Here is a 144,179-nt window from a genome sequence, read left to right on the forward strand (position 1 = left end):
TAGAACCATAGAAAATAGACCATAATTCGAGAAAAACTTAGTAATTATAATTTTTATATATACTTAAACAAAGAAGTATTAGTTGTTATATAATTTTAGTACAAGAGACTATTCTGGTTTAAAGTGGTCAAAGGCATGTTACCTTTGTAGGAAACATATAATATAAAATTTGAAGGAATGGAAAAATAGTCAGTGAAAAAGACAATGAGTGAATGTTTTCCAGAGGAACATGACAATATATATGAGAGTAATATATGAGGGTCCTCAGTGTGCTTTTTGAAAACAATGGCAAAAAAATACCTGGTGTAGGAAGAATAAAGGGAATTAAGGCTGAAATAATAAACCAGAGCTGAATGCTGTAAGACATTATAAATAAAGTGGGGTTTATTTTAAGAATAGTGGGGCAATGGGGAGCCTGGGTGGCTCAGTTGGTTAATGCTCCAACTCAGTTCTAACTTTGGCTCAGGTCATGATCTCACAGTATGTGAGTTTGAGCCCGTTCTGCTCTCAGCACAGAGCCCACTTCAGATTCTCTGTCTTCCATGTCTATCTGCTCCTCCCCCACTCTCACACATGTACTGTCTCTCAAAAATAAATAAACATTAAAAAAAAAAAAGAGCAGTGGAGCTCTGAAAAGGTTTTAGACAGGAAAGTGACATGCTTAGATTTTTCTAGTTACTTAATTTTGTTTTCTTTGAAAACTTTTCATCATACACAATGTCAAAGAACTAACAGCTGTTAGTTGCAACTGTCCATCAGTAGATGAATAGACATGTTGTTCTTCAGAAGAAAAATAATATAGGTCAGAAATTGGGAACGACCTCAAAAGGAAGAGCACAGAATAAGGCATACATTAAAGTAAAATAAAATATTCCATTTTTCTTACTGATTTAAGGGTAAATTTTAAGTAATTAACTTATGGGGCTCCTGGGTGGCTCAGTTGGTTGGGCATCCAAGTTCGGCTCAGGTTATGATCTCATGGTTTGTGGGTTCCAGCCCTGCATCAGGCTCTGTGTTGACAGCTCAGAGCCTGGAGCCTGCTTTGGATTCTGTGTCTCCTTCTCTCTCTGCCCATCCCCCACTTGTGCCCTCTCTCTCTCTCTCTCTCTTTGTCTCTCGAAAATAAACAAATGTAAAAAAAATTAAAGTAATTAACTTATAATGACTAATTAGTAATTAACTTTAAAGTAGAAGGTAATTTTAAAATAATAGTAACAACATATTGGGTGATTAGAGCATAGGGATAAATGAAATGAATGACAGCAATGCCATTAAGGATGGAGGGGAGGAATTGGAAATATATGTTATAATGGATCTGCACTACCCAGGAAGTGGTACAGTATTATTTAGAGGTGGACTTCAATCAGTTGTAAATTAAAATGCAAAACTATAGGGTGACCACTGAAAACAACAAAAACAAGCATACTTCTTATGCTTAATAGGGGAGATAAAATAAACTCATATAAAATGTTTGATCAAAACCAACGAAGGCAAAAATGAGAGAAAGAAAAAAGAAACAATGAGTCCAATTAATTAGAAAGCTATTACAAACACGGTAAATATTAATCTAACAAATCAATAATCACTTTACTTATGAATGATCTAAACACACCAGTTAAGATGGAATTTGTCAAACTGAAGAAGCAAACAAGACACAACTATATTTTACCTACAACAAACCCTCAGATAGGTTAAAAGTAAATGTATGGAGAAAGTTATCCATGCTAACATTAAAGAAGAAAGCTACAGGGGCTCCTGGGTGCCTCTGTCAGTTAAGCATCTGATTTCGGCTCTGGTCACGGTTTGTGCTGACGGCTCAGAGCCTGGAGCCTGCTTCAGATTCTGCGTCTCCCTCTCTCTCTGCCCCTCCCATACTCATGCTTTGTCTCTCTCTGTCTCTCAATAATAAATAAACTTAAAAAAAAAAAGAAAGCTAGAATATCTATACTAATTACACTGAAAGAAGACTACAGAACAAGGAAAGTTACCACGTATAAAGAGGAACGTTACATAATGATAAATGGCAAGTCTCCAAGGATTCCTAACAATTATTAACACAGATGCACCTAATAACTGAGTATCAAAATAGGTAAAAAAAAAAAAAAATGAAAGGCATGCAACTGAATAATAGACAAATCCATTATCATAGATAGAAACTTCCAGACTTGTTCTTCATTAATTTGTAAATGAGGAGGCAAAAATCAGAAAGGATTTGGTTTCCTACATAGTACTATTAACTACATCTGAAAGACTTTTGAATATTTCCTTGAATAACAACATAATACACAGTCTTCTTTACCTCACATGGAACACCTCTAATAACATCTGGGAGATAAAACACACCTTATCAGAGCTTTATGAGGGACACCCAGGTGGCTCAGTCGGTTAAGCATCCAACCCTTGGTTTCGGCTCAGATTATGATCTTGTGGCTTCGTGGGTTCAAGCCCTGCATCGAGCTCTGTGTTGATAGTGTGGAGTCTACGTGGGATTTTCTCTCTCTCCTTCTCTGTCCGCCCCTCGTCCACTCATGCTGTCTCTATTTCTCTCTAAATAAATAAACTTCATCAAATTTAAAATAATAGAAATCTTACAAAGTATGTTCTTAGACAACTATGAAATTAAAATAGAAATCAATTAAACTAGGCTGAAATACCTTCAAATATTTGGAGATTGAACACCACATTTTAAATAATGTATAGACCAAGGAAGTCTCTAGAGAGACTAAACACTTTGGACAAAATTAAGATGAACATATAACATCAAAACTTGTGAAATGCAGAGAAAGTGATGCTTACAGGAAAATTTATACCATTACCTGCCTATTCTAGAAAAAATAAAAGATCTGATTTCAGTAACATAAACTCCCACCATAAGAGAGGAAAGAGAGAACAGAAAGTTAAGTCTCAAACAAATGGAAGCAAAGAAATAATAAAAATTAGAACAGAAATCAACAGAATTGACAACAGGAAAATCATAGTGAATTCATCAAAAGCAAAATTTATTTTCTAAGATAGGTAATGAATTGATAAACCTCTAGTGAGGGTAACCATGAAAATAATAGAGAAAATGCAAAGTAATAATATCAGAAATGAGAGATGCCATCAATATTTATTGCACGGATATCAAAAGTATAGTAAAAGAAAATTATGAACACTTCCTTGAAAGACATGAACAACCTAATACCATGTGAGGTAAAATAAATAATCTGAATAGGCATATATCTGAATAATAAATTGAACCAATAATTAATATCCTTTCACATAATAAAAAAGAAGGGATATTTGAATAGGCATTTATCTTAAAAATGTAAAAAACGGAATATAAGAAGCCAATATTTTTGTACACAAATATTCATTTTATTTTATTTGTAATAGTCAAAAAATGAAATTACCCAAAATGTCTATCAATAGGTGAATAAATTATAATATATAAAACTACCAAGGTACATGTACATTAAAAAGCAGTTATGCTGAATGAAAGATCTCAGACAATAGGAACCCTTATGTTCATTGCTGCATTATTTATAATAGCCAAGATATGGAAACAAACTAAATATCTACCTATGGATAAATGGATTTAAAAAGGTGTGGTGTACACACACACACACACACACACAATGGAATACTTCTCAGCTTTAAAAAAGAATGAAATCTTGCCATTTGTAACAACATGGATGGACCTTGAGAGCATTATGCCAATGAAATAAACCAGACAGAGAAAGACAAATATTACATGATTTCACTTATATCTGGAATCTAAAAAAAAAATTAAAAAAGTAAACAGGCAAAACAAAACAAAACAAAACTCATGGATACAGAGAATAGACTGGTGTTTGCCAGAGGGGAGGGGATAAGGGATGGGCGAATGTGTGAAGGAGATCAAGAGGTACAAACTTCCGTTTATAACATAAGTCATGGGAATGTAATGTGCAGCAAGAGGATTGTAATCAATAATATTGTATTGAGAAGTTGAAAGTTCCAAGAAGGTAAATCTTAAAAGTTCTCATCAAAAGAAAAAAAAAGGTTAACGGTATAGTGACAGAAGGTGAGTAGTTTAGTGTGATCTTTCCACAATGTATTTGATATTTGTATTTAACAATGCATAAAAATGTTGAATCATTATGTTGTACACTTGAAATGAATGTAATGCAGTTTCTCAATTGCACTTCAATAAAAAAGTATTCCAACAAAAGCACATATTTCATTACTCTATGTATATAAAGTTTTAAATAATGCAAACTGATAAATAATTTCAGAAAGATCAGTAATTGCCTTAACATAAGGTGACTGGATCAGATGTGGGGAAAAATTCCAAAGGGTCAAAGGTAACTTTTTGGAGTGATGGATATTATTCATTATTTTGATTGTGGAGATGGTGTTATAAATGCATATTCATGTCAAAATCCATCATAGTATTCACTTGAAATATGTGCGATTTATTATTCAAAGTTATACCTCAGCAAAGATGAAAACTATCAAAATAAAAAGCTAATTCCTTCTAATTTACCCATGAAACAACATTTTTTAAAGGACAGCGTACAAAAAAAATTTTAATGTGTGTGTGTGTGTGTGTGTGTGTGTGTTAAATGAAACCACAGAATAAATCAGTACCAGCAAATATAACTTCTCTCTCAATAAAAATTATGCTTGATTATTTGGGGAGGGAGCATAATAATAGGTAATGTATGAAGATTTTGGTGAAAATTCTCCTTTATGAGTTCCATCTATGTAGTCCAATAAGTCTTTTAGTAAGTCAATGAGGATGACTACAAAAGGCACTGCACCAAGCTAGAGGAAGCGATGTGAATGCGACTAAGGCTTCATCCCTGTTTTCAAGGAGGTCCTTGATCAACAGAGATAAATCGTACTATGGTGCACTAGATGCCATAGCAGAGGTGTGATCAAGTAACAGTCATGATCAAGTACTTTGGAAACACGGAGAGTACCATTAGCCTTTTGATCATGTTTGATGATGCTGGCTGGAAAAGTTGGCACTGATGTTGGAACTTGAAAAATTGGGATTAGAGTTCCCTGTGGGGGGATACAATATGAGAACAAACACGAGAACATGAAATGTGTCGCTAAATGGAAGCTTTGCTTAGATGCTGCCACAATCAATATCTTCTTTGTTAGGGCGAGTATAAGTCCATCTGCAGAATAAGAAGCACACTAGTGACATATGTGATGTTTTCAATTAAATGTAAGGATAACTGTTTTTAAGTAGAATACACATTAAAAACTTTGGATATTACTTGAACTTATAGCGTAAACTATTCAATTTACTAATCCTTGAAGTATGATAAGAATGTAAAGGTGCCTAATTAGTCTAATTAGTTGCAGGAAATGTAGAAAGGGAATATGCTTTCTAATGAACATATTTCTATGTACATAAGATTTTACTATTATAATTTAATTCCCCTTTTTTTACATTTAGCTGCCATTATATTTTACTCTGAACTCCAATGTATAAAATACTGTTTTGTGGTTTACACAATAATGTAGATATTACTAACAAAAAATTTTTGTCAACTAGTGTTGTTAAGTGACTAAAGTTATACGCTGTTCTGATCCCTGCTGTTTTATAAATTTTATAGCTTTACTTGTGCATAAGCTTCCAGGGAATTGTTTAATTGTAGGATAATAAACAATATGAGATTTTTCTTGATTAAACTCCATTTCATTATAGTCAATATTTAATATTATAAAGTATAAACCCAATAACATGGTCAAAAATGTTTTGGTATGTGAAAGCAAAAAGGATATTATTTGACCTTCCATTAAACTGTATTAAAAATTATCTTTTTGGGAGCCTGGGTGCTCAGTCGGTTGAGTGTCTGACTTCAGCTCAGGTCATGATCTTGCTGTCTGTGTGTTCGAGCCCCAGGTTGCGCTCTGTGCTGGTTGAGTGTCTGACTTCAGCTCAGGTCATGATCTTGCTGTCTGTGTGTTCGAGCCCCAGGTTGCGCTCTGTGCTGACAGGTCAGAGCCTGGAGCCTGCTTCAGATTCTGCGTCTCCCTCTATCTCTCTCTGCCCCTCCTCCGCTCGTGTTCTGTCTCTCTCACTCTCTCAAAAATAAATAAACATTAAAAAATGATCTTTTAATATTTGTCTACACAGCACTTATTTTTGTTATTAATCTTTATCCTTATATAATTCTACCAATACTTCTGTGCAATTAAACAGCAGCATCTTCCATTAGATACATCTAATTAGACTTGATTCAAAACATGTGTGAGCTATGTGATGTTGTTTTTGTTATTATTTTCATTATTATTGGCAGTAGGTTTGTAAAAGCAATTACACATTAGGCATATTAAGAATAAGTATATATTTAGACATAGTAAGTATTAAGCAATTCAGTCAGGTTATTTATCCAAGGATGTACAATATACAAAGCTTATTTCAGGTAAGCATGTCTTGAATTAAGAATATCTTTTATTTATTTATTTTTTTACATTATTAATGTTAATCCATTTTTGAGAAAGAGAGAGAGAGAGAGAGAGAGAGGGAGAGATAGAGAGAGAGAATGAGCAGGGGAGGGGCAGAGAGAAAGAGGGAGACACAGAATTCGAAGCAGGCTCCAGGCTCTGAGCTGTCAGTACAGAGCCTGATGCTGGGCTCGAACTCACCAACTTTGAGATCACAACCTGAGCTGAAGTCAGACGCTTAACTGACTGAGCCACCCATGCACTCCTTGAATTAAGAGTTTCTTTGTGGTGATCACAGTTTGATATTTTCTTATGCATGAATATGTGGCATTGTGTCTTCATGAATTGAAATATGAATAGAAAGCCACTATGAACGAATTATAGTATTAAGGTCTAAGTATAACATCTGGCATCAATAGTAAGCTTATGTTACTAAAGAAGTATTGGTATTAAAGACACAATAGTATAATTTCTCTCATAGGAACTTTTAGTCTTATGCTTTCAACATTGCACACAAAATAATTAAGAAAAACATAAATAACCAAGCAGAGAAATAATGAAATGTGAAAAGGAATCAGACTTTATACTGACAAAAAATGTTATTTGTTATTTGTTATTTGTATGTGATGTGTATGTCTAATCTCTTCCTTAATAAAAGGCAGATTGTATGTTTAAGCCACAATATGTGACCAAATTTTGCCTATTAGATTTAAAAATACACTTTGCTAATTACCTAGTTTAGGGAGACTATTTGTAAAGAGTTACCCATTTATATTACTGATAGGAATGAATGTTTAATCAATTAAGAAGATGAATTTTGCATTATCTATTAAAACTTTTTTCTTTTTCAAAAAAATTTTAACGTTTATTTTATTTTTCAGAGACACAGAGTGCAAGCAGGGAAGAGGCAGAGAGAGAGGGAGACACACAGAATCTAAAGCAGGCTCCAGGCTCTGACCTGTCAGCACGGAGCCTGAAGTGGGTCTCGAACTGACAAACTGTGAGATCATGACCTGAGCTGAAGTCAGACACTTAACTGACTGAGCCACCCAGGCATCCCTCTATTAAAACTTTTAATACTTATTTTTATGAGATATGTCATTTCTAAGAATTTATCTCTCAGCTCACTGTATACACAAAGACTCGTTATTAGTGAAATGGCAAAACAGGCCATGTAATTATGTACCAATCTGAGAAACCAGTGTGTAATAATACATTTTTCATGCAGAACAAATAAACATCTAATGTGATTAACACATTATACTAATTTAAGACACTTGCTTAATCTTGAAGATATATACATTTTTTAAATGAGATCACCTTGGTACATAATTATAAACTAATATAGAAGCATATTTTTAAAGTATTGTCATATATAAAAAAGAAGATCTTATACATGATGCAGAGTATGTTTCCTATAAAAAAGAAAGGAGGATATGTATGTATACATAGCTGCACATGTGCAAAATACCTCTGTGTATGTTTGAAATAACTTTCTGTTATTTAAAGATGTTTAAATTGCCTATAACATGTATGCATAATGTTGTACTAAAAACATGAAGAACTCAACACATCGCTGCAAAACGAATACATCTATACTTACTTTCTTACATCACAAAATAGATGTTGTCAAAACCAAGTAACACCGCCCCTTGCCCATCTTCATAACTAACCTCACCTTCTTCTCCAGATAACCATATTGTTAACTTACAAAAAAAAACCCTGTGGAAAATGATGTACTATTTACAGATAAATAATGATAAAACTGATAGATTTTTTGTATAAAGCTTTGCCATCTACAAGGCAATGGAGTGACATCACAGATCCACCTGCTTTAAATATAATGTACTGGAATCAGTGTAGTAGGTGTTCCTATGCATTGGTTATTGTGGGCAAGCACTTTTCATTCTAGGATAGCTATAGTTTATTTTTGTTGCTATATAATGTCCTTTTATATGAATAAACCATATTTGTATAACCTTCTACTGTTGATGGACATTTGGGTTGTTTTTGCTTTGGGTTTACTATTCATACAGCAGATATGAATACTTTCATTCATGCCCCATTAAGTTGTTATACATTCAGGTACATTTTTGTTGAATATCCAGTTAAAAGTGAATTGCTGGGTAGTGTGTGCATTTTCTTGACTTAAATAGAGAATACTATATAGAATGCCTCTTATGTGTTGTCAAGTCCTGAACATAAAAATTATTTGTATTCATTAATAAAATCAAAATGTGTTTATAAGTATGTTAACAGTATATAAATAATATATAATAATGCATATATAAATATACATACATATAATATGCACATAGAATATGATTAGCATACAAGTTATTTGAGGCATGGGTGCATGTACATAGAAATACAATCCTAAAACATAAAAAAATGGTATATGTCCAACAAAATAATTCTTACACTGAATGCCCAGTCAAAACAGGAAAATCAATTGCATTTATAAATCAGAAGAAGATAGAAATTATATTGATTTGGTAGTAGTATCCGAAAAATATAGTCCTTAAGAGTCAACCTAATAAAAGAAGGGCAAGGTTAACATAAAAACATACCAAACATTTCTACAAGAAAACAAATAATGTGGAAAAAATGTTTACCAATTTTATGGATTAGAGGACTCATTATTTTAATGTCAAATCCATCCATATGTTTCTACCCATTTTGATGGAAATCAATTAAACATTTTACAGTTTTTTTAAACATTAAGAGGTTGAAACAAATATATATACATATATACACATATATTTGCATATACGTATACATATTGTGTATGTATATTTGTGTATATATGTATATATTGTATATACATATGTTTGTGTGTATACACATATAAGTATGGCTTGCCAAAGGTCAGTATTATCCAAGATGATCTTTAATAAGAGCCACAGAATTTTAAAAATCATTCTTTCTATTAAAATAGGCATAAAGAGAGCAAATCAGTAATAAAGGAATAATGTTAACAGCAGCCAGAGGCAAATGACTCATTACTTACCGATAAATAAGTGAAAGTGATATATTTCTTGGTAAAAGCTGTGCAAGGCAAAGGTCAATGCAGTGCTATCTTTGAAGTAGTAAGGAATATCTTAGCTGACTAGGATTCAATAAGCTCTCAAATGCCATTCAAAAATGAAGATGAAATAGAGACTTTCTCAGGAAAAAAAAAGCTGAGAGTATTCATTATCAGTAAAACTCATTCCAAAAACATGGTAATGACAGTTCTTTAGGCAGGAATAAAATGATACAGAAGAACATGAGTGCAAGTGGAAAATTTAACCTATACTCATGAGTAAAGATTTCTGGTAATGACAAACATATATGTAAACCTAAAAGACTTTTGATAATTTTGTCAAATTTCCTTAAATTATAATGTTTTACAGCAACATAATTACAATGTGAAGTTTGTAATATACACATAAATAAAATACATAATAAACAAAGCACAAGGGATAGTAGGAGAAAGATACTATGGATTATGCATAATACTAGATAATGTATACGTTGCACATTATTTGAAAGTAGACAGCGAAAAGTTAAAAGTATATATTCAAACCCTGGGTGAAGCAGTAAAAAAACAGAGAGATATAGCCACTAAACCCATAGTGAAGATAAAAAGGGAATTATTAAAAATAATTAATCCAAAAGAAGGCAAGAAAAGGATAAAAAGGAACTGAGATAATGAGACGAATGTAAAACATCATAAAATGGTACCTTATTCACAATGAAGTAGTTCGTAAAAACACTCTAAAGACAGAGTACGTAAAAAAGCAACTTCCAACTATGTAATTCTATAAAAAAATTCATTTTAAACATAAAGATATAAGTTTAACTGGAAAAATAAACCCCACTCTGAAGTGACTACATATTTTCTTTCTTTCTTTTTTTTAATATAACTTATTGTCAAGTTAACTAACATACAGTGTGCTTTGGCTTTGGGAGTAGACTCCTGTGGTTCAACATATAATACCCAGTGCTTCTCCCAACAAGTGCCCTCCTCAGTATCCATCACCCATTTCCCCTCTTCCCTGCCCCCTCATCAACCCTCAGTTTGTTCTCTGTATTTAAGAGTCTCTTATGGTTTGCCTCCCTCTCTGTTCGAAATTATTTTTTTTCTTGCCCCATGGTCTTCTGTTGTTTCTCAAGTTCCACAGATGAGTAAAAACATATGATATCTGTCTTTCTCTGAAGTGACAACATATTTTCAAAGTAGACTGAAAATCAAGGAATATTATGAGGAATAAGATGGGATATTTCTTGAAATCCAGAGTTTATAAAAATATAAATATATATGCACATAAAATTCTTCAAAGAAAATCCATAAGAATTGAAATAATAGACAAATCCACCATTATAGTTGAGAATTTAAACAGTCTGAATAAGTGACAGGACAATTTGACACACATACTCAAAATCAGTGAAAATATAAGAAGACTTGAACTAATTTACATATTTAGAACACTCCACTCAAAATTGCAGCATGCAAATAGGACATTTACCAAATTAGACTACATGGTTTCAATGAAATAAATCTCAATAAATTTGATAGGGTTGATAATTTACAAACTGCTTTCCCTGCCCAATCAGAAATAATTAGAAATTATTTTCAGAATGACATTTGGAAAATCCCCAAGTATGTGGAATTTAAAAAAAACCATATATCTGAGGAATATGCAGGCCAAGAAAGAAATCACTAGAGAAATAACATTATGTTGAATTGAATGAAGATGATAACACAACCTATTATGGATTGTGCATGCAACAAAAATACCACACAAGGAAAAATTTTAACAGTAAGTGCTTATGGTAGAAAATACCATGTTGCAAAGGAAATGTTTAAAATTCTATTTTTTTCCTTTCCAATTTTTATTTAAATTCTAGTTAGGTAACATATAGTGCAATATTGGTTTCAGGAGTAGAATTCAGTGATTCATCACTTACATACAACACCCAGTGCACATCACAAGTGCCCTCCTTAATATCCTTCAGCCATTTAGCCCATCCCTCACCCACCTCCCTCCATCAACCCTCAGTTTGTTCTCTATTGTTGTTCTCTTATGGTTTGTTTCCTTTTCTCTCTGTTTCCCCCCCTCCCATATATTCATCTGTTTTGTTTTTAAGAACCTAGAAAAGGGTATAGATTGAATGTAAACAAGATCATGACAATACTATAGAGTAGTAATCAACCTGTTAGTTTTTTATAAAATGAAAAATCTATTATTTCTCTCCGCAATTCTCCTTTTCCTTTTTTCTCCCCAAAGAAATGAATATATATGTCTTCATAAAGTATTTTATGTAATTATTTTCATTTAAGGAAACTAAAGCATGCAGAAAAAATTGATACAATTGGACTTCATGTATTTTCTGCAGGATCTTGAACTTTATATTTAAAAAAAAACTTTTTAGTTGAAAAATACATGGACAATTAATTCTAAAACTATTCTTTTTTAAGGATAATTCTAGTGTATCTAAATAATTCTCTAGGGGGCACCTGGGTGGCTCAGTTGGCTAAACACCTGACTTCGGCTCAGGTCATGATCTCAGGGCTCATGAGTTTGAGCCCAGCATCGGGCTCTGGGCTGACAGCTCAGAGCCTGGAGCCTGCTTCAGATTCTGTCTCCCTCTCTCTCTGCCCTTCCCCCATCACAGTCTGTCTCTCTCAAAAAGAAACATTAAAAAATTTAAATAATTCTCTAGAAGTCGATGAAACATAGTTTATATTAAACCAAATCATCTTAACATACTTAGGAGAAAGATACCATAAACTTTACATATTTATAGATTATAATATGACTGAAAACCAGATCTTGCCCTTAATTATTGCTATATTTAACTCTAAGAAGTTTTCCTACAGTTCTTACATGGAATAAGATATGGAGGATGAAGTGGGCAATAACCACTAGCCATATTGTATTTTACAAAAATAAAATTGTTTTCACATTGAAATCCATAAAAATTAAACTACAATGTTGATTATTATTATCGCTTGTAGTAGTAATAGTAATACTAGTATTTATCTTGTTCTAAAGAATAATAGTTTCATGTCTCCTGAAACTGTCAGAATATTGCTTCCTATATGTGCTCTCAGGATCATTAACCCCCAAATGCTTCACAGATAAAATTAGATTACATTGTAATGAAAACACATATCATGAATAAATAAACTCAACAATTTATACCTCTTTTTGAATCTGAGTTTACCAAAGTTGTGTATATAAATGGTAAATTCATGCTTGGCAAGACAATTTATGTATTTTTTTTCTTTTACTTTTATTGAAATTGTTTCAGTGAAATAGAAACTGCATCAAATGTTTGCTATAATCAAAGAAGTAATTAACTTCAATTGAAAGTCTGGGTACAAGAAAGTATTTCATGATAGAAAGCCACAAAGTAGACAAAGAAAAATACTGTTTTTATTATTTCATTATAACTTAGATCTAAAATTAAACCAACTGAAAACCTATTCACATTCTCTTTGTTTATTATTTAGAATTGAATTTACTGAGTAGATACAGATAAATTAGGTCATATTATTTTATGTAGGGAAGTATTAAAATGCATACTTCTTTCTGTTTTCATATCTGAAATAATAGATATTCAAAAGGGTTAAATCTCTTTTTTTCTAATTATTTAAGATAATGAATATTTGGCTCAAAATAAGATATTTATAAAGCACTTAAAAGAACATAGTATTTGGGAAAGTAAAAAATAAGTAAGCATCAAAATGAAATTATGCTAACATTAATATTAAAATATCATAAATTTATTAGGGACATGTTAATTTTGTTTTGACTTTGTTTCCTTTTCTCCTAAAGCCCTACTATTTATCATTCCATCCTAGATAATGTGTTCAGCCTTTTGTTATACACCACCTAACAACCCACTTGTCATTCAATAATTGTTGAGCTTCTAACATGTTTGTCACTATACCAGTGACTAAAGGTATACAAAATGAAAAATCCACGTGCATAGGGAGTGAGAGAAACAGACTGCATTATGGTTCTAAAGAGAAATAGACCTAATAGAATATTACTATATATAAAGAGGTTTGTTTTAACTTATCGGCTCATGTGATTATGGAGGCTAAGAAGTTCTATCAACTGCTGTGTGCAACCTGGGGACCCGGGAAAGCCAGTGCTGTCATTTAAAGACCTAAGACTAGAGAGGCATAGGTGCAGATTCTGTTCACACAGTAAAGGCATAAGAACCAGGAGCACTGAGGGCAGGGGAAGGTAGATGTTCCAGTCAAAAGTCAAACGGAACAAATTCAACCTTCCTCTTTCAGGACCTCAGAGGATTGGATCACCCCTACCCACAGCGGAGAGAGCCATCTGCTTTACTCAGTCCACCAATTCAAATGCAAATCTCATTCTCAAACACTCTCAGTACACACCTGGAAATAATGTTTAACCATCAATCAGAATATCCTGTGGCTTAGTCAATTGCCCCATTAAAATTAACCATCCAAAAAAAAAAAAAATCATATAGCCTAACAACTAAAAAAAAAAAAAAATCATATGTTAATTTCAGGGATAGCTATTTACACAAAACATCATCAAAGAACAATCTTGCAGATGCTATGAGGAAAGATTGACTTTTATGAGTAAAAAAAAGTTAATTCTCAAAACATCAGTTCAAGTTTAAAAAGTAAATGGAGAGTAAAGGAAGAAGGGAGGATAGTGCACATAAAATAACCTCCTGAGCAAAGAACCCTTCTTTATAAAGAATAAAAAACTTGTGATAAAAATGCAACGGTTGGCTTGAAAATAAGATTTAAGGCAGGAAAGTCAGGCACATTTATGGTGATGGAGAGTTTAGAGGCCAGATTATGGATGACATCTATTTGACATTAGGTAGTATGAATTTTTATTCTGAAGGCATGGATTATATTAGCATAATATAATAGGTTTTATTAGATTAGATCTGCATATTCGTGTTAGAAAGATCAGTGGTAATTTGGAGAATGTGTTAAATGAAGACAAAATTGGAACATAGATTATCAATCAAGAAAGTTCTAGAATAATGTTGAAAAGAAAAATCCTTGTTTGATGAGGATCTGAACAAAGGCACTGGAAGCAGAGATGTAAAGGAAATGATAGATTTGATATATATTCAGGAAATAAATCTAACAGGAATTGGTGAATGTTTGGATGGAGTGTAAACAATATGTGAAGAGTAAAACTGATTTCCACCGGCTGATTGTTTCCATCCCTAACATATCAAAACTGCTCTGACCTATGTGGGCATTATTTCCATCTTTTTTTTTATGGTTATTTAATTTTGAAAGAAAGAGAGACAAAGTATGAGAGGGGAGGGGCAAAGAGAGAGGGAGACACAAATCTGAAGCAGGCTCCAGGATCTGAGCTGTCAGCTCAGCCCAACATGGCGCTCGAACTCACGAACAAGATCACGACCTGAGCCAAAGTCAGATGCTTACCTGACTGAGCCACCCAGGTGCCCTGCATGATTTCCATCTTACTACATACAGTAAAAACTTCTTTGTCTCTTCCTAAACCTTATCAGCATCAATTGACATAGGTAGCATTTCTTTCCTTTTTAATACAACTCTCTCTTGCCTTCAGAAGTATCACGGGTTTTCTCATTACTCTTTAGGCCCTCTTCTTCCAGTGCAAGCTTATGCTCTAACTAGCTTCTCAATATTAGTGCTTAATCATCATCTCTTTGTATACATTCGCTTTCTAGGTGATCCTTCCCATTTACAGAAGGACCGTGACTTAATGTTTCAACTTAGGAGTTTTCAACTTTACGATGGTGCAAAAGTGATATGCATTTAGTAGAAAGTGTAGTTCAACTTTTAACTTTGCTTTTTTTTTTTTCCAGGCTAGTGATATATGATACGATACAATCTTGTGATGCTGGGCAGTGGCAGCAGCCTCAGCACTCACGCAGCCATGCAATCACGAGAGTAAACCATCCATACACTCACAGCCATTCTGTACCCATACAACCATTGTTTTTCACTTTCAGCACAGTAGTCAACTCTTTATTATAAAACAAGCTTCACATTAGATGATTTTGCCCAATTGTAGGCTAATATAAGTGTTCTGAGCATGTTTAAGGTAGGTTAGGATAAACTATGATGTTCAGTAGGTGAGGTGTATTAAATGAGTTTTCCAATATTTTCAATTTACAATGGATTTACCAGAATGTAACCCCAACATAAGTCAAGGAAGATCTTTACATGTATGCTAGGAAAATACCAAAATCAGAGACAAATGCTCTGCATTTCAGGCTTTCCTTTAATCTTCCTAATTGATATCTCCAATTAGATTAACCTCTTCAAAGGGAACTTATTTGTGTCCCATGTTAAATTTGGGAATTTGATTTAGCCCACACATGGATCATTAAGATCTTGAATACATAAAGATTTTTTTTCTAGAAAATTATTTCAGATATTATTTTCAAGTCAGAAATTAAAGGTTATTCTGACTATGAAAGACAACTCTTACTATAAACATAATCTGATATTAATTATCTACTTCAGCTAGAAATATATATATATATATATACACATATATGCATATATATACATACACAATACACACACACACACACACACACACATATATATATATACACACACATATTGTTTCGTATGTTCTCCTTTATACTTGCCTGCATTTCCATTGGTGGCTTTTATTTTTAATGAGTAAATCCTAAATTTCACAGTTACTCTGAGCCTAAAATAAATGTCAATCATTTAATGAAGCAAGGTAATAAAATTTTTTTGAAGAAGCATACACTCTGTTGTGTGTGTGTGTGTGTGTTTTACAAACTTTGGCCCAGGTAGATTTAAGCTTCTTCTCTATTCTTTGATATGAATTTGCCAGAATAGAAACTGTTGGAGTGAACAGAATGGATATTTTATCTTTCTTACTCTTCCATCTTCTTTGCACAATGTGTTTTTAATAACAGTTACTCTACCTAATGAACTAGGAGAAAATTGTTAGCTTTTACATAGTAATGTTTGTTTCTCAGGCAGATGGAAAAGATATTTTATTATTCTTTGCCTTCTTAATCATCTAGAGAATAATAATTTACCCAACAAAAGGCATTTCATGAATTAGAAAGGTTGAAAATTTTAAAGTACAAAGATTTCTGTAGCATTAGTACCACCCCTCGATAAAAACCTCAAGATTTCTTTCAAAGAATCTTAAGAGGAAGCAAAAATCTTACTGGTTTATTGTTTTTCTGATTTTCCTTTTTTTAAAACTTATATTTTGATGGAAGCCTCGTACAGTTGGAAACAATAGTAATGATTAATTTAATTCAACAGAAACACTTTGGATTAAATTGTCATATTTTATAAATCACAAACTATTTGAGTCTTATTACAGAGACTACTAAGGCTTATCTACAATAACTTTCTTTTTATCCTGACTGAACATAATTCATTATTCTAATTAGTGAAAACTTGTTTATTAGTTTGGTCAGGTATTTGCAATAGGAGGTGCTTCTCCTGACACAAAATTCTGAACATTTTGGACATGCAAGAGCAACAGAATCATCCGATTTTTTGTCATCCTTTATGTCTGATATAATAATGTCTTAGGTTTTCATGGATGTAATATTATGATACTTGATTATGATAATAGATTATAAATATAGATCTTAATGAATAAGAAGAAATTATAAAGAAAGGAGAGGCTCATGCAGGTACAGAAAACTTAAAATGAAGAACACATTATTGTTGCAAGAGCCAAAGAAATTTAACAAGTGATGAAGAGAATAAGCAATTACAAAAAGAGCTAGTAAGCTGAGAAATTAAAAAGAAAGTTTATTAGATTTTTCTTTTTTTTTAAATTTTTTTAACATTTATTTATTTTTGAGACAGAGAGAGACAGAGCATGAACGGGGGAGGGTCAGAGAGAGAGGGAGACACAGAATCGGAAACAGGCTCCAGGCTCTGAGCTGTCAGCACAGAGCCCAACGCAGGGCTTGAACTCACGGACCGTGAGATCATGACCTGAGCCGAAGTCGGATGCTTAACCGACTGAGCCACCCAGGCACCCCTAGATTTTTCAATATGAAATCATTGTTGTCTGAGTAAAGGCACTTTCACTGGTTTGGTAAAGACCTTAAATTGCAATATGTTGAATCATGAATATGGAGTTAGGTCATTATGACAGTGAGTTTAGCAGGATGTAATGACAGTGGATTCCTCTTGTCTCTTTCACCCTAAACATCACAGGGCAGGTAAGAGCCAGAAAAAAAGAGGGGTGAAAGGTAATAAGCACACTTGGAATTTCCTTCTATTTTTTATGATTCGGGATATTAAAAAATGTATTGGTTCCAGAACAACATTTACTGAATAGATTTTTCAGTGAGTAGCACAGAAAAGTTCCAAAAGATAATTAAAGTATTAAGTTTTCAGTATCCCTCCATGCAATTACATTCAAAACAAAGTAATAAATTATATTTAATGTTCTCAGGTCCACAAAACACATTTGTGAAAACATTATACCTATTATAATGTTATTTTTTTGCATTTGTAATTTTTTATGAGTAAGGCAGCTTTTTTTTTTAATGTTTGTGGGTCATTTGGATCCATTTTCTGTATTTTCTTTTTGTATTATTTGCCTGTTTTCTTCTGAATTTTAAGCTTTCTTTGTCCCTTAAAAGTGTGTATGTGTTTGTTTATATACAAAACTTATACTAAAATGATTTTAAATGCAGGTATTAAATCATATTGGTTATATTTTCTTCTATAAATAAATGTTTCTTGCATTTAAGAATGAATAAATTTTAGATCAAAATAAAATAAAATCTATCAGTCATTTAATTTATATATTCACTTCTTCTTTTGCAGAGAGGGTTATTTTATACTCTGTAATAAATAAACATACTTCAATGGTTTTATCATTATTTTCTAGTGGGTTTTTTTTCCTTACTTTTAAACACTTTTCCCATATTTTGACTCGTTTGACCATATGAAGTAGGAGCATAATTTCTTTTTTCTTATACAATATATCACAAATCCTTTCATCCCTCAGTAATTATAATATCATAGGTATCTTGTTATAACTTTTATACATTCTTGCATATCATACATATGATGTTGCATATATGTAAAACACTTGTGCACACACACACACAAAGACATAGTTTTAAGTTTATCCTTTTCCACTGAGCTGCCACAGTATCCTTGTCCAGTCTAAATTATCAGAATTTAAAATGTTTTAATATTTTTCTGTAGATGTATTCAATAATTATATGCACGCATTATATGTGCAAATTCTGTAAATTTTCTACATTTATTTCTTTTGATTAAAAAATAATGTTTATATTTAAGAGGGAAAGAGACAGACAGAATGCGAATGGGGGAGGGGCAGAGAGAGACATAATCTGAAGTACACTCCAGGCTCTGAGCTGTCAGCAAAGAGCCCTACAGTGAGTGCGCTGAGCTCGTGAATCATGAGATCATGACCTGAACCGAGGTCGGATGCTTAACCAACTGAGCCACCCACGCGCTCCTCTTTTGATTTTTTTATTGGTATTGTAATAAATATATGATACATCTTTTAAAAATGTCCACATTATAGTTGTCTATTTTCCTTTCCCTGAACATTGTATGTTCGTTTAATAATTTATTTTACAATATTCATCAATTAACTATCTGTAGCACTCTCTTCTAGGTAAAGTGCTAAATAGAACAGTCTTTCCTTCCAACAACTTATATATTTCAAAAATGGTTTTTTCGTTTTAAGTCATATCTCTCTATCATCTATCTATGTATCTATTGATCATCATTATAATTTATGACTCTTGAACAATGTGAGTTTGAACTACACAGGTCCACTTACAGACAGGTATTTTTTGATAAGTAGAGTGCCAGAAATGTATTTTCTCTTCCTTATGATTTTCTTAATAACATTTTTTTCTCTAGCTTACTTTATTGTACGATTATAGTATATAATATATTTAACATACAAAATATATATTAATTGATTGTTTACCGTAGCAGTTAGGCTTCCAGTGGGCTATTAGTAGATAAGTTTTTGGGGAGTCAAAAGTTATACGTGGATTTTTGCTTGCATGGTTGGGTGTCAGCACCCCAACTCCTACATTGTTTAGGATCAATTTCAAGGGTATATGTACATATCAATATGAACATAAATATATATTTCAACATGTATATACGCATATATGTGAAAATTTCCATGATTTTCATAGTTACTACCAGAATTTCTCAAATGGAGGGAATCATCTTATTTTGTGAAATATTTGTGAAAATATGATTGATGAGTCATTTGGGCTAGAACACTAGTTGTATTGAGGATGGTTATACAAAAGAGCTCATGTAGATTGGCTCGGAAGATGGCGGCGTAGGAGGACGCGGGGCTCACAGCGCGTCCTGCCGATCACTTAGATTCCACCTACACCTGCCTAAAGAACCCAGAAAACCGCCAGAGGATTAGCAGAAGGGAGTCTCCGGAGTCAAGCGCAGACGAGAGGCCCACGGAAGAGGGTAGGAAGGGCGGCGAGGCGGTGCGCGCTCCACGGACTGGCGGGAGGGAGCCGGGGCGGAGGGGCGGCTCGCCGGCCAAGCAGAGCCCCCGAGTCTGGCTGGCAAAAGCGGAGGGGCCGGACGGACTGTGTTCCGACAGCAAGCGCGACTTAGCGTCTGGGAGGTCATAAGTTAACAGCTCTGCGCGGAAAGCGGGAAGGCTGGAGGACAAAGGGAGGGAGAGCTGCTGAGCCCCCGGACGGCAGAGCTCAGCTTGGCGGGGAACAAAGGCGCCAGCGCCATCTCCCCCGCCCATCCCCCAGCCAAAATCCCAAAGGGAACCAGTTCCTGCCAGGGAACTTGCTCGCTCCGCGCAAACACCCAACTCTGTGCTTCTGCGGAGCCAAACCTCCGGCAGCGGATCTGACTCCCTCCCGCTGCCACAGGGCTCCTCCTGAAGTGGATCACCTAAGGAGAAGCGAGCTAAGCCTGCCCCTCCACCCCCCGTGCACCTTGCCTACCCACCCCAGCTAATACGCCAGATCCCCAGCAACACAAGCCTGGCAGTGTGCAAGTAGCCCAGACGGGCCACGCCACCCCACAGTGAATCCCGCCCCTAGGAGAGGGGAAGAGAAGGCACACACCAGTCTGACTGTGGCCCCAGCAGTGGGCTGGGGGCAGACATCGGGTCGGACTGCGGCCCCGCCCACTAACTCCAGTTATACACCACAGCACAGGGGAAGTGCACTGCAGGTCCTCACCACGCAAGGGACTCTCCAAAATGACCAAACGGAAGAATTCCCCTCAGAAGAATCTCCAGGAAATAACAACAGCTAATGAACTGATCAAAAAGGATTTAAATAATATAACAGAAAGTGAATTTAGAATAATAGTCATAAAATTAATCGCTGGGCTTGAAAACAGTATACAGGACAGCAGAGAATCTCTTGCCACAAAGATCGAAGGACTAAGGAACAGTCACGAGGAGTTGAAAAACGCTTTAAACGAAATGCAAAACAAAATGGAAACCACGATGGTTCGGCTTGAAGAGGCAGAGGAGAGAATAGGTGAACTAGAAGATAAAGTTATGGAGAAAGAGGAAGCTGAAAGAAAGAGAGATAAAAAAATCCAGGAGTATGAGGGGAAAATTAGAGAACTAAGTGATACACTAAAAAAAAATAATATACGCATAATTGGTATCCCAGAGGAGGAAGAGAGAGGGAAAGGTGCTGAAGGGGTACTTGAACAAATTATAGCTGAGAACTTCCCTGAACTGGGGAAGGAAAAAGGCATTGAAATCCAAGAGGCACAGAGAACTCCCTTCAGACGTAACTTGAATCGATCTTCTGCACGACATATCATAGTGAAACTGGCAAAATACAAGGATAAAGAGAGAATTCTGAAAGCAGCAAGGGATAAACGTGCCCTCACATATAAAGGGAGACCTATAAGACTCGTGACTGATCTCTCCTTTGAAACTTGGCAGGCCAGAAAGGCTTGGCACGATATCTACAGTGTGCTAAACAGAAAAAATATGCAGCCGAGAATCCTTTATCCAGCAAGTCTGTCATTTAGAATAGAAGGAGAGATAAAGGTCTTCCCAAACAAACAAAAACTGAAGGAATTTGTCACCACGAAACCAGCCCTACAAGAGATCCTAAGGGGGATCCTGTGAGACAAAGTACCAGAGACATCACTACAAGCATAAAACATACAGACATCACAATGACTCTAAACCCATATCTTTCTATAATAACACTGAATGTAAATGGATTAAATGCGCCAACTAAAAGACATAGGGTATCAGAATGGATACAAAAACAAGACCCATCTATTTGCTGTCTACAAGAGACTCATTTTAGATCTGAGGACACCTTTAGATTGAGAGTGAGGGGATGGAGAACTATTTATTGCTCCTGGAAGCCAAAAGAAAGCTGGAGTAGCCATACTTATATCAGACAAACTAGACTTTAAATTAAAGGATGTAACAAGAGATGAAGAAGGGCATTATATAATAATCACAGGGTCTATCCACCAGGAAGAGCTAACTATTATAAATGTCTATGCGCCAAATACCCGAGCCCCCAGATATATAAAACAATTACTCATAAACATAAGCAACCTTATTGATAAGAATGTGGTCATTGCAGGGGACTTTAACACCCCACTTACAGAAATGGATAGATCATCTAGACACACAGTCAATAAAGAAACAAGGGCCCTGAATGATACATTGGATCAGATGGACTTGACAGATATATTTAGAACTCTGCACCCCAAAGCAACAGAATATACTTTCTTCTCGAGTGCACATGGAACATTCTCCAAGATAGATCATATACTGGGTCACAAAACAGCCCTTCATAAGTTTACAAGAATTGAAATTATACCATGCATACTTTCAGACCACAATGCTATGAAGCTTGAAATCAACCACAGGAAAAAGTCTGGAAAACCTCCAAAAGCATGGAGGTTAAAGAACACCCTACTAACGAATGAGTGGGTCAACCAGGCAATTAGAGAAGAAATTAAAATATATATGGAAACAAACGAAAATGAAAATACAACAATCCAAACGCTTTGGAATGCAGTGAAGGCAGTCCTGAGAGGAAAATACATTGCAATCCAGGCCTATCTCAAGAAACAAGAAAAATCCCAAATACAAAATCTAACAGCACACCTAAAGGAAATAGAAGCAGAACAGCAAAGGCAGCCTAAACCCAGCAGAAGAAGAGAAATAATAAAGATCAGAGCAGAAATAAACAATATAGAATCTAAAAAAACTGTAGAGCACATCAACGAAACCAAGAGTTGGTTTTTTGAAAAAATAAACAAAATTGACAAACCTCTAGCCAGGCTTCTCAAAAAGAAAAGGGAGATGACCCAAATAGATAAAATCATGAATGAAAATGGAATGATTACAACCAATCCCTCAGAGATACAAACAATTATCAGGGAATACTATGAAAAATTATATGCCAGCAAATTGGACAACCTGGAAGAAATGGACAAATTTCTAAACACCCACACTCTTCCAAAACTCAATCAGGAGGAAATAGAAAGCTTGAACAGACCCATAACCAGCGAAGAAATTGAATCGGTTATCAAAAATCTCCCAACAAATAAGAGTCCAGGACCAGATGGCTTCCCAGGGGAGTTCTACCAGACATTTAAAGCAGAGATAATACCTATCCTTCTCAAGCTATTCCAAGAAATAGAAAGGGAAGGAAAACTTCCAGACTCATTCTATGAAGCCAGTATTACTTTGATTCCTAAACCAGACAGAGACCCAGAGACCCAGTAAAAAAAGAGAACTACAGGCCAATATCCCTGATGAATATGGATGCAAAAATTCTTAATAAGATACTAGCAAATCGAATTCAACAGCATATAAAAAGAATTATTCACCATGATCAAGTGGGATTCATTCCTGGGATGCAGGGCTGGTTCAACATTCGCAAATCGATCAACGTGATACATCACATTAACAAAAAAAAAGAGAAGAACCATATGATCCTGTCAATCGATGCAGAAAAGGCCTTTGACAAAATCCAGCACCCTTTCTTAATAAAAACCCTTGAGAAAGTCGGGATAGAAGGAACATACTTAAAGATCATAAAGGCCATTTATGAAAAGCCCACAGCTAACATCATCCTCAACGGGGAAAAACTGAGAGCTTTTTCCCTGAGATCAGGAACACGACAGGGATGCCCACTCTCACCGCTGTTGTTTAATATAGTGCTGGAAGTTCTAGCATCAGCAATCAGACAACAAAAGGAAATCAAAGGCATCAAAATTGGCAAAGACGAAGTCAAGCTTTCGCTTTTTGCAGATGACATGATATTATACATGGAAAATCCGATAGACTCCACCAAAAGTCTGCTAGAACTGATACATGAATTCAGCAAAGTTGCAGGATACAAAATCAATGTACAGAAATCAGTTGCATTCTTATACACTAACAATGAAGCAACAGAAAGACAAATGAAGAAACTGATCCCATTCACAATTGCACCAAGAAGCATAAAATACCTAGGAATAAATCTAACCAAAGATGTAAAAGATCTGTATGCTGAAAACTATAGAAAGCTTATGCAGGTAATTGAAGAAGATATAAAGAAATGGAAAGACATTCCCTGCTCATGGATTGGAAGAATAAATATTGTCAAAATGTCAATACTACCCAAAGCTATCTACACATTCAATGCAATCCCAATCAAAATTGCACCAGCATTCTTCTCGAAACTAGACCAAGCAATCCTAAAATTCATATGGAACCACAAAAGGCCCCGAATAGCCAAAGTAATTTTGAAGAAGAAGACCAAAGCAGGAGGCATCACAATCCCAGACTTTAGCCTCTACTACAAAGCTGTCATCATCAAGACAGCATGGTATTGGCATAAAAACAGACACATAGACCAATGGAATAGAATAGAAACCCCAGAACTAGACCCACAAACGTATGGCCAACTCATCTTTGACAAAGCAGGAAAGAACATCCAATGGAAAAAAGACAGTCTCTTTAACAAATGGTGCTGGGAGAACTGGACAGCAACATGCAGAAGGTTGAAACTAGACCACTTTCTCACACCATTCACAAAAATAAACTCAAAATGGATAAAGGACCTGAATGTGAGACAGGAAACCATCAAAACCTTAGAGGAGAAAGCAGGAAAAGACCTCTCTGACCTCAGCCGTAGCAATCTCTTACTCGGCACATCCCCAAAGGCAAGGGAATTAAAAGCAAAAGTGAATTACTGGGACCTTATGAAGATAAAAAGCTTCTGCACAGCAAAGGAAACAACCAACAAAACTAAAAGGCAACCTAAGGAATGGGAAAAGATATTTGCAAATGACACATCGGACAAAGGGCTAGTATCCAAAATCTATAAAGAGCTCATCAAACTCCACACCCGAAAAACAAATAACCCAGTGAAGAAATGGGCAGAAAACATGAATAGACACTTCTCTAAAGAAGACATCCGGATGGCCAACAGGCACATGAAAAGATGTTCAACGTCGCTCCTTATCAGGGAAATACAAATCAAAACCACACTCAGATACCACCTCACGCCAGTCAGAGTGGCCAAAATGAAGAAATCAGGGGACTATAGATGCTGGAGAGGATGTGGAGAAACAGGAACCCTCTTGCACTGTTGGTGGGAATGCAAATTGGTGCAGCCGCTCTGGAAAGCGGTGTGGAGGTTCCTCAGAAAATTAAAAATAGACCTACCCTATGACCCAGCAATAGCACTGCTAGGAATTTATCCAAGGGATACAGGAGTACTGATGCATAGGGGCACCTGTACCCCAATGTTTATAGCGGCACTCTCAACAATAGCCAAATTATGGAAAGAGCCTAAATGTCCATCAACTGATGAATGGATAAAGAAATTGTGGTTTATATACACAATGGAATACTACGTGGCAATGAGAAAAAATGAAATATGGCCTTTTGTAGCAACATGGATGGAACTGGAGAGTGTGATGCTAAGTGAAATAAGCCATACAGAGAAAGACAGATACCATATGGTTTCACTCTTATGTGGATCCTGAGAAACATAACAGAAACCCATGGGGGAGGGGAAAAAAAAAAATAAGAGGTTAGAGTGGGAGAGAGCCAAAGCATAAGAGACTGTTAAAAACTGAGAACAAACTGAGGGTTGATGGGGGGTGGGAGGGAGGGCAGGGTGGGTGATGGGTATTGAGGAGGGCACCTTTTGGGATGAGCACTGGGTGTTGTATGGAAACCAATTTGACAGTAAATTTCATATATTAAAAAATAAAAAAAAATAAAAAAAAAAAAGAGCTCATGTAAAAAGTGACATATTTTTGTTAATATGTTATGAAAATTGAGAGGGTTTAATTTTCCTGCTCTGAATAAAGAGATTCTAGGCATCATTATAGCATAAACCATATAAAAAATGATGAGTAGCTTGGGAATTATGTTTTTATGACAGTATTGAACATATGAAAAATTTTACTTAGTTTGATTTACTTAAACTATTATTAGTTTATTTTTCCCAAAGTGTCTTTTCTTCAACATCTCCTCTTTTAGTCTGTCCCATCAAAGTTTGAATATTCTTAAGTTTCTTCTTTTAATAAAATACACACAACTCACGAATCTCCATAAAATATAGAAACTCTTTTTCACTTGTATCTACTATTCTATATCCCAAATCTACTCCAAAGCAAAATATTTTTAAACAGTTATCATGACATTGAATTTACTATTCTTGATTTCCCTCATTTCCTAGTCTAGTTACAGAGTCATTTTTATACCCTCCATCATGCTTAAACATGTGATACCAGAAATGGAAATGGCTGATGAATGCTAAATGCAGTGGGTACCTTTCTGTACTCATGTAGCTTTACCTGTCCTTGTTACTTGATATAGTTGCCCACTCCCTTCTTTGAGAAATACTTACCTTTGCAACCATGACATCACCTTCTGTTCCTTCTTATTTTATTGTTTTTTACTTCTTTCTTTACTTTTTCCCTTAAACATATCATAAACTTTAAAAATGTCTATAAATATCAATATAAAACCATTATTATAGATTACCTTCTGTTCTACAACACTGCCTTTATATATATCTTAGGCAATGTTCTCTCTTCCATTTTTCAGTTCACTTTCTATAACTGCTACTTATCAGATATTTGACATTCATGATGGATAGTTATTATCTCACAGTTTTCTCCTCATACCCTTGTCTTTTTCTCTGCAAAGATAAAGCCTGGGAAAGTCTTCACAGATCCCCAACCTACCAATGTTTTGGGTAATATTTGTTTGTTAATCTAGCTAGCTAGCTATAATCTAGCTGTCCATTGATCATCTATCATCTATCTATCTCTAATTATATTCAGTATCATATATGTTTTCTCTTTGATATTTTTTCCACCCTGTTCTTTTAATTGAAAACATATTACCCTTGAATTTTTCAAGGAGTTTTAATAGAAGTTTTTATTTCTGTTTAACAGGTCTTACTCTACTAATTATCCCTCCACCCCCTTTTTTTGGACAATCTATTTATGTTTTGTGGTATTTTGTCACATAGTGTTATTTTGATTTAAATTTTGGTTTTCCCTTTAATGTTGCTGGTTACCATAGCATTTTTGGTGATGTTTGGCTCCTTGTTTTCTTTAACAGTGAAGTGAGAAGTTTTTAAATGTTCTAAGTGGCTGCTGTGAGATAGCCCTGTGACTAAAATGGTAAGGCTAATGGTGAAATTTTTGTCTTTTGACAAATTTTATTATTTTTCACCAGTTTGTTTTAATATAGTATATTTATCTATTTATTTTACTTTTTTGTGATAAGCTGGATGATAATTCAGCAATTAAATTGATGGGAATTAGGATGACAGAATGACTAACAGGGAAGGAATTTCTGTCCACACTCATAATGGTCTACCACAAATGATTATTTTGGAATTTTTAAGTATTAGAGAACCAAAGTATTCATTTGTACTTAAACAACATACCTGGTTACAATCCTCTTTCCATGTTAATAAGATTCTGCATTTCTAAAAGAAGCCTTTCAATTGTATGTTTTAGGGATTCAGAAAGGCAGTAACAAGGAAATCTTCGATTTTCACAAAAGGTAGTTATTTTGTAAAAGTATTCTGACAAAATGTTTAGTGTGCAATCAATACATTCTTTATATTTAAATCGGTAGGTAACAATTCCATTTTCAGACTTGGAATCATACAAAAATACATGGTGGTAAGAATAATGTTATATAACCTTTTCCTATAAAAGAGAGGCTTAAAATAATACCCTATTATATGAATTGTCATTTAATGAAAAATCTTAGAATGCTTTAAGAAATGGGGAAGAAAGCAATTTAAAATGGATAATTACGAATTAATTTAAATCACTATGAAACATCAGGCAATAAGATAAAATAGGGAGAGATTGGACTTTAGAGCTGAATGAGAAGTTACCTATAAAAGTTTAAAACACAGAAAAAATATCGGAAATAAACTAATTGTTTAAAAAGCTATTGTCTCCTGAATGTTCTGAGTCAGATTTCCAAACTTTTATCATTCTTGCGCTGGAAACGCAGTGTGCTACATACCTCTTCCTCCTCCTCTTCAGCCAAGTCTTCACCTTACTGCACTGCTGTCTATGACATTATTCCCTTGGGTGCCTGGGTGGCTCAGTGAGTTAAGTGTCTGACCCTTGGTTTTGGCTCAGGTCATGATCTTACACTCTTGTGCTCACAGTGTGGGGGCCTGCGTGGGATTCTCTCTCTCCGTCTCTCACTCTCTCTGTGTCTCATAATAAATAAATAAATTTGAAAAAACAAAACATTATTTCCTTAACTGACATACATTTTTACTTAAATGTAATGATATAGTAAACCTTATATTATCAGTAAAAAAAAAACATAGTATCTCGTAAATGAAGACCAAGTGTAGAGAATAAAGTGATAAAATTCCATTTTTAAAAATTAATATACTAAAAATACTAATGTTGAGAAGTAACATTAAATCTCAATTTTCAGAAATTTGCAATTATTGACAGATAATTCAGTGAAAATAATGGAATATTTTATTATAGTTTGTAATATGGAGATATTTGGCTTCATGTTGATTATGTTAAATGAAATGAAAGGTTGGTGCTAAGACTGTGATTTTATTTCCTAAATTTGATTTTGGAAAACATCAATCATTTTTTATATTTGAAAATACAAAACATATATATGAGCTTTATTTGATTATACTGGACAATGAATTTAATTTCCTAATCCAAATGATTTAAATAACTTTTAGTCAAGAACTCTTTAGATTAGACTCTTCTGAAAAGCGTCAGCTTATTTGGTAATATCTTCAATGTGATACAAAATATAAAAATAATTGTTATGTGGTTTGGAAAATATTTATAAAATCCTTTTGTGAGTTTTTTCAAACAATTGTAAATAAGCATGCTGCTCTTGTTGGAAAACAATTACATTTGTGCCAGATGTACAAGATATGCTGATCTACAATGCCAGCCTCAATCGTGTTTATGATCTAAGTAACTGAAATGTCCTTCTAGAAATTGGTAAAGTTCATCTCACAATCCAATTAAAAGAATGAGTCATGTTAATTGAAAACCAAAGACTATCTAGATTAAAAAACACCGTTATTATAGATAATGTCTTCAGAGGATTGAAAATTGTTCAGAATTCAGTGGCCACTCTGATCCATGTGACAATTTTAACAAATCTATCATATATTTCTCTTAAATTTTCATGCATTTCTGTGGTAGCAGTGTGTATTATAGTTACAAGTGTGTAAAGTTTGCTGCTGGTGCAATTACATGAGTTTTTTGAAAAGGACTATTTTACTGAAGCAGTATATCTGTGACTATCACTTCCAGATAATATTATATTTGACATTTCAAAAATATGTGATCTCTAATGAATGACTTAGAAAAAGTAAATGAAGAAAATATTTTCTTGGACAATATCAGAAGATTGGCAAATTGACAATATTTTAAATACATCAATTTGGCTTAAAATTACTGCTTTTGACATACTTTGGTTAATAATTTTTGCTAATGATTTCAACAAATATTTATGGTGGCAGGACAACATGTATTATGTAAGATAAATTCCTTATTATTCTTTTTGTTTTCTTTCTCTTTGATTATTATTTTACACTTTCTTTGGCATCAGTCTTGGTAAATCTTTTGAACCTTATTTCAACATTTTTGGTGTTTGAAGATTAAACTTTATTGGACTTCTGGTTTCCAATTCTGCATGTAAAGAGTTTGGAAGGTACAACTCCATCCTGAAACAAGTAAAAAAGCTGAACAGACTGAAAAAATCAACAACTTTTCTTGGATGTATAAGAGGAAAGGACACAGAGCAAGCTGCTCCCTCAAGACTGTAGAGGCACAGGCAAACACAGGGAGTTGTGGCTAACTGAAGCAGAGACTCAGATGAAACTATCATAGGAATCAGTGCGAGGTAGGAAAAACTGAACTGTAATTGACGAATTGCTGGAGGCTCAGTGCAGACATATCTGTAGAGTTAAAAACTGCAGGGCAATCCAGTCATACCAATTCTCTACAGTCTTTTACAGAGGCTAGAAGTCTTCAAAACTCATTCTATAAAGCCAGTGTTACCCTAATACCAAGACCAGACAAAAAACATTAAAAGAAAAGAAAACTACACACCAATACCTCTCATGACATAGATTTAAAATTCTCAACAAATATTAGCAAATCAAATCCAAAAAAGTATAAAAACAACTATACACCGTGACCAAGTAGTATTTATCCTATGTGTGCAAGGCTGGCTCAATGTTAAAAAATTAATAAATGTAATCTATTACATCAATAGACTAAAAAAGAAAAATTACAGGATCATATCAATAGAGTAAAAAAAAAAGAGCTGACAAAATCCAACACCCTTTCAGGATAAAAATTCTCAGAAAGCTAGGAGTAGAGGGAACTTACTTAACTTAATAAAGTTTGTCTACAAAAAGCCTTACTTAATGGTAAGAAATTTAAAAACATTCCCAATAAGATCAATGCAAGGCAAAGATGTTCTCTCTCATGACTCCTTTTCTTTTTCATGTTTATTAATTTTTGGAGACAAAACAGAGTATGAGTGGAGGAGAGGCACAGAGAGAGGGAAACAGAATCTGAAGCAGTCTCCAAGTTCTGAGCTGTCTTCACAGAGCCCAGTCTGGGCTTGAACCCCCGCAAACCGTGAGATCATGACTGTAGTCAAAGTCAGACGCTTAACTGTCTGAGCCACCCAGGTGCCCCTAAAATTATGTTTTGAAAACAATGAGCATAGGTTGAAGAGTGGGTCTCACTGTAAAACTGTTCCTAGATCAGTCTGTAGAGGATTGTGGATTACTGGGAGTAGGGTGCTGGACTGGGGATGTAGGAGATGTATGAAAGAGAAATGCACAGTATTGCTTACTCTCCTATTTTGACTTAAGTAGTCATAATAGACTTCACGTTGAAAACATGTCTCTGATATTTATATTAGAGGTATTTGGGGCTAGTCAACTGCATATTTGAGTAGCCTTGGTTTTGATCATCCTTTACTCTTCCTAGGATCTCCAGTCCCCTTCTGATCCCCTATGTTCTTCAGCTCTTCACATCTAATTTCCTTGCTTACTCTGCAAAAAGTAGATATGATATGAAATCAAGAAGGTAAAACAAATATGAGGCAAAAAGAAGAATGAATCTTGCCAACTTGGCTAATACGGCATCTTAATATTCATTAGGGATACTCATGGCAAGTCTCTAGGACTTGTAAAACAAACTCATTTCAAACTCTGACATCCTCTAGTCTGGTTTTGACAATCATCTTTAGGTCACTGTTGCCCTTTATGGAAATTTCAAGAAAGGTACATCATTCCCATGTTGCTGCAGTTAACAATACTGTTTCTTTAGAAAGATCTTAGAAATGAAAAACCCCATATAAATCTCAAGAAACAGATTTGAAAGTTGACATGTATAGAATATTCTTTGTAATTTTGGTAAATTACAACCAACCAACCAACCAACCACCAAAAGAACAAACAAACTTTTGAGATTCCAATGGCATTTACCTAATATCTACTTATTCTTTATTATACTGGGAGATTAGGAACTGTGTTCTCTGTTATCTATAGAATTGTAAAGTGTGTGTGTATGCATGCGTGTGTGTGTGTGTGTGTGTGTGTGCATGTATTTTCCTACAGAAGCATATTTTACAAATGGAAAATAACCATATATTGGAATAATATATATATATTATTATAAAATATAATATATATATATATATATATATATATATATTGTCAGTAGAGTTTCCTTTACTAAGTGTAGCTACCTCTAGCCTTATTCCGAGGCATAAAATACCAGCAGTAACATCAAACAGAAAACTGAACATTTCTTTCGATTGCCTACGCTAACCATTTCAAACACAATGACTGCATTCTACTCAGATTGTTTCAAATTTTGAAGCACCCCGAATCAAATAAAATGCAAGAGATATGAGCAATAAATGTTCAAAGACTTTTAAAAGTTATTGCTATTATACTATCTGACTTGGATTGTCATATTGATTACAGCTGAACAATGAAACATACCCAAAAGCAATCATATGTATTTTAGTTGATGATTCACTTTGTAAGCTTCTGTTCTCTTTCATGAGATATTCACTTTAGGACTTTGATTTGACTTTCTATATTTTCTCTCTTGTTTTAATGACAGTCTAGGATATTAAACCCTCATTTCAAACCCCTTGATCAATAAGGCACTATTTAAAGCAGTGGCTTATAACAAATGTAACACTGCACCTTTGCATTTACTATAAGCAATCCAAAATATATTGTATTAAAAAGCACATCAGCATTACATAATGCTATACAGAGCATAGCAGAAATACAAACTTACCCTCTAGATGCTTATAACCTGTTTTTAAAATTTAGCCTGATTTAAAAATATGATGTATCATAATAATTTGAATATATTAGTTATTCCCCATGTTACCAATAAACATATTTAACCCATACTTTTCTCATTTTTATCTGCGTATCACTGTGCTTATTTCTATTGTTGGATATAATATAAAATGAACATGTATTGTATAAACACTACATCAGCAATTAAGAACAAATTAACTTTTAAGTAGCTGAATTAAAGTTTATGAAAAAAGTAGAACTTTTATGGGGATTTTATAAGCAATGTAGGAAATTAGCCTTTCATAAGTACTAGAAACAATCTTGCTTTATTCCAAGGACTCTGGAAGCAAATGCACAGAGGTAGTCCAGGGTGTCTGGACTCTTTGAGGGTAGACACTAGACCTCTATATTTGCATGTATCAAGTGTATGTCATAGGGACTGGCATTGCGACACAAAATAGATTATGTTTTATCCATTGTGGGTAATACTGCAGTTATAAAGGGGGAAGGGATACACTGGTGCATATTCAGAGACTTCTTCATTTAGATCTACATTTTATTAATCAAATTACTCATGGAAGAAACAATCATACTAACAGCATAATTTTCATTAAAGAACTGCCTACTTAAAAAATTAGTTCCACTCCAAAATCTTTCTCCCTTACAGCCAAAACTGATCTACTTCTTTCTCTTGTCAATTCTTCATAGGCCTATTTCTGAAAGTCCAGCATTTAGGAAATCTCACAGTAAGAAAATATATAAAAATAAGTTAAAAAATAAAAATCTTATAGTAATGTTTAATATAATGAAGTTTATGAAAGTGACTTGGGAGAACTTTCCCAATATCCCACAAAGCCAGAAGAATGAGGTTCTGACAGAGTTAGTACTGTACATATCAAAATATGAGAAAATGAGCAAAACTGATGTAGTCATATGAACTCCAATAGGATTTGTTTTGGATATCAAGGAATTAAAGAAGACCCTTGGAAAAAGAAGGAATCTTCAAATATTACTGCAAAATGAATTTCATGTCCATTCTAGGAGAGACTCCTTTATAAGATGAAACTATTTTTATCTTGCTATCATATTTTTCAAAAAATCTATTCAAGAAAACATCAACTTATGAGTATTTACCCTGTCTATAATTTCCAAAACGTAAGTATAGTTTCAATGCTACTTTCTTATGGCAAAATTAATAAACTAATTTAAAAACATTTTCTCATGTTATTTTGTAAGAAAATGTCCATATCAAACTTCTAGGAAAACTGTTCATTAGAATATTTTGAGGACTGTTCCACTTCAGATGCATTTATTTTTACATAGCTTGATTTATTTACTACTAAATATTTTCCATTATGAATACTTCCTTACATTCTGTTAATATAAGTTTTTCCTATAAGTGATGATTTTGAATACCTATCACTTAATTTAAACTCTATTTCGAAGAGTCTCTCCAGGTTAAAAACCTATTTATTTATTTCTGGACTTGTCTGCTCAGTTTAACATACATCTGTGGAAAGTCTGCATGCCAGGCAATATATGAAGCTTTTATAGGTAAAATAATAAAAATAGTCTGTTGCTCTTTTGAAATTAAGAATTTAATACTAAGATCAGTATCAGTACATTATATTAAGTGTCGAGGCAGCAATACATCAATCCCAGGTGCTATGGAAACACATCAAAATGTGAAAATCTACAAGTAATTACAATAGTTCCAGAGGCTAGAAAAAATAATTATGCTTACAAATAATGATATTAACATCTATATCTGGATACACCATTGAGCTCTCTATTAAAATATATCTTAAAATTAACATCTTTTATCTTCAAATATCCAAATTAACTCTACTGACTCTAGACTTCATTACATCATCGATACAAAATTTGATCAATTATTGCTGTAAAACAATTATCTTTGTCTCTCTCTTTCTCTCCACACTCTACAACTTTTATCAAGTCTGTTAAAAAACACACACACACACACGCGCGCACACACACACACACATATGTGTGTGTGTGTGTTGTGTGTGTATATATATATATATAAATATATATATATATTTGTTTGCTTGTTCTTCCCTTAGGTGTGGCTGTTGACTAATCATTCCAATGAGAGGACATTATTCTAGGTCTTAATAGTCTAATTCATACAACAAATACTTATTGAATACTATTGATCTATTCATGTACAAAGTATCTAGTGACGTTACAGGGCAATGACAAAGAGTCACAGTTCTTAATGTTTCTTCTACAGCCAAATTGTGATAATTTTGAAAAGAGATGGCTCAGAAAGGAATTTGCTATTCATAAAAAAACAAAAACCCCAAGTTAGAGAGTAATGTTATAGGCAGAGTCATAGATGCAGAAAAAAAAAAAAACAACAGGTAAGTTTCATGCAGTTTTATTCTGAACCTACTCTGCCTATATATTCTTAAAAATATTTATCCACTATTCAATTTAATCATCCACCTCCCATCTCTTTTTTACCTCACCTATTTCTTAAATATGACACACTCCTTTAAAGATATTCCTTTAGAGCCTACTCTTTTCCCATTGTTGTTTGGACTGATGGCTTTATGGGCTTGATATAGAAATATTATAATTGATTGATTAATTTACTTTCACAGAAATTCTGAGTTACAACATTTACCTTATAAAATATCTTATATTCACTGTGTCTTCCTTTTTGATGTTAACTGTCATTTGCTAGAGGTGATTTCCTAAGAAATGATGCATGGGAGAGAAACTTGTTTGATTTGTCACATATCAGAAAATGTATCTTATTTTACATAGCTTCCTGAGAGACAGCTTTTAAAGGTATGAAATTGGTGAATCAAAATTATCTCCCTAATTTACAACTTGGAAGCCATTTTCCAGTGTTCTCTTGGGTACAGTTTTACTGGTGAGAGATCAGATGTCAGGTGATTTCTATTTCTTTTCTAGAATTTTTGGAATTGTTTCTTTATTCTTAGGAGTTCTGATATATAATTATGATCTTCTTATGATTTGTTATTCTTCTGCTTTTGCAAACTAATTAATTTTATTAGTATTTTCTTACATACACACATATGTACATGAGATACTGTGGCTGATAAATATCACTACATAGATTTTAATATCATGAAGACGTTTATCAAAGAACAATTTATACAAATATTTTTATGAAAACAATATCCCTTAATGATACACACTATATATCTATGCATTTACATATTTGTGTGTTCATGAGCACCTGTGTGTATGTATATATACATAACATATATGTAACATATGTGATATATATATATATATATATATATATATATATATATATGTTATTTCTCCACAATACATCTTCCAGGAGTTTCTGATTTGTATTCTCCACAGTACTAAAAATAATTATTAATGTATGCTAAATACTAAATGAATGTATTTGTGTTGATTTGAGTTAAAATGCAGCAGAAGGGAGTAGAACTATTTTTTTTTGTAAACTGACCTGCAGTTTATATAATTTAATTTGTTGTGTAATCAATATTATTAATACTATTTCCATTGTGGAGCCCAGAATCTGTATACATATATTCCGTATGTTTTATATTGACAATATGAAAATCATGTATGATTTTCCAGCATATTTGCAATGCCTTTTAGAATTTGGAATTCTTTATTCAGAAATAAAGATTCACGTATCAAATCATGCTTTTTTGTATTCATTATATACATGAGGTTTCACTCAAGGTATTTTTGCCAGCTCACTTTGTACCTTCTTTTTCTTGATCTATAAGATCAGTATGCAAAGCTATGTCACTTTTCCATTGCACATTAATAATCAAAGAGTAGTTTTTCCTGCAGGAGGTGTGTCAGGGCAATTTGACAAACAGTGCTTTGAAGGATCATGACCTTGAAGGTCTCTAGCAAGCCAATTTCTGAATTTGAAGAGGCTGTCAGATTGAATTTCAAAGAACAGTATATTAATGTCCATGATTAAGATTGGAGATACCCTATGCAATGGTTTTTATTCTTTAAAATTAGATTATAATTAGATAATGAGGTCCATACACAACCAATTAAAATCAAAATTGTCTAATGAAAGGGGCATGGTGTACAGAAGAGTAGATATCTGTGCCTTTGCCTACATGTGTGTGTTTATGTGAGTGTTGGAAAAGCCACAGATATGGTTCAATTTTTACCCAGTTCAATTCTACAAAATGATAAAAATATTTAATGGATATGTTATTGAAATCACAAGCTTTGCCATTGCAGAAGGTGAAGATGTGTGACAGGAAAAGTTAAAGCTGAAAGTGTTAGCTCAATCTGTTAGGATCAGATCCAAGCAATTTTAATTTCCAGGAGCAGAGGTGATAATAAGAAGAGTTGATGGTAAGGACACTGTGTTAGAACTTCTCTACAATTAACATGAAATGATATTATTATGATTTATTACTTTCAGCTAACTACCAGAAAATTTCTTGGAGTCTTATAAAAATTATTTTATTTGTTTTTATAAAGATGGGAGAAGTATTTAGGGAAGGATGAGACTTCCAAAAATGGAAGCTTCAAGAAAGGTATGCCCAAGAACACTTTAAATTACTGTGATGAACAATAAAATAAATTTTGTACTTATGGTGAAGGCCATATTCCCACTGAAATACACATTACATTCACAAAACCATTGTTCCTACGTAGCTAGTATCATAAAGATTAATATTTGGGGAGATAAGTATCATTGTACAACCTTGCATTTCACAAAATAATTTATTAGAGATAATAATAATGGAAGTTATATTCAAGGAAGTATTTCTCCTTGAATATAGAGTCAAAAAGTTTATATATAATAAAACTGTTATTCAGATTATTCAAACTGTTGTCCAGCTCCACAAAACTATAAAACAGAAGTTACTTTCATCCAATTCCCAGTTCAATATTGATACATGAAATATCAAAGTTAGATATATTCCCCATTCTATAAAAACAGTAAAAGAATTTAGGTGTTATGTGACAGTCTTAAAAAGAAAATACAATTCACACATCTTAAAACACTGTCCCTGCTTTTTGCTTGAAGTCTTTATGATAATGGCATTTCTAGTTAAATCACTTAGCTAGGTGTTCATTTGTTTGTTTGACATTCTAATCTAATGTCTCACCATACAGGGATTTCCTCTTTAAAATAAAGCCTTAGAATTCAGTTTATCCATATATTTAATCAGTTATTTATTAGGTTTATACCATATGGCAGGATCTCTGCAATGCCATGGGGATAGAGTCCTATATATTTGAGTCAGTATCCCTGGCTTCTTGGAGCTTATAATGTACTAGAGGAGATTGTGCATCATGCAATTATAATTTCAGTGTGATGCATGGCAAAAAGGGGGAAAAAACAGAATTCTATGATGGAATAGAGGGACAGGATATAAAGGCAGGGAGAATTTCTGTAAGGAATGGTTATTGTCGCTGAGATATGAAGGAATGAATAGATGTTGGATAGATGTTTCTAGGCAGAATTAATGACATATATTCTGTGGCAGAAAGAAGTTTGGGAAGTTGGATAAAGTCAAGGATTAGGTTGTTCTGAGTGAGAATAAAGAGCAGGCACGACTGATAAAATAACCAGAGCAGTGCATGCAGGGTATCATAGGTCACAGCGAAACTTGAATTTCATTTCAAGGGCAATGGGAAGCAATTCAAAGTTTTTAAGGTAGGGAGACAAAATTATATTCTATGTCTTAATTCATGGAAATTGAGTTTGATAATCTGTAAGGACTATCAGGTATCATGACTCTAAGTTTGGAATTGTATAAATAATTCAGTATTTCAAATTTTTGTTGTAAAGTTAAAAGATGTACAGTATAATCAAAATGCACACATCTTAAGAACATTGTACAATGTAAAGACTCAGAACTGAAATATGCTCAAAGCCATATTCAAAGAATGCATAGAACAATGCATTCTATGAAAGCATAAACATGTTAGGAAAGATACATTAATGATGGTGATGAGCTGGTTATATATTTGGGTGAAAATGGTAAGGGAAGTGATAGTGTTTACTTTTAGTGTTTGAATCTTTTATGAGACTAGCTAATATTTTAAGGAGACCATGAGGCTGCTCCTTGTTAGTTCATTTGTCTCTTAAATAGGGCTAATAGTGACAAAATCAAGATTTTGTTAGAGAGAAGTGAAGAAAGCCAGAAATTTTTAATATTTAATGGCTGGCCTTTTTCTTTTAAGTTCATGGTGTACGACTATATTTCTCTCCTGGTTTGTTAGTAGTTTAAATTTTTTTCTCTGGATTTTAATTATTTTTGATTGAGATTATGCCATAACCTCAAATAATTTAATGAATTTTCTCATGTATGCACTTAATAACAGTATATGTCAACACTGTACAACACTCTACTCATTTCCTTATGGTTGTACTATAGAATTTCAATGGTTTTCTGTCATAAATGATTTTAAAGGAATATCTTTAAAAACAAAACATTTGAATATGGTTATACATTTTGATCAGGTTCTAAGAAATAATAATGCATTTTGGAATTACTGTATCAATATACACTTCCACAAATAACTTATGCAAAATTCTGTCTCATTATAGTATAACAAAGTGAATACATAGTTAAGGAGGGACAGAAAGAGAGAGAAGGAAAGGGAGAGGAAGAGGGAAATACATATACATTTACAGTATTGTGATTAAAATATTTCATTAACTATTTTAACTTAGATTTTCATATTAATTACTGTGATTGAACATTGCTCATACTTATTAACCATTAGTACCTTATAGTCTACAAATTATCAGATAATTCTCATTGTCCAAGTGTTATTTGTATGATAAGTTCTTTTTTTGGTCTGTGTAAGTTATGCACATTGTGTACATTATCAAAACATGATGGCAAACATCAAACTGAATCTTCTTTACTCCCCTGTTTTCTTACATTTATAAAGGCTCACTTTCTGAAATAATTATTTTTTCTACCTCATTCTCATACTTTGCTTCTTTTCACTCTCCTTTACTTGTTCACCCTCAGATAATGACCTCACTTTGCACTTCACAAGTGCATAACTATTTAATAATAGTTAGCCAACAAATGATAATTTCCTCAAATTCTAACACCACGGTAACCAACATAAATAATGCATGTATATATTTGCACTTTATCCTTCTCTTCTGTTATACAGAAAATGCATTATTCCTCCTTGCAAAGGTTAATTATTTTACTTGTATTCTGGATCCCTTTCAGAATCTTTATTTTTTTCTTTTTCTTGAATATTAAAATTTACCCACTCTACTAAATCATTCTCGTCAATATTCTAACATGCTCTAAGCAATACATGTTTAAACTTGTTCAGTTAAATAAAAAAGATTAGATTAAACAAAGTTAAATATATATAGTTACTCTGTTACTATGTATTGCAAATCTCCAAAGAGTGGACAGTATATCTGTAATTTAATTTATAATGAAATCTGCTTATCATTAATAAGAATAAAGATGTTTTTTTTCAAAACCTGAAAAGTTGGAGATGCTTACTACACATCCAAGTAGGAATTAAAGAAAGAGAAAGACACTTTTGGGTACAAGAGAGTCACTCAGCAGAAAATAAGAATTAGAGACGTAAATCTCAAAGTAAAATTGTACATTGATTTTTAAGTCCTGATCCTGGATGAGTTTATTGAAGGAATAAATACATAAAATAAAAACAAATAATGTGTGACTCCTAAAATGTTCAAATACTTAACAGTTTAAGAAGAAAAAGTGAAGCCAGTAATGGGACAAATATAATAAATGATATAATAATGGAAGACCAAGAGTAAGATGTATGAAGGTAAAATTTAAATGTTTCCAGAGTGAGAGAGATGCCATATTAAAGGCTATTTAGAAATTAATTAAGAAGATTGAAATGGATCAACGGATTTGTAAAGTTGGGGATAAATCATCTATAAGACTACATGTATTGGTTATTACAAAAAATCTGAAAAACAAATACACTTTAAAACTCTCAAAGTAGATTATCTAAACTTTTTTTTGTTATGCCAGCAATATTAAAATTAAGTTCAGCAAAAATATCATACAAATATCTAATATATAAAATAGGGTAACAATATTAACTTCAATTAAAATGTAAGCAGCAGTGTTCTGAAAATCACTTTCAATTAATCAATAATACAAATTAATAAAATAAATGTATAAATGTGCATATCATTGCATCAAAATTGAAATTTAAAATTTTTAGAAATATAAAGAAATAAATATAATTGGCAAAGAATAGAATGGTAATCAATGGAAGCTCACAGAAAACAGAAAGCATCCTAGTCTATATTGGCGTTTGATACATATAGATTTCAAATATAAATTCAGCTGGGAAATGATAGGCAAATTAAATAATTAAATTGACATTGCTTGGATGAAAAAGAAAAGATAATAAAGAAATATACTTATTTATTTGTTATCGGGTATTTCAAATTTTAAAAGATAGACTTGCCATGTTTTGTAAAGTGTTTTAGATCACATAAAAGAAAGGAAATGTAAACAATCATTAACCACAACAAAATCTGTCAAAGGTCTTCCAAAATGCAGAGACTTCAATTTGGGACAATAATGGTCTGAAATAAAAGCTGAGAACTGGATTAGGTGAGGTGATCTAAAAAGAAAAGAGGTAGGGTAGGACAGAAATTCCAAAAAGATGCTGTTAGAAGAGGTTTCTCTCTGTGTTGTATCTTTTCTGAAGTATCTATTAAATGCAAGGAACATAAAAATAGGAAATATACATCTGTGTTGCATTCTATTAAACTCTTTAACATAAAGACACTAATTCACATACTGATTCTATGTTTAACATAGACCTGGTTTCTTAAATTGAAAAATTTCACAGGATGCTTGAGAAGATTCAATATGTAAATTGCCAAAGAAGACATGTGACAGAAAATAGATGTTCAATATGTTTCTTGACTTTATATTATTTTTCTAAGAAAAATGCACAGTACTACTAGATACTTAATGGTATATAACAATTGCATACATCTATAGAGGGTTTTCTTTGTCAATTAATTTCAGTCAAGAACCCCCTGGAGCACTCCTATAGTAGAATAAAGCCAAGTCTGTTTGTTTATTGCAACAAAGGAGACAGCCAACAATATGGGTCTATGAGGTGTCTCACTGAAAGGGAGTAAGGAACTTGCTAGAATATTTTGAGTTGTGTTATATGATTTTGGAGAGGCTTCAAGGAAGTACAGTGTTGCTATGCATAGGATATGCAATACGGTAATCCTTTGGTTGAGTATCTTACCAATTTTTTTTCTAAAAGGCAGAAGGAATAGAACGTTATGTGCCAAAGGAGCAGCAGTTATATTTGCAGAAATAGGGAGGGGTGGATCCTAGATAATTTCTGCAATTTGGACAGTGTTTCAGTTTCTGTTTGAGCTCATTGTTATGGAGTGATCTTGTTTTTGTCTCACTCGATCAGGGTCACAGAATGACCTTGTTGCTTTTGGTATTCTGTAAAATCGTTTATTGTCAACAGGAATATACTATCACTTAGCTGTTCAAGCCAGGACAGCTTAGTTGACTATGGTCAGGGACTGTGTATTTGTCATATATCATGTCGATGTAGGATTATGCCATGTGAGAACAAAAGTGGAAATTTAAAAATTACCAATGTCCTTTACCTAATGGATATGCAACACATATAGCATGAAGAAAGATTTGATTATTACATGGTATAAGGAAAAAATAAAATAAGATCAAATTATTTTAGGTATATTTAGGTATATCTATATATACCTACAGTATATATAGATATATGTATTTACATATCTGCAACATATATAATATACAGCTATTTTGAATTGAATTATATATTAAAATCACAATTACAAAATATTTTATTAAAGACAGCCACTTAAACTTAAAAATACACATACAATGTAAATTCAAATGTATCTTTACTTCTCAGTCTTTCATGTTCTCTATAAACTGAATATCTTTAAAAGATCTCTGACTTTTGGGAAAAGTCTATTAACATTTCATATTTTTCTGTACATTAAAACTTGAATTTTTCCATAGGCAATCAGCATCTGAAAATTTTCTTACTCAGTTGTTGCTTGACATTCTGGCCATTTCCATAGAAATATAGAGCAGATGGGTTAATATAAGGAATGAATCTTTTTTAAAGATAGTAGTGTTTCAAATTTTTTGCTTTCTGATACTGAACAAACCACTAACTATTTTCCATGAAAGAAAATCCAAATCAAACTGAAAAATGCCCCCTATGCTTCTGTAATACTTTTAAAGATTTCTATGATGGTCAACCTTTTAGGGAGCTTAAAGATGTCTTTTGAGCATGATATGTTCTGATACTTGAATTTTAGGAATCTTGTAACATAAAAGCTAAAAGGAGAGTAGTTAGTTCCATACTTGTGGGTATACAACTTTCAGAATTCCCAATAAGGGGAAGAAAGAAGATGGCTGGGTGAATATCTGCTATCATTGATTTGTTCACTATAAAATGTGATTGTTTTTCCCCTTCAAGCCAGAGTAAATGGTTAAACCATTATCTATTTCATAATTATCATACTTTATAATTATTTACTTCAATGATTGTGATTGTAAATGTATTATTATTATTATTACTTTGGAGAGCTAGAAGTGCAGAAAAATTCATTTTTAACACAATGATTTCCAGTGGGACATGGAACAATCAGCAGAGATATTGTAAATAGTAAGGTAAAAGCCACAGGGAAGACTATAGGATATATAGCAATGCCCTCCTTCCTGAAGATTTCCTCTTAAAGGCTGTGGATGATATTAGTCATAAGTAATTTTCCATGCTTTAAACATATTTTAAAATAATTTACTTTCCATGTGCCTTCTTAAATCTATTATTCTCTTCTTTGAATTATTTATTTAGACACTTCTGGAAAGTGATTTTGATGAACAAATCCCAAAGATATTATGTAACTATTGATACTGGGTTCCTACATAACCATTTTCTGTAAAAGTTGCTTTAAGAGAAAAATATCCTGATGAAAAAGAAAATCCTTAATTCAAAGAAATGAACCTTTGATGGTAAATAAAAAATATATGGGATAAAATATGGTAAGTGTGATAAACTATGAATAATGTAAGGAATATTGAGCCAGATAGAACTGGCTTTAAATAACTACTCCACCACAAAAATAAGTGATAACAGAAAGTTCTTAATCCATTTGCATCTGATTCTCACTTTCCATGTTAATATAAGAATAGTTAATTTTGTCTTATTAAATTATCATTTATATATGTATATTAAAAATCAAAGATGGACAATTTTATATGACACAAACTACAATTTATCTTTTGAGAATTGTCAAGATTAATAAGGAATATTATATGGAGAATTTAATTATAATAGGAACACATTAAATTTGCTAGACTCTAAAATATCGAGGTGCACTTGAGCATCTGACTCTTAATTTCAGCTCAGGTCATGATCCCACAGTTATGGGATCCAGCCCAGGGTCAGCCTCCGTGTGGAGCTTGCAGCGTTCTTAAGATTCACTCTTTCTCCCTCTGCCAACTCCCCCACTCATGCTCTCTCTCTCTCTAAAAAAGAAATTTAAAAAAACACCTAAAAATGATTTTAGGTTTTTAATTCATCTGATGCTGTCAACTATCTTCTGCAATGCAGAAATAATTGCTTGCTCATGGACAAGCAATTTTATAAACATAAATAAAAACATCATCAAGATATTATGCTACATTAATATCAAATGAAAAACAAATGACTAAGATTTAGATAGAAGGCAAATAAAACTTATTGTAATTAGGGGCGCCTGGGTGGCTCAGTTGGTTGAACGTCTGACTTCTGCTCAGGTCATGATCTCACGGGTTTGTGAGTTCAAGCCCCGCGTCGGGCTCTGTGCTGACAGTTCAGAGCCTGGAGCCTGCTTCAGATTGTGTCTCCCTCTCTCTCTGCCCCTCCCCTGCTCATGCCCTGCCTCTCTCTCTCTCCCAAAAATAAATAAAAACATTTAAAAAATCTTATTATAATTAATATTTCAAAGAACTATTAAAATATCAGAACAAGAAAGAACTTAGAATTTCAAGCTTGGAAAATGTCACTCAGGCCAATCACAATTCAAATACATGCTCTAACCAGTCTAATTTGCCGCTGTTTACACTGTTTAAAGAAATTACACAAAAGAATAATAATAATAAAAATTGTAAAAAAAAGTATCTATAAGAAATCTTGTACCTGGGAACATAGCTGAATTATTTATAATCTATTATGCAGTATTATACATAAAGTCTTTGAGGTTTTCTTCTTATTCTCTTATTTTTAAAATATGATTAAGGAGATCTATGAAATTTAAGTCATTGAAGACAATTAATATTAGTCACTAATAAACAGGTCACTAGAAAAATTAACAAATTGATCTTTTTTTGTCAGTGCCTCTCTTACAAAGATATAATCTGTCACTTCATAGATTTCTATGTACCTATGAGTCGTATATGCAAGAAATGAGGATCTAGGTATAATTAGAAACTTGAAACCTCTTGTTTGACATTTTGTTAAAAATTATACATATCACATAGAATTTATTAACCCATTCAACAGATAGCAAATAAATACTGTTTGTAAGGCAGGAATTCTTTTAGATATTGGAGATTCAGTGATGAACAATGCAGACAAAGGTCCTGCCGGTTATCAACATTACATTTTAAAATACTGATATGCATGTCAAATTGACTGATATCAAGGGGCGCCTGGGTGGTTCAGTCATTTAAATGTCCAACTTTGGCTCAGGTCATGATTTCAGTTTGTGAGTTCAAGCCCCACATTGGGCTCTCTGCTATCAGCACAGAGTCTGCTTTGGATCCTCTGTCCCCTTCTCTCTCTGCTCCTCTTCCACTTGTGCTCTCTCTCTCTCAAAAATAAATAAGCATTTAAAAAATTAACTGGTATCATTTAATTGTAAATATTTTTATAAGACAGGAGGTCAGGATTGGCAAAAAATTATAGCAACAATAATAAAAACTAAAATTGATTATCTGCACCATAATAGGCACTGAGATAAACCAACACTGACTTCATTATCTTACTTAAATAGAAAAAAACAAAAAAAACCCATATTAATTACATAGCACATCTCCCTCAGTTTATAGAGGACAAAACAGAAACATAAAAAATTAACTAATTTAGATTATGTCTCTCAAAAAGGAGGTTGTTAGTAAATGAATATGAGGTAGATTTGTTTTGTGGGATTAAAGTATTAAAGAAGGCTTTTAGAACATTAATAAAATATTTTACCATTTTATGCACTATAAATTGACAAATAGTTCATAAGACTGAGAATAGCTTATACTTTAAAACAGTTTCAAACACAGCAAATTGTTTAGTTGACTTTTTTTCCACCTAATCTATTCTTCTGTGCTGTGTATTCATAGTATCTGGGCAGACTGACAAGAGCAATATGTATTTTATGAATAAACATCTGAAGAAACCAAGATACACAGCTGCTGCAAATGTCAGTTTCCATCATTTATGATACTCACATATTGCCCATTATATGCGGTCCTCAGAAGGCGCAGGATGCAATCATTGCTCTCATAGCAATAATACAGGGACATTGTATAGGCTCCAGAGTAGGCGTTCTGCTGATCATGGTGGTATCCTCTACCTTAATTATGCACTATATTTGCATTATTGAGAGCACAATTGCTGCCAAGGAACTGTTATGATGTCAATGCAATTACACTGATATTATGCTGTTTCAGCATTGTTCAAATGTGAGATCCTTACAATGCAAAATTTGATAAAAAAAAAAGGCAATAGGATATTTATATCACCCCCATCAAAAGGCTATTTGACATAAATCAGATGTGCACACTTAAAGTTTGCTAAAGATCGTGAATAGTTTCCTAAGCATGTTAAAGATTTATTGCACTTGCAGATTTTTTTCTGTACTAAAAGATATTTAGTCTGAAATCTATAAAAGTGCTGGTATTCAACCATTTGCAACCATGAAAAGGGCAATTTCAATGATTCCATCTTATAAAAAGAATGGCTGCCTAATTGCCAATGTCTCTATAAATACTGTATTTGAGAGCTGATATATTTGTTTATTGAATTTGATACCACCTGTTGAAAAATAAAAGCAAAACATATGTTCTTAAAAGACCTCAAATTTACACATGTTAGTTAAGTCTTTCAGGTTTATATATACCATGATGTTATGCTGGCCATATGACATTTGCCATAAAGCTAAATGACCATTTAAACGCGCTCACATACTCAGCGATCATTTTACTAAGCATTTCCTATATTTTAGGAACTATATTATATGATATAAAAATGATCAAAAAGACAAAAAAAAGTTTCTCATTGATAAAATTGCAAGCTAGACAAAAATACAAATATGTAAATACAAATATGTCATGTTGAAAGTCAGTCATTTCAAAAGTTAGAATATTAATACATTTTTAGGTACATACAAAGAAATTAGAGAAATTTGGGTAAATTTAATTGATGACATGGTATTTGAACTGGATCTTACAAAATGGTAGAAACTGGTCAGGTAACAAAGTGAAGTAATATTTTAGGGTGAAAAATATGTCTGAAAGAAAGGAGACATAAGTTAGGCTGGTGAATTAGGTCAATGTAGAAAGTCTCACCACACTGGGAATCAGAAGAATGGAGCGGAAGGGATAGAAGAGATATAGGTGGAAAAGTGGGATGGACATTGATAATCATGTAACTTGTGTTTTGATTTCAAGTTGTAGTCAGCAGGATTCCATATACGGAGGCTGGCGAAATCTCACACCTGATCCATAAAAGTCAGGGTTCACCACTGCTATAAGAGAAAAGTCATTTCTCATTCTTTTCCACCTTCTAATCTCAGTCTTCATTCACGGAATTGTCAAAACCCTTGTAGATAATCTTTCTAGCACTCTGAGCTCTCATGTCTAATATCCTCAATTCCAAATATCTCTTTCTTCACCTGTCTCACCCAATGACACCCATAGTAATAATATTGTTGCTCTTGTCCTTAATAACTGTACCATGTCCCCAGATCTCTATTTTGAGAGTTCTAGTCTTTGCTTACTCTTATTTTCAAAGTTCACTTGTTCTAAAATAATGAGCTTGTGTATTATGTAATCACATTTGTACATCATCATTTTTTTCAATTTCCACACTGCACTCACATCCTCTTTTGCCTACTTAACTCAGTTTAGATTGGGGATTTCTATTTGTTTTTATGTCTACATCCTCAACTTACTTTTCTCTCCTCCCACTACGCTTAACCAGAAGATTTTCAACCCAAGTTACAACCAGCCCTTGACTAACTCTCTGCCTATGGCCGAACAGTTGAAGATGTTATGGAAAACATACAACCATCTGGTTCAACTTTGAGAAATCTGAAGTGCACCCTCAGCAATACTCAGAAAACCTATTACATTTCCCTATTAATTTGTTATTCCACTCTCTCAGATAAATATTTTGCATCTTAATTTTCTTCAGATCTAATGCTCTTGACTCTACATATCTCATAGAAAGAATCCACCCGTGAAATTAACAGTAACCAGAGAAGCTCTCACTTTCACACCACACATTATACTGTTTTACCTCTGCTGCCCTATAGTCTGCCTGCTTCCCTTTGAAATGCATAAACTATCTTAGAGAGTCTGGGTGGCTCAGTCAGTTAAGCATCCTACTCTTGATTTGGGCTCAGGTCATGATCTCACCTTTTGTGAGTTTGACACCTGCATCAGATTCTGTGCTGACAGTATGGCTGCTTGGGATTCTCTCTCTCTCCCTCTCTTTCTGTTCCTGTCCAGCTTGTGTTCTCTTTCTCACATAATAAATAAATAAATGGTAAAAAAAAAAAAGAAATGCATAAACTATCTTTGCTCCACATGGGTAAGAAGCCCCCATGTTCTCTGGGCAACACCCCCTCTTGCTTTCTCTAGTTCTTTCTGTAATACTCCTCTATCTCTTAAATCATCAAATTTTTCCTCCCTACTGGATCGTTAACACTTGTCATATGAGCATGCTGTTATTTAGTCTATTAAAAACACGCTCTGATCCTCATGACCTAATCCAATTACTGCCTTGTTCCTTGCTCCTCACAGGGGCAAATCACTTTTAAAGATGTTGCCCTCTGGCCCAGTCTTTGATTTCTCACTTATCATTGTCTCTTCAATCCATTCCAAACAGGCATCCATTCCCACAGTTATTGTTCAGATCATCAATGTCATCTTTCTCACCTATGTTAATGCTTATTTTTTAATTTACAAATTCTTATGTCTCTCAGTAACATTCAACTCGGTTGATCATTTTTCCTTGTAGAGTTTATTTTTTTTTCTTCTCCTAGTTTCCAGGATACCACAGTCTTCTTGTATTTCTTCCTATCTTAGTTTTCTCTCAACAGTTGTCCTTTTTTCCTCTTCCTCTTTCCAACCTTAATATGTTGGTATTTCCAAGGTTCCTGTCTGTAAGCCCTTTTCCCTTCTCCCTTTACAGTCTCCCTAGGTTAGTGCTTTTTTGTGTTTTGCTTTTGTTTTTAAATGGAGGTCTAAAAACAGTCATGAAATAAATTTAATGAATCATGACCAGATTTTGCTTGTAATGGAATAAAATAAGAATTGCATTAAAAATGTCAGTGAATATCACACACAGTAAGAGCATGAGAAAAAGTTGTTTTACAGCTAGACTGGGACAACTCCATGCTTACCTCTGGGTATGCCTGGAATCTTGCATTGACTCATGGTCAAGATCAGGATGAGCTGTATTAAGTAATAATATATACTGTGTTATTTAGGGTAACAAATTCCCTGAAAGCACCCCATACAAGCTGATTTACATCATTTACCAATATATACATTGATTACATTTGGCTTAACTGCTTATCTAATCTGTGTTGGGAATGTGATCAGTGAGGTATAAGAGATGCTTGGGAATGGAAACTATTTCCTGGGCTCCCCTAAAACAAGATACCGTGTGTGTGGTTTGGTGGTTCATAAACTAAAGAGGAAGTACATCTTGTGCAGCTTCAAAAGGACTCTGGGAAGCTGTGCCTAGAAATCTGTCAGGCCACCAATAATTGCCTGTACATCCTTTCTCCTGATGTACTGCATTTTTAAGCTGTATTAAAGCTTTAATAAGTATTCAGCCTGTGAAGTCTTGTGAGTTCTTTCAAATATTCAATCCTGTGTAATCAATGCTAGCAATTCTGTGAAAATTTTATTTCAGTATGTATCCGTGAACAGGGGTTAAGAAATCAAATGCTTTTTGCTGTGGATTAAGAAAAGCTTCAGAGGCATTGCCTTAGGTCATTGTATCCAGTCCCATGATTTTAAATACCATTTGTACACGATGATTTGCACATATATATCTCTAACTACCCTAGTTCCCTAGTTCTAGATTTGCATAATGCACTGCACACTTGACACCAGATTTATAATGGGCATCACAACCACAACAACTGCATATCCAACAGCAAACTTTTGATTTACTCTTGTTTTCTTTTTCCCTGATCCTATCACATCCTATCACCATTTACTCAATCGTTCAGAAATAAGAGAGAAAAAACTAGGAGTCACCCTTATCTCTTTCCTTTTCCATACTACTCTCCAAAATCTATTAGCAAATTAGAATTTAATTCAAAATATATATAAAATCTAGCAGTTGTCTCCCACTAACCTTTAAACTGCCCCTAGCCAGTTAACCATCACATCCTACCCAGATTACCACCAGTCTTCCATCTCCATTCTTTTTTTTTAAGTGTATTCATTTATTTTTGAGAGAGACAGAGAGAGAGAGAGAGAGAGAGAGAGCATGAGCACACAAGCAGGGGGGATGCAGATAGAGAGAATCCCAAGTAGGCTCCCTACTGTCAGCACAGAGCCAGACATGGGACTTGATCTCTCGAATGATGAGATCATGATCTGAGCTGAAATCAAGAGTTGGACGCTTAACTGACTAAGCCACCCAGGTGCCCCTTACCTAACAGAGTAAGGTCCTTTCTGACTACTAAATTAGAAGCATCTTTCCATCTCCTTTCTATGACATTCTACTTTGATTTTCTTCTCACTAGGGCATTTTTCTGTCTTATTAATTTATGCATTTATGAAGTATGTATGTATGTATGTATATTTATTTATTTTTATGTTTTTCCCGATTGTAATGGAAAATCTGTAACAGTGAAATCTCCATCTATTGTCTTTACTATTAATTCCCATTTCAAAGAATATGACCAGGACCCTAGAAGTCTGACAATAAGGGGGCTTGATATCAAGTGACATAATGGTGATAATAACTTATGTTAGTACAAGACTCTTACTTAGCTTGACATTTTGTCTGATATCAGTATCACCACAACTGAATTCCTTAATAATTATGTATTGAGTTGAGCCACCTGGAAGCTAACCGTGGAAGGGTGATTTGTGCAGAAGCAATGTATTAGTTTCCAGGAAAACTTAGTATGGGGGGGTGGGGAGTGTGGAGAAAGGACTAGAATGGGAAAGAGCCAAAAGAGGAAATAATACCAGCTAAAGTCCTGAGAGGGTACCCATGATTTGGCTGTGGATGAATCTGGAAACAGTGCAGGCCATACCTTAAAATTACCCTAATCAGCAGTCAGGGAGCTGGAGTCTCAATACTCCCTCTACCTCTCAGGCTTTAGTTATAACCCGCCACCTGTAACATAAGTTCCTGGTCACTTGCACAAAACATACAAACACAAAAGATACTGGCAAACTAAGGGATGCTCTTCAACCAAAGAAACAGGGATAAACTCAAAGAAGTGAAAGAATGCCCTTGGCAAAAAGATGTGAGAATAGGTGGGTGGAACCACTACAATACCTGCTAGAATAGGGTTTTTGAAGAGAAGATTAAAATGACTTAAAGAGTCAGTTATTCTTAACTAAATTGTCAAATTCAGTTAAATGCCTATCAAAAACCCATAGTGAGGAACCAATATAGATGGCTTCAAAATGAAATAGAATACTGATAAACATGGTCCTGTTATGTATGGCAATTCTATTCAGGGTAAAGATGATTCATGGAAAGGAAAGGTTTTCTTTAATAAATGTAGTTGGAAACAATGAATAGCCATATGGAACAAAGCAAAACTTGATCCCCAATCCACAATATTTATTTTAAGCTAGAACAAAGATAAAATACTAAAATATAATGGTAATAGTGATGCACTAGTAGAAAGTGTGGGTGAATGATCATCTGAAATTGTTGTGCCTTTACAAAACATACCACAGAAACTAGAAATAATACATATTGGAAACTAGTCAACAATTCATATAATTCATTTCATTCCCTCAGAAAATTGCAAAAGTCATCAAATTCAGTTTTCATGCTGTTCATTATTAAAAAGAAGCTGGGGCACCTGGGTGGCTCAGTAGGTTGAGCATCCGACTTTGGCTCAGGTCATGATCTCACAGTTTGTGGGTTCGAGCCCCACATTAGGCCCTGTGCTGACCGCTTGCTCAGAGCCTGGAACCTGCTTCAGATTCTGTATCTCCTTGTCTCTCTGCCCCTACCCCGCTCACACTTTGTCTCACTCTGTTTCTCAAAAATAAATAAATGTAAAAAAAAAAATTAAAGAAGCAAAATCCCATGGCTTAAAGATGCTGCAAATGACATTTTTTCCCTTCCTAAAAAATATCTTTCCCCCCAAATTTTCCTATTTTCTAGATTGCACATGAATACATAAGGATGGGCACATTTTAATTTATACACATACATATGCATCAGTATAAATTAAAAATTAAGGATGCCATAGAGGAATAGTTAAAGGCAATGAGGAAGTGTTGATTAAAAAGGAGGAGCCGCTGGGAGAAAACCAATTAAATGCAAATATCTGAAGGTTAGATATTCTGAGAAGGCAATTGTCTTGCTCTAGGTTGGCATGGAGAAGAGACTTGTGCTGATAAAAAAAAAATTACATGGAAGTGAAATTTTCCTAAATATTTCCATTAGAGGTTATTCCTTTTCATTGTATCATCTGCCTTCTTTTTATAAAGGCTGTGGATTATTATTCCACTTCTATCATCAAAACAATATTAGTAAAATATAAAAATTATATCAACAGCTACACAGTAGTTAATTTTCCTCTTACTCAGTGTAATCATGTGCCTTAGATTAATAAAAGACTTAGTTTTCTGAAATGTACACCAAAACATTTTTGCTTCCTCTATGTATACCAAATTAGCATTAGATTGGTTAGTAAATGCTAAGTAATTATTACATTCTGTTCACAACAATATCATTTTCAAAGTCATACCCAGAGAAAAGAAGCCTCAACAACTGTGCCTTAAATAGGCCAAATAAAATCTGAGATCCCACCAGTTTAGAAATAATAGTATTCCAATCCATGCTTCTTTATACCTTTGCTGATAACAAATATCATAATTTGTGAATGAAAAAGGCAACAAAACTGGATATATAACAAGGCAAAACAAAACTCTGAAGTTTTTCTTTAACATAAAAGAGGTTATTTGCAGATTACAAAATAATGATAATCAAAAAAGAATGATTCTACTTGTAACTTTTAACAGTAGGAAATGTCAAAATTAAAAAAAAAAGAAAAAGGGAGGCTTTATTAACCACAATGCAAGATACAAAATAAAACTATAATATTTGAGCCACCAGTTGAGTATTAGTAAAAATACCATCATCATCATCATCATCATCATCATCACTCATTCATATAATGTACATTTGGGGAGAACTTGTCTTCTTACTAGTGAAAATATTGCAGTGAACAAAACAGATTTAAAACTTCCTTCTTCATGAAGCTTCTTTTCAACAAGAAAAGCTTAACTATTAGAGTTATGTTATAATAAACCAATCAATCTTCACTGAATGCTTCTTTAAAAGGAACTGTATTATTTCTGACTTCCAAAAACCTATGTTGTTATATGTTACATCCATAGTACTTCTTTATCCTATAACTGAAAATTTGTACCTTTTGACCATCTTCCTGCAACTGCCCCTCCAACCACTCTCTGTCTCTGATAACCACAATTCTGATCTCTTTTTCTAAGCGTTTGTTTTTAGATTCCACATATAAGTATGATCTTATAGTACTTGTCTCTGACTTACTTCATTTAGCACAACACCTTCAAGGTCCATTCATGTTGTCACAACTGGTAGGGTTTTCTTGTTTTTTTTTTTTTTTTTTTTTTTTTTTTTTTATGGCTGGATAATATCCTATTTCATATATACACCACAACTTCTTTGTCCATCCATTGATGGAGAGGTAGGATGTTTTCATGTCTTGGTTATTGTAAATAATGCTGCTATGAACATGAGGATGCAGATATATTTTCAATTTATTGTTTTCATTACCATTGGGTACATTCCCAAAAGTGCAATTATTGCATCATATGGTAGATCTATTTTTAATTTTTTAAGGATCTTCCATACTATTTTCCACTCCACAGCTGACAAATATTTTTTCCCACTCCATAGGTTGCCGTTTCACTTTGTTGATCGTTTCTTTTGTTGTGCCGAAACTTTCAGATTTGAAATAGTCCCACTTGTTTATTTTTTATTTTGTGGCCGGTCTTCAGCTTTCATACCCAAAAACTTATGACCAAGGCACATGCCCAGGAGCTTTGTTCCTATGTTTTCTCCTAGGAGATTCAGAGTTTCAGATCTTACATTTAAGTCTTTAATTCATTTTGAGTTAATGTTTTTGCATGGTATAGATATGGGTCCAGTTTCATTCTTTTACATGTGAATAGTCAATTATGCCAGCACCATTTATTGAAGATACTGTCTTATCTCCATTGAGTTTTCTTGCTCCCTTATCAAATGTTATTTACCATATATATTCCGTTTATTTCTGGGCCCTTGATTCTTATCCATTGGTCTCTTTGTCTATGTTTATGGCAGGACCATACTGTTTTGATTACTATAACCTTCATAGTATAGCTTGAAATGAGGAGGTGTGATGCCTCCTGCTTTGTTATTCTTTTTCAGAATTTCTTTATCTACTTGTGGTCATTTATGGTTCTGTGTAAATTTTAAAATTATTTTTTCTATTTTGGGAAAATGACATTGTAATCTTGATAGGGATTGTAGTGAATCTAAAGATGGCTTTTGGTAGTATTGACATTAATACTATTAATTCTCCCAATTCCTGAACATGAGATACATTTCCATTTATGTATGTCTTCTTCAATTTTTTTCATGTCTCATAATTTTCAGTGTAGGGATCTTTCACCTTGTTAGTTAAATTTATTTCTAAGTATTTTGTTGTTTTCAATGCTATTATAAATGGGGTTGACTTTATTTCTTTTTCAGAAGTTTTGTTGTTAGTGCATAGAAATGCTATTGATTTTTTGCACGCTGAGTTTTTTTATCCATAACTTTAATGAATTAATTGATTAGATCTAATAGTTTTTTGGTGAGGGCTTTAGAACTTTCTCTATATATAATACAGTCATCTGCAAATATGACAATTCTACTTCTTCCTTTCCAATTCTGATACTTTTTATTCCTTTTTTTTTTTTTTTTTTTTTTTTTTTTTTGGCCTGATAGCTCTAGCTAAGACTTTTATTACTCTGTTGGATATAAATGATATGATGAGAGTGGGCAGCCTTGTCTTGTTCCTAATCTCAGAAGGCAAGTTTTCAACCTTTCACTATGACTGTGATTTTAGCTGTGGGCTTGTCATATATGACCTTTACTATGTTCAGATATGTTCTTTATATGCTGAGTTTGTTAAGAGTGTTTGTCATGAAGGATGTTGAATTTTGTCCATGCTTTTTCTGTGCCTGTTGAGACGATCATATGATTCTTTTCTTTTATTCTGCTAATGGGATATATCACATTGATTAATTTGTATATATTGAACTATCCTTGCGTCCCAGGGATAAATTACAGTTGATCATGGTGAATGAGCCTATTAATATTCTGCTAACTTCTGTTTGCTAGCATTTCATAGAGAATATTTGCACCCATATTCATTAGGTATATTGCCCTATAGTTTATTTTTTCCTAGTAGTGTCCTTTTCTGGTTTTGGTAATGGGATAATGCTGGTCTTATAAGATGAGTTTGGGAGTGTTCCTTCATCTTTGGTATTTAGGGAGAATTTGAGAAAGACTGGTGTTAATACTTCCTTAGATGTTTGGTAAAATTCATGAGTGAAACAATCTAGTCTTCATTGGTAGATTTTTGGTTACTAATTCAATTTCCTTACAGAAATTGGTTCATTTATATTTTCTATTTCTTCCTGATTCAGTCTTGGTAAAGTTGTATGTTTCTAAAATGTTTTCAATTTTCCATTTCTAGGGTGCCTAGGTGGCTCAGTTGGTTAAGTGTCTGACTCTTGGTTTTGGCTCAGGTCATGATTTCACAGTTCATGAGATTGAGCTCCTTACCAGACTCTGTGCTAACAGAGCAGAGCCTGCTTGAGATTCTCTCTCTCCCTCTGTGTCCTTCCCCCTCCCTGCCAAAAAAAACAAATAAACTTTTAAAAAATTTAAAAAGAAAAAATTTTCCATTTCTTATAGGTTGTCCAGTTTATTGGTATATGATTGTTCATAGTAGTCTCTTATAATCCTTTGAATTTCTGTGTTATCAGTTGTAATTTCTCCTTTTTATTTGTATTTTATTATTATTATTATTATTATTATTGTTATTATTATTTTTATTATTTGGATCCTTTATCTTTTTTCTTGGTTAGTCTAGCTAAAGTTTTGTCAACCTTGTTTATCTTTTCAAAGAACAAATTCTTAGTTTGATTAATTTTTTCTATTGTTTTTCTGTTCCCCATTTCATATTTCTGCTCTAATATTTATTATTTCCTTTCTTCTGCTAATTGTAGGCTCAGTTTTCTTTGTTTTCTAGTTCATTAGGGCATAGTGTTAGATTGTGGGTTTTTTGTGTTTTTTTTTTAGTTTTTTTAATGTATATTTTTGATAAAGAGAGAGAGAGCACAAGCAAGGGAGGTGCAGAGAGAGGGGTATACACAGAATCTGAAGCAGGCTCCAGGCTCTGAGCTGTCAGCACAGGGACTGATGCGGGACTCAAACCCACTAACCATAAGATCATGACCTGACCTGAAATCAGACACTCAACTGACTAAGCCACCCAGGTGCCCCTAGCTTGTTTACTGGGATCCTTCTTGCTTCTTAATGTAGACATTTATTGCTATATACTTCTCTCTTAGAACTGATTTTTCTACATCCCATAAATTCTGATATGTTCTGTTTCATTTGTCTCAATAAACTTTTTTTTTTGTCCCTTTAGTTTTGTCTTTGATCCATTGATTTTTCAGGATAGTGTTGCTTAATTTCCATGTATTTGTAAATTTTCCAGTTTTTGTCTTGTTATTGATTTCTAGTTTAATGCTATGTGGTCAGAGAATATATTTGGTATGATTTCAATCTACTTGAATTTGCTAAGAATTGTTTTGCAGCCTAACACTGTCTGTCCTAGGAAATGTTTCGTGTTTGCTTGAAAGTAATATATATTCTGCTGTTGTTGGATAGAATGTTCTGTATATGTGTGTTAGGTTAATTTGCTCTATACTGTTGTTCAAATCTGCTGTTTCCTTATTGATTCTCTGTCTGAATAATCTATCCATTGTTGAAAAAGGGTACTAAAGTCCCCAACTATTATTGCATTCCCATTTATTTCTCTTTTTAATTCTGTTTCTGCTTTATATATTTAGGTGCTCTGATGTTGGGTTCATCATCCAATATTACATTTTTTCTTCCAAACTCTCAAATTTGGACTCTCTCCCAACTCCAAATTATCAAATTATTATTTTTCATTTATTCTGTAGAAGTCACTCTTTCTTCATAATTTAGTTGTCTTAATTTTCAGATAATTTAGAAGCACAAACATATAGTTCATCTCATTCACACACACATTTATATACATAATGTCTTTTTAGTGGTTACTGAAATTTTTTGTTTATTTGATTAATATATATTTGACCTATTTCATTTCTGGTATTTGGTTTCCAGTATATAGTTCTGTTATGTCTTATGCATTCATAGTGAAATTTGAATTAATATAAAGGCAGTAACCAAATGTTGATTTCACAATAATTGAGCAAATATTAGGGTTTCAGTGTAAAATCCAGCCAAAATGTGTTTGTAACTGTAAAAGGAAAGGCTTACAATCTTATTCCTGAGCCACACCACTACACTCAGCCTTTCCTTACCACACACACACACACACACACACACACACACACACAACATAGAGCCCTGTGCCTCATATTGCTTACACCTTTCAAGGAAAAGCTAAGCCATCCTAAATACATTTTGTTTAATTTAATGGTGACCTTCAATATCTTTAAATTGGAAACAAATATAACTGTTATAAAGCAAAAATGATAGGAAATTGTTCAAGACTTACTAAACTCATGCAAATTTCCATCCCTGGTTTTCATCAATGCATAGACTAACCAATAATAAGGGAAAAAGAGACAAAGGAGAGAGAGAGAGGGAGAGAGAGAGAGAGAGAGTGAGCTGATTTAAGAAGAGTTTTGTTCCAGGGCAAATTTTGAAAATAATACATATTATGAAAAAACAATACATGTTTGAGGATAGTAAAATATTACTGGGGTTTATTTATATTCATTTGTCTGTTAAAATTATTTCTGTTTCATACACCTAGGCATTTTACAGTTTATAATATAGAATACAAACAAACATCACTGTGAATGAAGAGATTCCAAGGAGAAACACATTTTATAAAATATTTTGGGAATATTTACTATCCAAATTACTCTCCACTTTAGTAATGTACTACCCAGTGAATCCAAGAATACATCAATACATGATTGTAATTAGAATGCAAATGCATGAGTATGCATCTGAGAAACATTGGGAGTCTGAAGGAAAATAAATTATCAAGCACTGCAATGAAAAATAAACAAGCAGCAAAAATTATAAATCTTATGGATAACAAGGGAGGTGACCAAAAAATGCACAGCCTGTATGAGGAGACAAAGGGACAAAGGTGAAAGAAAGGCTGAACTCAGAAAGAAATTATTTGTCAGTTACACCAGGTAAGATTAGTGAATGAAGTAAACTTGAGTATAAGGAAAAGAAATGGGGTGGAGGATGGCAAAAAAAAAAAATGATATTAAACAGTAAAAATTAAAAGTCATTTAATAAAAGTTAAAAATATGATTTAAATGAAATAATATTTAATTTAAGTTATTCTTCTACTCATTTGAAGATGAGAAAGTATCATGCCTGATCACATGAGTATAGCATTCACATGATCTCTATCAGACAAATAGGCAAATGGGCCTGTTTCTAAGGCACATGACCAATTCTCCAGTCATCATACAACACTTCTTATTTCAAATTACTTAAGTAACAACACATCTTAAGTAAAAAAAAACCAAAAAACAAAAAACAAACAAACAATGGTATGAAACCCTACCAATGCTTTATCAGTAATACAGTTGTATGAACATAAGAGAAAAGGAGGTAAAAATTTTAAATGAATTTAGATAAATAAGAAAAAGTTATTGATTTTAATAAAGTTCTACCATATTGCTTGAAGTGGTTTGTCATAAATGCAAATCAATTTTACATAATCTTGAATATGTATATATTCTTATGTTTTAATAAAGAAACAGTTAAAATAATACCTCTTACTGAGAATTAAGCCCAAAAGAACTTGTACTAATTTTAGGCACAGAAAAGTGTTGGAAGTAGATTATTTATAGTTAGAAATTAACATCCTGTTGTTTGGTTTTGCCAGAAATTCAGATTAGGCCTATTTCTTCCATATATATGAAAGGTTTACATGTGTGTATGTGTTTTGATATTGTAGTATTCACTTAGTCATTAGGTTTTTACATACTACTTCAAATTTTGTTATCAATTCTGTTCCAAAATTTAAAATAAAATTGATAAGTACCTTATGATACTCTGTAACTTCTATATCATGAAGTTTTATTGCTTAATTTAGTAATATTTTAAATAATAAAAGTGCTTCTCCTAAGCCAGCCATATTATTTTGGAATCAGTAACAGAAGAGAATATCATATATATGCTAAAAATCATACTGGTAATGGATTTGTAAAATAAATCCCTTAATTTTATTTAGCTCTGTGTAGAGGAAAACCCATAGATTTAAAAATACTAAAAAGAATTAGAAAATAATATAGTAGACAATTCAATATGCTTACATATAAAACAGAATAAATGATAGAAGTAGAAAAAAAGCATACAACAAAAGAATAGTATAAGAAATAAAAAGTAAGTTCTGTAAAAAATAACAAGACAAAACCTCCATACGTCAGGAGGGCAAACTTGCATGTGCACAAAATAGAGGATTCCAAATTCAAAATGTTTATAGAACAAAGAAAGTGTAACGGTCACCAATGACTGCAAATAAATGTATTAGTAATATGAAATAATCTATAGCAAGTAAATACGAAAATCAGATAAAATGATTTTCTCAGAAAATACAATTTTTCAGCAGAAACAAGCTAAAACAACACATTTACATTATAATAATGTGTCTTATTCCTTTTTTTTTTTAAATGTTTGCTGATAGCTTTTAAGTCTCATAGCCCTTTGTAAGCACTCTGGTTTCTCCTTCTGTCCCACATCTAGATATGCTGACTAGAAAGTGTGGCTGCTACCTCTGACATGGCAGGTTGTTCAAACCACAAAGTCCTTCTCTGTAGGCAAGGGAACTCTTATCAGGACCCATCCCCCAAACCCTAAAAATCCTGCCAAGCCAGTTTCCTTCCTCTGCCCTGACTCTCTCTCAATTCTTTTTTACATGTGTCTCCAAGTCATCCCTTTCTCCCCAGAAGCCCTCAGAACCCTCACTAGGTTAATAAGGAACCAGTAAAAAGCCTTTTTATACCATTTTGGTGCACGTGTGGGGTCCTAAGTATGGGCATCTGAAGCACAGTTTGGGTGGAGTTCATCTAGTTTCTGTGAGTGGTCTCAACACACATATACACATACTACACACATGCATTTGAACGCGTATATGTGTATGATACATATCATAAAGCGCCCAAACCAGAATCTTTCTTCTTAAAAAATTTTTTAAATGTTTCTTTATTTTTGAGAGAGAGACAGAGGGCAAGCAGGAGAGGGGCAGAGAGAGAGGGAGACACAGAATCTGAAGCAGGCTCCGGGATGTGAGCCGGACACAGGGCTTGAACCCACAAACCATGAGATCATGACCTGAGCTGAAGTTGGACGCTTAACTGACTGAGCCACTCAGGCACCCCCCAAACTTCTTAATGGGATGACATCAAAGAATTATTGTTAATATCAGTAACAAAATTGTATGCCTTTTGCTGCCACAATTATTAGCTCTTGGTAGAGATATTCAGCAGTTCATTTAGTAAGAAAACTTCATGAGTACTGAAGAATCTTTTATTATAATCTGGGAGTGGCGGAAATTTTAACTATGACATAAGCAAATGTGTACTTCAAATTTAGTTTATCTAGTACTGATGACTTTCTACTTATGCATCTAAAATTTCATACATTCTTTATATTATGACCAAAGCTAAATGTTAATTGGCTACGTGGGCAGGATTATGTTGCTCTTGATATCAGAATCCAGTAGTTGTCTACCTAAAGCAAATTTGTAACAGTTTCTATAATATAAAGAGCTGGCATCATAGAGGAAAGATGACATGTGCAAGAATTTCAAATATAATGAAGTAAGTAGTATCAGAGTAAAAACAAAAGAAAACAGAGAAAAAGGATATTTATTTTTTTTCTAATTTCTACATATGAAACTAATATTACACTGTTAATTACCGAATTCAAATAAAAACTTGAAAAAGGAAAAAAAAAAGGATACTTATTCTTAAAGAGGAATCTGGAAAATATTTATGGAGATGATGGGATTAATCTTAGTTCTTGAATTTTGGTTAATATTTCAATAGGTAGAAATAGAAATAGGTATTGATCCAAGAATTCTTGGCAAGGGGAACAGAATAAGCATAAGTGGAGAGGGAAGTCAAGTGATTGTCTTTCACAATGAGCAATTAGAGGTGTTTTTAAGAGCAACATTTTTTTTCCATGGTGTAAATCAATGAGAAATTTATTTTAAATTATTGATGTTTGATTTTTTAATTACAAATTAAGAAAGTGAGTTCTCTAAGTTTTAGTATGAGTGAAACTATAAATCATATTATTTTATGATTCTAACAAATTTTATCAAAGCTTTTAAGAAAACCTTACAACCCAATTATTTTTTATTATTCAATTTAAATTTATTTTATGGGTACATTTGGATTTTCACATGTTTCACTCGTTTGACTCTAAGATCTTCCCAACTACTTGAATGTTAGATTCATAAATACATGTCTTTGATATTCTTAACTATTGAAATTATATCTATATGTTTGTGAAATTTAAACTTATGTTAACAGCTCTTTTACATTTATTTAATGAAAATTTTGATTGGAATCATAAGCATACTATGTTATCTAGTAGATAAGTTCTCTTGAAGATTAGGAATGCACACAAAATAACAAATATTCATAGGTTATTCTTAACATTTTGTTTTGAAATAGTTCATCACCTCTATTTAAGTCTGAATATTATTAGGGTTAGGAAGTACTTTCTCACTTTAAAGTTAATTTCCCAATCATTTGACCAATAATTTGACCAAGCTAGCTGAACTTCTCAGTAACTAGAGAAAGCAACCACCCCCCCCGCCCCGCTCACTCCACACTCCCACTCCCACCCAGGACAATATAGATGTTTGGTCACTATTGGTAATACCTTTTGATTTCTATTTGTGTTCATATAAATAGAACAGGAACACCCATAACTTATAGGAGTTGCTGGTACAGTTTATATCCTTGTGATTATATAACTGTTTAAATCTTTATTAATAAGGGAAGTCTCATGTCACAGCCTTTAATTTAAGTCTAGTTTGTCTGATATAAGTATGGCTACTCCAGCTTTCTTTTGACTTCCAGTAGCATGATATACAGTTCTCCATCCTCTCGCTTTCAATCTGAAGGTGCCTTTAGGTCTAAAATGAGTCTCTTGTAGACAGCAAATAGATAGGTCTTGTTTTTTTAATCCATTCTGATACCCTATGTCTTTTGGTTGGAGCATTTAGTCCATTTACATTCAGTGTTATTATGGAATGATATGGGTTTAGAGTCATTGTGATGTCTGTAGGTTTCATGCTTGTAGTGATGTCTCTGGTACTTTGTGGTCCTTGCAACATTTCACTCCAAGAATCCCCCTTAGGATTTCTTTTACGGCTGGTTTAGTGGTGATGAATTCCTTCAGTTTTCATTTGTTTGGGAAGACCTTTATCTCTTCTTCTATTCTGAATGACAGACTTGCTGGATAAATGTTTCTCAGCTGCATAATTTCTGTTCAACACATTGAAGATTTCCTGCCATTCGTTTCTGGCCTGCCAAGTTTCAGTAGATAGGTATACTACTATTCTTATGTGTCTACCTTTGTAAGTTATAGCCTGTTTATCCCTAGCTACTTTCAGAATTTTATCTTTATCCTTGTATTTTGCCAGTTTCACTATGATATGTCATGCAGAAGATCGATTCAAGTTACATCCAAAGGGAGTTCTCTGTGCCTCTTGGATTTCAATGCCTTTATCCCTCCCCAGATCAAGGAAGTTCTCAGCTATGATTTGTTCAAGTACACCTTCAGCCCCTTTCTCGCTCTCTCTTCTTCTTCTGGAATTCCTATGATACAGATATTGTTGCATTTGATTGCATCACTTAGTTCTCTAATTCTCCCCTCATACTCCTGGATTTTTTAATCTCTCTTTTTCTCAGCTTCCTCTTTTTCCATAATTTTATCTTCTAATTCACCTATTATCTCCTCTGCCTCTTCAATCCAAGCTGTGGTCGCCTTCATTTTATTTTGCACCATATTTATAGCATTTTTAAACTCCTCATGACTATTTCTTAGTCTCTTGATCTCTGTAGCAATAGATTCTCTGTTGTCCTTTATGCTTTTTTCAAGCCCAGCGATTAATTTTATGACTATTACTCTAAATTCTTGTTCTGTTATATTGCTTAAATCATTTTTGATCAATTTGTTAGCTGTCACTACCTCTTGGAGTTTCTTTTCAGGAGAATTCTTCCGTTTTGTCACTTTGGGTAGTTCCTGTGGTGGCTCCAAACTGCAGGGCACTTCCCCTGTGCTGTCCGGAGTAACTTGTGTTGTTGGCAGGGCCACAGTCAGACCTGATGTCTGCCTACCGCTGGGGCCACAGACTGGTTTGTACCTTATCTTCCCCTATCCCAGGGGCAGGACTCACTGTGGAGTGGTGTTGCCTCTGTCTGGGCTACTTGCATACTGCCAGGCTTGTGGTTCTGCTTTGATGGGATCTGGCCAAGGGCGTATTAGCTAGGGTGGATCCTCAAGGTGCACAGGGGTGGGAGGGGCATTATATAGTAATTACATGGTCTATCCATCAGGAAGAGGTAACAATTATAAATGTCTATGCACTGAATACAGGAGCCCCCAAATATATAAAACAATTAATCATAAACATAAGCAACCTTATTGATAAGAACGTGGTAATTGCAGGGGACTTTAATACTCCACTTACAACAATGAATAGATCATGTAGTTTTAGGATCAGCAAAGAAACAAGGGCCCTCAATGATACATTGGACCAGATGGACTTGACAGATATATTTCAAACTCTGCATCCCAAAGCAACAGAATATACTTTCTTCTCAAGTGCCCACGAACATTTTCCAAGATAGATCACATACTGGGTCACAAAACAGCCCTTCATAAATATAAAAGAATTGAGATCATACTGTGCACACTTTCAGTGCACAATGCTATGAAACTTGAAATCAACCATAGGAAAAAGTCTGGAAAACCTCCAAAAGCATGGAGGTTAAAGAACACCCTACTATAGAATGAATGGGTCAACCAGGCAATTAGAGAAGAAATTTAAAAAAATATATGGAAACAAATGAAAATGAAAATACAACAATCCAAATGCTTTGGGATGCAGCAAAGGCAGTTCTGAGAGGAAAATACATTGCAATCCAGGCCTATCTCAAGAAACAAGAAAAATCCCAAATACAAAATCTAACAGCACACCTAAAGGAAATAGAAGCAAAACAGCAAAAACACCCAAACCCAGCAGAAGAAGAGAAATAATAAAGATGAGAGCAGAAATAAATGACATAGAATCTAAAAAAAACTGTAGAGCAGATCAATGAAACCAAGAGTTGGTTTTTTGAAAAAATAAACAAAATTGATAAACCTCTAGACAGGCTTCTCAAAAATAAAAGGGAGATGACCCAAATAGATAAAATCATGAATGCAAATGGAATTATTACAACCAATCCCTCAGAAATACAAGCAATTATCAATATTATGAAAAATTATATGCCAACAAACTGGACAACCTGGAAGAAATGGACAAATTCCTAAGTACCCACACACTTCCAAAACTCAAATAGGATGAAATAGGAAACTTGAATAGACCCAAAACCAGCAAAGAAATTGAATCAGTTATCAAAAGTCTCCCAATAAATAAGACTCCAGGACCATATGGCTTCCCAGGGGAATTCTACCAGACATTTAAAGCAGCGATAATACCTATCCTTCTCAAGCTGTTCCAAAAAATAGAAAGGGAAGGAAAACTTCCAGACTCATTCTATGAAGCCAGCATTACTTTGATTCCCAAACCAGACAGATACTGAGCAAAAAATCCCAAACCAGACAGATACTGAGCAAAAAAAAAAAAAGAGAACTACAGACCAATATCCATGATGAATATGGATGCAAAAATTCTCAATAAGATGCGAGAAAATCTAATTCAACAGCATATAAAACAAATTATTCACCATGATCAAGTGGGATTCATTCTTGGGCTGCAGGGTTGGCTCAACATTCACAAATCAATCAGTGTGATACATCACATTAATAAAATAAAAGATAAGAACCATATGATCCTAGCAATCAATGCAGAAAAAACATTTGATAAAATTCATCATCCTTTCTTAATAAAAACCCTCAAGAAAGTCGGGATAGAAGGAATATACTTAAACATCATAAAAGCCATTTATGAAAAGCCCACAGTTAATATCATCTTCAATGGGGAAAAACTGAGAGCTTTCCCCCTGAGATCAGGAACATGACAGGGATGTCCACTCTCACTACTGTTGTTTAACAAAGTGTTGGAAATTCTAGCATCAGCAATCAGACAAGAAAAGGAAATCAAAGGCATCAAAATGGGCAAAGATGAAGTCAAGCTTTTACTTTTTGCAGATGACATGATATTATACATGGAAAATCCGATAGACTCCACCAAAAGTCTGCTAGAACTGATACATGAATTCAGCAAAGTCACAGGATACAAAATCAATGTACAGAAATCAGTTGCATTCTTATACACTAATAATGAAGCAACAGAAAGACAAATAAAGAAACTGATCCCATTCATAATTGCACCAAGGATCGTAAAATACCTAGGAATCAACTTAACCAAAGATGTAAAATATCTATATGCTGAAAACTATAGAAAGCTTATGAAGGAAATTGAAGAAGATACAAAGAAATGGCAAAACATTCCACGCTCATGGTTTGGAAGAATATATATTGTTAAAATGTCAATTCTACTCAAAGCAATCTACACATTCAATGCAATCCCAATCAAAATTGTACCAGCATTCTTCTTGAAGCTAGAACAAGCAATACTAAAATTTTATGGAACCACAAAAGACCCGAATAGCCAAAATAATATTGAAGAAGAAGACCAAAGTGGGAAACATCACAATCCCAGACTTTAGCCTCTACTATAAAGCTGTAATCATCAAGACAGCATGGTATTGGCACAGAAACAGACACATAGACCAATGGAATAGAATAGTGACTCCAGAACTAGACCCACAAACGTATGGCCAACTCATCTTTGACAAAGCAGGAAAGAATATCCAATGGAAAAAAGACAGTCTCTTTAACAAATGGTGCTGGGAGAACTGGACAGCAACATGCAGAAGAATGAAACGAGGCCACTTTCTTACACCATTCACAAAAATAAACTCAAAATGGATAAAGGGCCTGAATGTGAGACAGGAAACCATCAAAACCCTAGGGGAGAAAGCAGGGAAAAACCTCTCTGACCTCAGCCGCAGCAATTTCTTATTGACACATATCCAAAGGCAAGGGAATTAAAAGTAAAAATAAACTATTGGTACCTCATGAAGATAAAAAGCACTGCACTGCAAAGGAAACAATCAACAAAACTAAAAGGCAACCAACGGAATGTGAAAAGATATTTGCAAATGACATATCGGACAAAGGGCTAGTATCCAAAATCTATAAAGAACTCACGAAACTCCACACCTGAAAAACAAATAATCCAGTGAAGAAATGGGCAGAAAACATGAATAAACACTTCTCTAAAGAAGACATCCAGATGGCCAACAGGCACAAGAAAAGATGCTCAACGTCACTCCTCATCAGGGAAATACAAATCAAAGCCACCTCACACCAGTCAGAGTGGCTAAAATGAACAAATCAGGAGACTATAGATGCTAGAGAGGTTGTGGACAAACGGGAACCCTCTTGCACTGTTGGTGGGAATGCAAACTGGTGCAGCCACTCTGGAAAATAGTGTGGAGGTTCCTCAGAAAATTAAAAATAGATCTATCCTATGACCCAGCAATAGCACTACTAGGAATTTACCCAAGGGATACAGCAGTGGTGATGCATAGGGACACTTTTACCCCAATGTTTATAGCAGCACTCTCAACAGTAACCAAATTATGGAAAGAGTCTAAATGTCCATCAACTGATGAATGGATAAAGAAGTTATGGTTTATATATATACAATGGAATACTACTTGGCAATGAGAAAGAATGAAATATGGCCTTTTGTAGCAATGTGGATGGAACTGGAGAGAGTTATGCTAAGTAAAATAAGTCATACAGAGAAAGACAAATACCATATGTTTTCACTCTTATGTGGATCCTGAGAAACTTAAGACCATGGGGGAGGGGAAGGGAAAAAAAAAGTTAGAGAGGGAGGGAGCCAAGCCATAAGAGACTCTTAAAAACTGAGAATAAACTGAGGGTTGATGGGGGATGGGAGGGAGAGGAAGTGGGTGATGGGCATTGAGGAGGGCAACTATTGGGATGAGCACTGGGTATTGTACGGAAACAAATCTGACAATAAATTTCATATTAAAAAAATAAGAGTGGTCTGAACAACTTCTTTAAATATTTAAATGACTGATATCTAGAATTAAAAATCCTGTAATTTTTCCCCATATCTATCTAATTTGTATAGATCATAATTTCTTTAAGTTTTTATTTGAATTCCAATTAGTTAACATATAGTGCAATATTAGTTTCGTGTAAAATTTAGGGATTCAACACTTGATATATCACCTAATGCTCATCATGAGTGCACTACTTAATCCCTATCACCTAGTTCACCCTTCTCCCACCCACTTTCTCTCAAGGAACCATTAGTTTGTGCTTTCTAGTTAACACCCCATTTCTTGATTTTCCTCTCTTGTTCCCCCTATGATTGTTTTGTTTCTTAAATTCCAACGAAGACATTCAGACAGTCAACAGATACAGGAAAAATTCTCAGTATCACTCTTCATCAGGGAAATACAAATCAAAATTACAATGAGATATCACATCACACCAGTCAGAATGGCTAAAATTAACAATACAGGTAACAACTGGTGTTGGCAAGATGTGGAGAAAGGGGAACTCTCTTACACTCTTGGTGGAAATGAAATTGGTGCAGCCACTCTGGAAAACAGAATGGAGTTTCTCTCAAAAAGTTAAAAATAGAACTACCCTATGATCCAGCAATTACACTACTTGGTATTTACCCAAAGAATGCAAAAATACGAATTCAAAGTGATACATGCACCGCAATGTGTATAGCACCATTATCAACAATAGCCAAATCATGGAAAAAGCCAAAATGTCCATCAACTGATGAATGGATAAAGAAGATGGTGGAATATTATGCAGTCATAAAAATGAATGAAACCTTGCCATTTGTAACAACATGGATGGAGCCAGAGAGTAGTTCATAATTTCTAACATCACAATCTGTAATGATTGCTGCATGGTTGATTGGGTGTAATGAATATTGAGAAAATATGGTAATCATATTGTGAGCCTTTAATGAACTAGTTCAAATAAGAGTAATGGAGTTACACAAACTTTAAGGAACTTTGATAATCAGTAAGAAGGGATTTATAGTATAGTAATTATACCATAAAGTTATCAGGTTAAATAAAAGATGTATTTAGATTTTAAGATCCTCATGAATGTGTGACATTAATAGTAGTTCAATACTAAAAAGAGGAAAATAAAAATAAAGTAATAAATTATGATAAAAATAAAGGAATAAAGTATGGCAATTGACCATTAATGGAATGAGATTTGGATAAAATGGAGTCATGATATAGTAGGTGATACTAGTTTTGAGGGAAACCACTAGTTTTGAGGGAAAAGGGAATGCTTAGTCAGATGTAATGAACAAATAGGATAAAAGACGAGGACACATTCAGAAGCCATTATCTATACATTTTTCTAGTTTTCCATACCAACACTTATGTTACTCACTTCTTTCCTCCTTTATTTTAATGAAAGCTTATATTTTATTCAATGCCTATCACACAGTTTTTGCTTTGTTTATTAATTTATTCATGAAGTTTAATATTATCTCAACAGCAATATAAGCACTACTTTTTTCCCCCAATCTTTTTAATTTTCCCAGAGTACTATGCATATGATTAGGGCTTAAAATAAACTTTGTTGTTTTGTTCATTATCCAGCAAAATAAGTTAATTTTCTATGATCCTCAATTTTCCTTAAAGAATAACACATTTTCTCCTTTAGAGTATTATTTACATTAAGAATAATTCATAGCTAAAACATCAAACACAGTCTTAAAAAGACGATAGTATTCTACCAAAATTAATGAGTCTTGAACACATCTAAGGGATTTGGCATCATACCAGTTTAATTATTTTAATATTTTTGAGTTATGTGTTCAGAATTACAATGTGAATATCATTAGAGAAGCTCTTAGGATTTAATGACATATTTCAGTGATTTATATCTACTACTATTTCACACTGTTGATGAACAAAATTTAGTTTGGTTGAACTGCATATCCTCAAAAAGTTTTTTGATCCTTCATTACTTTTACACATCACAAGATGTCAACTTGTGATACCAGTTAATGTTTTAAAAGATAGAAAGTGATATTAAATATTTACAGGAACTTTGGTCTGTTCTCTAAAATTTTGTACAAGAATTTTGGATTCAACTGTAAATGAATGTCTGAGATGATTTAGTCAGAATAAATGCGCATGCCAAATAGATTTTCTGTATGCCAGAGATATCATCATTGAACGTTATTTCTTACTAGGATAAATTGGAACTCAATATAGTATAAGGTGAATTACATTAAAAGAAAAATCTAATTTATCATATATAAATAATCATATAAGTTAAATTAAACTCTAATAAATACAAGGTGACACAAAGGAAATTTATATAAATAAATTATCCATAAAATCTGCATTAGGTTGTTGTAAAGGAAATATATTTATTCAAAATGACACTATTGCTAAGCTACATGGCTTTAATGAGGGAAATGAAATACAGAAACTGTTCTAAAAATGCTGTGCAAAGCTCTTCAGAGGGTGTGAAAATTACATTTATGTCTCTGTGCTATTTCTTTCTTTCTCGCTTAAATGTGCTCTGAAATCTATTACTCTTTTACCAAGAATTGCATTTTGCTCATTTTTTTGCTCAACAAAGAGGAAACATTTATGGTTTTGCAATAATACTGTTTCTAACTTCAGACAGTTCTTTAGTTCTAAAACTTTAAGCCATTTTTCAGTGAAGATTGCATTTTCTTCATGCATATAGGAAAAGCTAGATTTATAATGTTACTTCAATTCTTTTGATATGATAATGTAAAGTTAATTGTATCCCTTTTCAGCTATTGAAAACATTAATATCATTTCCTGTTAATGTGAACAGGTGGGGAGAAAAATTAGCATACTCACTAATTAGATTTTATTTGCAATTTTACTGTCAAGCACCATGTCTTTGTCTCCTAAGTTTTTAATGACAGCCTCACTCTTCTAATAACATTTTTGGCTTACAGAAATGTGTTTGAAACTCCAGATATATTTGAATTTCCTGTAACTACCCTTTCATGGTAAGCATGAAGAAAAATTAACATATCCTTGTGCTTGTATTCATAAGAAACGCATGAGATAAGTAAATTTCCATACGTGTATTTGTTTTTAATAACAGTTCATATTTGCTACAAGGCTAGGATGATTAGTCTCTTGTTTACCAATAGCTTCATTTTTCTTCACTGGTTTCTGATAACTGTAACAAGAGGAGCTTCTTCAGATTATCTCTGCATATCAGTCAGCAGTTATGCCCTTTCATGCTTAAAATGTTCACACACAGGGCCAGTAACATAATTTGTGGGGTCTAATGCTAACTTGAAAATGTGGGGGTCCCATGTTCACAAATTATTAAGGATTCCCAAATGGCAAGAACAGAGTGTTAAACAAAGAGCAATGCTCTTCTAAGCATGAGATCCTGTGTGGCTGCCCAGATCATAGGTCAATGAAGCTGGCCGTGGCCACACACTATGACAGAATCAATATATTATAATGGTTGAGCACATGGCCTCATGCCTAGATTTTAATTCTATTTTATCAATTTTCTAGCTATTTGACTTTGGACAAGTTATTCTGCCTCAATGATAATAATATTTAATGTGTGTGTGTGTGTGTGTGTGTGTGTGTATTTAAGAATGAATACACATGTATTTAAGAATTAATACATGTAAAAGATCAAAGCATGGTATCTGATATAAGCAAGATTTCAACAATATTAGCAAATTGTACTTGTATATGAAGGAACTATTTTTGAAAAAAATATATAACTGGTGGGTCAATCCCTATAGAAAATCCCTTCCCAGACAATTTCCATAAAATAGCATCTTATATTTGGCAACAATCCTTTTTGATGCCACTCTGAGAGGCACTGATACACACAAAGATCAAAACAGACACTTCAGATTCCCACATTTACCTTATCCTAGTTCTCTATTAGTCTTGTATTTACATTCAGACATAGGATTAAGATCAATCAATTCTTCTTTATAAATTCTGTATATCGAATGAACATATACTCTGGACTTTCTAATCCAGTTCTGATTATCTACTTTTATTATTCTCAAAACAGGATGAATAAAAATACAATTGTGTAATTTCTATACTTACAGTAAGACATTTCAGAATTAACCATGTATGTAATAAGTGTGTGTGCATTTGTGTTAATTGGTAGCCTCAGAACATTCAGTTAGACTAATCAAGAATTCATTCTCCCAGGATAGGTATGGTCGGCTAGCATTTAATCAGAATGTCTACACTCCAGAGTTGTCTTCTTCAAGCATTTCTACAATCTATATCTTGAGTCAACATCGAGAGTTTACTAATTACAGAAACGGATGTTAGAAGTGGTATTCCCATTGGTAAAACTATTAGTTTTAAAGTTATGTGTTTTGTTTAAAATGGTTTATAGAATTTCCACAATCTTGCATATTTGGGACATAAGAATCTACTGAACCTTCACTATATTGACAAAGACTGTCTCCTTGACCAAAACTTAGGCTCCTCAGAATCCTTTTATCTACTAGGCCTCAACCTTGGTCCCTGTTCTTGCTGGGCCTCCATACTCCAGTTGTAGAAAGAATTCTGCTAAGTTAATTAGCAAGAACCCTTGCCCTTGATATCTGAGCATTCTCGGTATCAGATCAAATGCCATATCCTTTACTATCCTCCAAGTGGTATTTGATCACCCTGGCCGGCCTTCAGCAAGAATCCTATTAAGTCAATTTAATAAGAATTCCCCCTTCCCTAGATGTTTCCTGTTCCATTTTCCATTCACTGACCTCCTGTCACCCAATGTGCTCCTTGTCTATAAAATCCAACTTGTTGTTACATGAGAAGTCGAGCCCAATCTTAATCCCCTTATTGTGGTAGTCTTGATACTGATGGAGATGTTGCATAATAAAGTCACCTTTACCATTTTAACAAGGGTCAAAATAATACTAAGGGATGCTTATCCTGGACTTGATTCCTAAATGGTTCTGAGTTCAACCATGGTATAGACAGTTCACCTGAATCTGTAGAGTTGGCCAGGTTAATGCTACCTCTAGAGTCTTTTATCATACACTTCAGCTGAGCTCTTCCAAGGAGGGTGTTTTAGAGCTCCATAAATAAAAAAAATAAATAGGTAAGATTTTATTCTAGATGAGAGAAGTAGATATAAAAAAAATTTCTGTTTCTCTGTTTATAAATGACTTAGATATGGCAGGAAACAGTGTGAGTTTTCTTTCCTTTATACTGGTAATGAATCCATAATTTCCATTATCTCAGAGTAACTAATCCTGCTGTACCTCTAATAATTAAAAGTTATCAGTATCTTAAAAAAATTCAATCACTTTTTAACAACACCTTACAAATTAACATTTCAACTTTCTTTTAGTATTTTTATATTAATAAAATAACAATTCAGAGTAAATGTTGTCAGAACACATAATCTAAGTTTTGGTTAAGAAAACATGATTGTCATATTTTTATTATTAGAAGAGGGTAGAAAATTAATAATTAACCAAAAATTCACTAGACTTTTAATTATATTAGCCTTGTATCATTTTTCCTATTATACTAATGAGGAGAAAATCCCAAGCAGGTTCCACACTCAGCACGGAGCCCAAAGTAGGGCTTGATCCCATGACCCTGAAATCATGACCTAAACCAAAATCACGAGTTGGACACTCAAGCGACTGAGCCACCCAGGCACTCTACAAGTTACCTTCTTTTAAATGATTATGCAGAAGCTATGTATATTTGGTTGATAATCAGGCTCAACACATATATCAGTATATTTATCAAGAGCTTGTCTTTTTGTCTTTTTTTTGTCATCACATTGAAGGAATTTTATTTTCTAAAAATTTTACCAGTTTAAAAAAATCACTAATAAATTTCTCCCAGAGTGTAGGCATTATGAACCCATTTCTTATATTTTTTCCTACTGTATAATTTTTCACTTAGAAGATTCATACTTGCTGAATAGCACACGAGATGCATAAAGTCTCAGGCAAAAAATCCATAATTGATAAAACAGTTATTTGACTAAAATAGTCACAGTAAATTGAATACATGAGTCCTCAAAAGCACTCTAATCTTGCTTTCTTGTGTTATCCAAAATGACTAATTAAAAAGGAAAATAACTTTTTGATCTACGGGGTTTGCATATTGGATTACTACATCAAATTAGAAGTATATCAATCACCATTAGTAGTAAACTGAAAAAAAAGTAGAGTCAAGTAATGAGTCAAAATCCAGATGTATACTGTAATTGAAGTTCAGTTTTATTTATAAACATTATGATTAAATAATACCATAGTTAATCTATTAATTAGCTATTCATTCACTGATACTTTCTATGATAAGAATTCAGGAAATTAAAACTGATCATTTATTCTTTTCAAATGTCTCAACTGTTAAGCATTGTTTGGGCCATTAGTTGTATAATTTTGGAAACCTTGTGTGGGTGATTATTTACAAAAATGTGTTGAGTGTGTATTTGATTTTAAAGTAGTTTTAAGCTGGGGTGCCTGGGTGCTCAGTCGGTTAAGCACCTGACCTCGGCTCAGGTGATGATTTCAGGTTTGTGAGTTCGAGCCCCGCGTCGGGCTCTGTGTTGACAGCTCAGAGCCTGGAGCCTGCTTCAGATTCTTTCTTCCTCTCTCTCTACCCCTCCCCTGCTTGTTCTCTCTCTCTCTCTCTCAAAAATAAACATGAAAAAAAATTAAAAAAAAATTAAAGTAGTTTTAAGCAATGAGACTATGAGGATGAGGTGATTGGACAATTTAAGTTTATGAACAGGATGGAAATGGACAGAGCTGAGGCAGCTTGTTGATTTGGTGTTTCAGACATGTAGAGGAGCAAAGTGTAATGAGGGTGAACAAGACCTGCAAGCAGGGCTGTGCCACAAAGTGCCTTGTACATCATGTTATGCTGTCAAGCTTTATCTCACAGTACAAAAATGATCTTAAGAGACAGTCACCTTATCAAGAAGCATGCATTTCATTTGTATTTGTGAGAGTTTAAATTAATTTGCTGATGACTCAAAATTAAGTTTCTTTCTCAAATTAACAGTGATAAGGGGACTGGTCACAATTTTAGGTTGGTTCTGCCACCCTCAAAACATAGTTTCAAAGATTGTTTCCATCCAACTGGATGGTGAGAACAAGTATCTCAGGGCAGGTGGTTTTGAACAAATCACCTATGATCACAATCTATTGACCAAACCTAATCATTTGTGAATACATATCAACAGCTAGGAAATGTGTCTCTAACCATATTGCTCCTAAAAGTTAAGTGGGGGCACTTCGGAATGATTAACAATCTTTTCACTATATATCATTAATAATCCCAATTTATCAAAGGGTAGACAGAAGAGGTGTCCTGGTCAAATTATTGAGGCACCTCCACAGAACCCTAGAGGCTCTAGAAAATACAAGTTTAGACCATTTAACGAAGATAAACAACAACAATAAATTTACATTTCACAATGGACACTCCAGCAGAGTTTCTCAAACTCAGCACTATTGATGTTTAGTGCTAGATAGTTTAGATAGATGTTTAGTGCTCGCTAGATGCTTTGTTGCTGGGGAGCTGTCCTGTGCTCTAAAGCCAGAGGAAGCACCAACTCATGCTCCCTGTCCCATTTTCCCCCTGGAACAGCACATTGTTGAGGATCTGGTGAATCAGTGCAGATGTAGGGGTCATCTCATTGGTGAGGAAGCCCTGAACAAAGGGCCTTGACAGTTTTATGGACCCGGGGATTGGGGAGAGCATAAGGGCAGAGGTCTCAAAGTGGAAAACTACTGGGTACAGAGTCAGAGTGGGGAAGTGTCTTCAGGGTTTCCTCCTTTTTCCTACATAAGGAGGTCTCAGCAAAGGTGCCTAAGTAGAACTTGGCCCAAGGTTTCAGATGAGGACACCCATGAATGCAGGTTCAAGGGCTAGGAATGTAAATATGTAAAGAATATGAAAGGTCAGCGGTGTCTGAGTACTTGACTAAATTCCTTTTAGAGACTATAATGCACTGGCTGTGTACTGAGTCTGGTGTGGGGAGGCAGCTTTTCCCCATCAGCTCTGCTAGGTTGAGCCTTGGTAATTGCCTATGATAAGGCCTGAGATATCACATATAGGTTTTTAAACAGGAGCTGGACCCTTCAACTAGACATAGAGAGAGAGAAAATATTTGCAAAAGGACTTGTGCCCAAAATATATAGAGAACCACTAAAACTCAATAATAAAAAAAAAAAATTCAATTAAAAAAATAGACAAAAGTTCTGAATAAACACTTCACTAAAGAAGATACTAAGTGAGGGGTGTCTGGGTGTCTCAGTCAGTTAAGTGTCTGACTCTTGATTTTGCCTCAGGTCATGATCTCATTGTTCCTGAATTCAAGCCCCGCATCAGGCTCTGCACTGACTGCTCTGAGCCTGCTTGAGATTTTGTCTCCCTCTCTCTCTCTGCCTCTCCTCCGCTGACTCCCTATCTCTTTCTCTCAAAACAAATAAATAAACATTTTTTAAAAGATGATACTAAGTGAAAGATAAACACATGAAAATATGGTTAACATTATTTGTCATTAGAAAATGCAGATTAAAACAATGATGTATCACTACAAACCTATTAGAATGGCTAAAATTAAGAAGAAAACTGATAGCAGCAATTGTGCAAGGATACAGAGCAACTAGAACTCTCATTCATTGCTCATGGGAATATGAACTGGTACTGAACAGTCCATCCAATGTGATCCTACTTATTTACCCAGTGATTTGGGTAATTATCTCCACACAAGAGTTTTAATGTGGATGTTTATGCCAATTTTATTCATTATCATGAGAAACTGGAAATGATCAGGATGCCTTTTAATAGGGGAATAGATATATAAATTGTGGTATATCCACATAATAAAATATCATTCAAGAATGAAAAGGAATTAACTTCAAGCCATTCAAAGTCAGGTATGAATCTTAAATGCATATTGCTAAGTGAAAAAAGCCATTCCACACAGGTCATAGACTGCATGATTCCAATTATAGGTCATTCTGGAAAAAGTAAAACTATAGAGATTATAAATAGGTCAGTAGTTGTCAAGGGTTCAGCGGGGGGCTGAAGCATAGAAAAAATTTTCAAGTGTTTTTAGGTACTGAAACTATTTTGTATGATTCAATGTTGGTGAGTATGGGGCAGTATGCATTCGTCAAAACTTATGGCACTTCATAGCATAAGGTGCCAAAATCAATGTATGCAAATTAAAAAAAAAAATGAGAGGTCAAGAAATTTCAGGATGGAATTCAGACCGTGACTAAAGAATCTAACTGTATTTGAGGTTCCTGAGTGGCTCAGTCAGTTAAGCGTCTAACTCTTGGTTTCTGCTCAGGTCATGATCTCACAATTTGTAGGTTCGAGCCTGCATCAGGGTCTGTGCTGACAGTGCAGAGCCTGCTTGGGATTCTCTCTCTCTCTCTCTCTCTCTGCCCCTCCCCTCCTCATGGTCTCTCTCTCAAAATACATAAACATTAAAGAAAAAAGAATCTAACTGTATTTACCCATGTATGATGCAACCTACCTGAAGAGAGTGGACAAAATGGCACTGACCTAAATAATTTGGAAATGAGTAGCATCTCTAAGATGAAAGGCAAAATGAGCTGTATTTAAGCACAGTATAAGCACTATACTCATAAAATTGTTTCCAAAGAGTCTGGGTTAATGATTCTGAAGACTATATGTGTGTGTGTATATATATATGTACACACACACACACACATATATATATATATATATATATATACACACACACACACACACACACACACTTGAATTGAAAAATTAAGTACATGGATGGGTGGAAGGAACCAGGATTCTCACAGTTAAGAGTGAGAGGTTACAGACAAGCAACATGAGAACACTAGAATGATACATGTCATAATAGAGTTGGAGACACAAGTATCAACTAATACCAATAAAATACCAAGAAACAAGTATGAAGACTCCATGGTGAAATGTATGAATTAAGGACTGAAGCAATAAATATATAAGAGGATCCCAGAGAAATGTGTAGTTCCAGATAGTTAAAAAGTGTTCAACAAACAAATGAACCCACAGGTATGATGAGGTTATTTATGTCAAAGGCACATCGGAGCCAAATGAAAGAACTTCCAATGATCAAAGCCATGACAACTTAAGAAATAAGATAAATAATGTAGCAATGAAATCTAATCAAATTATAAAATACATACCCATGGGTCCATACCAATATAAATAAATGATTAAATAAATACATTTGGAGAAAGGTCAATCTCTCATATAAAATAATAAATAATTTGTGCAGATGCCCTCATTCACAAGCATAATGAGTTTATAACTCCATTCCTTAAGTTGGGCTTCATGTAATGACTTCCTTCCAAGGGGTCCAGTATGAGAAGGTGAAAAATTATAACATTCCAGTGGAGAAATCTAGAAAGCATTATCTTAGCCAATTGATCAAAGTCAAGATTATCAGTGATAAGCCATGTTGATAGTGTATATCTGATATCATGTGATGAATAAAAAAAACATAAAATAAGTCTAATCATGAGAAAACATCAGAAAAAAATCCAAAAGAGGTCTATCTACAAATATATGATCAGTCCTCAATAAAATTGTCAAGGTCATCAAAAACCAGAAATTTCTGAAAATGTATCATAGCCAAGAGGACCCTAAGGAGACATGACAACTAAATGTAACATGGTATTCTAGGTAGGAATTTGGAACATAACAAGGAGATTAATTAAAAACTAAGTACATATGAATATATCATAAAGTTTAGTTAGTAATTGTGCTTCAATGTTATTTCATTAACTGTAATATACAATGCTAATTTAAGATGCTAAAAATAGGGAAACTGGGGTGTGGAGAACATGAAGGAATATATCTCTGCAACTTTTCTGTAAATCTAAAGCCATTCTACAATTTTAAAATAGTAAATGTTGAAAAACTTGTCAGAGGAAAACCTGTGTGGTAGATAGATGAACAATCTAGATCCCAGAGATATTAATTCAAGAGTAAAACATAGCACTAGAAATTTCCTTTGATTTTTATTATTCTTAATATTTTACTTTTAGTCAAACAAAGCAATATGAGACAAGGTTCATTATGTGACAAGATACTCTGCATTTTGAAATATCAACCAGGGTCAAGTCCCTACTCTTCCTCCAAAATGTAACATGCAAATAGTAATTGAACTTTGCTTGGAAGCTTATTAGGTTACTATCCTCGAAAGCGAAAACATAAAGAAATATCTTGTGTTTTTTCCAGGGTGCCCTTTGGCATTCTATAAAAGGATGCCCTTGAGGAAAGAATTTAAAACTTTCAATGTCTTTTTTTTGAGCAAGATATCTTGAAGTAGCCACTCTGAGTGACAGCTGAACACAAATTTCTGACTACCAGAAGAGGAGTCATGTTCACAGGACATAAATATTCACAGAGATGGTATCTTTAAATAAACTTGCAAATAATCTGACAGTAAAATGTATTTTTATGTTACCCAGTGGAATCAAAGTGAACTTTTTCTTCTTTCCATTTTCTTTCAGTGAGTTTTAAAAGAAATTGTTTCTAATTTCAGCATCTGCTGAACTTTCATGCATATCTTCAAAGAAATTGTTTGGTCGTTTTAATTGGTTTTATATTAGTCTTAACCAGGTGACTGAATTTTGATATATTTTTAAGTTACAAGTTATTTTTAGTTTTCCTTTACATATTATATGTACAAATTTCTGTAAAACCCAGTGCTATTAAATAGCACTATATAAAAATATTAACTAATTACATATATATGTGGAATACTAGTACATCATTGATATGGTAAGCATGAGACATTGTCAACAGTTTTACTCTTTTACATTCCTCATGAATACCCGGAATCTGAAACAGCTTGTGTCTCTAAATTTAGTTCTCGAGATTACAAATAAAAGAGGACTTCTACTTCAGGCTGATGCAGATAGAATAAGAGGGATAGAATTAATTAACCTTGCTGCTTGGAAGTCCTAAATATTCAGGGAAAATATTAAAAATAAAATGCCTTTGGTTTTGTTACATTAGGGAGTAGACAATGCAGGAGACTGATTTGGGGGAAAGCAGAAACAAATGGTACTAGTTCCATAATTTGGGCATTTGGCTAGGAAATTGCTTCTGGGCTGCAGTATGGGGAAAGAGAAGGAAAGTGGAGCTCAGAAATCTTACAAGTCTGTAAAATCCCAGGCATATAGAATTTGTAGGGAAGTATACTGGAATAGAAAGTTACAGAAAGACAGAGAGGGAGAGGGTGGGGGGGAGAGACCTCTCTCAAGATATTAGCTAAGGATTGATCAGCATCTGTGTGTGAAAAAGAGACACAAGGCCAGGAAACTAACCACTCAAAAGGAGCAAAGGAAACAACCTGTTCCTATTGTTTGGAGGAAAAAATATATAAATCACAGAATGATATTGACTCAGTAGTGGCAAAAAATGAGTAACAAGCTGATAACTACTTGGGTTCTACAAAGTGAAACCCAAAAACAAGCTTTGAAAGAAAAACTGTCTCCAAGAAATTCAGTGTATCTCAGATCAAAACTCAATAACACTTCTGGAAATACACAAGCACCTAACAGCCAGTAGAGTAAAATTCAAAAATTCACAATATCTGACTCCTAGTCAAAATTAACTGGGCATTCAAAAAGCAGAGAAATATAAACCCTAATGAAGAGAAAAATCAATAGAATCATACCTAGAATTAACATTATGGATTTACTAGACAAAGATATTCAAAGATTTATTATAATTAAAATCCATATCTTAGGCAAGGTAAATGACAAATTGAGCATATTAATAAATATTGAAAAATAAAAAGTAAATGAAATTAAATTTTAGAGATGGGAAGTACAAGATCTGAGTAATATATACTGTATGAAATAAATAGAAGATAAAAAACTGTAGGAAACAAAAACATAGCAAGATTAGTGAACTTGAAGTTAACCAATAAACACTATCTAAAATGAAATTGAAAATAAGCTGAGAATGAGTTAATATACTATCAAGGAGTCATGGGACTACTTTAAATGGTCAAATACATGTATAATTTGGATTTCCAAATGAGAATCAAAAGGGAAATAAAAATATTGAAGAATTCATGGTCAACATCTTTTCATATTTTATGAAAACCATAAACCAATACAGCCAAATTCAGCACAGCCCAAGTACAAGAAACTACAAGCCCAAGTGCAAACTACACCGGTTATATAAAATTAAATTCCTTAAAACCAGTGATAAATAGAGAATGTTAAAAGCAACTTCAGGGAAAAATAAATATTGTAGAAAGAGGGGAGCCTGGGTGGCTCAGCTGGTTCAGCATCCTACTCTTCATTTTGGCTCAGGTCATGATCTTGCAGTTTGCGGGTTCAAGCCCCCCACTGGGTTCTGCACTGGCAGCACAGTGCCTGCTTCGGATTCTCTGTCTCTCTCTCTCTCTCTCTCTGCACTCCCCCCCAATAAATAAGTATATCAATCGATCAAAAAAATATTGCAGGAAGAAACAAAGAAAATAATTATTGGAGACTTCTTTTAAAATCAAATCAAGGGAGAGAATCATGACATGACAGGTTTCAACTACTAAAGAATAAAACTGTTAAACCAGATTACTATAACCAACAAACATATCTTTTATCTTTTAAAAGTAACAGAAAGACTTTTTTCAAATATGCCAATGGTGAAAGAAATAATAAACTATAGAATAGTACTATCAAAAGTCCTTCACATGAAAGGTATGATACAATATGGAAATCTCTATCTATTCAAATAAATTAATATCCCTGGAGATAGTCAATATGTGTACAATTATAAAATACTTTATTACTTAAAAGTGGTTAAAGGTAATTGACTGATGCATAAATAAAGGCAATGACTTGAACTACATCATCAACCAACACTACTTAACTGACATTTGTAGAATACTTCACTCAACAATAGCAGAATACACATGTTTTCCCCAAATACACAGAGATTATATAGCAAGAAAATAATATTCTCGATTTAAAATCAGTCTCAGTAAATTTAAAGATAATTAAATATTTCAGATAATCACCAAAATAAAATTAATTTATATTAGCCTTAAATTTTTTGAATTAAATTAGAAAAAAGGAATATTTTCAAAAAACCCACATAAATACTGGGAAATTAAATAATGCACTGCTAAATAAATCATGAGTCTAAAAGAATACATAACTAAATACTAAAATTTGAACTGAAAGAAAATGGAAACAGCATATCAAACTTTATGAGAGTCATCTAAGTCAGTAAGCAGATGAAAAGTTTTAGTACTACACAAAGATATATGATAGGCAAGAAGTTCTCAAATAACGTCCTCACCTCACATGTTTAAGAAAGCTAAAGAAGATACATAGAAAGCAGAAAAATAATAAAGATAAAAAAATCAATAAAATAAAAATAAAAAACAGCAAAATGAATGAAACTAAAATCTGACACTTTGAGAAAATCAGGTATTAATATATCATATTAAACTGGGTTTATGATAAGATACCACCTCAAATCTGTCCAAATGGCTAAAATTAACAATACGGGAGACAACAGACGTTGGTGAGGATGCAGAGAAAGGGGAACCCTCTTACACTGTTGGTGGGAATGCAAACTGGCGCAGCCTCTCTGGAAAACAGCATGGAGTTTCTTCAAAAGTTAAAAATAGATTTATTCTAATGACCCAGCAACTGCATTACTAGGTTTTTACACAAAGGATACAAAAATACTGATTCAAAAGGATAAATTCACCCCAATGTTTATAGCAGTATTATCAACAACCAAACTATGGAAAGAGTCCCAATGTCCATCGACTGAGGAATGGATAAAGTATACATATACATATACGAATACATATACATATACATACACATGTATATTTTTATATACACACACAGCACCTGAGGGGCACCTGGGTGGCTCAGATGGTCAGGTGACCAACTCTTGATCTTGGCTTAGGTCATGATCTCTGGGTTTCTGAGACCAAGTACCATGTCAGGCTCTGAGTTTACAGCAAGGAGCCTGCTTGGGATTCTCTCTTCCCTCTCTGTCTCTGCCTCTCTCCCCGCTCTTGCTTGCACATGCTCTCTCTCGCACACATGCAATAAATAAATAAACCTTAAAAAAATAATGAAATTTTTCCATTTGTGATGACATGGATGGAACTAGAGTGTACTATGCTAAGCGAAATAACTCAGAGAAATACAAATACCACATGATTTCAAGAATTTAAGGAATTTAAGAAACAAAACAGATGAACATAGGGGAAGGGAAAAAAAATGAGAGGGAGGCAAACCATAAGAGACTCTTAACTATAGAAAACAAACAGGATTGCTGGAAAGGAGGTGGAAAGGATAAGGGCTAAATGGATAACGGGCCTTAAGGAGGGCACTTGTGATGAGCACTGGGTGTTATATGTAAGTGATGAATCATTAAATTCTATTCCTGAAACCAGTATTACACTATATGTTAGCTAACCAGAATTTAAAAAAAAAACTTTAAAAAAATAAATAAAAACACAACCAGAATATATTACTAAATAAATAAATAAATAAATAAATAAATGCAGGTTTATTCCAAGAACGTTAGGTTCTTGTAACCTTTTAATTTTATTTATATTTTTTAAGGAACCTCTACCCCCAACCTGAAGCTTGAGTTCATGACCCTGAGATCAAGAACCATATGCTGTACCGAGTCAGCCAGACCCTACCTTTTAAGGTCAATGTTAATCAATATATTTAAGAGACTCAAGGGGAACACACACACACACACACACACACACACACAATCATTTCAATACATGTATTATAACAACTGTCAAATCTAATAACCATCCTTGATTGAAAAGTCTTAAAAACCCAGAAATAGTTGTGAATTTCCTCAACCCGAGAAACAGCATTTTAGAGAAACCCCTGGCTAACATTGGAGTTAATATTAAAGTTAAATATTGCTCCTTTAACAGCAGCAAGTCAAGGCTGTCTGCTCTACCAATTCTATTCAATATTATAATCATTATAATAGAGGCTGCAGTCAGTGAAATAAGCCAAAACAAAAGTAACCAAGATTAGAAAGGAAGAAGTAAAACTTTATCCCAGATGGCATTATCATGTATGTGCAAAATCCTATGATTTTACAGAAAAAGAGAGAAGCTTCTAGAATAACTTATTTTACTCGGTTGTAGGACACTAAATTAATTAACAAAATTAACTGTACTTTTTATATTCAACTTAAATACTAAGAATTGAAGTAAAAGTGCCATTTACAATAGTGATAGAAGTATGATCTTCTCAGGGATTAAAAAACTTAAAAAATATATAAGACCTGAAACTACAAAATATAGCTGACAAAAATTCAAAAGGAAAAATAATTGTAATAAAATAATAAATAAAATGTAAGTTACACAGTATGTATAATGACAAATTTCTCAGGTCTCTTGTCTGTGACTGCATTATAGCAATAGTTCTAGCTCTCTAAACTCACCTTCTCTTTCTGTGATGAACACTCATCTATTTCCAACCATTATGGGCTTCTTGCTACTTGTTCCAAATCGAGGCCATGAACAAGCCTTCCTCTTGGGTTTTTCTCCCTTTTACTTTTGCTTATTACATTCTTTCTCCATGTACCTACATGGGTCACTTCACTCCTTTTAGTTCTCTGCTCAAATGTCACCATATACAGGGATTGCTCCCAGATCTTATTAAAATAGTAGTTCCCTACCCTGATGCTCAGTATCTATTTCACCCGTTTTTACTTTGTCCATACCATTTATTACCACTATTTATTATTTGTTTAGTTGCTTAGCTAGAATGTAAGTCTATGAAGGCAAGACAAGAAATTTATCTTTCTTAATTTTTACACTATATCCAACAACTAGATGGTGCCAAGCATATCCCCAGTGCTTGATAAATGTCTGTTAAAATTGTTTAGAGGAATGGAAATAATGATGGTTATATATTCATATATATTTTCTTCTAAAACTGTATGCCTTAATAAGCAATATTCATTTTCATATTACTTTAAAATACTGCCACGAGAAACATTTTTTTCAGATAAAAAATAATGAATTAGTGGCACCTGGTGGCTCAGTCAGTTAAGTGTCTGACTTTGGATTTCAGCTCAGGTCATGATCTCGCAGTTTGGGAGTCTGAGTGCTGCATCAGGCTCTGCACTGACAGTGCAGAACCTGCTTGGGATTCTGTGTCCCTCTCTCTCTACCCTTCCCACCCCCCCCCTCAAAAAAACCCCACAAAAAACAAAAAACAAAACAAAACATCTCAATGAGAATGAGGAATTTACCATAGGGTACAATCGGAGAAAAGCAAAGCAGAAGGAATTCTTTAGACTCTTGGTGAAGTTCTTTTTTCCTTAGCCCACATGCCTGTGGAATATCTATTTTTATTTTTATTTTTTTAAATGTTTATTTATTTTTGAGACAGAGAGAGACAGAGCATGAATGGGGGAGGAGCAGAGAGAGAGAGAGGGAGACACAGAATCCGAAGCAGGCTCCAGGCTCTGAGCTATCAGCACAGAGCCCGATGCGGGGCTCGAACTCATGGACCATGAGATCGTGACCTGAGCCGAAGTCGGAAGCTTAACCGACTGAGCCACCCAGGGGCCCCTGGAATATCTATTTTTAATTTTGAGCAGATTATTTATTCTTCACTCTCATGTTTATTTTTTTAAATTTTTTTATACATTTATTTTTTTGAGAGACACAGAGAGACAGAGTACAAGTTGGGGAGGGGCAGAGAGAGAAGGGAGACACAGAATCTGAAGCAGGCTCTAGGCTCCAAGCTGTCAGCACAGAGCCTGACGCAGGGCTCGAACTCACAAACTGTGAGATCATGACCTGAGCCCAAGTCAGATGCCCAACCGACTGAGCCACCCGGGCACCCCTCATGTTTATTTTTAATGTACTTGTTTGTCATCTAGTATAAAATAAGTTATGTAATACGCATGCATGTCTCTTCAACACTAAAATCTATATTTGAAGACACAATAGAATTTGTAACAAAATGTGTAAGTCAATATCTATATTGAGGCAACAAAACCACCACATGCTTAATAATTAGGGTTCTGGGGCGCCTGGGTGGCGCAGTCGGTTAAGCGTCCGACTTCAGCCAGGTCACGATCTCGCGGTCCGTGAGTTCGAGCCCCGCGCCAGGCTCTGGGCTGATGGCTGGGAGCCTGGAGCCTGTTTCCGATTCTGTGTCTCCCTCTCTCTCTGCCCCTCCCCCGTTCACGCTCTGTCTCTCTCTGTCCCAAAAATAAATAAAAACGTTGAAAAAAAAATTAAAAAAAAAAATAATTAGGGTTCTTATGGCACATGATCAGTGTGGGCCAGTAATGTGGAAGAGTTGCTAATTCTATCACTCATGAAATGGGAACTGGGGCTTTATCCCATCATGTGCTTCCATAATGACTCTGGTAGAAAGAAGAGACAATAATAAAGTAGGTGTTGGCTCTTATGGCATCCATCTAAATTGAAAACAAAAAGTATTTGTGCAAAAAAAATTCCTTTTTTTCTTCTTCCTTCCTTGTTTCCTTCCTTCCCTCCTTCTTCCTTCCTTCACTCCTTTCTTTACTTCCTTCCTTTCACAAAACAAATCACATGGGAAATTCAGTGAGAAGTACAACTCCACCATGTGCCTAAAAGAAATACCAGGTATATTAGTTAAAAACTCTTAAGTTTGCCATATATATGGAATAGTATTAGGAGAAAAAAAATCATATTTTGGTGAATAGAATTAATTCCCAATATAAAATGTTTAAGAATACAATATGACAGACTTATTCTTTTATTGGTACCAATGTGATAATAACAGGGTAAGGGATATGATGATAATAATTAGTAAGAGACGCAGAATGAAAATAGTCCTTTCAGATTAATTTAATCATCTCAGAAAAATTCCCATTACTAACATGGGTTTGTCATCATAAGTAACATGAGGATTGGGGGACTACAAATTGAAATTTTGCCCCAATATGGAAGCTTAGATCCTTAGGAAACTTCATGCACTGGAGCAATAGTTTTGTACTTATCAACATTTTATCACATTCTTCATTGTTATGAAAGAGTTCCTGGAAGAAAATGAGTGCTTGCAAGCCAAAAGATATTATTTAGTTCCCCAATCACCCCATATAAAATAGTAAGAAATTCAAAATTAAAAACAGATCATTGGAATTTCTACTTAATTCAGTCTATAAATATTTGCCAAGCATCTAATGTATAATATATTTTTAAGGTCCTGGGGTTCTAGTTATAAACAAAAACTTGCCCTTTCCCCATATCCTTAAATTCTAGGAAGTAAAGACATGCGATACACAGCTGCATAAGTTAATGTCACATGGTGGTAGTTTCTTTGAATAAAGTGAATTGGCTCATGATTAAGAACAGCTGGCTGTAGGCTGGGGAAATGATTTTGGATGAACAGAAAAGAAATTGATCTCCATGAAGGTGACTTTTGACAGAGACCTAGTGAGGCTAACTATTCCAGTTTGTTCAGGACTGAGGAGGTTCCTAGAAGACAGAGATTTTGGTTTTGAAAGTGGGAATTTTGGGGCAAACAAGAATGAGGTGTTCACTATTTACTTGAATTAGAAGAAGGGCTAGACATACAAACTTCTGATGCACAAGGATTGTCGGCAGAAGTAAGAATAACCACCACCTCTTGGCTATTGTAGAGATGCTGCAGTAAATAAAGCAGGACATATATCTTTTCAAATTAGTGTTTTCCTTTTCTCTGCTAAATGTTTGAGAATGGAATTGCCGGATTGTATGGAATTTCTATTTTTTAATTTTTAAGGAATTTCCATAGTGGCTACACTGATTTACATTTCCACCACCAGTGTCCAAAGGTTCCTTTTTCTCCATATCTTAAGCATCCATCAATAGTATAGATGGCTAGATAAAGAATATATATGTATATGTATATGTATATGTATATGTATATGTATGTATGTATACATATATATTCTTTATCTAGCCATCTATGGTATATGTATATATATATATACATATATATATAGTGGGATGTTACTCAGCCATAAAAAAAAGAACGAAAACTTGACATCTGTGATAATACGAATGGACCTAGAGGGTATTATGTAAGTGAAATAAGCCAGACAAGGAAAGACAAATACCACATGACTTCACTTACATATGGAATCTAAAAAAAACAAAACAAATGAACAAATAAAACAAAACCAAAACAGACTAATATATACAGAGAACAAACTCTTAGTTGCCAGAGAGGAGGGAATGGGGGGATAGGCAAAATAGATGAAGAGGATTAAGAGATATAAGCTTCCAATTATAAAATAAATAAGTTAAAGGGATGTGAAGTACAGCATAGGGAATAAAGCCCAATAATTTTGTAATGTACGAATGATAACTACACTTATCATGGTGGGCATTTGGTAATGTATAGAAATGTCAAATCACTATGTTATACACCTAAAACTAATACAATATTCTATGTAAACTATACTTCAATTTAAAAAATTGCATGTCAAAAAAACACACCATAGACAGCTATCTGCAGAACATTTAGCGAATGCCAAGAACATACTATATGAGCTTATTGATCAAAGCGAAAATTTAGAATTGTAAAGCTATTAAGCAAAACAAGAGTAAGATCAATGAAAACAAAGAGATCTGCTACTCATAAACCTCTTTTTAAATAAAGTTCTGGGATGAAATCAACCTGCTCCACTTTGGTCTTGTCCACCATCTTTTTAAGCTACGCAACCTAATGAGTAAGCAGATTTAGATGGCTCAATGATTGTACATGGCATGCTATAATAAAAGAATAACGATATAAGATAATGTATTCTGGCCCTGCCTCTTCCTGGGGACGTTTGAAGATATTGTAGAAAGCCACTTCCTTTCTCCTTCACAACCCACCCACCTGACCCCATTCAACTTGAGAACTGTCAGCTACACCAAATGACTTGATCAGCAGTTCTATCTGCTTTGCAGGTGACTCACACATTCTCTCAGTTGTCATTTCCCAAATTATCTGTTGCACCTTGAAATCATAGTTAGTTTTACTTATCAGTTTCTCATCTGCAAAAATGCTACAGTGATAATAAGCACCTGTGGATGTTGCCAGGACAGGTGGATGAGTTACATGGACAGGGGCACTAATACTTTCTTTTTAATTTTCACCACAGGAATTATAAAACATGGAAAAGAAAAACCTACTCATATGCATGTATATGACTTATTTATACACATTGCATCACCTCAATTTGAGCTAAGTGTTAGGATTCTAGCATGCACACCCTTCCCCCACTCATTCTTGTACATTTCTCTCCTTTTGAACGTAGGAAGACTTCTGATACATACTCTTATGATTATGTTACCTGACAAATAGGAATTTGCAATTATAATTGAGGTTACTAATAAATTGATTAGAGTTAACCAAAAGGGAGATTATACAGGTATACCTGACTTAGTCTCGTGAGCTCTTCAAGTCTGTTTCTACAAGTCAGAGATAGAGAGAGAAAACATTATTCAAAACACAAGAAGGATTCAACTTCCCATTCCTGGCTTTGAAGATGTAGAAGGCTACATGTCAGGGAAAAACATGTAGCTTCTATCAGCTGAGAATGACCTTCAGCAGACTGGACTCTGTCAACAACTAAATGAACTTAAAATGGATTCTTCTTCAGAGCCTCCAGATTAGTGCCTCATGTAGGTGTTTTCTTCAGTGTGAGACCTTTTTTAGAGAATCAAGTTGAACCACACCTAGAGTTGTGGCTTGTGATGATGTGAGATTGTTACCAAGAGTGAGATGAAAAAGGAAAGAAGTCTAGGTTCTTTTTGCTCCCACAGTAAGGAATTATAGGACAGCAAAATGAAAGTAAAGCAGAGCAAAGTTTTATTAAAGTATACTCCAAGGGAGGAGTGGGCTAGTCAAGACAGACAACTCTGGGAAACTCCAGGGTGTGGGCTTCTATAGTTTTTTTTCTTTTGGGTGGGTCCTAAGTTCACAACATTTGAGTTAAAGCCTGGATTATTGAATAATTAGCCAACTACATATATCCTTTCCCAAAATGTATTCAAAATATCTGCATGGGGGTAGGAAATCACAACATAGGGCTCTCCATCAGGACATCTAGGGTCCATCTTCCTATCATTCATACCTAGCTTCCTGCCTAATGAGATAATAGATGGGTGTTGGTTAAATCACTAAGTCTGTGGGGAAAAGGAGCCAAGATGGTGGAACTGCATGGAAGTATTTTGTGTGTCTTGTGTCCATGAAATACAGCCAGACCAACACTAAACCATGCTACGCTCCTAGAAAACTGCTTGGAGGATTAACACAACAATCTGCACAACCTGAACTGCAGAATTCAGCAGGTATGTGGCGCAGAGAGGTGAACTTGGGGACAGAGAAGTCGATGGTGGGCAGGGAGCTGCTTTTGCAGGCAGAGAGAGGACAAAGACTGGGGGAGGGTGGTAGAATATGGGAAAAGCACCCCTCCCCAAAAGCAGCTGGAGAGAAAGTGGAAAATTGGAAATAGCTGCAAGGACTAAACTAAAAAGCGAGAAAGGAGAGGGTTTAAATTCCATTAAGACTGTAAACAAGGGGAGCACAAAGGCTGCAACTCCGCAGCAAAATACCTGGCAGTGCTCTGGTGGGAAGGGTGAATCCCCAGGAACAGAGTGGGGTCTAGGAGATTCTCAGACCACACTGGAAAAAGTGGTTCCACTGCTGGAAGGACATTTGGTAGACTATTGAAGCCACCTGGGCCCAGCAGACCCCAGAAAACAGCCACATTTGCTGGTGCTGGAACAAGGTCATTAAGGGTGAAGGCTGGTGCCAGATGTGTGTTGTGATTTCCATAATCCCTGAAAAGATGCTGCTACACTACCTCGCCAACTTTTTTCTGGGGCAGGCTGGTATCTGGCTGCAGTCTCGGGGCACCAGCAGCAGCAGGGTCCAGCAAGCATTCCTGGGTGCAGCCGGCATTTGGCTATTGCTCAGTGAGACCCTCCCACAGAGGGGCAGAATGGGTCAAAGCTGCAGTCCTTCAGAAGTAAGGGGCCAGGGATTACAGTCACATCTGAGACAAAACTCAGGAGAGAGGTACTGCCTGGGGCCTGGTCATGGACAGTGAAGAAGCAGGGAGTGGATGAAAGCTGGAGGACGGGTGTGCGATTGCTGTACAAGGAGAACAGAGTTCCAAAACTGGAGACTGGGTACCTGGGTGATGCCATTTTCACCACTCCCGGGCATGCACCTACGAGAGCCACAACAATCCACCCCAGTAGGCTAGCAGTGCCATCTAGTGGAAAATGGAGCTGTTACACTGAGCTGCACCCAACTGGGCCAACTTTGCTCTTCAGGAACACAAGTCTCACCACCTAGTTAGTTTATGGACTATAAAGTGCTACATAGTCTGACTTCCAGGGGAAAACAAAGTAATTTCAATCCTATTTCAATCTGTTAGCAGGTCCACCTATTCAATTTTCTTTCTTTTTTTTCCTCTTTTACACTACTTTTCTTCTTCTTGAATACAGAAAGAAAAAATTCATTTTTATTTTCAATTTTTATTAAAAATATTTTTCTTTAATTTTTTACTATATTTTTAAATTTTGTGTGAATTTTTTCAAATTCAATCTTACTTCCATCATTTTATTTTAGTCTACTTCAGTATATTCACCTTTTCAAATTTTCAAACAATTTCCTTTTTTTCTTTTTCTTTTTTCTCTTTTTCATTTCTTTTCTTTTTCTTGAATGCAGAAAGAGGAAAACTTCATTTTTACTTTGAATTTCTATTAAAAATATTTTCTTTAATTTTTTACTGTATTTTTTGCTTTTATGTAATTTTTTTCAAATTCTATTTTATTTCCATCATTTTATTTTAGTCTACTACAGCATATTCACTTTTTCAAATTTTCAAATGATTTCTTTTTTCTTTTATCTCTTTTTCATTTATTTTCTTTTTCTTGAATACAGAAAGAGAAAAAAATCATTTTTATTTTTTATTTTTATTAAAAATATTTTCTTTAATTTTTCTACTATATACTTTTGTGTAAATTTTTTCAAATTCTATTTTACTCCCATAATCTGATTTTAGTCTACTTCAGTGTATTCATTTTTTCAAATTCTCAAACAATTTCCCTTTTTTTCCCTCCCCCCCTTTTATTTCTCTAATCTGTGAAACCACTTTCAACACTGTGACCAAAACACACCTAGGATCTAGCATCTTTTATTAGATTTTTTTGTGTGTGTTTTTGATTTTTTTATTTTAATTTTTTTTAATTTCAATTTTTCTACCTCATTAATTCATTTTCTCCCTTCAAAATGACAAAATGATGGAATTCACCCCAAAAGAAAGAGGACGAAGAAATGACAGCCAGGGATTTAACCAACACAAATACAAGCAAGATGTCTGAACCAGAATTTAATATGACAATAATTAGAATACTGACTGGAGTCAAAAATAGATTAGAATCCCTTTCTGCAGAGATAAAAAAAAAGTAAAAATAGTCAGAATGAAATAAAAAATGTTATAACTGAGCTGAGCTGCAATAACAGATGGATGCAGCGGCAGCAAGGATGGATGAGGCAGAAGAGAGAATCAGCCATATACAGGACAAACTTATAGAGAATGATGAAGCAGAAAAAAAGAGGGAGATTAAGGCAAAAGAACACAATTTAAGAATTAGAGAAATCAGTGACTCATTAAATAGGAACATCAGAATCATAGGGGTCCCAGAAGAGGAAGAGAGAGAAATAGGGTTAGAAGGGTTATGTGAGCAAATCATAGCAGAAAACTTTCCTAACCTGGTGAAAGACACAGACATCAAAATCCAGGAAGCACAGAGGACCCCCATTAGATTCAAGAAAAACCAACTATCAACAAGGCATATCATAGTCAAATTCACAAAATACTCAGGCAAGGAGAGAATCATGAAAGCAGCAAGGGAAAAAAAAGTCCCTAACCTACAAGGGAAGACAGATTAGGTTTGCAGCAGACCTATCCACAGAAACTTGGCAGGAAAGGAGTGGCAGGATATATTCAATGTGCTGAATCAGAAAAATATGCAGCCAAGAATGCTTTATCCAACAAGGCTGTCATTCAAAATAGAAGGATAGATAAAAAGTTTCCCAAACAGAAATTAGTTTGTGACCACTAAACCAGCCCTGCAAGAAATTTTAATTATTTTATATTTATTTAATTATTTATTCTTTATTCTTTATATAAATAAATACCAAAAGCAACAAAAATTAGAAAGTACCAGAGAACACCAGCAGAAACTCCAACTCTACAAGCATCATATCTTTCAGTACTCACTCTAAATGTCAATGAACTCAATACTCCAAAAAAAGACATAGGGTAACAGAATGGATAAGAAACAAGATTCATCCATATGCTGTTTACAAGAGACCCACTTTAGACCTAAAGACACCTTCAGATTGGAAATAAGGGGATGGAAAACCATCTATCATACTAATGGTCAACAAAAGTAAGCCAGAGTAGACATACTTATATCAGACAATCTAGACTTTAAAATGAAGACTGTATAAAGAGATGCAGAAGGGCATTATATCATAATCAAAGGGTCTATCCACCAAGAAGACCTAACAATTGTAAACATTTATGCGTCAAATGTGGTGGTACCCAAATATATAAATCAATTAATCACAAACATAAAGAAACTCATCAATAGTAATACCAAAATAGTAGGAGACTTCAACACCCCACTCACAGCAATGGACAGATCATCTAATCAAAATATCAACAAGGAAACAATGGCTTTGAATGACACACTGGACCAGATGGACTTAACAGGTGTATTCAGAACATTTCATCCTAAAATATCAGAATATACTTTCTTCTCCAGTGCACATGGAACGTTCTCCAGAATAGACCATATAGTGGGACACAAATCAGCCCTAAGTAAGTACAAAAAGATCAAGATCATACTGTGCATATTTTCAGACCACAACACTAGGAACCTCAAAATCAACCACAAGAAAAAATTTGGAAAGGCAATGAATACTTGGAGACTGAAGAACATCTTACTGAAGAATGAATGGGCTAACCAAGAAGTTAAAGAGGAAATTAAAAAGTAGATGGAAGTCAATGAAAATGATAGTACCACAACCCAAAACCTCTGGGATGCAGCAAAGTGGTCATAAGAGGAAAGTATATAGCAATCCAGGCCTTCCTAAAGAATGAAGAAAGATCTCAGATATACAACCTAAGCTTATGCCTTAAGGAGCTGGAAAAAGAACAGCAAATAAAACCCCAAACCAGTAGAAGACAGGAAATCATAAAGATTAGAGCAGAAATTAACGCTATCAAAAGCAAAAAAACAGTAGAACAGATCAATGAAACCAGAAGTTGGTTCTTTGAAAGAATTAACAAAATTGATAAACCACTAGCCAGTTTGATCAAGAAGAAAAAGGAAAGAACCCAAATAAATAAAATCAAGAATGAAAGAGGAGAGATCACAACCAACACAGCAGAAATAAAACAGTAACAAGAGAATATTATGAACAATTATATGCCAATAGAATGGGCAATCTGGAAGAAATGGACAAATTCCTAGAAACATATACACTACCAAAACTGAAACAGGAAGAAATAGAAAATTTGAACAGACCCATAACCAGTAAGGAAATCAAATTAGTAATCAAAAATCTGCCAAAAAACAAGAGTCCAGGGCCAGATGGCTTTCCAGGGGAATTCTACCAAACATTTAAGGAAGAGTTAACACCTATTCTCTTGAAGGTGTTCCAAAATAGAAATGGAAGGAAAACTTCCAAACTCTTTCTATGAAGCCAGCATTACCTTGATTCCAAAACCAGACAGGGACCCCACTAAAAAGGAGAACTTTAGACTGATTTCCCTGATGAACATGGACGCAAAAATCTTCAACAAGATATTAGCCAACCGGCTCCAATAATACCTTTAAAAAATTATTCACCACGACCAAGTGGGATTTATACCTGGGATGCAGGGCTGGTTCAATATCCACAAAACAATTAACATGATTCATCACATCAATAAAAGAAAGGACCAGAACCATATGATCCTCTCAATAGATGCAGAGAAAGCATTTTACAAAATACAGCATCCTTTCTTGATGAAAACTCTCAAGAAAGTAGGGATAGAAGGAGCATACCTCGAGATCATAAAAGCCATATATGAACGAACCAACGCTAATATCATTCTCAAGCAGAAAAATTGAGAGCTTTCCCGCTAAAGTCAGGAACAAGACAGGGATGTCCACTCTCGCCACAGTTATTCAACACGGTATTGGAAGTCTTAGCCTCTGCAATCAGACAACACAAAAAAATAAAAGGCATCCAAATCAGCCAGGAGCAGGTCAAACTTTCACTCTTTGCAGATAATATGATACTCTATATGGAAAACCCAAAAGATTCCACCAAGAAACTGCTAGAATTGATTCATGAATTCAGCAAAGTTGCAGGATACAAAATCAATGCACAGAAATCGGTTACATTCCTATACACCAACAATGAAGCAACAGAAATAAAAATCAAGGAATCGGTCCCATTTACAGTTGCACAAAAACCATAAAATGTCTATGAATAAATCTAACCAAGAGGTAAAAAATCCATATGCTGAAAATTATAGAAAGCTTATGAAAGAAATTGAAGAAGACACAAAAAAATGGAAAAAGATTCCATGCTCATGGAAAGGAAGAACAAATATTGTTAAAATGTTGATACTACCCAAAGCAATCTACATATTCAATGCAATCCCTATCAAAATAACATCAGCATTGTTCACAGAGCTAGAACAAATAACCCTAAAATTTGTATGGAACCAGAAAAGACCCTGAATAGCCAAAGTAATCTTGAAAAAGAAAACCAAAGAAGGAAGCATCACAATCCCAGACTTCAAGCTATACTACAAAGCTGCAATCATCCAGACAGTATGGCACTAGCACAAGAACACTCAGTTCAATGGAACAGAATAGAGAACCCAGAAATGGACCCACAAACGTATGGCCAACTAATCTTTGACAAAGCCGGAAAGAATATCCAATGGAATAAAAACAGTCTTTTCAGTAAGTGGTGCTGGGAAAACTGGACAGTGACATGCAGAAGAATGAACCTGGACCAGACACAAAAATAAACTCGAATAAACTCTTTCTTATACCAGACACAAAAATAAACTCAAAATGGATGAAAGACCTAAATGTAAGACAGGAAGCCATCAAAATCCTTGAGGAGAAAGCAGGCAAAAAACTCTTTGATCTTGGCCGCAGCAACTTCTTACTCAACACGTCTCTGGAGGCTAGAGAAACAAAAGCAAAAATGAACTACTGGGACCTCATCAAAATAAAAAGCTTCTGCACAGCGAAGGACACAATCAGCAAAACTAAAAGGCAACTGACAGAATGGGAGATTATATTTGCAAACGACATATCAGATAAAGGGTTAGTATCCAAAATCTATAAAGAACTTATCAAACTCAACACCCAAAAAACAAATAATCCAGTGAAGTAATGGGGCAAGGCATGAATAGACACTTCTCCACAGAAGATATCCAGATGGCCAATGGACACATGAAGAAATGCTCAACATCACTTACCATCAGGGAAATACAAATCAAAACCACAATGAGATACCACCTCACACCTGTCAGAATGGCTAACATTAACAACTCAGGCAACAACAGATGTTGGTGAGGATGTGGAGAAAGAGGATCTCTTCTGCATTGTTGGTGGGAATGCAAGCTGGTGCAGCCACTCTGGAAAACAGTATGGAGGTTCCTCAAAAAACTAAAAATAGAACTACCCTAAGACCCAGGGATTGCACTACTAGGCATTTATCCATGGGATACAGGTATGCTGTTTCGAAGGGACACATGCACCCCCATGTTTATAGCAGCACTATAAACAATAGCCAAAGTATGGAAAGAGACCAAATGTCCATTTATGGATGAATGGATAAAGAAGATGGGGTATATACACACACACACACACACACACACACACACACACACACACACAAGGGAGTGTTATTCAGCAATCAAAAAGAATGAAATCTTGGCATTTGCAACTACATGGATGGAACTGGAGGGTACTATGCTAAGTGAAATTAGTCAGTCAGAGAAAGACAAAAATCATATGAGTTCACTCATATGAGGACTTGAAGAGACAAAACAGATGAACATAAGGGAAGGGAAACAAAAATAATATAAAAACAGGGAGGGAGACAAAACATAAGAGACTCATAAATATGGAGAACAAACTGAGGGTTGCTGGAGGGGTTGTGGGAGGGGGGATGGGCTAAATGGGTAAGGGGGACTAAGGAATCTACTCCTGAAATCATTGTTGCACTATATGCTAACTAATTTGGATGTAAATTTAAAAAAAAAAAAATAAAGCAAGTTAAAAAAAATCACTAGGTCTGTGACATTTTGTTATGTAGCAACACAAAAGTAACACAAACTGGATCTTAAGTGCCAAACCTCAAGACCTTTGACACAGGTAGGAAACAAAATAATCATTCATAACTCAGAGTGTTGTTGTGAAATATGTAGAATGGTGCTGTCCAAAAGAAATAAAACATACACTATGAATTCAAGACTCATAGGTAATTTTTACTTTTCCTATAATTACGTTATAAATATTGAAGGAGCACCTGGGTGGCTCAGTCAGTTGAGCTTCCGACTTTGGCTCAAGTCATGATCTCATGGTTCATGAGCCTGCATCGAGCTCACTGCTATTAGTCCTAGCCTGCCTCAGATCCTCTGTCCCGGTTTCTCTCGGCCCCTCCCCTGCTCATTCTCTCCCTCTCAAAAATTAATAAACCTTAAAAAATAAATAAATAATAAATGGTGAAAAGAAACAGGTATAATTATATATAACAATATATTTAATCCAATATATCCAAAATATTATCACCCAAATGCAATAAACATAAAACATTGGTGAGTTATTATACATTCTGGTTTTGTATTGTCTTCAAAATACAATGTCTGTTTTATCCTTATGGCACATCATAGTTTGTACTCGCTACATTTCAAGTGTTCTCTATTGGCCTCAAGTGGTTGGCCACTGGCTGCCCTATCACATAGCGCCAACCGAGAACAAAGTAGATTCTCTGTGAAGTTCCTTTTCCTCCCTCTACTCCCTTCCTTTCCATCAACCATAGTACACAAGAGGAAATGACAATCTTACCCATGCCAATCATGTGTTTTGACTTTTCTGAACATAAACTGAAATAAAAGAGAGCTCATTACCATAGGGGTGCATTTGGGAGCAGTGAGAAAGTTTCAATCACTCACACAAGTGAGCAGTTACTATAGAGAAGAAAGGAGTGTTTGTGTGTGTTTTTTAAATTACATCTTTAAAAATCTAGTAGGATGCATAGAAAGGGTTACAGAAATTCCTTAATTTAATGGTCAGACAGCTATTATTTGGGAATGTTCAGTGCTATCTCTTCAGAGGCTAATTATATGATTCATATGGTAACAAAAGATTCATAACTCATGGACTTATGGAGTGGAGTTGATTGCACATGAAGACTTTCATTTTCCTAGTAATTTTGACAAGAATGACATGGGAAATTGAGAAACAATATATTATTGCCAGTATTTTATTGTGATTAATGCCAAGGGATTTTTAAGTCAGATAGAGATAGAAGAGGGGGAGAGATAGAGGAGAGAGAGAGAGAGAGAGAGAGAGAGAGAGAGATATGATAGGCAGAAGGACAGATATAGATAGATAGATAGATAAATTGGATACTGTGTTAACACAAATAATTGAATTGTCAAGTTTCAACACACATCACAGAGGCATTAAACTTCCCTAAAGACTCAAAGGTTATAAGCAAGCACAAGTCATAGAGGACATACTGTTTTCTAGAAGGGCTTAAATCCATCAGGTGAAGTTTCCAGCAAAACATCTCTTTTTGGGTTGTGTTTAATAGAGTTTATCATAGTAATCAGTTTTATTTTTTGAGAATCTACCATATAATAGGTGTTTCATATATGTAGTTTTGAATACTCAAAAAAACCCTTGAAAGTCTCAGAGAAATTTATTAATTATTATTATTATTATTAATTATTATTAAAATTTATTAATTTATTATGCTCAAGGCCACTGAGAACAGTGATGAAGGATCTTGATCCAGGTCATCTGCCAACAAGTTCACTAAATTGAGCAATTTCGTTTTGAGTACTGTCCTATTTTGCACACCATTAATTCCCCAAAAGAACATGTTTTTGTGGCCACCTCCTACTCTTCAACCAATGTGCCCCTCAAATAAATAAATTTTAGTTAGTTTATAAATAAATAATTTCTGATGAGAAACATCCTGTTAAATTATAGATAAAACCCTCCTTTTCCCACTAGTAATGGCACTAACAGGTTTATAAAGGGTTAATTTAAAGCAAGTTTCATGGAGATCTGATTGAGGTCCTTTACTCAGATGCCATCCCCCAAATACAGCTGGAGTGAGTTACTTGTTCATGCTTCCCTCTTCTTAACTCCTCCTTTCTTAGATGTAACACTCCAATTTTTTGGCAATAGTTAATATATTTTTGTGGAGGTTTAAATGCATGTTTATAAGTTGCAGATCTGCTGAACAAAAATATGTTTGCACTATTGAAATAACTTCCAAAAAAGTTAATAATCTGGATGCTCTGATTACATATAGCAGTTTTTATGCAATTTATACCAGTTTATATAACGTGAACTCAAATACTGTGCATTTATAGATATTCCTTCATTAGATACAGCAAGTATATAAGATGAACATTTTTATCCCTAATTCACAGATGAGGAAAACGATTTTGAGTTATTAAATAACTAGTCTACAGCCTCCAAGACAGTGAATGGCAGAACTGATACGATCCCTAAACTGACTTTTATCTCACAGTAGTATTATTTACACTGCATGTGTGTGTGAGAGAGAGGAAGAATAGAGTAGTTGAGAACATAAATGATAAGCAAATATTAATGAGCTCACCAGCTGCAAACAACTGCTGCAAATACCAGCTATATCATTTTGTAGGCAAACTATTAGCTTCTGTAAAAGATGTTGCGTTTTGTTTACTTCAGAGAAAAGTAATTCAAAATGACGCCAGCCATTCTCTTGCTAAATGAATAAGAAGAGTCAGGTGGCAGAAATGAGTAGGAGATTTTAATCGCAAGAGAGAAAACCAAAATGGTTCAAGGCAATCTTTTGCTTTACTTATTTATATGATCAAAATAAGATTTTAAAAAATGGAAACAGCCAGAGCCTGTATTTTATTATTATGACATGCTTAAGATGTTGGGAGTATAATTTTTTGGCTCAAAAATGCCCCACTGATACAGTTTGATAGCCTTAAAATAGATTTTTATAAGAGTTTGCAGTGGTGGATACTGTAAAAAAATGGGCCTAATGCTGAATAAGATCTTATTCCTAGGTTTACTGACTCTGTAACTAAAAGTTACAGACTAAAATCTACATGTAAAATCTACATGTAAAATCATGTAGACTGAAATCTACATGTTATCCTAAAGGTTTGCCAAATTTGATCTACAAAAAAAGCCACAGAGGAAAGAGTATCAAATTATCTAGCCATCTGACCATGAAAAAATATGCATGTTATTGACTAAGAGATACTTTACTTCACACTCTGAAAATTGCTTAAGCACTTAACTCAATATTCCCTAAGTGCCCATCTAATTTATTTTAAATAAAGTAAATGTACAGGTGTATTATTGGTGGGGAGACATTTATATGAAAAGTAAAAAACAATCACATTGTAATAATGACAAATTTGTAATATGCAAATCACATTGGAAATATGCAGTTGTTAAATATAAAAGTATTTTACATTTACAGGACAAAGAGAGAAATTCTTGTCTCAAGAATATTCAACCGACACAAAATGAATTTATGACAGAACATGGATTACTTTGCTTATACACAAATGTGATAAACATGGAGACTTTGAGGATCTGAAAAAAAACATCCAGCCATAATACACCTCCCCAAAGACATTAACTTTAATATGTGTAATAAATTCAAGCATATCTACTTTGATTCAGTATGTTAAAAAAAATATAGCCTATGGGTGGCTTGGGTGGCTCAGTCAGTTAAGTATCCGACGCCTGATATCAGCTCAGGTCATGATCTCACAGATTTGTGAAAACTGAGCCCCACATCTGGCTATATGCTGATAGCACAGAGCATGCTTGGGATTCTCGCTCTAAGAGAGAGAGAGAGAGCCTATGGGTAAAAGAGTAAGTACACCTAAGATTTTTATAATACTTAATTTTCCTCTTTAAAAATATTAATTCACAAAAGTAAGCACAAAAAAAGGTAGCATAATCCTAGTACTACATTCTAAAAATTGACCTCAACAATACAATACCTCTTACAATACCTGGTAAGAGTTAAAAAAACAAAACAAAACACAGTGTTAGATTTATATTTCTGTGCTGATTGAACACCTGGTGTTGAAAATCTTATTAAACTTAGAAAAAGTAGTTGGTACCATCATCAAGATTTAATACTTACCATACTATACTTATACTTATCATACTATAATACTTATAGTCTTTTTATATAGTGACACAACCTTTTTATAATTCACACCACCTCCAGACAGCCAGGCAAAATTAAATTGGTCAAATTCAAATACAAAGAGAGAAGAAAAGTAACGGGTAATAAATGCCAGACATTGTGATGGAAACTGTATAAATACTGAATTGAATTTAGTCTTTCTAGGAAACTTCTGAGATGGAATTTTTTTCTCATTTCCATATTATTCTGAGACTGAGTAAATTCAAATGAATTAGCTAAGGTCCCATGGTTCATGCATGTTGGTGACAAAATTTCACCTTCAGGGATAGGAGGAAAGAATGAGGTAGGTGATCATAAGGAGATGAGGATTAAAAATATATGAACATTTGCTTATTTATCTTCATATATAAAGCATGTAGCAGCACATGTTATATATTCAGGGCCCAGTAAATGTTAGTGCTTTTTTTCATTGATCCTATGCCAGTTTCTTTAGCAATTCCTTCCATCACCATCCACCTATTAATTTACTTCATATTTTCAGCTATCCACAAGAAATTCCACACATTCATTTAAGGAGCTACCATGTCAGATATCATGGACACTACAATGGAGTCACAAATAGAATGAAATAATGTATGTGGTGGTCCATATGTCACTTTCATATTTTAGAAGACCATCTTGTAATGCATAGGTGTCTCATTGTTATATGTATAACACCCAAATAAATAAAGTTGTAGAGGATGTAAATGATGATGATGATGATGGTGAGGAAGAAGAAGAAGAAGAAGAAGAAGAAGAAGAAGAAGAAGAAGAAGAAAAAGAAGAAGGAGAGGAGGAGGAGGAGGAGGAAGAGGAGGAGGAGGAAGGAGAAGAAGAGCCTTCTACCACTGGGGCCTGGAGGATGTAAAATTGATATCAACATATTTAGTTATAACTCTGGATAGAATCAAAATTATCTAACTTAATTCTGACCCTTGTCTATTTACAGAATGATATAAATGCCTTTCTTTAAGGAAAAATAAAATGTTCTTTTAATACATAGAAGATTATGGTTCAAATAAAATTGAAATAAAGTAGAATATCAATAATACCCTAGGGGCCAAGAAATTGTTTAATTTTCTAACAGAGTTTAATGGAATTAAACAATACAGGAACCTGTTTACTTACTGGACTCTAGCAATTACAATAATATTACAATAATATTCACAGTTAAGTTTTATTAAGCACTTTTCATTCCAGGCAATTACAATAATATTCACAGTTAATTCTTATTAAGCACTTTTCTTTCAAGGTAAGACAATGATTTACATATATTATCCACTAATATTTTTTCTATTTTACATATAAGTAAAATGAGTCTCAGGAAAGTTAAAATACTTGCATAATATCAAATAGCTATTAAATGATCGAATAGAAGTTACAATGGCATGAGATTGCCTCTATTGGAGATAAATATTAAAGTGACATAGAATTAACAATACAAGAAACAACAGGTGTTGGCAAGGATGTGGATAAAGGAGAAGCTTCTAATGCTGTTGGTGGGAATGCAAACTGGTGCAGCTACTCCAGAAATTAGTATGGAAGTTCCTTAAAAAGTTGAGAATAGGGGTGCCTGGGTGGTTTAGCTGGTTAAGCATCCAGCTCTTGATTTTGGCTCAGGTCATGATCTCGTGGTTCATGTGATGGAGCCCTACATTGGGCTCCATGCTGTCCATGAGAAGCCTGCTTGGGATTCTCTTTCTGCCCCTCACCTGCTCACATGCTGTCAATCTCTCTCTCTCTCTCTCTCTCTCTCTCTCTCTCAAAATAAAGAAATAAACATTTAAAAAAAAGTTAGGGGCACCTGGGTGGCTCAGTCAGTTAAGCATCCGGCTTCGGCTCAGGTCATGATCTAGCAGTCTCTGAGTTGGAGCTCCACATCGGGCTCTGTGCTGACAACTCAGAGCCTGGAGCCTGTTTTGGATTCTGTGTAGCCCCCTCTCTCTGCCCCTCCCCCACTCGTGCTCTATCTCGCTCTGTCTCTCAAAAATAAATAAATGTCAAAAACTTTTTTTTAATTTTTTAAAAAAATTAAAAATAGAACTACCTTACAATTCAGCAACTGTACTACTAGGTATTTACTCAAAGAAAAAAAAATACAAATTCAAATGGTAACATACACTCTGATATTTATAGCAGCATTATCTACAATAGCAAACTTATGGAAAGAGCCCACATGTCCATCAACTGGTGAACGGATAAAGATGATGTGTATATTCAATGGAATGTTACTTAGCCATAAGAAAAAAGAATGAAATCTTGCCATTTGCAACAACATGGATAGAGCTGGAGAGTATTATGCTATGTGAAATAAGTCAGAAAAAGACAAATACCATATGATTTCTCTCACATGTGGAATTTAAGAAACAAAACAAACCATGATGGGGGGGTGGGGAAGACAGGCAAACCAAGAAACAAACTCTTAACCAGAGAGAATGGAACTGATGGTTATCAGAGGGGAGGTAGGTTGGGGGATGGGTGAAATAGGTGATGGGGATTAAGGAGTGCACTTGTGATGAGCACCGGGTGATGTATGGAAGCCTTGAATTACCATATTGTACACCTGAAACTAATATTATACTATATGTTAACTAACTGGAGTTTAAATAAAAACTTAAAAGAAAGAATATAGCATACAGAGCTCAGTTTAACTAGTATATACAGATAGAGTGAGAGTCTTAAGCAGTAATCTAGATACTTGATTTATAAGGTAAATCAGCAGTCAGAAGTGTTTTTGTTTTTGTTTTTCCAAATTATTAGATGGAAAACTCATGTGGTATGCAGAATTGTGATGCCCCAAGATGTTCCATTCTAATCCCTGGAATCTGTGAATATGTTACTTGCACGGCACAAGGGATTTTGCAAATGTGATTAAATTTCGAATTTTGAGATACTGGAGTGATCCTGGCATAGGTCCAATGTAATCACAAGGGTCTTTCTGAAAGTGGTCATTTTTTTAAGGATCAGAGGCAGGAGAAATGTGAAGATGCCGCACTGCCTCAGCAAAGATAGAAGACGAGGACCACAAGTAAGGAAGATGAGTAGTCTCTGGAATCTGGAAAAGGCAAGGAAGTAGATACCTCCTGTGGATCTCCAGAAAGGAATTTAAACCTGCAGGCACATTGATATTAGCTCAATGGAGACAATTTTAGACATCTGAGCTCCAGAATTGTAATATAATAAAATTCTACTGTTTTAAACCATGAAGTTTCTGGTAATTTATTATAATAGCAGTAGAGAACTAACAGAACCAGTATCTGTAAAGATTAAAATATAAAAGAATATTGAGCATTTGCTGAAGTAACTATTAAGGAAAAATGTTAATTAGCAATAATTATAGTTATAATTTGTTGAGCATATACTATGTACAAATCACTTATGGTCATATCAATTCATTGATGAGGGCACCAGAAATAACTCCATTTGACAGAAGATGTAAGAGGTTCAAGAGCTTAAATATATGTCCAAGTGACAGAGAGTGGATGAAATATCAGTGAGAAAGATATGGGATGATGAGAGGAGAAACTCAGAACTAAGTGAAAGTACATCTGTCATCAATAAAAATGACCTTTAGTTATTGCTACAGTAGTCACCTCGGGCTACCTCAACAGTCAAAATTCTGTGGATCAGAATTGGTAAAAAATATGTACAAAATGTTCTGTTCTCAACTTGTCTATGTGTAATACATAATAAATTACCTTAGAATATAAATACAAAGTTAAAAATTTAAACCAATCAAGAATGTTTAATTAAACTCATTGAAGTTTCTGGGAAAATGCTATCCTTTGTAGCATTTCAAAATTTATGTTGCCTTTGAACTTAAATACTTATTATTCTTAACTTACATTTCTTATATCACAGCAGAATTTTTATCTGGGTCAGCATGAAGGCAATAATTTGATATTAGGGAGGGTTTCATTTTTTTAAGAGTGGAGATGGAAATAGTTCTATAGCTTTGAACTATGATAGGGTACAGATTGATGACTTTCAAAAACTAATGGGGAGAGAACTGGGTGTCGTATGTAAGTGCTGAATCACTAAATCGTGCACTTGAAACTAAAATTACACGGATAACTAACTGGAATTTAAATAAAAACTTTAAAAAATCCCTAATGAGTAGAGTTATTTCCTAACAAAATTCAAAGAAATAAAAACTCGAATTGTAATCAATAAATCATTTTATTCACACGCGTTTAAGATTCAGTCTAGAAATATTACAAAAGAGTCACAGAAGGATGTAGTGTAGAAGGCTTAATTATTTCTTGGTGGACTACTAATAAGAGAAATTAAGGGGTTTGAATCCCCACAGTGAAATAACTGGTACCATGGTTAGTAGATAGAATGGCTGCAGCACACATACATTAGAGGGGAAGAAGGCTTAAGATGAATTGCCAAGCTTTCATAACCACAAACGCAAGCTCTAACGACAATCATAACAGGAAGAAAAGAAGATGCATGAAAGAAAAGAACACTGTGAAAGGTATTTGATATGTGAAAGAAAAGCTATCCTCTATATAATTTTGAACTTGAGGGTGGGAGTAATGAATGTGAGATTGGAGGGAAAATTAGAAATTGAAGATCATGATATCAATGTGTGATTTTATGTGACTGGGAGAATTGAGTTAACAATAAAAAATAGGAAAGCCATCAATCATTTCAATATTGTCAAATTCACTGAATTCCAGCCTGACCCTTTAACTTGATTCTGACACAGCCTTGCTCATCTTCTTGAAATATTTTCCTCCCTCAGTTTATATTTTGAGTTATGTTTATTTCTCTGTAAAGTGTTATTATTTGATTTTCGTTTTAATTTTTACTTTGGACAGATTACATAAAATATATGATATATATATATATGTATATATATATGTGTATATATATATATACATATATATATATACACACACACACAAGCACACATACACATTATGTTTAATACATATATTAGGAAAATATAAGCATATACAACAACTGACAACAGTGCACTGGACATCTTTGTATCCAACACCCAGCTTCTACCATCATTAATTATAGCCAATCTTATCTCATTATATCCCCAACATTGCTTGCCCATGTTATTAAAGTAAATCCCATATGGCATGTATTGGATAGTATTTCATCAATATGTTTCTCTAAAAGATAAATGATCTTTAAAAATAAAATGATAAAACAATTGGGACACCTATAAAATTAGTAATATTTAAGATTAGTATCTCCAGTCAGTATTCAAATTTTCAATTGTCTTACAAATGAACTTCAAAAATTTACAAATATTGGCTTAAAGCTGGATCCAGATAAGATTCATAGTTTGTAATTGATTACTGTTTCTATGGTTCTTTTGATGTATAGTCTTCCTTCTCTCTGTCTCTCTCTCACCATTCCAACCCTGGCAATTAATTTGGAGAAGTAATTGGGGAATCTGCACTTAGAGTTTCCCACAGCCTGGATGCTGGATATTGTTGACAGCATTCTATAACCTGTATTTCCTATAAATGAGTGCTTGAATCTAGAGAAATGACCAAACTCAGATGAACTATTTGACAGAACTACTTTCAATGTTTGGGCTACCTCTTTCTGGGCTCTTTATTGATGTCTTTTCTTTCTTCCACAATATTGGTGTCCCATGAACCTCCATTTCACTTCCCATCAGTGCGAAATAAAGTCTGTGGTCAATCTTGCCCAGAACATAGACGTAGTAACACTAGCATCCATATGCTGACAACTCCAACAAAATTTCTATTATTATCCCAGATCACTGTCTTGAATAGGAGACCTGAACATCTAAGTGTCTCACAGATAATACTTTGTAGTCACAGAGGTATCTCAAAATTACTATGTCCACAACTAAGCAATTTGTATTTCCTATAAATGTGCTTCTTCTTATATCACTCATTTTAACATGAATTTCACATATTAAGAATATGGTCCTTAGGACTAGACATATCCTTATGTATATATATTCTTTCAGCTACTTTATAAATATACTTCATCAGTCAATTAATTAATTAATGCAAAGAATTAATAAAACTGGTGTGCTTGTAACTGAAAATACTTGAGTAGTTACCGTTAGATGCTCTTCTAGGTGCTTTATTTACATGTATTTTCTCAACTAAGTCTTATATCAATTTTACAAAGTACATAAAATTATTTTAGTCTTAAAGATGAGGTAACTTAGACACAGAGAGGGTAATTAAAATGTCCAGGCAGTCTGTTTTCAGGATCTATACTCTTGGCATACATCTCAGCATACGTCTTAAAATATTTTTAAGACATGAATAAATAGCATGGGTAAAAAAGTTAAAATAGTGTCTGACACAAAGTAATTACATGTTGATTTATATTAATATTTTTATTATTAAGTTTAAAGGCCTTGGTAAAGCATATAAGATCTTTTATGATCTGGCCCTTTAATTACTTCTCCACCTCCTCTTTATCTGCATTGGTCCTGCTCTGCTGTATTGTAATTTCTCCATGATAACTTGTGGTTTTTGTTTTAGTACTCTATAACACCACTATGATCACTCTTGTCATCTTGAAAATGTGATGTGTCCTATATATCCTTTAACATGCAATTCACGTGCTCCTCTTTAGGAAAGGCAAGGCTCAAGATTGAATTTAGTATTCCTTCTTGATGTTTTTGTTTATAATTCTATCAAAGGAACCTCAAAGCCAAGCTTCCTGGAATAGTTAATTTATTCTGTCTTCAGATTTCCCCATCTATTTACTTCATAGCTTGACACATTCTGATTCCATACTACCAGTGCTCTTTAGAAGCGTTCCTCATGATCACACATAATGCTCTATTTGTTAAAGCTAATGGAAACCCTTCTTAATAATAAAATTAAAGGTGGATGATAGATTAAATAGATACATAATAGATAGAAAGATAGATAGATAGATAGAGACAGACAGAGAGATGAAAGATATATTTGCTCTTTCTGATAGTTTTCTCCTCCCTTACTTTCCCTAACGTGACTCCTCAGGTTTTCCATATTACTCCGTATTAGTTTATTTTTAGCTCCTTTACCATCTGCACTCTCTCCACATGGAAATGTTGATAATCCCCAGAATTGTGCCTTCAGCCCTTCTCTATTCATGTTCTACATATCCTCCATCGTTGTGTCTTATTTTTTTAACCATTTAATTTTAACATTATAGCGTATCAGGGAGGTAAAATTGTCTCCTGACAATTTTGAAACTCGGGATTGAAGCCTTAAAATTAGATTAGATATTTAGATTAAAAAACTCATGTATCAGAATTGACAGTTGAAATAATAGAAATAGATGGGAAGAAATTAAAGAGATGGACTATTTTAAGTACAGAACAAGAGATAGACATATCTACACAAAACAGTAAACATAGCCCGAATATGTCCAGACATGTCCCCATTTGAGAGATCTGAAGCAGAAGAAATGACAAGGATAAAGACATAGAAGAAATAGCTAGAAAATCAGGAGAAAACACTATCATCATGATATCACAAGTTTCAGAAGGAAATGGTCTCTAAAATTAAGTGTTGGATGACTTTATTTAATTCTAGAAGTCTTTAGAGTTACCTTTAAAACTTTTCATTTAATAGTGACCAGATTGTGGGTAGAAGATCCTTGGAAAGATAAGATAAAATATAATAGAAGGATGGGGCCCCTGAGTGCCTCATTAGGTTAAGCCTCCCAGTCTTGCTTTTGGCTCAGGTCATGATCTCACGGTGGTGAGAATGAGCCCTGTGTTGGGCTCTGTGCTGTGCAGGGGGCCTGCTTGAGATTCTGTCTCTCTTCCTCTGCCCTTCTCCCCAATTCATGCTCTCTCTATCGAATTAAAAGAAACAAAAAAGAAAGAAAGAAGGGATTCTCATATTCCTAAGCATTGTTTATAGATTATATAAATAATATATCTTACACACATACATTATTTTTACATATGTCCACATACTTAGGCACATACTCATAGACACATACACATACAGCTGTAGTACTTGATAAATTACTGAATGTATAATTGTTTTCTCAGACTAGAATGACCTTCTTTACAGTTCAATAATGACTTCTTAGCTAATCCCTAATTATACTTCAAGCCTCAGTTGGTGATTTCCTACTGGTCCAAATATTCCCATTGTCCACACTCAATATTTTTATAATTACTTAGCAGATGCACTCATTTAATAAATATTTATGTCTGTGCTCTGTATTTTGACAGTGGCTTACTCTGGGATAAAGCAGCGATGCAGATGGATGATGTCCTTATTTTTATTAAGTTTAGCATCTGGTGGAGAAACTCTCATTAAGCCTTCTGTGAAAAGTACTAGGAGGTCAAGAGTTTTATGCAGTGTCTATATAAAGAACCTTATTTAGTCTGGAAAGAGGGCAAAAATACAATAGAGAGTAATTTTATGATGTAAAATTTCTTCAATAATACATATACCTAAAAGTAAGATAAATATATCTAAGGGCTTGACATTCAGATACGTAACTTACGACTCAAGATAAGATGTTAACTTGTGATTTTAATCCTTTTGCAGTATCCTCCTTTTAAATCCCTTCGTATGCTATCTACATTTTCTATAAAATTTGGTTCTGTATAATAAATGCACTAAATGAGAGTGGGGAGATTACATGAAGATTGTCTCTCTCAATCCCATCCTTTATTTTATTTGTAAATTTAGTTTTTACATATGGCTCTGAATAATTACACTTCATCAACTTTGTAATACAGCTTGAAATGGTCCTCAGATCCATTTTTTTGGAGATTAATAAAAACCAGAAGAAAAAAGAAAACCAATACAGTGCACTCATTCAAATCAACGCTGTAGCCAATTTAGAACTAAGGTTTGCTGTGGTTCAAGGCTGCTTTATGATGTTCAGATGCAGATGTCTTCAGCATGAGTTCTGGGCTTGCCATGACTTCCACCAAAAAACAAACAAACAAACAAACAAACCCTAATGATTTGAAAAAATGAGAATGGTTATATTTTAGAAAGATTTCTGATGCCTTTCCTAGTTGGTGAAGCAGAACCATTTAAAAATACAGTCCCAGAAAGACTTTTAGGAGAGCTGTCAGATTTTAACATTATAGAGTTACATAATCATTTCATTCTCTACCGCATGCCAAAAAAGAATGGTTGAGAATTAATGAGTGAATCCAATTGCGTAGTTTCTCTGCCAAGTCTAGTCGGTACCATCCCTGTTCATTCATCAGAAAAAGACTTCTATACATTTTATCTATAGTATGATCATTTGAACATTTTTTTTGTATTATAGAGTTATAAAAGAAGCACTTCTTCCAGTTTATCTTTTAGTTGTCTTAAATTCATAAAAATCTATGCAATCACTGTTTCCCAGGCATGCCACATACACACCTGCTTCCCTTATCTGTCACATTGTTTTATTCTTTGGAATGCTCTTACACTTTTTCTCTGAATGTTTTATTTCAATGGCACCCAATCTCCATGGCCAGGCGTAAGCAAGCACTTACCACTCTTTCCAAATTTTCTATCACTGTCATCACCACTGAGCACTTGTACAACAAACATTATACAGATTAGTGTGATGCCAAGTGTTTGTGAGGAGGTGCTAAAATATAATACACACATGCACATTTCAGATTTAAGACTTAGATACAAAACATGTAAACAGGGTAAAAAAAGGACAATTATTCAAAGCGCAATTTGGTCTAAATTACGTAGCATAATAGCAAAGACTAGCTTACATAAGTAATCAATTTAAATTTGTACATAACTCTTGCTTTGTTAATTAAATTGTCTTCTCCATAGAGGGGAACAGTGTTATCTACTTTCTTTTTTGTTTTTTTTGTTTTTAATTTTTTTTAATGTTTGTTTATTTTTGAGAGAGACAGAGTACGAATGGGGGAGGGGCAGAGAGAGAGGGAGACACAGAATCTGAAGCAGGCTTCAGGCTCCAAGCTGTCAGCACAGAGCCCGATGTGAGCCTCGAATTCACGAATGGAACAGTGAGATCATGACATGAGCCAAAATCAAACGCCTAACTGACTGAGCCACCCAGGAGCCCCTGTGTTAGCTACTTTCTATCCCTAATTTCTAGGCAACATTTTCTACAGATTCAAAGTTTATTATCTACCTACTATGGGCAAAGCATTATTCTAGGCAGTTTCACAGACACTGTTTTATCTTTTTATCTTTACATGATCACTCAAGGAATTGTTTATTATAATAAGAATCAGCAAAATCACATCTTTTACACTGCTTTTCAGATTCCAATGCAGATTCTGTGTTTGATGTTACAGTTTAATATGCTATTTCTTTTGGATTAATAATATTTGTAAGTACATAACATTAAATGTATTCTCAGTATGATAAAAGCTCAAGATTATTATTACACTAAATTGTTTTGTTTTCAAATAAACAGTATTCTGTTTACCTACCCAGGTATATAGTGACTGAACTGAGACTAATGCTTAGTTCAGAATAGTAATTAAACTCTGAGGAAAAGGCAAATTCACAGAATGTATGTACAAGACTTCTGAGAAGGGAAATTTGTGGAAACATATCACATGACAATAGATCCAAAATAAACTCCAAACATTTCTTTCCTATCCACCGTATGTCCTATCCACTATAATTTGCTTTCAACTAGAATAAAAATGTAGATATAATCAGCTTTTAAAATATAACAAGGAATTTTAAAGTATATTGCTGAAAGACTTTCATGCTAGGCCAGCATTTTGTGGTTAACTGTGTATTGTTAGTTATTTTGCAAACTCATATATAAATCTGACTAAAACACTGTGCTGTTAATATTTTCATACATAACTGACCAATACTATAATTTTCTTCAGCCTTGGCACAGATCAATAAACTAATTTTCTACACAACATGGAGTTTTTATGTCTTTTGAAAAATGTATTATAGTCCTTATCTACTATGGTACTCCAATGTGTTTTAAACAATATACATGTAATAACATCCTTTCAAAAGGAATTCTTGTCAAAAAATCTTCAGAGAAAAGTGCACTTGATTTTTGAGCCTGTATGACATACAATGAATTCTGAACAACACTAAAGAAAATAAAATAGAGTTGGGTTTAGATTTTAAAATTGATAATTAACCTATCTAAAATCTCTAATTATATTAAATTTCTCAATTCCTCTGGGATGATATTGTTTTGTTTCAAACTATGATCATTTAATTTTAGATTATTAAACTTTCATAAGTTCCTTTGAAACTAGAGAGTATAACTGGTTAAAGTATTTATAATACAGTAATACCTAAGTATTAAGTTACTTAGTAATAGTAATGTGATGAATGTGATGAACACTGTGATTCTCAAGTTATATCGATAAACTGTGGTATATAGTTAGCTCCAGGGGCGCCTGGGTGGCTCAGTCAGTTAAGTGTCCGACTTCGGCTCAGTTCATGATCTTGTGGTCCGTGACTTCAAGCCCCGTGTCAGGCTCTGTGCTGACAGCTCGGAGCCTGGAGCCTGCTTCGGATTCTGTGTCCCCCTCTCTCTGACCCTCCCCTGTTCATGCTCTCTGTCTTAAATAAACGTTAACAAAAATTTAGTTAGCTCCAAATGATAAGAGAATCATTGAAGCACGTTTGGTTTAATTTTCAACTTTACAGAAATAAAATAGTTCTACTCAGAAATAGTTCTACTCTCCAGAGATTACATGCCCTAAAAGGTCTTCTTGTCAGAGAATTAATTTTATGTGTCCTCAATTGTAATGAGAGAATATTTTATAATTAAAACTGTTCCTTGATTTGTCTCTGTCTTTATTTTCCCTTTCTTGTTTCTTTTGTTTCTTAGATTCCACATAAGATGGAAATCTTTTGGTATTTTTTGTCTTTTTCTGACAGAAAGATGTTAAATAACCATGGTCAGAGAGGACAATCCTGTCTTCTTCCTGACCATGGAGGAAAAGCTCTCAGTTTTTCCACATTGAGGATGATATTAGTTATAGGTTTTTTGTAAAATGCCTTTATGATATTGTGGCATGTTCCCGCTATCCCTACTTTGTTGAGGATTTTTAACAAGAATGGATGCTGTACTTTGTCAAATGCTTTCCTTGCATCTGTTGAGAGGATCATACGGGTTCTTCCCTTTTCTTTTATTAACATAGTATACCACGTTGATTGACATGTGAATATTGAACCACTCTTGCAACTCATGAATAAATCCCATTTGATCGTGGTGAAAGATTTTTTTAATGTACTGTTGGATTGGATTGGCTAATATTTTGTTGAGAATTTTTGCACCCATGTTTATCAGGAATATTGGCCTCTAGTTCTCTTTTTTAGTGGAGTCTTTGTCTGGTTTTGGGATCAGGGTAATGCTGGCCTCATAGAATGAGTTTGGAAAATTTCCTTACATTTGTATTTTTTTGAAACAGTTTGAGAAGAATAGGCATTAACTCTTCTTAAAATGCCTTTTAGAATTCCCCTAACCCTAACCCTAAACCTAACCATCTGGAAAAGTCTCTAAGCTGCAGGATACCAGGCACATACCCTCCCTCTAACCCTAACACTAACCCCACATTACCCTAACCCTAATCCAACCCCTAACCCCTCGTGCCTAATTCCTATTCCTAACCCTAAACCTTACTCTCTGGAGAGGCCTCTGAATTGCAGGATACTAGGCATATACTCTCACTGTAACCCTAACCATAACCCTAAACCTAAATCTAGATCTGGGGGGGAGAGAAGAAGATGGGGTACATATATGCAATTGGAATATTACTCAGCCATAACAAAAGAATGAACTGTGCCATTTGCAAAGACATGGATGGAGGTAGAGTGTATCATGCTAAGTGAAATAAGTCAGTCAAAGACAAATACCGTATGATTTTACTCATATGTGGAATTTAAGAAACAAAACAACCTAACAAAGGGAACAAAGAAAAAGATACAGAAAGGGAAATCAAGAAACAAATTCTTAACTATAAAGAATAAATTGATGGTTACCAGAGGGGAGGTGGATGGTGGGGGGAGGGACTAAATTGGTGATGAAGATTAAGGATTGTACTTATGATGAATACCGGGTATTGTTTGGAAGTGTTGAATGAGTATATTCTACACCTGAATCTGATATTACATTGTATGTTCACTAACTAGAATTTATGAAAAGATATTCAAGAACATCATCATAAGGAAAAAACAAATGAAAACTACAATGAGATATCACCTCACACATCTCAGAGTGGCTAAAATTAACAACACAGGAAACAACAGATGTTAGCAAGGATAGGAGAAAGAGGAATGCTCTTATGCTGTTGGTGGGAATGCAAACTGGTACAGCCACTCTAGAAAACAGTTTGGAGGTTCCTCAAAAAATTGAAAACAGAACTACCTTAAGACCCAGAAATTGCACTACTAGGTATTGACCCAAAGGATACAAATTACTGATTTGAAGGGACACATGCACCCCAATGTTTACAGCAGCATTATCAATAGTCAAATCATAGAAAGAGCTCAAAATGTCCCTCAATTGATGAATGGATAAAGAAGCTGTGTGTGTGTGTGTGTGTGTGTGTGTGTGTGTGTGTATTTACAATGGACTACTACTGAACCATATAATGGAATGAAAATCTTTCCATTTGCAATGACATGGATGGAACTAGAGTGTATTATGCCAGGCAAAATAAATCAGTCAGGGAAAGACATATAACATATGATTTCATTCAAATGGGGAATTTAAGAAACAAAACAGATAAATATAGGGGAAAAATAGAGAGAGAGAGAAGCAAGTCATAAAACACACTCAACTATAGAAACAAACTAAGGGGTACAGGAGAGGAGGTGGGCAGGGGGGATGGGTTAAATGGGTGATGGGTATTAAAAAGAACACTTGTGATGAGCACTGGCTATTGTATGTAAGTGGTAAATTGCTACATCCTACACCTGAAATAAACATTACATTGTATGTTAACTAAATGGAATTTAAATAAAAACTTAGAAGAAAGAAAAAGAGAATTAGTAATATTTCTAAAAATCATTGTGAAGATAGAGATTAAACACAGAACAGCCAATTGAATATTGATTTAAATAATGTTTACAGCCCCAATCTCCTCATAGCCTCAGCTTAGTGGATGGCTGTCTTGTTTTATTACCCAAGCAGAAGTCTCAGTCAATAATCTCTGGTGAGATCTCTCAAAAGCAGGATAATAGGCACAAACACTAACTGTAACACTAATAACAAACTTAACCCTAAATACAACCTTAACACTTAACACTAACTCTAACCCTAAACATAACCCTCAACCTATTCCAAACTGTAACCCCTAACCCTCACCCTAACCCTCTGGAGAGGCCTCTGAACTGCAGGATATCAGGCAAATAATCTCACCCTAACCCTAACTCTAACCTAGATCTGAGAAAGTGGGTTCAGAACACACGATAAGAAAAGCTGAGAGCAGTCTAGTTATTCCGGTGAAGACTCCAAACTTTTAAGAATTGGTATGATTTCCAAAAATGGGTTTGAAGGTAGAGATAACTACAGAATGAAAAAATGGATATCAATTTAAAAAGTATTTAGAGCCACAAATCCCCTCCTTGCCTTAGCTGGGTAAATGGCTGCCATTTCTTTTCTCATCCCAGCAGAAGACTTGGGTTTTATTCTCTGGAGAAGTCTCTGAACTGCAGAACACCAGACACATAACATAACCCAAACCCTAACCTGGCCCTGTCCCCAAACTTAACACTAAGTGCTAATCACTATCCCATAACCCTAACCCTAACCATAAACATAACACTCTAGAGAGGTCTCTGAACAGCAGAATATCAGGCATAAACCCTCACCCTGTTTTAAACCCCAACTTTAACCCTAATCCTGGCCCTAATTCTATCCAATGGAATATTACTCAGCCACAATGACATGGATGGACCTAGAGAGTATTATGCAAAGCAAAATAAGTCCGTCAAAGACAAACATAAACTACTTCCAGGGTCTACTACTGTTTGTTTTACTCAGACATAGTGAAAACTAGTTTAACAGTTTAATAATAGTTAAAAATAGTTAATAGTTTAATAATAAGTTAATCAATTTTATGCTCTTAAATCAAGAGTAAGAAAACTAGTGTCCACCAGGCAGAGTCAAACTTGAAAAATCAAAGCTGTAAAAATATAGAAAATTAATATCTATAAAAGGAATATTCTAATTAAGTTACCTTTAAAATTATTAATTTTATTATCTTGGACTTTCATATAATCTGTGCAATATTTTCTAGGTCTTTTCCTATCCAATTGAAAATATTTTAATAGGAGCTTTTTTCATTTGCTTGGTAGGAGTATCTATCAAAATACCAGTTACTGTCTTCCAGTAAATGTGCATTATCCATCTTCTATAATCCCATTAGAATAAGCAAGTAAATAAAAACAAAATGATATACCTAAGCATTTAAAACTAAGCAAAATAAGTCCATCAGAGAAACAGATAACGTATGATTTCATTCATATGTGGAATTTAAGTAATAAAACAAATGAAGGGGAGAGGGGAAGAGAGGCAAACCAAGAAACAGACTCTTAACTAAAGAGAACAAACTGATGGTTACCAGAGAAGAGGTGGGTGGGGGATGGGTTAAATAGCTGATGGGGATTAAGGAGTATACTAGCTCTTATAAACATCAAATGTTGTATGGAAGTGTTGAATCACTTAATCTTATAGCTGAAACTAATATTACCCTGTTTTTTTTTAGCTAACTGGAATTTAAAGAAAAGCTGGAAGAAAAAAATAAGCATAAAATAAAAATAAAAATAATGGAGAATGTTATACATATGCCAGAAAACTTGAACAATTAAATTTTTGTTAACTATAAGGAGAACCAAATGGAAGAATTTATTAAAGATCAAGTTGTGACAATCTTTTTGGGGACAACAATATTCTGTTTCATTTCCAGAAGTGAAATGATCCAGGAGTAGATCTGAAGGATGCCTACACATTCCCCTGACTTATAAGGTAACAGACTAGGGACTAAGAAAAACTGGGAGACTGATGGAGAGCAATCCAAATTTTATTGCTCAAGGTTAAATATTAAAATCAACTATGTGAGATGATAAATTCCAGTGGCTGTATCAAACTGAAAGTAGCAATGAGGTGAGATATTTTCACGATGTGGAAAGTTTGCCCCTGTTGTAAAAGAAATCCACATCCAACATAGAGACTGGACATAACCTGATTCACAAGTTTCAAAGAAAAAATAATACACAGAAATTAAGTTCTATAAGTAAAATTGCTCATAGTTCTAGATTTCTCCCCATTCCCCACAGGGATACTTAGCAGTGATATTCATTATATGAAATACATATCCAAGTTTAAATTTGAAAGAAGGCTTTGAATAGGTAACCTGGAACTAAACGGGCAAATAAAGAAGCATCTTTGCCCCATTTATAGATACACTACAGGCCTGAAATTATATTCATGAATGGGCAAGTAAGGAAAAATAAGGTATTTCTTCAAATGGTTATGTAAGATGACAACAAGAATTCAGTTAAAAACAGATTAAGTAATTTAGTAAAATCTATTTTATAGTCTCAACAAAATTTAAGAAGACACAAACTTGAAAAATAATCAGAAGGTAAAATAAAAATTTAAAAATGAAAGGATAACTGCTTGGAGAATTAGTAGATAAAGAAATGATGGAAGTAGACAAGTATTCAGTAGAATATAATCTTTCACAGAAGCAACGTAAAGCAGAAGTAATGGTGCAGAAAATAGAATTGGTGATACGGGTTGTGAAGTTCATTTTATACCTTTTTATTAGACTGGAACCTGTCATTTGGTGTTGGCTTTGCCCTTGACCTTTGCAAGGTCAAAGAGAAGGATGCTCATTTCAACATTATTTCTGGAAGCCCTCAATTAATAAATCATCAATGACCATGTGATTTTTTCAATTGCTATTCTATCTAATTAGCAATGTCAGTAATGTTAGTAAAAAGAACAAGACATGCTATTTATATTGTATGTATGTATTCACTTTCAATTCCAAGAAGGGATTCTAAATATAACTGAAAGGGTGGACCCACGCCGGCTGACTCCATTTTGTTCTGTGTCCTTCACCTTGACCACGCCTCCTCCCCTTGAGTAACCTCCCGCTCACCTGCCTAACAGGACTCTGACCCTTCCCCAGCCAAGCTGCTGAGGCCACAGCCATTACCTCACCAACTGCCCCTAGGCCCCAATAAAACCTTTGTCCTTTTGAAACTTGCTCTCTCTCTCCAGTTATCTCACTGCTGCGTCAGTGCAGGTAGGGGATTGAGCTCGAGCTAGCTCGAATAAAGGCTCTTTTGCTTTTACATCGGACTCGGCTCCCTGGCGGTCTTTGGGGATCACGAATTCTGGGCATAACAATAACTTGGGATAAAAATTACCTTATTGATTATTACATAGAAATTCTGTCGATCAGTTGATATATGTCTATTACTGCAAGAAAAAATATATAATCATTATTGACTTTGTGAAAGTAGTTTTCTTTGTGTCTGAGTGTCTGGTCATGCTTAAGATCTTTTAAATAATCGCTTTGAAAGAGAATGGATTTATACTCAAGGCAAATATAAGGGAAAGTGCATGTAACAACTTTTGTTAATCTGTCATTGCCATAAAAGTTTATAAAAATACAGCGTGGATGGAGCTAGAGACTATTATGCTAAGCAAAATAAGTCAAAGTCAGACAAACACCATATGATTTCACTCACAGTGGACTTTAAGAAGCAAAACAAAAAAAACATAGCAGGGGGAAAAGAGCGAGGCAAACCAAGAAACAGACTCTTTAGAGAATAAACTGAGGGTTGCTAAAGGGGAGGTGGGTATGGGGATAGGTTAAATGGGTGACGGGTGTTCAGGAGGGCACTGATTGTGATGTGCTCTGGGTGTTGTATAAAAGTGTTGAACCTGAAACTCATATGCACTGTATGTTAACTAACTATACTTTAAATAAAAACTTGAAATGAACTAACCAAATAACTAAATAAAAATAAAAATAAAATATGTTAAAATACATCAAAAACTAAATGCTGGTAAGGATGTGGAGCTACAGGAACTGTCATATATTGCTGATGGAAATGAAAAATGGTACAGCTGCACTGAAAGAGTTTGGTGGTATCTTAAAAAACTAAAAACATAACACTTAACATATGATCCAGCAATCATGCTCCTTGCCAGTGTTTAGTGGTGTCAGTGTTGCAGATTTTGGCCATTTTAATAGATGTGTGGTGGCGTCACATTTTTTATAAATTTGCATTTCCCTGTATAATATTTTAACGATGGATAAATGTCCTGATATCCTAAGGTAAACTATAGACATTAGGTGATTATGATGTCTCAATGTACGTTCATCATTGGCTAAACAAAATAGGTTAAAGACAAAATTTTAAGAAAAGTAAAAAAGGAATAGCAGATTTTGAATTTTCATTACAATTATAAAGGACAAAATTGGCCTAGAACATTTAAAGATGGCATGAAAATCTTACTTAATGCAAAAGATGAAAATTCCCAAGTAGTATGTTACACACAATTATGACTGAGAAAAACATGTATTGAAGAACCAGTATTGTAGACCATCTTTTCGTATGTGTGTTTGCCATCTGTACATCTTCTTTGGTGAGGTGTTTAAGATCTTTGGCCCACTTTTAAACCAGATTGTTTGTTTTCTAATTGTTGAATTTTAAGAATTTTTTATATATTTGGATAAAAATGCTTTATCAGATCTGTCTTTTGCAATTGTTTTCTCCCTGTCTGTGGCTTTTTCTCATTCTCTTGATAGTGTCTATCACAGAGCAGAAGTTTTTAATTTTAATGAATTCCAGCTTATCAATTATTCTTTTCACACATTAAGTCTTTGGACTTGTATCTGAAAAGACATTACCTTATCCAAGGTCATCCAGGTTTTCTCCTGTTATCTCCTAGAAATTTTACAGTATTGGATTTTATTTTTAGGTCTTTGATCCAATTAGAATTAATTTTTATAAAGGGTATAAAGTTTGCATATAGATTCATTTTTCTGCATGTGGATGTCCAATTGTTGTAGCACTAATTGTTTAAAATACTATCTTTGCTCTATTTTATTGCCTTTGATCTTCTGTAAAAGATGAGATGACTATATCTATGAGGTTCATTTCTCAGCTCTCTATTCTGTTCCACTGATCTATTTGTTTATTCTTTCACCAATAGTATCCTTTCTTGATTACTGTAGTTTTATAATAACCCTTGAAGTTGGGTAGCATCAGTCTTCCAACTTTGTTCTTCAATACTGTGTCAGCTTTTCTGGGGCTTTTGCCTCTCTGCATAAACTTTAGAATCAGTTTGTTGATATCCATAAAATTACTTACTGGGAGTTTTACTGATTGTATTAAATTTATAGATCGAGTTGGAAGGATCTGACATTTGGGTAATTTCGAGTCTTCCTCTCAATTAATTTAGAATCACTCTCCATTTATTTAGTTCTTCTTGGATTTTGTTCATCACAGTTCTGCAGTTTTCTTCATACAGATGTTGCATACATTTTGTTATATCTAAGTATTTCTTTTCTTTTTTTTTTTTTTTTTTTTAGTACTAAGGTGAATGGTAATGCGATCCATTACATTAACTGATATTCAAATGTTGAGCCAGCCTTTCATGCCTGGGATAAATCCCACTTGGTAATGGTGTATAATTCTTTCATACATTTTTACTTAATTTGTGAATATGTTGTTGATGATTTTGTATGTGTTTTCAGGAGGAATATTGTTTGTAGTTTTCTTTTCCTAGAATGTCTTTGTCTGGCTTTAATATTAGGGTAATGTTGGCTTAATAGAATGTGTTAGGATTTATTCCTTTTGCTTCTATCCTCTGAAAGAGATTTCAGAGAATTGTAATCATTTCTTCCTTAAAGGGGCGATTTACTTTTATTTTTTAAAAATATCTTAAAAATATTTTTCACAATTTCTTCATTTTAATCTTAAGGATCCAAGCATAAGCAACAAATGTCACCTGGTTATTGTAGTTCTGCAGCCTGACAGGTTTGCATTTATCCAGATTTTCATTCTACCTCAGTGATGTACAATTTCCACTTGTAATACAAAAAACATCTAGAAGTAGATCATCCAGTAATTATTTCTTGTTTTAAAGCTGTTTTCACTAAGAAGCATCATACTAGCCAAACAACCAGGCACCCTTCAGCTATTTCCTTATTTAAAGTAAGAATACTGAATTTTCCTTTGTATTTTCTAAGTATTTCATACTTATTTTTTTAAAGATACTTGAAGTAAAAATAAAAATAAGCTAAATTTGCAAAATAAAAAAGGGATCAGTTCATTAAACAATGAACACTTTTCTATGTATTTGGCATTTCTTTTATAGTTTCAACCAGATTCAATTTAAGTTTAATTGAGAAAGTGATATTGGGTAGTCTACCTCCCTTGTTTAGTATCATTTATAATCACATAGTGGAACAAGAATACATAGCATTTAGATTAATTATCTCAAACTTTATGAATAAAATTAAAAATATTATATGGACATGCCATCTATATTTCTATATATATATATTTTAAATTTTATCATAGCACTTCTTTTTCACATAGTACTGTGTTGGGAAAATTATTGTGTATTGGTTGCATTTCCTAAGAATTATGTACTAGTAAGCACATGTAGATTTAAATTTTAGTTTTATTTGAGTTAAAGAAGAGCATGTTAGAATGTAATGAGAAACACAAGGTTAAGAGAAGTTTGATAGCTTGATGAAATAATTCTCTTTCTTAGTGACCTTGAGGGTGTCCTAAATTACTCTTCTTGATGGTGCATGTCAATAGGAATAAGAGTAATAATTGTGCCTGATGGCCCATTTCTAGTGTAGCTTCAACAAAGATATCCCATAAGATTTGAAGGTCTTTTTATTACTTTAAGTGAAATCAATAAACAAATTAATCCTTTTTCTTTGTATCTTTACTCAATTTCAGAAGCAGGTTGCACTTGCTGAATAAAGATTTCACTGTGCAAAGTGTGTGCTAATAAAATAGACTTTGAAAAGTGTTGAACATAGTACCTAATATGTATAAGTTCCCCCCACATCCCCATCCAAAAGTAGAATATTTAGAAAACCTGTCATAAGCCAAAATAGCATAAAGCAAAGAAACGACTATGATTAATTTATATAGAAAAATTTTTGAGGATTTCCAGACCCCCAAAATAACCTTTCTTAGGCTTTTCTGGTACTTTAGGACAGATCTTGCTAATAGATGGACAACATAAATTGAGATAAAGCACAGGTGCTCACAGACACAGTTCAGAGCTTTGGTGGCTTGATACTGAGATGCTGAGTGGAGTTCTGGAGAAAGGAGGTCGACTGCACCACTCTTGCTACTTAGGGTGTGGTGCTACCTCTGGAGCAGCAAAACAAACACACAAACACTGAACACCATTTTCATTTTTGCCTTCTTTTGTAAAAGTGAAAATCCTCTTCAGATATCCTTTGGTTGGAGAAAACAGGTGCTAAGGTAGGTCTTTTTAAAAAGCGAAGTGGCATAAGGAGAACTTTCAGAAAGTGGGGGATACTTCATAAACATCTTTTCCTTCTCACTAATTTCTCGTTTTCCCCTCTAATAAACAGCAAAGAGACTATAGTGAATAACATTTATAGCATATCTCTGAGAGAGAAGTACATGGTTATCCACAGAATGAGTAATAAGAAGTGATTATGAATCAGTAATTTTATATTACAGAATGAGTACTATGAAATCCATGTGGACAGTCGCTACCGAATGTTACATTTTCATATACTCTCTGTGTAACCTCTTAGCAAACTTTGCTGAAATTGGAATAAAGGTTCGAAATAAAGAAGATAGATTTTCAATAATAGGCTCTGTTTTTCTTCTTTTTACCATCACTTACGGCTTTAAAATAATTAAAAGTGATGCATCATTCAATTATGAATGAATATATCATGGAGGATCCTGGCCAGAAACAGAAGTAACAGTCAGAAGTGGTTATTAAGGAAAATTTAATAACATATAATTCTGCAAATGTGTGGGCAGGGGTAATGAAACTGCTAACTTGAGATCATGGAGGACCACAAGGCTGGTCATAGACTTACCACCACTGTGCCAACATTTGCAAGAGGACAGGGGTTACTGAAAGACAAAAAGAGCTGATTGGAAAAGGCAACCTAATAAGAGCCTCTGATGGGGAAGACAGCCACTCTACCGGAGCACAGCAGGAAAGAGTTCTGCAGAAAATAATCCAACTTTACTCTCCTCAACATTTATCTCCAGATGGTGCTTCCCACTGGCTGAACCAAATTGGAAGTTAGAGGACAGCAGTGCCCATTGATAAAGTTCTTACTAGTCGGGCTCCTAGATTGAATAGCATGTTGAAGAGAAAAAGATCTGTAGCTGCAAATAGAACCTATTCAGCACAACACTTTTTGAAAATAATGGATTTGACTTTTATTATAAAATATTTCCATTCTCAGAAGAATTTATAGAAGAGCATTATGAATAGATCAGATGCTCAAATTAAACTTAAATGTTTAAATAGAGGGTTAAATACATGACTGGATGTCCACCATACATGTATTTTGGGATAAATAAAACATACATACATACATACATACATACATAATATATAGAGAAAACAACTGGAAGTGTGTGAAAAGGAAAAGGAAATATACCTAAAGAATGGAAGAAAATATTTGTAAACCACACATCTGATAGAGGTTAATACCCAAAATATATAAATAACTCATGTAACAATAACAAAAAAATAATCCAATTTAACAAATGGGCAGAGGAATTAAGTAGACATTTTTCTAAAGAAGACATCCAAAGGGCCTACAGGTATGTGAAAAAATGCTCAACTTCACTAGTCATCAAGGAAATACAAATCAAAACCCCAATGAGATATTGCCTTATGCCTGTTAGAATGGCTATCATCAAAATAAGAGAGCTTCAGTCTTAAAAAAAAAAAAAAAAAAAAAAAAGACAAGTGATGAAAACTGTTGGAGAGGAGGCGGAGAAAAGGGAACACTTGCACACCACTGGTGGGAATGTAACTTGCTTCAGCCACTATGGAAAACAATATGGAGGTTTCTCAAAAGATTAATACAGATGTACCATATGATCTAGAAATTCCACTTCTGGGTATATACCAAAGGAAATGAAAACAGGATAATAAAGCGATATATTCTTTCTATGCTTATTGCAGCATTATTCACAATAGCCAAGCTAGAGAAACAACGTAAGATGCTATCAGCTGATGAATCCACACATTTGCTTTCTGTGATTTCAGTGACTCACAGCCAGCCATGGTCTGGAAGTGGATGATCCTCCTTTTGACACATAATCAGAAGGTGAATAGTAACTTAAATCTAAGTCACAATGCCTATATCATTCACCACAATTCATCTCATCATGTAGGCATTTTATCATCTCTCATCATCACAAGAAGAAGAAGGGAGATTACAGTGGGGGAGAGGTAGGTGGGGGATGGGCTAGATGGGTGATGGGTATTAAGGAGGACACTTGTGTTGAGTACTGGGTGTTGTATGTGAGTGATGAACCATTGAATGCTACACCTGAAACTAATGTTACACTGTATGCTAACCAACTGGAATTTAAATAAAAACTTGAAACAAAAAAAAATCACATTGAACTTTCATACAGCTATAAGCTATCACTATACGGCAAGCACTGTTGGAAGAATTTCACATATACAACATCATTTAATCGTTACTGTAACCATATTAAGGAGGTTCTCTTACTCTTCCTATTTTACAAGTAGAAAACCTGAGCTGTTAGCAGGCTAAATACTTGTCTAAAGTCATACAGATAGTAAATGGAAAAGTTGAGGTTTGAACCCCGGCAGTCTGTTTTCAGAATTAGTGCTTTATTGCTAAGTTGATACCACAGAAAAAAATATCATAAGAATGAAGATTGTTTTCTCATATTGAACGCTTTAATAAAAGCATGATTAAATAAATAAATAGACAAACAAATAAACAAGGCAAACTTGTAAAAATAGAGTAATATGATGTTTAAACAGGGGCTAAGGATGGGAGAATAGGAGAGATGTTGTTTAAGGGAACAAACTTGCAACTAGCATACAAGTAAATTCTGGAGATTTACTGCATGGTATAGTGAATATAGACCGATATAACCAATCATTGAACATGCTTGGGAACTAGATTTTAATTTTTCTCACTGTAATAAAGAAATTATAATTCTGTGACAAGATAGAGGTGCCAGCTATTACTACCATGGCAATCAAATGGCAATATGTAAATCAACATGTTTTACACCTTAAATTTACATAATGTTATATGTTAAATATATCTCAGTATGAAATAGAACAATTGGCAAATTAAATATCAAAATGATGATGAACCATTTCTAAAGTTATAATTATCATTTATATATGTATATTATCTATATTTCTAAAAGTTTTTTCATATGCTTCTTCATTATTGAAAGTTTTATGATTTGTGAGATTCTTAAAACTGTAATAATTTTTAATCTGTTATATTTTCATTTTTATTATAATACCTAGAAGACTCTATGGTTTATTTTTAAAAATCTTTGGCTTAGTATATGAATGAAATGTTAGGGTTTGTTTATGTGTATACCTAACAAACAATAATTATTCATTTGATATAATGTTTTAGTCATGGATTTTATTATTTCTACACAATGAATGTGCATCACAATAAGATTGCTTTTTTCTCTCCCCCATTGTGATCAGCCTTCACCATGCGATAGCTTTGGCCAATAAAACATGAGCTGAAATGATGTTTGTTACTTCTAAGCAAAAGCTTAAGAGCACTCACATGTTTATGCAATTTTGCTTTTCCTCTTCTGTGGAAACCTTTGCCTCCTTCTCAGATTTGAGAAGACACATAGGAGAGCAGATCTGCAGCCAACATGTAGAGTCAATGAAAAATAAGCTTTGTGAATATAATTCACCAAGTTTTGAGGTTTGTTACTATAGCATAAGCTAGTGAAAGCTGAGTGATACAATTTATTCAACATTAGTAATTTTCGTACCGTGACTTACAACAAGTCATTCAGTTGGTGAAGGACAATGAGACTGGATGACTCTTGCATTTTTAGCAAATTCTCCACACTTAATTATAAGGAAGAGTGATGTTGGTTTTTTGACAGTGTACCTGGATGATTGGAAGCTTGGTAATGGAGGGCACTTTATCAGATCTGTGGAATTGGATAGCAGTTTCCATGTGGCAATGTTTTCTGATTTACTAAAACTACCTCCCAAAATACTGCAATTTGTGGCAGTTTTGGAAGAGATAGGTGATGCAAGCTGAAATATTTTTTAGAATTGTTATCATAAAACTTTTTCCCCCAAATTTTCACGTTGTATAATGTGAATTCTTATTGTGTGATCTTTATAGCAAAGGTAGGATTAAATATGACCAAAAGGCCTTAGGTTAATAAATCACCATAAATAGTGTATTTGTTTTAAGGGAAAGATCTAGAAGTTTATGGAAACAATTAAGGAGAAATAACTGATTAGGTAATGTTTAGCTTTTTATCAGATATAAGAGAAATTATAATGACATATAAACTAATATTAGTACATTAATTTTAAGAGTAGATGTGTGCTACTAATAACTCTACATATGTTTGATTCTATGACTCTCCTCCAAAGTTTAGCACATATATTGATAAAATTTATTTTACATTTTATGTAACAGTTTAGTGCTTGTTTCTTTTTTTCCTCCTTTTTACAACCTTTCATGGAGTGATGTTTGCATCTTCTGAGTATATAACACAAATCATCTTTGTATGACTTTAATGCAAGATTAAATTGCAAATAAAAGAAAATTACATTTTTGTCATGTATTTCATTTCATTAAGATAATGAGCTATTAACAGCAACTTGATAGTTGAGATATGGAATAGACATGAAAAAGATTATATAAAGATCTTATATGTACAATTTATATGCACTGAAAAAATAGAAATATTGAAAATGTGGCCTAAAGCAGAATATAAATTCTGATATAGGCTAAAAGGAAAGAAACAAGATACTAAAGGATAGGATACAGAATATCTAAGCTAAGTACACCTTAATCAGCCATACATGATGAAAGAATAGACTTAGGGGTAATCTAACATATGCATATATCAACATATGTTACAATGAACAGATGAGATATTATGCAGGCAGCCTAATAGGAAGAAAATGTAAGAGAACTTTTTTTGAGAGTGAAAAATAATATATTTTTACATGTATCCTATAAAATATTCAGTAAAAAATTGTGAATATTGTGGCATCATTAATGAAGCAGTTTATTTGACAATATGTAAGCTAGAATCCTTGAATAAGATCATGAAGTATTGCCATGTAAGGACAAAACTTATTTTTTTTAAGATTTTATTTTATTTATTTATTTTTATTTCAGAGAGAGAGAGAGTGAGACGAGGGGAGAGGGGCAGAGGGAGAATCTCAAGCAGGCTCCACACTGAGCGTAGCACAGGGCTCAATCTCCCAACTCTAGGATTATGACCTGAGCTGTTATGAAATCTCAGATGTTCCATCGACTGAGCCATACATGTGCCCTTAAAGATTTCATTTTTAAGTAATTTCTATACCCACTATAGAGCTTGAACTTACAACCCCAAGATCAAGAGTTGCATGCTCTGTGGACTGAGCCAGCCAGGCACCCCAGAATTTAATTTTTAATTGATACAAATAAAGAAAATAATTTCATAAACACATATGTATTACAATCATAATTTCTAATTATTTGAAGCCATACTTAATATTAATTTAATTAATACTAATTAAGTTAAATTAATATTAATTTAAATTAAATATTAAATTAGCTTAAATTAAATTAATAGAAAAGTCAAATAAAATGAACTTAAATGAAGCCTAGATCAAGAAGAAAAATGACAGTGATATCCAAAATTGCTGGTAAGCTTAAATGGGAAGTCAAAATAGTGTAGAAAGTAATGTGCCTAGGACCCATGGAAATTGAAAATTATATAGTTTGCCTTAGATATGGTAAAGCTATTTATGCACACAATAGTAATGTGCTCAAATCCAGTGTGAAAAATGCGTAAGTGTTTAGAGAAGCATATCTTAAATCAAGTATATAAAACAAACAAAACCCTCTGAAATCAAAACAGGTTATTACACAATGAATTGCATCACCAAACTGACAAAAATGTGCATATTGCCATTCATATTTAGGCTGACACATGAAATTTACAGTTTACAATGCACTTTGCAGAGTAGTTAGAGTGGTTAGATAGGTCTTCTAACAGGTGACATTGGAGCAGAGATGTGGATGATTTGATGAATTCATGTCTATATCGGGAAGGAGCATTCCAGAAAGATGAAATATTAAATGCAAAGATCCTGAGGCAGAAAAGTCTTACTATTTGCTTTTTCAAAAAGTGTCTGACTTAGGTCAAATATCCAGTCAGCAGTTTTATGCCAGTATTCTTTTCTGTGTAAGAGTCTCTATGTCAGTTTTATTGTTTAAGTGGTATCTAGTGTTAATATTGTTGTTTCATGTTAATCATTAATATATCATTCCTGTCACTTCTCCTTTTCTGGTTTAAATGTCTTTCTTCGATCTTGTCCATATCTCTAATACTGCTAATATCTGCACCCTACCATAATCACTGGTGAAAACATTCAGTGATTAAAAAAATTAAAATTTCAAATATTTTGAATCATGTATTGCTTGTCAAAATCATGTTTCACTTTGAGAGCTTGCAAAATAAAAATGATTACTGATCTGTAGTATTATTTTCAGAAAAATCAATGAAAATGTTAGTTTGTTTTTACTATCCACCTCTATTCTTTTGCCAGGAGTGGATTTCAGAAGAGAGCTGGTGAACAATGTAATTGATTTAATTAACATAACAACAAATCTATACCTAATCAAAGAGTTCATTCTTGTGTGGACAGCTACTCCTTAGTGACTCATGTGGCAGGTATCTCCATACAAGTGGTTGGAAGAAGAGAGTTCCAGAACTAATAGGCCTTTCCCTTGACAGTCACTTTAAACAGAAGCTGCATAGAACAACCCTACAACCCAGCAATTGCACTACTAGGTATTTATCCAAGGGATATGGGTATGCTGTTTTGAAGGGACACATGTACCCCAATGTTTATAGCAGCACTATAAACAATAGCCAAAGTATGGAAAGAGCCCAAATGTCCAATGATGGATAAATGGATAAAGAAGATGTGGTATGTGTGTGTGTGTATATATATATATATATATATATGTGTGTGTGTGTGTGTGTGTATGTGTGTATATATATATGTCTATATATGTGTATATATATGTGTATATATATGTATATATATATATACATATATATACACATACATATGCGGTATGTGTGTGTATATATACATATATATGTATACACACACACACACAATGGAGTATTACTCAGCAATTAAAAAGAATGAAATCTTACTGTTTGCAACTATGTGGCTGGAACTAGAGGGTATTATGCTAGCGAAATTAGTCAGAGAAAGACAAATATCATATGACTTCACTCATATGAGGACTTTAAGACACAGAACAGATGAACACAAGGGAAGGGAAGTAAAAGTAATATGAAAACAGGCAGGGGAACAAAACATAAGAAACTCTTAAATATGGAGAACAAATAGAGGGTTCCTTGAGGGATTGTGGGAGGGGGGATGGGCTAAGTGGGTAAGGGGCATTAAGAAATCTACCCCTGAAATCATTGTTGCAATATATGCTAACTAACTTGGATGTAAATTAAGAAACAAAACAAAACAAAAACAAAAACAGAAGCTGCTTTTGGTTATTAAAACAAAAACAATAACAAACAAAAACACCCAAAAAGTTAACACCTTATTTTCTTCCCCTGGGTTTCTGAAATCTTTCACTGGTGCCTCTTTTTCCAGTTATCATATTCCTAAATGACCCTTTGTTCAGAGATTATTTTGGTTGCTTGCTTTTTCCACCAAGCCTTTTAATTTCTAGATCTAATGACATAGAAATACCTGAACATAAAAAAAGAAGAAAAAAAATGTGTTATATCCCTTCCTTTTCATAGAACTTAATTCTCACATACTTCAAGATAACCCTGAAGGATTAAAACCCTAAAACTCACCCTCAGCACTCTACTTTGCATTCTCCCTTCTCTTTCTACAAAGCCAGCTCTCCTCATGGTCCTTTCATTACCATACTTCTGATCTAAAAGAAACCATGAAGTTGGTTGGTTGTTTTCCTTCCACTGAGTATGAAGTAAACTGTAGGCCAAAGACCAGTCATTACTTGATCATTTCATCATACCTTAGTATTTTACAAATATAAGATGCTATATATTTTTAGGAGTTTTGTATAAGAAATTCCTTGTGTTTACTCTTCTAAACGTGCATGTTATTTACTAATTTATTCATGTAGCAAATAAATATTCAGTATCTGCAGCATATTCAATATTGGCCTAAATGCTCTGGTTACCAATAATAAGATGCTATGCATGTCATTAATAAAGATGGGAGGAGTGTAGGGTGACATATCAGTGGAGAAGTAAAATGCCAAGCAGGAAAAACAATGATACAGATAAGCAAATATTATTAAGAGAGCTTAAAGTAAAAGCATAAAAATTTCTGAGAATGTATCTCTAAACTGTATTTTAAAAAAACTAATAGAACTACTCATATGTGGAATTTAAGAATCACAACAGATGAACATAGGGGAAGGGAAGGAAAAAATAAGGTAAAAACAGAGGGAGGCAAACCATAAGAGACTCTTAAAAAAGTTTTAATGTCTATTCACTTTTTGAGAGAAAGAGAGAGAGAGAGACAGAGGTGTGAGTGGGAGAGGGGCAGAGAGAGGGAGACACAGAATCTGAAGCAGGCTCCAGGCTCTGAGCTGTCAGCACAGAGCCTGACACGGGGCTCAAACTCAGGAAACCACGAGATCCTGACCTGAGTCGAAGTCGGATGCTTAATCCACTGAGCCACCCAGGCACCCCCATAAGAGGCTCTTAAATACAGAGAACAAAATTGAGGATTCCTAGAGGGGAGGTGGGTGGGGGGATGGGCTAAATGGGTGATGGGCATTAAGGAGGGCACTTGCTGGGAAGAGCACTGGGTGTTATATGTAAGGGATGAATCACCGGGTTCTATTCCTGAAACTAATACTATACTGTATGTTAACTAACTTGAATTTAAATGAATAAAAATTTTAAAAGAATAATAAATAAAAAATAAATAGAACATAGAAAATGATGTTAGCAGAGAATCACTACAGGTAGGGACAGAATGATCATAGTAACTTAGTGTTTTCTGCTACTAGAATGGAAGATATGAGGCTAAGGCTGACATATATAAATAATTAAACAAACAAACAAACTAAGCAAGTTTTAGACTTCCAGGTTAAGACAAGTGTGAGACAAGGAATACTGCATGTATATTTATGAAAAATCTTAGGATTCAATGAGCAAAGAATTAAAAGACACCCAAAAGTTGTGAAATGAGAGAGAGGTATGTGGACTTCTTTTTTTAAGGAGATCGCTTTGACAATTGTCTGGAAGATGAAATTCAAGTAATGCCAGACCCACATTAAGAGTTCAGTTCTGTCATTGAAACTGTGTACTTCAACTTCATCATTCCTAATATCAACACATCGGAAAAATTATTATCTTTCAACTCAATCGCCTAGTGTTTTTGTTCTGTCTTTAAAGGACTCAACTTTCAATCCCTTATTTGTAACAAACACAGCCACATTGGTTTACTAGAATTCTAGTAACTATAAACTAGTGATAGCTTAAAAGCATGGTTGTTGTAGGGACAGTTCTAGCTTCATATTGCTAGTCTGCTACTTACTATAATGTTTTTGCACAAATGACTAATTTAACCAGTGCCCTGCTGGAAATTTTTTTAACTGGATCTGCAGAGCAGAGTCAGGTAGGGGTTGAATCATTCATAAATTCCCCATGTGTAAATACTTCCTCTATCACTGATTTTAGTTCACCAGTAGTATATAATTGGTTCTTGCCCTCCATAGGTAAATGGTAACATCAATTTAATAATTTTTAAGTCAGTTTCCTTATTTCTATAATTATGAAAACATATCCAAACTCATTTAGCTATTTTATTTTTTCTCCATTTTATGTCTCAAAGATAGAAGCTAAATGGCCAAATATTGGGGGATATTCAACCTCCCATTGAAGAATTTGGACTGTCAAGTGCATGCTAGCTTTATGACTATATCCTATGTAGGCACATACAGGCATACACCTTTTTCTTACTATACATTTTTGAATGATTTCCTGGCCTGTATTTAGAAGAATAAATCTTTAGTATTAGGAGACAGGATCCTAGAATTTCAGAGTAACCAGCTTAACTTTACAACAAACTATCTCATGTGAGGAATTAAGTAGGGCGAGGGTTAACAGACCAAAAATTACTTTATTATCACAGAAGATCTGATACACTGTTTAAACATTACTTGTCATTGTTACATACTTTGTAAAGCAAATCACTTGGTTTTTTTTTCAAGATGTTAGTTGAGATTTCTAACTGCTAATTTGATACTTTCTCAAATAATGAAGGGCTCAACTGAATTCATGAAATCTATCATAAAACTATATTACTTCTACTTTTAGTCAAACTAATTCATTTAATAGGGCAAATGCCATCATTAGTGTATCACACCTTAGTGTTTTACAAGCATAAAATACTTCATATTAATTTTAGGGTATTCCTTCAGAATATTTCTTGGGTTCATTTTTTCAATTGATTCACGTTTATTCATGAATTTATTTATCCAGCAAATAAATATTCAGCACCTCTCATGTGCCCAGTACTGGCCTGATGATGGAGCTACAAATGTTGTAATACTATCATACAACGAATAGGAGTAAGATGGGTATGGGGAGGTAGCTAAATACATAATTAGAATTCACGGCAGTAATAATGTTTATGATATGAAAATATTATTATGTGGACACGCTGTAAAAATTGATATTTTAGAATGATTCCCAGATACATTTATTCTTGAGAATTCTATCTTCCAAGGTGTATGTGTGTTTACAAATTTTAGTTCACCAGAAAATTTTTATCCGACAAATGTTAATCCTTTCGTAAAATATATGAGAAAGAAACTTGGCCAAGTAATAGTTATTCTCTGTAATGACATAAAGCACAACCACTTCCATAAAAAAACAAACAAACAAACAAACAAACAAACAAAAAACCTAGAGGTAGGTAGGTGGGTTGGTAGATATATAATGTTGAAAGTTATAAAGATAACTTTTCCTATAATGTTTTAAAGTAGAAGTGATCTATGTGATACATATCTATATATTTTGTCTATCTAGCTAGTTTACTAGCTACCTATCTACCTGTCTTCGTATCTATCATCTCTCTGATGATATCTGATACAAAGACTGACTTGGTAGAAGAAATACAGAAGTGTTATATTATGAAAGAGAATTGGTATTTTATTTTTTTAATTTTTTTTAACGTTTATTTATTTTTGGGACAGAGAGAGACAGAGCATGAACGGGGGAGGGGCAGAGAGAGAGGGAGACACAGAATCCGAAACAGGCTCCAGGCTCTGAGCGGTCAGCACAGAGCCCTACGCGGGGCTCGAACTCACGGACCATGAGATCGTGACCTGAGCTGAAGTCTGACGCTTAACAGACTGAGCCACCCAGGCGCCCCGAGAATTGGTATTTTAAACAAGAACTAATTGCAATCGATTCCATATTCCTGGGCAGTGGCTTAGATCAGATGATTGGGGAAAATTAAACTCTATAAATAAAACTCAAAGCCATGAAAAGTCTCCTTTTAATACTCTAATTACCATAAACCTTTGACTTTACTCGTATTTATAACACACTGATCTCACCACTGATATCACTCTCTCTTCACTGTCCCCAAACCCTTCCATGCTCTCACTTCTCATCTTCTAAGCTTAAATTTTGTAGTAAGCCATTGTAATTACTTACTAGTGTTTACCAACAAGAATTTGAATACTCTATTAGTTTATTGCGCTCCTTTAAACAATTGAACAAACAAACCCCAAATTCCTGCTAAGTCCATATTTTTATGTAGTCTATGGCTGCACTAGGATAATAGAATGTGGCTGAAATAAAGCCTTGAACAATACTAACTGTTCTCATTCTTCTTTCTTTAGTTAGCCAAGCTTTCACTTTATACTGGATCTCATTCAAGAAAGTGCTGTGACTAATTCTGCCATTTATATCCCATATTGATTTTTCCCTCTCCCCTAGATGGTTATCATCAGTATTGGACCAATACTGGTCCTAAATATATATATATATATATATATATATATATATATATACACACACACACACACACACACACATATATATATATATATATATATATATATATATATATTTTGGCTGCAATAAAAGATAGATAAAAAAGAAATAAACATCTTAAATCTGTGTATCTTTGAAGCTACTGATCTATAACTCTTCCTTTACACAAATTTTTCTTGAAATAATTGTGTGTGTGCTGTTTTCAATTCCTCTTCCCCTATTCCCTAATGAACTTGTTCTAATTAACTGTCAACTCTATTATTCCACCAACATTTCTCTTAGGAAAGTCACCAATAATTTCCATATTGCTAAATAAAATTACCAAACCTAAATTCTCACCTGTTTTGTCACAGAAATGGTGGTTGATAGGGGCGCCTGGGAGGGTGAGTCGGTTGAGTGTTCAACTTCGGCTCAGGTCATGATCTCATGGTTTGTGGGTTTGAACCCCGTGTAGGGCTCTGTGCTGACAGCTCAGAGCCAGGAGGCTGCTTCAGATTCTGTGTCTCCCTCTCTCTCTGGCCCTCCCCCTCTTGCACTCTGTCTCTCTCTCAAAAATAAATAAACAAAAAAATGGCAGTTGATAAAGTTTATCATTTTCTTATCCACAAAACAGTTTACTCCTAGGAGATGGTCTAATTGCGCTATTGGATGGGACAACTGAATGTATAAGCTGTTAGTCGGCAGCTAAATTGTAAGATATTAATTGGCCTCCAATTAACCTATTACCCTATGAATTCAATATAATTCCAAATAAAATGCCATCTTTTTATTTTATATTGTTTTAAAATTTTAAACTAATTTTAGCCTTATAGAAAAATTGCAACAAAGTACAGAGTTCCCTTATATCCTTACCTCACTTTCCTAACATTAGCATTATACATACTTATGAAATAATTATCAAGAACTGGAAATTATCATCAGTAGGCAAATTTCATGGTAAAAATGGTGTTGAAAAGATTCACCACCTGATACTAAAAGTAATGGCTGGAAGTTTGAGGAGAAACAGGAATTATATAGTCTCAAAGTATCTCCTACAAGATAGTTATCAATTACAAAAATAGAGATAATGAATTACAGTGGAAAAAATTGTCAAACAGTAACTTAACCAAATGACCAAGGTAAACATCACCAGTAATAACAAGACTCAATATCTTAACTTGTTAGTATAATGCACTGAAAATACATCACCTATGTGGTTTTTGTGCCAAAAAACTGCAGAACCTGACTCCAATTATAGGAAAACAGTGGACAAACCTAATTAAGGTACATTTATCGAAACTAATCTGTGCTCCTTTGAGGAGTGTCAAGGTTATGAAAGATAAGCAAAAAGAATAACTCATTTTATAAATTTGAGAAATTCTATAAATTGATTTGAAAGTATATATGAAGAATGTAACATTCCCAAATAGCCAAGCAAACCTTATAAAATTGAATGAATAGACTAAGTATGCTCTACTAGACATTAAGATACAGAACAAATTATTGTATTACAAATATGGAATTAGTGCAAGAAAAACAATTGGACTGTGATAAAGTATAATGAGCTAAAAGACTCCATAAAAATTCAGCAGCCTGATAAAACACAAACCAAGTGACAAAAGAATGCTAGCTTTCGTTATGGTATGAAGGAATGGCACACTATATGAAGGAAAAGAAAATGGATTCCTCCCTAAAACACCATCTGTATTTATATTCTAGGCAGATTAAAGAAACAAATGCTTAAGGGGATATCAACAAGCTACTGAAAATGTAGAATAATATTGCTTTGATGTAGGGATGGGGAAAGTTTTATAGAAAAACCTGAAAAGAATACATCAAGACAAATATATTCCTTCTCTCTCTCTGCCCCTCTCCCACTCATGCTCTCTCTCTCTCTCAAAAATAAACTTTTAAAAAAGAGAAAAGAAAATGATCAAACACTATAACAGATAGTTTATAGAAAACATAGGAAACTAACACAATAACAAAAGATGCTAGTAATCATTAGCATTTAGATAAATGCAAATGTAAACTAGCAAATCAGGTAAGGGAAAGTGTTAGGAATGTGAAGTTGAGGGATGCATGCATCAGGAACCGAGTGTTTTTTCAGTTACTTGTGGTAGGAGAGGGAAGCACCCTACTGTCTACTCTGAATAATGGAGAGCTAAAATGTGATGGATGCTGATCAATAAACCTTAATTTTCTCCTTCCTTTGACTAACCTTCAGGGAGATTTCCTCGTGATTATAGATTCCTCACTTCCCTTTTCCTAGATTATTTACTTTAGAAAACTTGCAATAGTAAATTCTCTGCTCCTTTGAGATGTAAATCTTCTCCCATGCTCTTGCCAGTTTTACAACCCAGAAATGTCTTTCTTTCTAAAATGTAATAGTAAAAGAAGACCATGCCCCTATCTCCCAGTATCTTCAGGAGGATAGGAGCCTAATTTGGATAAGGGACAATTAGCAAACACAGATGACCTAATTGCATTGATCAATCTCCCTTCTAATAGCCTCCAGTAGTTTCCCACTAGCTCACTTCAGGGAGCTTAAAACCTCCCTGCCTTTAGCTCCAGGGGAGTTGAGCTTGATCTCTTTCCACTACTGCAGTAGAGTCAATAGATTTCCTTTTTGTTGACAATCTTTCTTTGACAATGCATACTATGGAGTATGATGCAGCAGTTAGGAACAGTAGGCAAGATTTTCATTTAAGATGGTCAGGTTCTCAAAGCATAAAGCTTATTGAAAAAAATTTAAGACTGAAAGAGCTATAGAACTAACTGCTTAGTTACATAATGTTGTTCATGTTACAAATGCAATGAACACAGATATTTGATACCCACTTTAGAATACGCAGAAATAACAACATAGAACGTGTATATATACACACATTGGAGCAGAGGAATGAGGGTAAGGTAATGAAATAAAATAAACAAATGGATTAATTAAACAATAGGACTTTGCAAAAACTAATCGTAATAATGTGCTTTAATGTGCTGATGAATGTGATTAATTCAAACCCCTGTACCTGAGGTGAGAAGAAGCATATCAACAGATAAATCAATTTATTTTTCAATGGTTGTAGTGACATCAACATCTTGGTCTTCCTCCTACTTTTCTAGTTATTTCTTCCTTATCTGACCTATCTTTAAACACCAGAGAGGTCCGGGGCTTGGTCCATAGGCCTCTGGCCTAAAGGACGTACACTCACTTCTTGGTATGTTTCTCCAGCCACATGACATTAAACACAATCTGTGGGCTAATGGTTCACAAATGTACATTTCCTGTCCAGATCTCCCAAATCCAGACTCAATATCCATCTACTTGTCAGATATCTCCCCTTGACCATCTAAGGGATATCAAAAACTTAAGACATTCACAGAGAGTTGCTGACATCCTACTCTCACTTTCCCACACACACAAATTACACACACACACACACACACACACACACACACACACACTATATATATATATATATATATATATATATATATACAAACACACACAATGTATATTTATCTATATTAAATATACATACATATGTACTTTAATATATATAAAATATATACGCACGTAACAACTACTTATACATCAGTTTTCTACTTCTCAGTAATTTGCACCTGCTTGCTTCCAGCTGCTTAGGCTAACATCCTTGAAGTTTTATCGATCTCTTCTTTGACAACTTCATCCAATTCTATAGCCTATAGTGTTTACTATGTACAACACACACAGAGATTTTGACAACCTCTCACCACCTCTACCCATATCACCCAATTCCAGCCACCACCATCCCTTGTCTGAAATACTGCAAGAGACTCCTGCTCGGTCTTCCTGCTTCCATTCTTGTCCCTAAGAAGAGTATTCTGAGCTATCAGAGGACTTTCTTAAAACACAAAACAGATTGTCATTTCTTTTCTCAAAACTGTAATGTTTACTACTTATCTCAGAGTGACAGTGAAATTTAATGCATTTACTGAAAAGGTTCCATATGGCTTGAAAATTCTAACTTTTCAGCAGGGTCATCATCTACTCAGTTTGGGAGGCCCAGTGTAAAATGAATATGTTCAAAATCAGGAAAAAACCAATTTCTAAAAAAAGTACCTGAATATAAAGCTTTAATCTTTCTTCCTCTGTCAGTATATCAACTTATTACAATTTGTTAGTTCATGTCATTCTAAGAAAATAATAATTAAAAATTTTAATTATTGCTTATGTTTTACTGTCCATTTTTATATTGCAAATGTCAGTTTTAATGCAAATATGAGTATTTTTTTTTAAATTTTTTTTTTTAACGTTTATTTATTTTTGAGACAGAGAGACAGAGCATGAACGGGGGAGGGCCAGAGAGAGGGAGACACAGAATCTGAAACAGGCTCCAGGCTCTGGGCTGTGAGCACAGAGCCCGACGCGGGGCTCGAACTCACAGACCGTGAGATCATGACCTGAGCCGATCAGCCGCTTAACCGACTGAGCCACCCAGGCGCCCCAATGTGAGTATTTAAATCATGTGCAGAAACACTAAAATTATACAATTCATATTTTATAGCTTGTTACTTGAGTTGTATTTCATTCTTATCAGATAGTGAAAGCACTGGAAAATTAAGTCAATAAAGAAAGACTGAAAGGAAAGGACCTATCGATTGCTCAATTTTTCTTTCCTTTCTATGTCATCCTTGTCAGGCAAATAGTTGGCTGATACAGGGAAATGAAACGAGTAAGATATACAGTTGAATGGTTGCTTGCGTTTTCTAGAACACCACTCTCTTCTTTTATATTCAAAGAAAGCTCTAGTTTAAGAAGACAGTTTGGCTTCTAGGGGTGGCTGGATGGCTCAGTCAGTTAAGTGCCTGACTCTGGATTTCGGCTCAGTCATGATCTCATGGTCATGGTATCAATCCTCATGTCAGGCTCTGTGCTGAGCGAGGAGAGAGCTTGGGATTCTCTCTCTCCCTCTCTATCTCTACCCCTCCCCTGCTCACACTCTCTCTCCCTCTTTCAAAATAAATGAGTAAACATTTAAAAAAAAAACAAGGAAGTTGGGGTGCCTGGGTGGCTCAATCAGTTAAGCCTCAGACTTCGGCTCAGGTCATGATCTTATGGTTTGTAAGTTCAAGCCCTGTGTCGGGCTCTGTGCTGAGAGCTCAGAGCCTGGAGTCTGCTTTGAGTTCTGTGTCTCCCTCTCTCTCTGCCCCTCCCCCATTAATGTTATGTATCTCTCTCAAAAATAAATAAACATTAAAAAAATATTAGGAAGAAAGTTTGGCTTCTCAAGGCTATCAGTGTCACACTTACTAAGTTATTAATATTTCACCTCTACTTTATATTTGCTTCGAGTCTTGCTAAATTCCCAAGTGTTATAAGTCCAGTAGAAATTTGTGTTCATGGGACATGGTGAATGCTATATGTAAATGTGGCTGCAAACAATCGTGAACGTGCATATTATATGTATCTCCTCTGTCCACATGCCTTGTTCCTTTTTCCCATCAGACTTCACTTACAAAACACAAGTTCAACAACAAAATTGGTAAGTATTTCAAGATGGCAACAGCAGAGCATTAATAAGATAAGCATGATACCCTTCTGAGTATGGGATCCTATGTGACTGCATGAGCTGCGTCTCCATGAAGCAGACTTCTCAGACTTCATCCTTTATTGTTCCTCGCCTCATACACTGTTGTAGCAGTTTGGCTTTCTCACTATTCCCTGAATATGGAAAACTTATCTTTGGCAGACATCTGCAGGGCTTCCTCAGTGTTATCTCAGCAAGGCCCTTCCTGACTGTCCTTCTTAAAATTGGACTTGAGAACATCTCATCCCATGGTTATCTTTATTTTTCCCTTACAAAGAGGCCTTATCTACATCTAGTGTATATTTTATACCTTTATGTTGTTACATATCCCTCCCACTAGTTTATAAAGTAAGGGAGTATTGTTTCTTTTAACATTTAACTATTTCTCTAGGGTCTAGAATTATTAGTGACAAATACAAGATGACCAATAAATATTTGATAAATAAGTAATTAATGTCTTATATTTGGGTCAATGCTAAAATGGAATTACATTAAATAAACAACAAGGAAAACAATAGCCAGAAACAAAATAATAGGGGGATCAAACATTCAACAACAGCATAAATTTTAGGCAGAAAGAGAGGTACCTAGGACAAATAGAAGTTCTTGCGTAGTATTGTCTTCAGACACTAGGCAGTGGGATTCCATGCCATTCACCTTGGATTCCATGTCTCAGGAGCCCCCCAGCATGATTTGTCACATTTTTTGTTAAAACTTTTAAGTCCTGTAATTTTTTGAGTCCTAGCTCTCCCTTTCAGGAGTGTGAACCTCAGTTCTGGGGAGTAGTCCAGGGAGTGGAGATTCCCTGTTGGTTGTGTGATATGTTTTTCATGAGATTGTGTGAGAATGGGCCCCCAGAATGGTGCTTATGCACTATTCTGGGTGTCTCTCACTCATGTTAAACATAAGAAAACCTCAGGGCTGTGGGCTCCCAATGGTCCAATGGTGACCTTTGGATTTGAGCTCTATGCACACGTCCCCACCAGTCAGTATTTTGATTATGGTGCCATTTCCAGTCTACCATATTCCAAAGTGGCTGTGGTGGTGGCATACATACAATTACCCTGAAGCCCCTCAGTCAGAACTCAGGATGGTCACCTCACCCTTTTATAGACTCCACACCATATCTCAGGCAGGAGCCTAGGGGTGACCACACTTGCAATGTCAGTGGAGTATTCCAATCAATGCTCTGTCTGTTCTATTATTGATGTTGTTATTCTGTGTTCTCCCAGGTTGATTGTATGCCATGCCAGGTGTGATACAAACAGAAGACAACGGCTCTTCTGCTCTTCCATTGGCATGTCACCCAACTTCTCTGCTGGTGGTGGGATGTAGAAGGCTGGTATGCCATCATTGAAAGTGATTAAATTCTAGAAACAACAGTTATATATACAGCCAAAGATTTCAAGGTAAATCATGGTTGTATCATATGCCATTCTTCATTTATGTTATGAATTAGAATAGTATTTCAACATGACTAGAGAACAATTAATATGCACATTTTCTTGCACTTATGGTCATCTTCAGGGAAGCATGGTAACAATCCTTGAGAGAGTCGATGGAAATCAACATTCACAAGCAGCATCATGGATGATAATAATAACAACAGTGTTATAATAATGATGTAACTGCCATGAAATAAATGGTATTAAGGAACTACAGAGGCAAAAATATCTACTATGTTTCGATAAAAATATGTTCTAAAGAGCCATGCCATTCTGAGTAGAAAGATCATTGCTCCCTTTTATAGTGGGATAAGTTAAGTTAACTAGAAAGGGCACATTTAACAATAAAATAACGTGTCCTGGACTCATAAAACAAGGCAAAGATGTTCCCTAAACAGTATGAAGAATCCTCACCTGCACTGATTGGATAATAAACAACCATGTAAGTATCTCTTCTCTACTCATTACTCCAAGCTTTCATCAATAAATCACTATACCTCAGATAGTCGATTTTTTTTTGTAATATATGTTTTATTATTTTTTTTGGAGAGCAATGGAGAGAGAGACAGAGACAGCGAGAGAATGAGTGGGGGAGGGGCAGAAAGAGAGAGGGAGACAGAATATCCCAAGCAGGCTCTGTGTTGTCAGTTCAGAGCCCGACTTGAGGCTCCATCTCATGAACCATGAGAGCATGACCTGAGCCGAAATCAAGAGTCTGTACGCCTAACTGACTGAGCTACCCAGGCAACCCCGTGTAATCAAACTGCTTACATAAATACATGAAAAAAAAAATATTTGTATTGAGATGCACACACTCTGAGGGTAGCTTTACCCTTGGGAATTTGCAGACTTTATGGAGAAGGCAATGGATTTTCCTCATAAAGTGGATTCAGAGCACTAAGTCTCAAGGCACAAGGTGTCCCACAGATATCTAGGACATACAATCTTACCTTTTGAGCAAGAAGGTAAGGCAGAAACCTAACTCAAGCAATCCAATCACTCCTGATATAACCACTGACAAGTATTCTAATTCTTCTCACTCATGTGTTTTCCTCATAAGACTGGTTAATTGGATCAGGTTAATACTAAGATCATGTCTAAGTTTCAATTTGATTGTTTTAACTCCTCTTTGAGTGCTCATTAACCTCCATTTCTTCAACAGGTTTCCTGGGAACGTATGTCAACTATGCTTCCTAGGACGTTGCAAAAATCAATCAACTAATAATTTGACATAGCAGGTTCCTTTAGGCAAAGAGACAATTAGAAAACAATCATTTTTTAAAAAATTATGAATGAGTTTTTTTTTTCAATATGTGGTTACTTTAAGTTGTTACTAAAAGAGAATTATATTCAGCTTGGCTTTAAATATCCATAAGAGGGTGTAAAGTCAATATCTAAAAAAGGAACCTATTAAAAACACATATAAAGGAAAATTGCAGTCAAGCAGCTACACCATCTGGGTCATATGAAAATGAGAAGTAGTGATGAGTATGTGCATGCTGATGGTGCTGCAGACCTAATCAACTCACTGTCTCTCCAAGCAGTCATGCGTACAGATTAATGAAGAGGGGCGGCAGGATAAAACTTCCCGCTGACTTACCGTGGATAAGCTATTTTGCTCCATCACTGCCTCAGCTTTGCTTACGGGATAGTAGACGCACTCTAGCATGGGCTTTTCTACTAATCGTTTTGACTAAATGAACCAAATCTCATGGTACAAGGTGCCAACAACATCTGGTAGCTTTAAATCAGAATCAGTGTGGATAAACACATCCACGTTGTCTTTTACTCAGTGATGATCATAAATCAGCATGCTGCTACTGACCCAATAGAACATGACTGGGAGTGACTAATTTATCAGGCAGAACACAGATTTTGCATCATTTTCAGTGCTGATTTCTTTTGTCCTGTTTTCAGGATAGTTTCTAAAGTCAACAGAACCATTGTTATGTGTTCCTTTCCAGTAGGTTGTTTTGTAGTCTTAACCACTAAGCTCTCTCAAAGTTGCCCTGAGAATTTTATCTTATTTTCTAACAGTCATCTTACATATAAGGTATGTTAAAATAAAATCCATTCAACACACTTTGGGGCATTGGGACATGTTTTGCTTACAAATTTCTGCATCTATTTGAAAATCAGTGAAACTCATTACCTTTAAATTTCAAAGTCCGGTAAATATTTAAATGGCTCAGGCATGTGGGGATTCAGACCCTTGCCCCTTTGTGGAACTCATCTCTTTAAAGCTTAACAACAATTAGATATTTTGATACAGAGAATGGTTTCCATATAAATGCATGACTTTTAGAACTTATAAAAGGCAATAACTTACTGGGAATGGATCGATAATATTTTAATAAATGGTCTGCTACTCTAAGCTAGGTCTGGAATGTAATAGCACTTTGCTGTCTTGATATTCAATATACCCTAGGTACAACATATCTCTCTTACTGTAATTTATACAATTCACTCAGATACAAGTCACCATTACTGTCAGATTTAGCTACTTACCGACTCCTGAATTTACCAAGGCACCTTTGTGTGAATTGCAGACATAATAATTATAAACCTCACATTTTCCTCCAGGCTAAATTGTATCAAGGGCAGGGCATAGTTTTTAGCAAATTAAACCCAGGCAAGAAATCAGGTCCCACCCCACCCAGCCCCAAGCATTTTGAGCCTTGCATATACTGAAAAAGTGTAGGTAGAAGTTTCCCTGGTGCGTATTTATAAGATTCGTGGGGACATGGAACAAGAAGGAAATTAGAGGCTTATAGACATTATCTAAAACTTTAAAGTATCTTTGTGTATTGGTAGGTAGATACAGATATACATATATAAGTATTTAAATCCACAAAGAAAAAAATATTTAAATTTTTTCTCTACCTTGACCACTGGAGGATCATCATAA

The sequence above is a fragment of the Panthera uncia genome, chromosome F2, assembly GCF_023721935.1.
Source record: "Panthera uncia isolate 11264 chromosome F2, Puncia_PCG_1.0, whole genome shotgun sequence".
Taxonomy (NCBI): domain Eukaryota; kingdom Metazoa; phylum Chordata; class Mammalia; order Carnivora; family Felidae; genus Panthera; species Panthera uncia.